Source organism: Protomyctophum bolini (genome assembly GCF_963924005.1).
Source record: "Protomyctophum bolini genome assembly, chromosome: 8".
Taxonomy (NCBI): Eukaryota; Metazoa; Chordata; class Actinopteri; order Myctophiformes; family Myctophidae; genus Protomyctophum; species Protomyctophum bolini.
The window spans coordinates 23,280,426-23,424,604 of NC_137869.1; the positions used below are offsets into that span (position 1 = coordinate 23,280,426).

General features: G+C 42.0%; 9 protein-coding genes across 16 annotated transcripts in view; 4 read left to right on the top strand and 5 right to left on the bottom strand.

Moving 5' to 3' along the window:
- Positions 1-1,417: 1,417 nt before the first annotated feature.
- usp13 (ubiquitin specific peptidase 13) lies at positions 1,418-44,500 on the bottom strand. Of its 5 annotated transcripts, none has more exons than XR_013964511.1 (22): positions 44,354-44,500; positions 40,884-41,009; positions 36,290-36,350; positions 33,785-33,906; positions 32,098-32,240; positions 31,461-31,645; positions 30,816-30,913; positions 30,125-30,315; positions 29,173-29,244; positions 27,846-27,951; positions 26,218-26,343; positions 23,845-23,998; positions 23,273-23,447; positions 23,005-23,093; positions 21,876-21,998; positions 19,474-19,497; positions 18,578-18,721; positions 17,087-17,262; positions 14,087-14,276; positions 5,994-6,078; positions 3,417-5,627; positions 1,418-3,249 (listed from the first exon to the last, which is right to left on the bottom strand). XR_013964511.1 is itself a non-coding variant. In XM_080770321.1 (21 exons), exons 1-21 carry the CDS (start codon positions 44,462-44,464, stop codon positions 5,531-5,533), a joined length of 2,565 nt encoding a protein of 854 aa, XP_080626447.1. In that variant the 5' UTR covers positions 44,465-44,500; the 3' UTR covers positions 1,418-5,530. The 5 variants fall into 5 exon arrangements, 3 of the variants coding, with proteins under 3 accessions (XP_080626447.1, XP_080626446.1, XP_080626445.1); XR_013964512.1 differs by having other exon boundaries at positions 1,418-3,228; positions 3,396-5,627; XM_080770321.1 differs by having other exon boundaries at positions 1,418-5,627; positions 27,879-27,951.
- Positions 7,873-12,096, bottom strand: LOC308320023 (DNA-directed RNA polymerase III subunit RPC1-like; the record flags this gene model as incomplete). The annotated part of the gene is made up of 1 exon (XM_080770318.1): positions 7,873-12,096. One exon carries the CDS (start codon positions 12,094-12,096, stop codon positions 7,873-7,875), a length of 4,224 nt encoding a protein of 1,407 aa, XP_080626444.1.
- A 1,122-nt stretch (positions 44,501-45,622) lies between the features above and the next one.
- Positions 45,623-52,960, bottom strand: ndufb5 (NADH:ubiquinone oxidoreductase subunit B5). Its single transcript, XM_080771110.1, has 7 exons — positions 52,894-52,960; positions 52,307-52,499; positions 51,775-51,857; positions 51,323-51,389; positions 51,164-51,225; positions 50,432-50,538; positions 45,623-45,836 (listed from the first exon to the last, which is right to left on the bottom strand). The coding sequence occupies exons 1-7, from the start codon at positions 52,936-52,938 to the stop codon at positions 45,716-45,718; spliced, it is 678 nt and encodes a 225-aa protein (XP_080627236.1). The 5' UTR covers positions 52,939-52,960; the 3' UTR covers positions 45,623-45,715.
- On the top strand, positions 52,711-55,741 carry mrpl47 (mitochondrial ribosomal protein L47). The gene is made up of 7 exons (XM_080771109.1): positions 52,711-52,846; positions 53,000-53,148; positions 53,252-53,312; positions 53,407-53,503; positions 53,596-53,726; positions 55,167-55,262; positions 55,488-55,741. Exons 1-7 carry the CDS (start codon positions 52,716-52,718, stop codon positions 55,594-55,596), a joined length of 774 nt encoding a protein of 257 aa, XP_080627235.1. The 5' UTR covers positions 52,711-52,715; the 3' UTR covers positions 55,597-55,741.
- A 536-nt stretch (positions 55,742-56,277) lies between these two features.
- On the bottom strand, positions 56,278-77,088 carry actl6a (actin-like 6A). 2 transcript variants are annotated; one of them, XM_080771107.1, is made up of 14 exons: positions 76,955-77,088; positions 75,203-75,279; positions 72,846-73,020; positions 68,417-68,517; positions 67,904-68,001; positions 67,623-67,717; positions 66,104-66,210; positions 64,955-65,044; positions 64,582-64,643; positions 59,436-59,550; positions 58,943-59,023; positions 58,280-58,375; positions 57,708-57,794; positions 56,278-56,950 (listed from the first exon to the last, which is right to left on the bottom strand). In XM_080771107.1, the coding sequence occupies exons 1-14, from the start codon at positions 76,977-76,979 to the stop codon at positions 56,870-56,872; spliced, it is 1,290 nt and encodes a 429-aa protein (XP_080627233.1). In that variant the 5' UTR covers positions 76,980-77,088; the 3' UTR covers positions 56,278-56,869. The 2 variants fall into 2 exon arrangements, with proteins under 2 accessions (XP_080627233.1, XP_080627232.1); XM_080771106.1 differs by having other exon boundaries at positions 56,279-56,950; positions 66,089-66,210.
- Positions 77,089-82,276: 5,188 nt separating this feature from the next.
- On the top strand, positions 82,277-105,599 carry LOC308320062 (guanine nucleotide-binding protein subunit beta-4). Of its 2 annotated transcripts, XM_080770370.1 has the most exons (11): positions 82,277-82,501; positions 93,348-93,527; positions 93,832-93,870; positions 94,032-94,138; positions 94,722-94,736; positions 96,241-96,304; positions 97,068-97,230; positions 98,161-98,227; positions 98,801-99,002; positions 100,270-100,486; positions 101,116-105,599. In XM_080770370.1, the coding sequence occupies exons 2-11, from the start codon at positions 93,471-93,473 to the stop codon at positions 101,220-101,222; spliced, it is 1,038 nt and encodes a 345-aa protein (XP_080626496.1). In that variant the 5' UTR covers positions 82,277-82,501; positions 93,348-93,470; the 3' UTR covers positions 101,223-105,599. The 2 variants fall into 2 exon arrangements, with proteins under 2 accessions (XP_080626496.1, XP_080626497.1); XM_080770371.1 differs by lacking the exon at positions 94,722-94,736.
- Positions 105,600-105,724: 125 nt separating this feature from the next.
- Positions 105,725-123,389, bottom strand: mfn1b (mitofusin 1b). Of its 2 annotated transcripts, XR_013964516.1 has the most exons (19): positions 123,233-123,389; positions 122,669-122,829; positions 122,386-122,521; positions 121,699-121,861; positions 119,783-119,907; positions 119,007-119,115; positions 117,265-117,372; positions 116,504-116,657; positions 115,518-115,585; positions 113,440-113,561; positions 112,905-113,031; positions 112,340-112,444; positions 111,442-111,544; positions 109,990-110,216; positions 109,203-109,367; positions 108,840-109,036; positions 108,337-108,471; positions 106,837-106,959; positions 105,725-106,730 (listed from the first exon to the last, which is right to left on the bottom strand). XR_013964516.1 is itself a non-coding variant. In XM_080770369.1 (18 exons), the coding sequence occupies exons 2-18, from the start codon at positions 122,817-122,819 to the stop codon at positions 106,890-106,892; spliced, it is 2,265 nt and encodes a 754-aa protein (XP_080626495.1). In that variant the 5' UTR covers positions 122,820-122,829; positions 123,233-123,389; the 3' UTR covers positions 105,725-106,889. The 2 variants fall into 2 exon arrangements, 1 of the variants encoding a protein (XP_080626495.1); XM_080770369.1 differs by having other exon boundaries at positions 105,725-106,959.
- A 1,622-nt stretch (positions 123,390-125,011) lies between these two features.
- On the top strand, positions 125,012-133,569 carry LOC308320161 (5-hydroxytryptamine receptor 3C-like; the record flags this gene model as incomplete). Its single annotated transcript, XM_080770479.1, has 13 exons — positions 125,012-125,020; positions 125,403-125,456; positions 126,035-126,055; positions 126,161-126,238; positions 126,519-126,560; positions 129,237-129,341; positions 129,614-129,658; positions 129,813-129,919; positions 130,366-130,535; positions 130,943-131,106; positions 131,354-131,564; positions 132,572-132,760; positions 133,094-133,569. 13 exons carry the CDS (start codon positions 125,012-125,014, stop codon positions 133,375-133,377), a joined length of 1,479 nt encoding a protein of 492 aa, XP_080626605.1. The 3' UTR covers positions 133,378-133,569.
- A 3,905-nt stretch (positions 133,570-137,474) lies between these two features.
- Positions 137,475-144,179, top strand: part of LOC308320162 (uncharacterized protein) — a gene marked incomplete at both ends in the record, with an annotated part of 15,865 nt that continues 9,160 nt past the window's right edge. Inside the window, 8 exons of the mRNA XM_080770480.1 lie at positions 137,475-137,501; positions 138,231-138,335; positions 139,032-139,138; positions 139,695-139,864; positions 140,175-140,335; positions 140,934-141,144; positions 142,351-142,539; positions 142,749-143,035. Of these exons, the coding sequence (XP_080626606.1) occupies positions 137,475-137,501; positions 138,231-138,335; positions 139,032-139,138; positions 139,695-139,864; positions 140,175-140,335; positions 140,934-141,144; positions 142,351-142,539; positions 142,749-143,035 (1,257 nt within the window). The remainder of the gene's footprint in view (positions 137,502-138,230; positions 138,336-139,031; positions 139,139-139,694; positions 139,865-140,174; positions 140,336-140,933; positions 141,145-142,350; positions 142,540-142,748; positions 143,036-144,179) is intronic.

Consider the following 144,179-nt stretch of genomic DNA (forward strand, 5'->3'; position numbering starts at 1 on the left):
TGTAATTGATAGTTTTACTGAAATACCTATAATGCTTAGTACTCTCGCTGTATACCTGTAAACGACAAGAATTGCATTAGCACCTTTGAGATATACGATCTGAACGTAATATTTTAAAATAAACTCTTGTGATATGATCTTGTGTCTTGAGTTCTGGAACCAATTAAGTGCCATACTTAAAGGGCAAGACCACTTTTTTGAGGTTTGAGTTTAAAGTTACCTTGCCATGATTGTAACTCCAAAGGTGGACAAGAAATCAAAAGTAATTGCTCCATTGATAAAATTTGATAATTCAAAATATACTCCCCATTGACTTACATTGTAGGCCTATGCTGAAACAGCTCTCAAGTCACTCTTTTAGCACATAAATTAACACAAACAATCCGCAATTTCCGCAATTTCCATTTCCGCAATTTCCTCAATTTCCATTTCCGCAATTTCCATTTCCACCATTTCCGCAATTTCCGCAATTACCATTTCCGCAATTTCCGCAATTTCCATTTCCGCCATTTCCGCCATTTCCGCAATTTCCATTTCCACCATTTCCGCAATTTCCGCAATTACAATTTCCGCAATTTCCATTTCCGCAATTTCCGCAATTTCCGCAATTTCCATTTCCATTTCCAACTATTAATGGCAGCTGGGTTTCATCATTCAAATAAAATAGAATTCTGTCCGTTTAGCTATAAAATTATGTCAGGGAATAGGGATACACAGTATATGTCTTTCATTTGCATTGCATCTCCCCCCCCCCCCCCCAAGCTTTTATTTTCGTTCGAGTAATAGTACAACTCTAATAGTATTACTTATAATAATGTCATTAAAGATAACTTTATTCAGATTTATTTATTTTTATTTCATTTTCCAGATTTTTTTTTCTTCTTTTTTTTAGATTTTCATTGGTGGGCCAGTCATAATGGTCCCGCGGGCCTGATGTGGCCCGCGGGCCTGAGGTTGAGTATCACTGGTCTATGTCATTGTTTTTTTAATAAAAATGTTAACTTCCTCTAATCCTCTTGATTTTACTATTTGAAGATCTGGATCCGGATCCACAGATCCAGTCCTGGTTTTCTTCCTAATAAAAATTGCAAAACGTTTTTATATAATAAATAAATAAATAAAAATAAAATAGTACTCTATAGACTATATTGTCTGAATCAACTTTGGGTTTATTTACGTACTAAAAAAAGAGCTGTTTCAGCGTACAATGTAAGGAGGAGGTGAGGAGCATATTTTGAATTATCAATTTCTAATCATTGGAGCAATTATTTTTGATTTCTTGTCCACATTTGGAGTTACATCATGGCAAGGTAACTACAGTACACAACCCAAACCTCTACCAAAGTGGTCTTTCCCTTTAAATAAGTAAAAATATTCACAAATGTGTTCGCCCTGAAAGAAATATTAGCGCCATAACTCAACAAAGGTGTAGTTTATTAACTTATCCAAACATTGCAAGTATTTAGTACTATTGGGTATATTGGTATTACAGGGGTATTAACATACCGTTGCCATACTGCATCCCAAGCAATATTTGGATAAACACATACATTACAAAAGTCAACTTTAAATATTCCCTTCAAGAAAACTGTATGTAATGAAAACTACAGAATTGGCACAAACATGTTTTTGCAAAAAGGCAAAAGGGAACAAGGTTAAAGTAAAAACAGGAAAAAGTACCTTTTTCAACATTTAGATAAATGAAAAAAAGAGAATAAACTCACAAAACTACAATTGTACAAGCCAAAGGACTAATGTCAACTCTTAGTGCACACGCAGACCGTACAAAGGCGTTTTGTGACACAAAAGGTAAACCTTTCGCAACTTACAGAGAACACAAGAGATAGAGAGAGATGATAAGATGAAGGGAAAGCTGAGCTTGAAACAAGGACAAAAACAGACAACAGAAATTAACCAGCCATCCTCTGGTTCAGACTATACAGCAGAAAGAAGAGGGGGAGACAAAGGTGCATGGAAATAACCAGAATTGCACAGTATGAAAGTCTGAAATCCCTTAGAATGAGCAAGCCAAACCTCCCATGGAACAGAGAAGATACATTCTACTTATTGTCATTGTGTGCGTGAGTGTGAGTGTGTGTGTGTGTGTGTGTGTGTGTGTGTGTGTGTGAATGGAAATGATAATGTATTGATTTTATTTCCGTGTCTGGCTGCCTTTCGCAGCCCATCCCTTACGGGATTATTCAGACACAATTTACACCAAAACACGCTGACACCAAAATATTTAATAAATACAAATGTATGTGTGTGTTGGGGGTAGAATCACCTCATCACCTAAAGCCGTCGTATGAATAGGCCTTAAGAAATAAGTCCCAATGCATATCATGTAGTTGTTATGTGGGATACATTTTAGCGAACATTCTCTTCCAAAAACAACTCGGGGTCCCGAATTCTACTTAGTAATCAACATAAGGCTTTCCTGGGGTGAGTTTCTAATAGAAGCTAGAGTAAAGTTTGCAACAACAATAGAAACTTTCTATTGTTGTTGCAAACTTTACTCTAGCTTTTGAATATATACAGGAAACTGTCCTCAAAGTTTAATTTTCAGATATGGGCAGAGCAGTTCAATACAATACTGTTACACAGCTTGCCTTCTCTTTGATCTTAAGAAAGTATACCTTAAAACCTATGAAACAATTAAATAAAAATGTGGGGAAATGTAATAAATAACTTTAGTCGATTTGGGCCAAATTCCATCATTTCAACAGTAAGCTATTGCTATTCTTGTTATTGTCTTCTAGTCTTCTGGTTACGAAAATGTGTTTTTCGAAAACCACAGGCTTCACTGAATCTCAGAATCCTGGAACAGGTGTTTGTCCCCTATATTAATGCATCACTACGCAATAACTGATACCATATATTTTTACATTGCCTTGTCAAGAGTCAAGACCTACTAACAAATAGTAATTCAATTAAGTGCCATGTAACACAGACTGAATTCTGTAGTTAGAACTACAATAAAGCTACACTGTATAGGTCTGTCATCAGAAATACAACAAACTAAGGTATACAGTAGTAGTATACTGTAGGTATTGCATCTGAAACATCATCAATGGAGACTGACTGTAGAATCATACATACCTACTTGTAAGTATGGTATACAAACAACAATACTGATCCTATCTGGGACATAAACACCGCAGCAACTACGTACTGTACATGAGTAGGAAGAGTGAGTGAGTCATTGATTGATTCAGTATAAGGTGGTGACTAAGCACCAAAGGGCCAGTTCTGTGTTCGATATATCCGAGTAATAAAGCTGAAAATCTGATTTTGGTTGCAGTGAGTACCATCACGTCTTACATTCAGCACTGCCACTGCACCATGTCTTTAAGTAGCAGAATGCACAATTGTAAAGGAAAGAGTTGCAGAAATACCTGCAATAGTGTTTACATTACTTAGTTGTAATGCATATTGCCACAGTATAAAGGCAGAAAACAGGTTCAAATGCATCAATACATTAGCTAATTGATGTTTTTGATTAATATACTGTTTATATTTTATTTTTCAATAGTTGGTTAAAATAGCTATAAGCAATAATTATATCAATTTTTAGGTATTCAGACAGCCAGCAATGGGTTAAACGCTCCCCAACAAAATGTAGTGTCTGTGACACCCATAGTGTATTAAAAGGATAGAGACTGAACCGGAACGATAGCCCCGCCCCCCTGTTATTCATTTCAGTGGAAGTTGCTCAGTGGCGTTTTTTCCCCTGCATTTTTTTCGATTTGGGCACCAAAATTTGGCACCCAAAATGCGGAAGTGCAAATGGGCACTCAATGTTAAACCCCAGCTGCACGGGGTTTCCTAGTCATAATGCCACGGGTCCGCCTGCAGTCCCACCTCTTACCACTAGGGCCCAGTGCTTCAACGTTGGAGAGCTGCACTGGGGGCTTGGTGACACCTCTAGGGTCCGCAATCTGCACAAAGATTTTCCTAGAATCTTTGTCATTGGTTGATCATTTTACGCAGAAAATGACTAACCAATCATGAAGTACACCTAGAGGTGACACAGAGACAACAAAAATGTTGGGAGCGTTTAACCCAAATAAAGTGAAAAGTTAAAAAATAAAATGGGCCCTCCTATTTAAACAATCTCACAACTGTGTAAACTTGGCCTGTTGCGCCTGAATACTGCATTATTTGACTTCCTTCAGCAAAAATGAAAAGAAATGAGCCCCTGCAGGATGGAGGACATTCCCCATACAATATACACACAGTTGAAAAAATGGGCATAACTGAAGCCGTCGGAAAGTTTAGTGTGAATTGTATAATGTAAAACATTCAGCTTTTTATCCTTTTTTAAAGTCATTGAAAGGATAAAGTGAACTTGCAAGCAGTTGAAATTTTGGTTGCCACATTCTTTTTCACATTCAAATCATGTTGCTTCGGGAGCAATATGTTAAATAATCTTTTTTTCTTTCTTTATGAAACAATAAATAAAAAATATAAAATTACCGTACTTTAACGCATTTTGGGCGGGAACCCGTTTTGGTGTTAGCATTACGTTATGCTTTAGCTATTGAAAAATAGCAGATCTACAAGCTCATATAGCGCGCCGCCGAGTGGCAAACTTGCGTGTAGATTTGTTTCCAGTCTTGAAGCATTTCTCCTCCCCTTCATTGTCAACCATGACAAGTCCCGCCCCTGGTTGTGCCCCTCTTCACAACCATTGGTTGCCGTTTCGTGTTTGGACAAAAATCCTTTCTCTCCATCCACTACCATTGAAATAACGTGTTTTTCAGTTGCTTCGTATTTATATTCTGTGCATTCAATTCTTATTTTAAACAAATGGTAAATTGTGGCAATTCTTCCACATTCACGTTTGATCAATCCAAAACATGCTAGTCAACATGTTTAGAATTCCTTATTCCTTATGTCCTTTCAAGTTTCCCAGGGGATGTAGAACATTCAGATGTATTTCCACACCGTGAGATAATGGAGAAGTCCGCCACAGCAAAGCAATTTGTTGATATTTGTTGTTGCCAAGTTTTACAGTTGGCAAATGTTAAGGTCTGGCAATTAAGCACTCGTAATGCCGTGTCAGTGTAAAAAAACATACCACTGAAAAATACTGGCAGTAGCTGAAGGCAGAAAGAATGAATAATAAGAACCCATATGTGATATTATGTTGCTTATATAGCACTCCAGTCATGGAAATTGCACACATCCCTCTGTACCTACACTGTAGAGACAAAAACACATACACTTAAATACACATTTAAAGCAAAACACAATAAACGTAGACGCACCAGCAGCACATTGCTTTCCCCTTTTTGACCACAGCAATGTTGAATGATTCCTGGTTGTTGCTCAATGACATCATAGTACATCGAACCGTTCTCCCCTCGGCTGGTGTGAAGGGGTTATTTCCATCATTTTCAACGGTAGCTAAATGCTGCTATTATTGTTGATGTTGTCTCCCAGTCCTCTGGTTAGGAGAATGCAGTTCTCTGTAAGGTTGCACGGTGGAGGGGCGGGGTGTTGGGGTATGGGCTGACTCTAGCTCCCTCTAACTGCTAGACAGTCGATGGTAAAAGTAGATGTAGCCCAAGTCTTTAGGAGGCCTTTCAGACAAACAAACTTTGTGGTCGTTGTAGATCACCCACCTGGAAGGAGGGAAGGCAGAACATTTGAGGACGGGCCGGCGTTTTCTGTAAATGTCAAATTGTGAGGATTCACCTATTCACCTGCTATGAGGACAAGCAGCATTTCTCTATGTACTGTGAAAATAGCAAACCTACTACCTGCTGTATTAAATATTTGTTTTACATTTGGAAACATTTTGAAAGTTTTCGTCGAATAGAAAAGATAAATAGCTAAAGTAAGATAGATAACAAATACAACATAAATAAATAATACTTGAATTATTATTATTATAACCTCTTTATAGGCTTCCCCAATTTAGCAAAAACTACATAATCATATTCTTCATAATCTATTACAATCAACTGATTGTGAAGTAAATGACTCACCTTCCCTCCTTCTTAATGTGACATACATAATGTCCAGACATTGTGGATGCTCCCATGTGGCTGATGAAAGCAAAGAGCTCATAACCTGAGAAGAACAGAAATCAAACAAAGACTTATGTCATTATATTTGTTAATTAACTGTCAAATGTACAGTATGCTTTCATGGGAGCTCAGTTCTCACTGGCTGAGCTCCTACATAACTCAAACTCTTTAGCTGTTCTGCCTGCTCTAATTGGCAAGTTATGTTTAATGTACCCCCACGTGATGTTTCGTGTTGTTGTTGTCTTGTTGTTTACGAATGGAGACACAGGTTGTGAGAGCAGTGGCAGGACGTGCGCACATGCGTGCGAATGTGCGTGTGTGACGTCCGCTGACAGGTCACAAGCACGTGCATGCGTGTGTGTGTGTGTATGCAAGAGAGAGACGTCTGTGAGTCAGAGGAATACACAGACCCCCCCCAGGGAATACTTTGCGGGCCACTTGGGGGTCCACGGACGACCTGCCTAATAATTATCTGTAATTTTTCGCAGTTTTTGCCAGTTCTGTGCTGTCGTTTTCCATGAAATTTGGCAATATAGTAGAGAGTGTTGTGAGAATCTCTCAATAACTGAAGCTCAGTCATTCGTCAAAGAACCTCTGACCTTTAGATCCCCCAATGAATGAATTATATGATCTGCTAAGATTTTCATAGCCTGGTTAACACCCCGAGCGCATAGGACGAAGTTCAGCGTCTTTTCAATTAGTAACGCCCAGCGCCCAGGATGAAGATTGATCAAAAGGACGGAGATTATTGATATCAAAACCGATCGCATCACTCCACAGGCTGGGAGCGTCTGTTGCGCAACATTCGATGTTCGGGGTGTCAACCATGCATTTCCATTCATTTGTGTGGAGTCTCGACCCCACTAAATGCATGGTTGGCTGCGAGAGTACAGCGTTGACAGACAACCCCTTCAGCCAATCAGTGGAACAAAAAGTGCTCCAACCAGTTATTTAAAGATGAGATGCTGTGAAGAGAGGGGGTTTTAATGGTTTTTATCGCTGTTTGCAGCTATATTATTAATATTTTGTGCCCATCCCAACTTTTTAAGCTCATCCCTTAACCCATTTTGACCTGAGATCAGATTCTAAAAATGTCTTCTACATACTGACATTTTTCTGAAAAAGCTATGTTTCTATGTCAGTCGTTCTTCGATTTTCAAAAATAGCAGACCTACAAGCTCGTAGCGCCCCATGACATGGGGCATAACACTGTATAATCATCGCATTTACAGTAAAATATTGTTTAACCAAATGAAAAATATAAGGGACATGTTTTTTCTTTCTTTTAGTTTATTCACATTCGCAAAATATACACACTAATAGTACATTCACACACAAAACATGCTCCAAACTGTGTAGAACTGATGATAATTTCCAATGTGCTTGCTATGTGACAGCTAACACATTTCAGAAATATAGGTTTGCACTTAAATGCACTGTTAAGATCTCCACAATGAAAACTACGGTCACATATTATAACCTAACCTGAGGTAAACAAGTCTTGTGTTTGTAGAACAGCAGATCCACAAGCTCAAAATGTGACACGTTGTGAGCTTGTAGCTCGACCATGGCCTTGAGGGCACAACACATTTCCTTTAAAGTAACGGCTTTGGACCACCCCCCACAGCAATGACATGATCCCCCCCACAACAGAGGAACGGGACCCAAACCCAAAACAGTTAATGTGTGAGCTTCAACAACTTAAACCCTCAAGTGGTAGAACAAACACAGAAAATAACTCCCCACATCGCGAGGCGTTACAGATTCGCCACCACCGGCCAATGTTCCCTTCAGAAGGGAATGCTAGGGTTCAGGCGATGAGGACAGGTGAGGATGATTAGAGGGCTTGAGGAATATGAAAGTCAGGGGAGTCGAAGAGAAGAGGCCTCTCAGGTGGAGAGGGTTCCTTGTCAGCCTTATGTAACAGCTTGAACAGACCCGTGCCGACGCTCATTGGAATGCCCATGATGATGCACTCAGACACACCACGAACGGAGTCCTTCTGTCCAAAGTAGGCCCCATCAAACAGGATATCTGCTGTTCTCTCAAAGGACGCCAGATTGAGGACACTTTCCCTCATCTTGGCCAAGCCATATCTGGTGATGCCAAGAATTTCCCCCTTATAGGACATGAGGTCTGCTAGGAGCATGACATGGCGTTGGTCGATGCTCAGGCCGTGGTTGCTCATGGTGTACTGGAACTCATTGATAATAGTGGTCCTGGCTGCTTCAATACCCAATGTCTTCTCCACCTCAGGAGCATTGTTTGACGTGGTCCTCCTCCCGTTGATGCCATGCGTTGCCATGACAGCGCGTAGGTTATTCCCCTCCACCAGCAGGTTGTATTTGTTCTTGACACTATGCTCGTCAATGTTGATGACTGCTCTGGCAACCTCAGGGATTCCCTGAACCACCACCTTGAGAAGATTTTCTTTGAGAGACTGCAATACGAAGTACATGGAGCTTTTGCTGTTTTTCCGGGGAGATACGCATACCACCGCCTCGCCGTGTATGGCAATGTGTTCCGGCTTCACGAGCAGTTTAGACATACAGATGGAGTAATGGACAGTTTGTGCATTCACGTCTAGTCGCAGCAGCCTTATCCTCTCCAATGACAACTTCACCCGAATGAAACAGTCATCAGGCAGAAATACCTCCTCTATATACTCTGAAATCTCTCCAAGAACAGTTTTCTCAATCCTTCCCTTCACCAGACGAGCAAAGTCGGCATCATCCTCCGTATCCAGATGGGCACTGATGATTGGCGTGCTAATGTTCTTGGAGGCATTAATGATCTCCTGGATTCGGGGCACACCCAGGGTGATATTCATGGATGCGACTCCAGCAAAGTGGAAGGTTTTCAGAGTCATCTGGGTGCTAGGCTCCCCGATGCTCTGGGCACACAAAGCCCCTACTGCTGAACCTGGCTCCATCTGAGCTCTCATATATTTGTCCTTACATGTTTCCAGGAACTTTTCCAGCTGTGTAGGGGTAATGCGGTCCAGCTGATAGAGGAGCTTTGGCTCTGTACTGCCGTTGTCATTAATGCCATACTTGTCTCTGGTTTTCTTGATACTTTCTGACATACTCTTGATGAACTTCAGAACCCTCTGCAGGAAGCTGACTCTGGGTTGAGTTTTCCCAGGACGTCCGATCTCTTCATGGTGGAGGTGCGCAGGAAATCCCAGCAGGAAGTCCCCTCTCTTCATGGTGAATTCTGCAGTGCGGACCAGCTCGTTCTTACTGAGAGCAGGCTCATGTTGACATGGGTAGACAGCCCGGATGTTGTCTAGCACTCTCTTGAACTCCAACGGTTCATCCTTGCCCTCTAAGGTGGTGGGATCCAAACCGTCACCACCGTAAATGAACTGGACAACGTCCCCTGTGGAGCCGCGCACTGTCTGGTCATACTGACAGCACAGATCCTCCAGGGACTTGGCCAGACGCCTCTGTACGTATCCAGTCTCTGCCGTTTTAACAGCCGTGTCCACCAGACCCTCACGGCCAGCCATGGTGTGGAAGAAGAACTCAGTGGGTGTCAGGCCAGAATAGAAGCTGTTAGCTACAAAACCTTTGGCAGCGGGCAGTTTGGAGTGCTTGCCGAAGTGAGGCAGGGAGCGATTCTCAAAGCCATCAGGCACTCGAGAGCCACTTATAGCCTGTTGACCGACACAAGCGATCATCTGGGAGATATTGATAAAAGAGCCTTTGGAGCCACAAAGGGCCATGATCAGTGGGCTGTTACTCTTGTCTAGCTCCTTCCGGCAGGCACTGCCAGCATGTTCTCTGATGACGGACAGCTCTTTAAGGATGAGATCCTCCAGTGTTTCCTCTGCAGTACAGCCAGGTTTCTGCTGCAGCTTGCCGGTCTTCAGAGCGTCAATGTGCTCGTCACACTTCCTGTAGCCCTCTTCCAGTAGGTCTTGCTTGGCTTTCAGCAGACCCTGGCCTGGCGTCACGTCACCTATACCAATGGAGAAGCCACGGTTGGAGAGGTACACAGGGGCCAGCCTGGCCAGACGGGACATGGCGTTAGCGGCCTCTAGCTGTCCCCAGTCCCTCAGGAGAATGTAAAAGATGTTGTTCTTTGAGCCAGAGCCCAGGATGCCCTTGTCCATGGCACCACACATCAGCTCACTGTTCTGGATGACTACAAATGAGTCATTGGAGCAGAGGTCTTCTCCCCTGCCACAGTACTGCTTTCCCTTGGTTCGAAGGTTGGCCCTGACTGGACATTCCTTACTGGGCTTCAGGATGAGGCTGAATATCTGCTTGCCTGTCCACAGAGCAATGGGCTTCAATATTGCAGGGTGGGGGAGAGCCATCCTGATTTTTTCATCCTTCCCCACCAGGATGGATGCCACTAGCTGACAGGCCTTAGATCTGTCAAAGAAGGTGTCTTTCAGGGTCAAGAGATAGGCTGCTGTCAAGAAGTCCTGAATGGCAGCAATAAGAAGCTCCCCATTTCTTGGAGTTACAAGGTTAGCTTTTGTATCCATCAGGACCAGAGCCTCAGCCTTGGCTTCTTCCGTCTGAGGCAGGTGAAGGTTCATCTCGTCGCCATCAAAGTCAGCATTGTACGGCGTGCACACACACACGTTGAAGCTGAAAGTCCTGTGAGGTTTCACTCTGGCGATGTGGGCCATGATGCTGAGTTTGTGCAGAGATGGCTGTCGGTTGAACAGGACAATGTCTCCGTCTAGTATGTGTCGCTCGACCACGTCACCAAACCTCAGCTCCAGGGCCTTCTTTTCACGGTTGCAGAATTTCAGACACGTTTTTCCAATGTGGCGCTGAACGATATAGTTGGCTCCAGGGTGTACGGCAGGGCCATTACGAACCAGTTTCCTCATAAGTTCCATATTTTCTTTATTTACATTCTCTGGATAAGTCAAGATTTTGGCTACATGCACAGGCACAGCCACCTCATCGATTCTCAGGTTTGGGTCTGGGGAGATCACTGTTCTCCCGGAGAAGTTCACTCTCTTTCCCGAGAGGTTACCTCTGAATCGCCCTTGCTTTCCTTTCAGTCTCTGGACAAAGCCCCTTGGCGTTTTCTTGGGAGCCATGTCGCGCGGGATTCCAGAGTGTTCACCGTCGATGTAGAGAGCACAGTGCAGCTGCAGCCAGTCCCAGTCTTCCATAATCGTCTGGGTCTTTGCTCCTGTCCTACGGTGCTCCTTAATGTTATTGTTGAAGAAGATGATATCTTTGAGCTTCATGGTGAGGTCGTCTTCAGTTGTGCCTGACTTGAGGTCGCTGGACACTGAGGGCCGGATGCAGAGGGGAGGAACCAGGAGGCGGGTGAGAATCAGGTCGGCAGGCTTCCCCGCCTCAGGGTTCATTAGCAGCAGTGGGACATCCTCAGCAGGGATACTCTTGAACAGGTTCAGCACTATCAGAGGGTTTAGCATCTCCTGTGCCCTGGGGAGAAAAGCTTCCAGTTCCTTGTTGTGCTCTATGGCGGTGTTAAATGACTGGATGAAATCCGACACGAACGGTTTCACCACCTTCTGGGTGGTTTTATACTTCTCGTGGATGATCTTTAAGAAGCTCAACTTTTTCACCGGTCCATTGAATGCGTTACAGTTTAGACAGATTGTCCTTTTGCGGCATTTGTCAGAGATCTTTTTCAAGTCTTTCTTCTTTTGAAAATAAACCAGATTGGGACTTCTCAAAGACTCCATGAACTGGAGTTTCTCGTCCTTTGTCAGCATGATGTGGGAACATGTCTTACAGATCATATGTAGGATTCCTACGATGGCTTTGAAATAGCCAACATGGAAGCATGGCAGCTCAAGGTCCAGGTAGCCATAATGTCCTGAACAATCGTCTCGATTCTTCCCACACGTCTCACAGGGACGGTTCTTCTCACTGGTGCCCATACGGTGGTCCAACACTCCATAGGGAAGTGGGGTGCGCATGGTGTCCTGGCTGTACAGGTTCATATTGACCACCTGGATGTGTGCCTGCTGACGCATCTCCTCTGCAGACTTCATCCCAAAGCAGATGTGGCTTATTTTCTTAGCCACATCCGTCTCCCTGAACTGTTCCTTCACCATGTTTGCCGTTGCTGTCGCTTTGATACCACCAGAGAAACAACAATTGTATTTTAATATTTTGTGAAAGCGTAGCAGTTGCCACTTGTCCCCCTCAAGACAACAATAAACTTAAGAACAGATAGTGAGCATGCAGCTGAAATCACAGGTAGCCTATAAGAAATCACAACTGATTCCTACACAAGGGATATGTATTCTAACCAAGAGAGATGTGCTCAGTGGAACTCATACCACCGTCAGGCCAGGTGGACCTCCATATTTGGGCAAGTATGATGTTAGTTATCTATGACATATCTATGATGTAAGTTAAATATTTAAAGGTACAGTAGTGTACGTGATTTTCTTTGGTTAAAATAAGTGTTAAAAAGCTCTATATTGTGATAGTGCTCATTGCTATAGTGTTTGTTCAGTAACAGGAGTCTATGATTACTATATTGATGACATCAGGGATCTCCATATATGGGCATAAAAGGTGTCTGCCTTTTTTGACGGACAGACAGGTACAACAGGTACTCTGACAACGTTTACAACGGGTATTGAATCAAGCGTTATTCATAGTCTGGATTTTCGGTGGTGGGGTGACCACCGAACTACAACATGACGTCACGAGCCGCGGTGAAGAGCAAACCACCGCCACCGCCCCAGCCCTTCTCTCTGTTTTTACTCACCACCACTCAACGTTATTTCAGCTCCTGTGGTCAGCTCACCACCGGAGCGGTGGTCACCTTACCACCGAAAATCCAGACTATGAATGAGCCTTAACACGGTGGGGAATGCATTCCCAACTTGCATTGTTCCCCAATTGCATTGCAATATGCCCATATATGAGGATCTAGTTATTCTGAACCGCCAATCCGACCAATATATCCATATATTGGTCGGATTGGGTATATATACTGATGACATCAGTGATCTCCATATATGGGCATAAAAGGGTGCAAGGACCCACTGTGATTGGCCAGTACACACTTTGAGTGGCAGTTGAGGTTAACACCAAAAAATTACACTTGAAGTGAGGGGCGCTCTTATCATCATACATCACATGCTCAGCCTATCAAATCATCACTATGTGGTACACACAAACAACACAAAACTGGCCAATCAAATCATCACAAATGTGCTACACACAAACACACAAAGCTGGGCATAGGAGGGCCCTCAAAAATATGATTTACGATCGGGAACAAAACTCGAATGGCGCTGAGTCGACTCAAGCAAACTCCGCAATATATGGCACGGCGACTTGCTCAAAAAGTCAAAGTCATACGATTTGTCACACACGTTACCGCAGTGAAATTTGTTCTCCGCATTTGACCCATCTCTTGGAGCGGTGAGGCCCAGCCAAGGAGCGGTGAGCTGCAGCCGTGCAAATCATTTGATTAGTTGATTTGACCCCCCAATCCAACCCTTTGATGCTGAGTGCCAAGCAGGGAGGCATTGGGTCCCATTTTTACAGTCTTTGGTATGACCCGGCTGGGGATCGAACCCCGACCTCCCAGTTTCAGGACGATCACTCGGCAGTGCCTGTCGTGACTCAAGTTCGTTTGAGATGGCGTGCCTCCGTCACGGTCGAAAACTATACTTTATCGGCCCCAAAAATGTTCTGCAGTCGTTATAGACAAGAGGCAGTTCCGTGTTCGTCACAGAAGCAGGGCGTGGTTATAGCAAAAGCGGTTTAGGCTTTTGAATGACGCGACACCACGCGGACAAACAGGTACAACAAGTACTCTGACAATGGATATTACGAAACCAGATGGGGTATGCATTCACAACTTGCATTGTTCCTAACTTGCAACGTTTCCGAGGACTTGGGCACAGGTCTAGTGTGGATTTAATACGGGCAGACAGTCGAAAACAGAAATTGGGGGACACATATAAGGGAGAGCCCTCTTCTCTAGATAGCTTCCCCCTTACTGTTTGCACGGCATAAAAATAAACTTCAAGAGTGCATGGGCAGAAGTAATCGGTGAAATTGTGAGTCGCGGTCACTTACGTCCCGGTCCATCTTTGACCCGTGGACCCGAGGTCTCCCGGTCTGGTGACACCGTGGAATCACTGTGGGAGTTGGCATTTGAGAAGGCCATGTCATTGGGCTCTGTGTCACCCAGGTCTGACAGCGCTTCGCTCTCCTCCTCCTCCGGATGAGTGAAGATCCAGTCCAGCGCTCGCTCCAGATTGTTGTTCTGTAATTCAGTTGGAACGACAACGATCACTTCAGTTCAGCTCAACATCTAAGATCAGAGAGCGCAAAGTGACGCGCTGTGAGCTTGTATATCTGCTATCTTTGAATAGCCAACTCAAAAATCAAAAATGACGCTGATGTTTTCCGGTTTTAATGGGTTAAAGTTTGAAAAATTGCAATAAATTACCAATACATGAAACACCCTCATTATTGTGTGTGTGTGTGTGTGTGTGTGTGTGTGTGTGTGTGTGTGTGTGTGTACGTGCGCACGTCTTTATGTGTTTAAATATCAATTTTTCTGTTGTAACATTTTGTCTACCATAATCTACATGTCAAACAACTGAGTTCTGAATCAGCAGATGTCATGTCAATGTTTAAGTTAGTTACTAATACACAGTCTTGTTTCTTCGGCCAAACACCCAGCTCTTTGTCTCATTCCCAGCCCTGACACCATTTCCCCCTTTTGCAGTGTGGCAGTTATCCTTGTGCAAGTTGCTCAGTCATCTCTTTGCTACCTTTAATAAAAAATAGAGGCATGATTCATAGATCATATCTGTGAGAGGAGCACATGCACAAGGAGGGAGGGAGTTAAGAAGGGAAAGCAGAGGGTCTAGGGACACCGAGTGATGCAGATCGCTTCTCCTTTTAGTGTTCAGACAAGTGAGCCATCATCAGGCCACTGAGGTTGAATGCCTCCTCCGCCTTGTGTCTGGGTTATTAATAGACCGCCTGCAAAATCACAGCTCTATTTCCCTTCATTCATTTTTTCCACCTCAAAAACTGTGGATAGGGCATTAGGGGTGATGAACAAGGAATCGCCAGATGTCTATTTCAGTAGAGTACTACTCATCTGCTGGTCCAAAGATTAAAGCAAAAACTAATCTCACATGATATGACACTAATGACGCTGATATTTCTAGAATCAGTGATTTGTTAAAAAGTGTGAAAGGAGACCTTCGCACTAGTTTCCTAAACAATTGACACATTATTATACATATATATTACTATATAAAAACCTATTCTTACAGCCAACTAGTTAAAGAAATAGCAGATTTAGGCTTTAAACTTTACTTTCATGAAATATCCAAGACTAATTTGGGTTTAACACAAACTCTATTGCTACTGTAGTTTGATCCGTTCTAATACTCGAATACTAATACTAATGACTGAAATCAGTTAACTGAGAACTTTAATCCATGCTGATCTATTCTTTTCTGAGTTGAAACCAGAGATTGAGCTGCCATTTGGAAACAGGCACGCTGTGACTCTGCTGAGGATTCATTCTCTTTCGTGCAAAAGAAAATTAAAAAAATAATACTACACTATGTTATATTTGAATCCATTTCCAAATGTGTTGATCAAGCAGATGATACAACTGAACTGCCCTGTGTGTAATACATCGAGATCGCATCTGCTTGAGCAGAAAAGCTGCATCAGCAGTGGACTATTTGTAAACAGCATTTAGAGCAGACATGTCTAATGACTGAGGGCTGTGATGATCTATTACAGTCCCAGTGTAGAACAGCCAACAAGTAGGCCAGCCAAGAAGCTTTATGAGCTTGGTTTTCAACAAGGAACCCTCACTCCACCCATCTGAACTCTGACGCGCCTATCTCAGGGTGTCTGGCTAGGATGTGTTCATTATATTATTAGTGTGTGCAAGCAAGGTAAAGAGTTTAAAGTACTGTAAGTCACACCAAGGTAGGTTTTAGTGTTTGGATATACATGATTTGGACAAGATTAGTGTTGATTTGTTTGCTTGTCTTTCAGTGATTTACTACAAATAAATAAATTATTACACTTCAACTATGCCTATTTATCTATTCAACTATATATCTATTTAACTATGATAAATGATTACTGATTAGTTGATCAAGTGAAGGTCATTTTACACTGTTTTTATGTGCAGAAAATACTGCAAAAGTAGTACTTTTGTGCAGAAGCAGTTCTGAAGAAAACTTTAGCTACTGTAGATTATTTCTAGATACATTTTGTACACTGAAGGTATATAAAGAGTGGACAGAACAAACTTAACTTCATTATTTGTAGATAAAGTGAATGTATGCAGCCAGTGGACAGAAGATAAAATGATTTATGCAGACAGTGGACAGAATAGACTAAAAGCCGGACATGAAGAGAATGCACAGAATTATATAGTACAAATTCTACAAGCTCACAAGCATTGAAATGCATGGAGCTAGTAGATTCGCAATTTTTGCCGAAGACATTTGGTGAAGAGAAGTGGGGCTAGTATAGACCTCTGGGTCCTCCGGTCAAGTATAGGGTTTAAGTGGTTAACCAATTAAGATCTGAGGCTGATTCTATAAAAGCCTTCTAAATCAGTAGTTCTCAAACTTTTTTTTGTCAAGGACAAGAAATAGTATTTGGATATGTATTTGGCAGCAGACCCCCCCCCCCCCCCCCATTTGAAAATTATTTGTGTCAGAGACCCCCACAGAAGAGAACATTTGTGTTAAAAAATATACATACATACTTTCAAACACTTTCACGACGTTTCAGAACATTTCAAAAGAAGCGGATAATACAAGCTGTGAATATCTACTATATTTTGAGGACAACTGGACTCTAAATCCTAAGAGTTCCCTGAACAACGTGTGCTATACATACATACTGTATAGCTATAAAATCTCAATTGACAAAGATGCTTTCCCGGTGTCCATGGGTTAAGAAGAATATCCAAAACCTAATTACTATCACTCGTATCGAGTTGAAGGTATAAAAAGGAATGAATGAAACACATTAGCAGATCAAAGGGAGTCTTATCATGCATATAGTGAGCAGAACACGGACCGTGGCTTTGAGGGCTTGGACAGTGTGGCTGCGAGGGAAGCCCATGGAGGTGAGGATGGCGATGCTCTCCTCAGGGGGAGAGTTTAGCAGTGGGGCGGAGGTCATCGGGCTGTCACTGGTAGACGGACCAGGAATCGGATCCAGCATGGAGGGCAGAGTTAGGGGTTCCGCAAAGTCTGAGAGAGAGAGAGAGAGAGAGAGAGAGAGAGAGAGAGAGAGAGAGAGAGAGGCGCGGCATCGTGAAAAAGGTGGAGAGTGGGGGGGAAGTAGAGAGAACGAACAGGAGGAGAGATCAAGATTTCTACAAATATATTTTAACATGATTGGGTCCTAGTCCTCTTTGGTAGTTTCTCAAGATAACAAGATGGCAATTCCTGAACACATTTGTTTTTTCATGACTCATTAGCATGCATGTTGTGGGAGAAACAAACAAAAGAAAGAATGAATGAATGAATGGACATCATTAACGACGCACAGTCACCCCCCTGACAGAAAGGCCGGGATGATCAGTTTATCTTTCAAACACAGTTCTTATATGAAGCGACCTAAAATCCTATGGGGATTTCAATGCAAATAAAAAAATAGATGAACCTGTGTCCTGTCGCCCTCTACTGAAAGTGACGTCAGACTTTGGTGCTCTATGACTTGTGCAACAGACGAGGGAAAGTAGTCCAATTTAAAGTTTCATTAGACGATATAAAAACTATGGGGGTGGTGCTGTTCTAAATGTTCTCACAGTAGGAGGGAGGCCATTGTAATTAACCAGGAGAACAAACTGAGGTGTGCACGCACGCACACACGCACGCACCTTCATCTCTGTTGCTGAGGCTCTTCTGGCTTATATAAGGACATGCATGCGATTACACAGAACAATTCACATACAATGCTCTAATGAAGACATGCATAATACCGGTGCTCAAACGTACTGTATTTGTGCACATAAATGTAACATATTTCTGTATCTGCATAATCACAGCTATGTTTACAACTTTACATGTGTCTGTGTATGGCGGTGTGCACTGTGTATCATGTTTTACTATCAAGTTATAACCATAACGACAATGATGTGAGCATTGGATAAACGGAAATGAGTGACGTGTTGAACCTGACGGCCTGTAAATTGAAGATAATTTTGATTTGTTGTTATACATAGCATGAATCCGCCATGCCACTTGACGGAACGTTCCGCAAATTAGAATCCAACCGGCTTTATTATTGATATGAAACCGGATCGCTGAACGCACGATGTTCAGAGGTCTTTTCTGATTATCCGGTGATCCCGATTGGAACATTGGTGGTTTCTAGAGCAAGGAATCGGCTAACCAGTCGCTCCTGATTGTCCCTGATACGCATTACAGGACCAAAGGAGGCCGAGCTTTTGCTGTGGCCGCCCTGCCACTCCATATTTGCTCTGTTTGACGGTTTTCAACCCATCCATCTATCCACCCATCTTTCTCCATGTTCTCACATGTATGAAGTAAGAGGTCTTACCAGGCTCTTCCATGTGGGCTATGATCCAGTTGAAGGCCATCTCAGGGCCCATGTTTCCAGTGTAGTAAACTGCCTTCCGACAGGCCTCCAATGGGAAGCCCATCTCTGCCAGCTGCATTACTGCTGCCTCATCTATTTCCGGAGCTGAAGCAGGTGACACAGGACAAACCAGCAACAATAACTACCTATGACTTACAGCTGCTGAATCGACACTGGTCGCCCTTCAGTTTAGAACAGCACAAGTAGATGTCTCTCTCTTTGGGCCTCATTACATGAAAGGGACCAGAGAAATGTCCTCACCCTGGGGAGGTTGCCTTGTTGCGACGATGATTTATCAGCGAGAGAAATTACTGAAAACAAGCAGAGCTACAGTACGTGCCGCTTGCAAAGTAAGTTTCAAAATGGCCTTATTCCTGTGTATCAAATTGACTATCACACTCAATAACCTTAATGGACTTAATCTCCCACATACAGTACTAGGATGTGAAGATGCAATGCGAGTGGAAACGGCACCAAATCATTTCTTGCACCTATATTGTGTTTTTTTCTTTCATACACTTGATTTATTGACCAGGTAGATTCGGGCTAAGTGCTAAGTCAGTATTATTATGTAGGCTACTTGCGTTCATGTCCCATAGCTCAACACACAAGTTCATGCACTGGAATGAGGCCACTGTAAACTAGAATGTGTAGCAGTCCCAGCACCTGCAGGTGTAAACGCAACCAGACCTTTAGCTACATAACATTTGTCATTATGCTGGAGACACCTGAGGCCGATTCTACAAGAGCCTTCTAAATCAGTAGCTCTCACACTTTCTCGTGCACATGATCACCCCCAAAATGATATGTATATTTGGCCGTGGACCAAAAGGTTACAAGAGAAATGGAGTACTTACAGTCTAAGGAGCTCATGGAGTTATCTGAAAGGAGAGTAGAAAATAAGAATTGAAGGGGTAAGCACAAAGAGTGGAAAGATAAGAGATAACACTGCTAAGACAGGCTCATCACTTCTGTACAAAACATCAATTATTCATCTTGAAAACAGTGTACAATTCAGGTCACCAACATCAGAAACCTTTCAAATCAGTCACAGTTTGCTCCATCCTCAAATAATATCTTTCAGAGTGAGGTGTTCCGCATCACTACCAACTAATCACTAATCATAATTGATGGTTAATGGTGCGTTTCAAGCAACACAGATTACAAACATTAGCCTGTTGGTCTGTAATCAATAGCCTGCATGTCTATAGTGCCTTTATCCAAGGTGACAAAGACATGATTAATTGCAACTTGCTGAGGTGAGGACACTGGCCCGGCATCTAATGTTCTTCTGAAGGAGCTCATGACAAAATCTGTCCCAGGCGTAACTCGGAAAGCGTCGGACCAAACAATCTCTAATTTAACGTATATGTGTCACTATAAGCAATTTTTTTTAATCCTTCCAAGTCACAAGTCACCCCCAAAGATGTCCTCATATTTCCAAGCACCTTTTTACCTACCGGTACTTGTAGTTGAACATTATGTGACTGTCCGAGGTAAACAACTTATGCTGCAGGAGTGGTTATCATAGTTGCACTGTCTTGTGACTGAAGCACCATGCAGTTTGTGACATGGCCCTTTCAACAAATGTTGCTTGACCAAAGATTTTGTGTCATGCGAGTCGACAAAGTCTACTCTAAATTCTCTTCTCCAGAGCCAATGTACTTTTCCAGAGGGTGTCTCAGATAGCAAACACAGTATGCCGTGTTCTGTGCTAAATTATTCAACTGTAAGCAAATTTCAAAACATGCTCTTTGTCCTCTGAATTTAAATAGGTTTCCTGTTGTAAGAAGCAGTAAAGCGTTGCAGGAGGAAGAGGAACACATTGTGTCTCTGTTAATGTGTGAGGCACTGCACAGCAGAAGGCACATTTGTGTGTTTGTGCTCCTCCTTGGAGCCTTTTGTACATGTTGGGGTTTAGAGACGGTGCAGAACATTTTGTGCTTTGTGCCTGCTGAAATATTAAGCAGTTCACTGATAATATGATGAAGCCGTAGGTCTCAACCAGCAGAGACAAGTTGATAAAAAGGGATTAGCATTACAGAGAAAGAATGACAGACAAAATGTCCTACTAAGGAGACATAAGAGAACACTCAGTACAGCAGTCCACACTCAGAGAACATCATCAATTAATCACCTTAATCTGTAACAAGTAAGTAAGGCCAACGGTCTAAAAGTTCAGTGAAATGTGTGAAACTTGTCAACAGTCATTTGATTCACTGATGTAGCTTGTTAGTGGCCTTGTGTGGATACTGTGCCTCACATGAAACCTTCCTCTTGCCTTGTTGATATTATACCCTCCAAATGTGTTGGGAGTACTTGGAATACTTTTTTAAAAGCTTAATTCCCATTTTCTGGATCATTCCCTGATTATTGTGTTCATCCTCTTCTAAAGAAACTGGTATTGACTTACTTAACCTTTGAAACAATGACAGGCCAACTTCCAAATTGCCATTCATTTGAAAGGTTCTGACAGCCGTGGAAGACAATAACATATTTCAGTTGGGATTTTGAAAGCACCACAGTACTGAGACTACACTTATTCGAGTCGCAAAATGAATGAATACTGACATTGGTTCCGTACTTGTTTTGTTGGACTTGTTTAAAGCATTTGACAACACTGATCGTTATATCGTTACTAATAGATTATAGCAGTCGGTTGGCATATATGGGACTGCTTTGCATCAGCTTAATAAAGCGGGAGATTAGATGGGGTGACATCAGGTGACTTTGGTGGTGGTGGTGAATTTGCCGCACAAGAGGAGATTAGACCCCATCCCTCCCAGAGAAAATCCCATAGCCTGGAAGGACGATCGGCCTGGCTCGGCCAATGATTGAACGACTCGTTCGAGTGACTGGTGGGTCCGTGCCAGCATAGAGTCCGTGCGGGAGATCCTATAGTTTACAGGACCGAAATGAACGAAATGAACGAATCATTTTAGTGAACGAACGAACGACCGATCCGTTCACTGAAAAGAACGAAAGTTCCCACCACTAGTGAATTGCTCCAAACACACTCAGCTGATGACAGTGTTGCTGTGTGCCTGTCACTGCCTGAGGAAATACGTCTCCTATCATATCGGGGAATACATGATTGACTGTGATGTGAATATACCCCTCGCTAAAAAGGTGACTGAGTCTGTAATGAATGTAGCTCTTTGAGCTGTTGAACACACGCCCTGCAGTAGGCAGCGTTTAAAGGTGAGTTTCGTTCCTGAAACTACGACTGGAAACCTTCAATTTGGTTAATTTACCGTACCTCTAGTGTCTTCAGCTAGAACTATTGGAGGACTGAGATCAGGCAGTTCTTCCTCTCCAGACTGCAGCCCGCTGGCCCTCAGCCGGTTCAGATCAAGGAAGTCTGGAACATCTATGGCTAGATCTGTACATAGCAACACAACATTGACAGATTCATGACACGCATATCAAAATGTTTTTGTATTTGTTTTCTCAGGGTGAAAAAAGTGAAGCACAAGAAATGATACAACAAACAAACGTAAACATAGATTTTGATGTCATATATGGTCTTTCAATAAATGCAATAGCCGAGAAAACCTTCATATAATTCAGTACAGTATATTACATAATAATGGCTCTGGATACATTATAAAATGCTGCAGTATACCTCTTTGAGTCAGTTTAGGCTGAGACATAATTTTTACACTTGGACTGAGCTAGGCCCAACGTTTTGGCTAAATCAAGCTCCCATCTACCTTCCCTCTTAATATTTTCTCAGATGCTGTACAAAAAAGTGTTAACCACTTAAGCCCTATATACATAATCAAATGACGAATAGTGAAAATATAGCCAATATCATATATTGTATTTATATTATAAAAGCAAGCTCAAAACACAGCGCATCATGGTGCACTGTGAGCAAGTATATCTGCTACTCTCTGGGTTGATGACGTTAAGTTGAAAAATTGTGAGCATCAGCCAACTGAATAGTGACCACAGGTGCATTGATTTTAAACCTCAACAGCGTTCAGCCAGCTCAGCCGTTTGTTTTGAACAAATGCCGGTTAAGATGCTGTAATATGCTCCTTTGGGGTTGTAATCTGATATAAAGGTTAAAGTCCTTCGGCACTGTACAGGGATGAGGGAGCGAGTGGTGCGTGGAATGGTTGTCCCAAAAAACGCTGGTGAAGTGAAGAAGAGTGCTGAGATAAGTAAAACTCAATTTAAGATGGACTGAATTCATCTCACTTTGACCCTTGCAATTAAAGCAGTGTAATAGTGCCATCTGCTGGACATTTATAGAAATAAGAATGCTTTCCGAAAATAGTTCTCATGGAAAATACAGATGGATAAATAACTGAAAAGATAACAATGATTCACAAAGCTTGGTTTGTTGAGAACAACATTTTAACTGTTCCTCATTCAGTTACCTAGTTTCTTTGGAACCCAGTCAACCCCAAATGTGAATTTCTTGACCTGCAACACCAAATACTCTGGGAAGGAGGCGAAACGGGATGTCCTGCAGAAAGAAGAAAAAATGAATAATGAAGACAGTGAAACTTTCCCCAACTTAATAAGAAAGCAGAAGCATGTATCATCATTAAAAATGTTATCTACAGCCTTAGGATGACAAAACACTAGCATTGACATATAACAGTCTTTGCAAACCTATGTAGGTGGACAAGGACTTAAGCTTACTTGATCCCAGCAGACTTGGCCTGCAGCGCTGAGCTCCAGAAGTCTGGAACATTCTCTGGCTCTGTAAAAGCCTGCAGGCAGGCAGTGAATGGGATCCGAGCTCTAACTGGCTCTGGAAGGGCCCGCATATTCTCTTCTGCATCCTTCCGTTTGGCCTCATATGCCAGCAGCTCCTCTGGAAAAGAGCAGATGCGCACGCACGCACAGATGTGCACAAACGCACAGATGCACACGCACGCACGCACACACACACACACACACACACACACACACAATGACAGATATAATAATCACATTATCACACTCTATATGAATCAAGAACTATCAAATTAATATAAACCGATCTTTAGCAAATCTGCATATTTCGTAGCATCGGTGAACCTGAGTCTGTCCACTCCCTCTGAGAACTGAACTGTTCATCCTGCGCCTGGGGATCTGCCTGCATGCCCTTTGAAATTAAGTCCTGCTCATTCTGCATGCAGGCTGATAGCCACCTGCGCCCACCTTCTGATGCACGGTACGTGAGCTGCCGCTTTGGCGGTATGGTGCGGGGAAAGGGGGGTCTCTCTTACCTCTGTTTGTTGCGGCCTCAATGGGGGCTGGCAGCTGGATGAGGTAGTCAACCCGCTGAGTGTAGCGCACCCGGCGCGACTGACAGCATTGCACGCGCTCCTCCACCAGGAAGCGGAAGACGTCGCTGGGGTTCTCCGAGCCCCCACTGTTCCGCTGGGAAATGGAGGTAGGGAGGGGGTGTTGAATATTAATAATATTGAGATTAGTTTGATATAAGGATCAATATTGAGACCAAATGGAAGGGGCACGATTCCCACTGGCAAGATGACCTTTACAAGAATTGGGTAAATTCACAATGAAATGAAACTTTTGGTTTGTTGTGTCTTGTTAATGTTTCAAGTTTGCTAGAGACGGCGCCCCTCCATTGTGGTCTATCGGCAAAAAGAAACGGTCGGTAGTAAATGAGTTAAGACAATAATGCAGGTGTGTGTACAGCAAATTCTAAAGTAAACTAAACTACCAAAAATAAACAAAAGGGACCAGTATTTTAGCTCTTCAGAACTCAGAAATTTGATATCATTCGAATCCCCCATGTGTCCTCAGCTTGTGATTATTTGAAGCGTATGGTGAGAGATGTCACCGTGATTAAAACACACAGGCTCATAAGCGGGCATCTATGCAGTCTGGCCTGTCTATTCTAAGAAGCTACAAAAATACACGAGTTATAATTTTACTCGCAGGCTGTACTCGAGCTGACTTGTCTGACCAAAGGAAAAAATTGCTGATGATGGCGACTACAGTCCCTTCCTTTCTATCTCTGGCTGAAGAACTCCTCCTAGACATGCAACCTTGACAGCTGTACTGCAGATACACAATAAGCTGAGGAAAAAGGGAAATACATCTGTCCCTTTTTATTTTTTCCCCTGACAAATCCAAATTTTGCCAGCCATGGGTACTGAAATATTAACGTTACGAGTGTATTCGAACTTTGAACAAAGTTGTAGTTGTATAACCTTAATTACAGTTACAATCTCATAGGGATTCACAGGCCCTACATTTAACAAAGGACGCATTTTGTTTTTCTGGTCTGAAGGACATGAGGTAGATTTGAGTCTGAATGTGTCGCGTGTGCCTGAGGCAGAATGGGAAGCATTATCTGGCCTCCCTGTGAAACAGATAGCGGTAGGCTATATATATACCCACTTGAGAAAGTTACTTCAGAGCACCAGTGTCTACGAACTGAAGGGACTGTGATTTGTCGAAAACAGTGCCCCCTTCCCCCCCTCCCCCAGACACACAAATACACACTAACACATTGCCTCTCCACTGCGAGGCCCCAGTGCGTCAATGCATGTCAAAGGTTAAGCTGAAACTGAAGTGCACCTTTGGACATTATTTGGTAGTTATAGCCTTGGTACCCAGGCTTTTATTTCCGTTCGCTACGGCTCAGAAAATGAAAGCCTGGGGGAGTGTGAGACATTAGCTGGTCTAGGAATGGGAGTGAACTACAGCGCAGAGGGGCGTCGCTCTCAATATAGTGACGTCAGTTTTCGCCGCTGTTTTCTACCAGGGAGGGGAGGGGCGGAGGGGGGCAGGGGGCCTCTGATCGGTGAACCAATATTTCTCCAGCCCATCTAGACGGTGGCTGGGCCAGGCTATTTGGTAGTAAACAACATTTTGATAGAAGAATGGCAGCTTTGGGGTGCTCAGGTCTTTTTTGTGTTAGTTTTTTGCTGAAATGTCTGACTGTACCCTGTTCCGTTTACATTTCTGTCAACATAACGTTACATCATTGACCTAAATGGCGTCTTCTGTACTTGAATGTTTTGACATGAAATAATAACCCTGTACCATCACCGCGTGTAGTGTTTTGTTTCATTAGCGTGAGCGACCGTGACAAAATAGGCTGCAGCTGTTGTTGCTGCTGATCGCTGAGCACACATAACGGTAAACGGTAAAGATACCAAGGATTTGACACTGATGTCACGGAAGTAACACGGACGGACGTTTTGCACGGACAGAGTAAACTTTTCACCGCTGTTTGGAAAGTCCTTGTGAAGATGTGTTGTCGCAACCCCCCCCCCCCCTCCCCCGTACCATCAGAAGCGTTTTCAAAGTGACGAGGAGGATACAAAGACTGCCTGAAAGGCATGCACTTGCATTCTAATGGGTGATTAAGGGTCGCGCAGCCGCAGACTCGTGCTCTACGCGCAACGGCAAATCCGCTGCCCACTGGCACTATATAGTTCTCAGGTCTGGTGTTTGTCCTCTCGTTTTCAAATGGATTTTTATGTGGGCAGCGACTGGTAGCCAATGGAGGGAGCGGAGAAGGGGGGAGACATGTGAGAAGTGGGGCTGGTTGAAGACCAAGCGAGCTGCGGCATTTTGAATCAATTGGAGACGGTCACCTGTAAACCTCAGCATCAACTCACCTCCACCTGTTTCATGACGTGTTGTAAGAACTCATGAGCATCTTGTTGTCTGCTGGAGGAGAACTCTGGGTGGCCCTTGCTGACAAGTGCCTTGAACATCCTGGGAGAGATGCCTTTTTGCTGGTGCTGAAATATGAAATAAGAACACTGTCAAGAACGCTAGAGCACCGGTGAATGTTAGGTATGCACAAATAAATGACACTGAATAAATGTGTGGATATAACCATCAGAAACTGGGTCTTGGTATCAGATAGTCAAATTATAGTAAAATGTATCCTAAAATAAATATAAATAAAAGCTTATTTTGCTCTGCTTTTTCACATTGTAGAATAATTTCATTATTGCAATTTTGTTTTCTCCAGTGACTGCAAACTAAGCAATGAGTTTGATAATTACTTTTCTTTCTATAAACAAGTGGTATTGGTGCATGCCTTACAGACAACAGCTACAGTACATGAATTGTTAGTGCTATAGTACATACAGTAAGTCTGACCAATACCACCGCAGTTTAAAAATAAACAGCCTTCTGGTCCGCTTGGAGGTAAAAGACACAGACCTTTCTCACCAAAATGAGGAAAATCATGGTTTAAAATATTCGTATATAGGTCAAGCAATAGCAACATTGATTGCGAGATAGCTCACCACATATAGCACAGTATGCCAACACTGCAACTCCCCCACTGTATCCCACCATGCCATGTTGTGCACCCAGCTGTCAATGTGTGTCCAAACATGTCTCTGCCCTCACATATGGAGGAAATGCAGGATCACAGAACGGCCCTGTCAATTACTCTGACTAATAAGGCCTAAAGAAGCCTGGAGCTTAAAGTCCTTGAGCTGGGGCCCATTAGGCTTTAGTGGCTTTGTTCGTCTAATTACCTCACAGATGTGTTTGAAAACAGTCAAATTCACTTATCGCTGTATATGCAGAACAGTGAAGCAAAGGCTCATTTGCGAATGTCATACACTGTAAACAAATCTATAATTTAAATATCTAGAACGGAAACTGGGAGAAGAGTAAGTTGGGGCATCATATATATATACACTGTATAGAGGGGTGACAGCTGGGTGAGAGGCATGGTGATAGGTGCCTGCATTCGCTCTTGTTGGCTTCAACCGCTGCCAATCTAATTAAGGCGAGAGGCTGCAGTGCACACACCTGGGCCCTGTTTTGGAATCAAGGCAGCGGAGAGGACTTTGTTTATTTCGCAGAGAGGGACATGCAGAAACTGTCACTACAAGTTCTCTGTTACAATATATATGTAACGATTGAAAAAGGTGCACTCGGTTTCTCGCTGCCTGAAGTTGCCTGACTTGAGCCATGAGAAGCCCCCCCCCCCCCCCCCCCCCCCCCCGAGTCTCGGTACTCGAGACGTCTTTGATAGGGGGGCCCCCGAGCACTACCTTTTCAATCTGACTGGTTTTTAAACCGTACTACGCACACACGCGCACACACATGCATGCACACTGCATGATCTCAATCTCCCAGATTCAGAACTTGTAGAAATTGGGTACCAGTAGAGGAGAATGTTACGAGTAACATTTGAAATGATTGTAAACGGAGTTAAAACCTTCAGTTTTTACAGACATTTTGTTGTTTATAGAGGCAGATTAGGATCTCGACATACCGAGTCTAATACCTTGTATTCTTCTTTCATCACCTGTTCAATGAGCTCAGATTTCATGGGGGGTTTGGAGAACTGGCCTGAGAGTAGTCCATAGCCTAGCTTAGCCCTGTGGGACAAGGGAACACAAATACAAATTAGAAGAGTAAGTAATTCGTCTTTGTGTGTGTGTGTGTGTGTGTGTGTGTGTGTGTGTGTGTGTGTGTGTGTGTGTGTGTGTGTGTGTGTGTGTGTGTGTGTGTGTGTGTGTGTGTGTGTGTGTGTGTGTGTGTGCCTGCGCACGTTGGATGATTACATTCCAAAGTCCTACAGAAAACCTTATGGATAGTGTGCCTCTGAACCATCTGAACCAAAAATTGCTTGGAATATAATTTTGCCAAAACATGATTCAATCATGTTTCCAATGTAATTGCTTGTCAGAGAGCAAAATAACTTATCTCTCATCTTGTAAATTCATGGCCCACTAAGATGAGCAGAGCAGAGTGACAAATTGACAATCTTAAACAAGATTCTCCACCAACAAGCTTGAGGACATGATGACATTGTTTGTGGCTCAACGACTAATTTCCTGGCAAAAGCATTGGCTTTCGACATGCTCATATGCAGCTGAGAGACCTTGCTACAAAATGTACCATGTGTTTACTGGTTCAGTCAGACAACTCAAGGAGGATGTAATATATATATTTATTGAATATAGGATAATCAATGCAATATATTTATTATGGTTTGGCGATGTATTGGATCTGCTTTTTAGGTACTCAGGTCAAGCGCATCAGTCCCGACCATAGGGACTCTGAATCCCCCGTACCTAAACAGTAGATCCAAAACGACAGGTGGTAGCTGGGGTGGAGGTGGGTCAGCAGCAGAATTGAGCGCAGGTTGTATGACAGCGGCACGCTGATACAGCAGCAGTGGGCAAGCAGAAGGCAGAGGAATGCAAGAAGGCAGAGGAATGCAAACCTCTGGTTCAAGTAGCCGGTATGAGATGGGGTGAGCGTGTGATTGGCTGAGTGAATCATGTGGATGAGAGCCTGATGCTGCGGTGGCCCAATTAACGGCCGGCGCGCTGACTGAGGTTCCCTGACTGAACTTGCTCTGCGCATGTCTACGACAGGCGCAAATGCTCATTTGTCCAATAATAACTAGATTGAGATTGCAGACTTAACTTTTGCAAATGTATCTGTATATGAATCTCTAGAACACAAAATAAAAAAGCTAACATTTATTCATCATTAATGCATTGGTCATAATAAAGTGTTCCAGTTACTCTTCAAACCATGATATGTTTGCATCTTACGGCATGGGGTTATGTAATGTTAGAATCGCTTACATTTGTGTGGCAAAGTCCTGGGTGGGGTCAAGGGGTGAGTAGTCATATATCCTCTGAAGACTTCCCACATACCTGAAAATCCACAACACATCCAATAACAAATTCACATAGAGCACATGTGAGGCTACATGGAAATCTAAACCCTTGGAAAGACTGTGTGGTGATACTGAGAAGTCACTAACACACACACATCTGATAGTGGTGACTATGATGCAGGTGAAATTAACAAATGGACAACTTGAACATAGAATATAATTTAGTTATTTAACTTATTTCACACCCAGGCATCAGCAATAAACGTTATTATTACTGGGCAAGGTCACAGCAGACAATGTCTCTCATTAATATTTATTCGACAAAAATGTTTCCATTCCTAGTCATCACAACAACTCCCAAAATGTGCACCACTTCACACAATCATAAAGACTTTTTGCAAAATATATCATTCCAGTTCATCTTTTCCAATGCAATGTATAAAGAATATATAAAGAAACACTTGAACGGCTGCTGACTATATATATTCTTTTTAATATATTTTTTATCCCACGATTTTGTAATCCATTTTTCACCCCTGTGTCAATCATCTACTGTGATCCTGGGCTCTACACACCCTCCACCAACCTAGTCCCCATATATGGGGTACAAGGGGAGAGCAACGGACTTGAACTCATGCTTCCTTCATGCCTGAGTGTCCAAGTTGCTCCTTTACACCTGACAGGGGGGAGTTTCCCTGGTTGGAATATATTAACATACATTTGTACAGTTCAATACTGTAATTTGAGTTGTCAAGATCATTGACATCTTAGAAAATGTTTAGCATTCACAATTTGGTGGAGCAAAACCAGCACATTCTACACGGTACATCACTAAGCAATTACTAAAATTGTATTACATCCGTCAATTAATTAATCAATAATTCAACCCCCTAAACGTGAGGGCCGTATATACTCACATCCTCTGGAACTCTGGGATGCTGAAGAGGACCTGCATGACTGTGCTCACGTAGCAGCTGGTCCCCAGGTTCTTGACTCCTGTGTAACCAGAGCCATAAACTGGCTTCAACTTCATCCCCGACTCCTGGATCACTTCCCATTCACTGACCCGCTGCCGCACATGGTTGTCTGTGTGATGGCCATTCTCTGTCTGAAAAGGGCCAGCGAGAGGAGAGAGGTGGTTGTGAAGTCTTTCTAGGGGCCTTGGGCTCCTTTGGTACACATGAACATTGGCATTTCTATTACAAACATTGAAACGAAAGCATATAAATATTAGCCCCAAACCCCTTGATTATTATGTCTGAAAAGGGCCATTCCACAAGGGTTTTCATTTTAATGTCTGTAATCGGACAATTGGGGCCAATCACGTCATTTTCAAATGATCGGAATCGGACCGGGAGCAAAGAAACGGGAAATCCCTAGTAGCAAAGCCATCTTATTTAAACAGGCACGTAAGCCTTCCTCAGCGTAACGAGTAACACTGAGGAAGGTCTACGTGCCGAAACGTGACTATTCGTCTATTGGTGTGCAGATGTTTCTTCCTTTTTACATATTGTCAAGAATCTGTACCCAGTTTACTCAAGACTACCTCATTTGAGTTGAGCACGCCTTACCCTTGAAGCTGATTTACCCAAACACAAGTCAACTTACCTTTTGTTGCATCTGTAGCATGTCTATTCCAAAGTGTGATAAGTGTTCTGATATATGGGGATCCAGCACTGCTTCTTCCTCTTCAAATGAATAGACATCTGCAGGGAATTAGAAAACGTTACCTACTGTGTATGCCTTGTATATAGAGCGTCGCAGTCCCGCCCCCTTTCATGACGACGCCAGGCCCAGGAAATAAATCCCAATGCGTTTTTCCCATAGACATTTCAAAAAGTATTTATTTAAAGACCTTTTAAGCATCGTACAAAGACAACTCGAGTCGTGACAAATCATGACAACAAACACAATATTTTAGACCAAACAAATAATTACAAAGAAGAAAAACAACAAAAAAAGTGTTTTTCTACTTTCTAATTCTTTGTTTGGCCCAAAACATTGAGTTTATTGTCATGATTTGTCACGACAAGAGTTGGCTTTGTCCACGGCGTAAACGTCTTTAAATAAATACTTTCTTAAAAGTCTATGAGGAAAATGAACGGGGATTTCTTTTCCAATGCTGTGATATCTTATTGCACTTCGACTGACCTTTAAACTATGCATGTATACATATTCTACTGACTACTGCATGTATACATAGTTGTTATGGTACCCGTGATAAGCCTTCTTTTTCATGATAAGTTCACACACCTGCTCCATCTGGGGTGATGGTGTCCAGTTTGACGGCGAGAGGGAAGTTGCTCTCTCTGTAGTGATCCAAGGCATGGCCATTTCCCCCGCTGCCATCGAAGAACCATTTCCCACAGAGCACTGCTCCATCTGTCAGGTTCAGCCAAAGGTTCTCCCTCATCTCACACTTCTGACACTTCCAGCCACTGGCAGCACAGAGACAGAATCTTTCCATTTTAATCGCTGACATTTGACTTCTCACTCAACACCATCGCAATGATGAAGAATAACATATACAATGTCAAAATAGGTCAAGGACGTTGAGCTCTTGGTGAGAGGTTACATTTTTGAGAGCCTCAGCTGACCCTAATGTCTGCAGTTGTGTGGCTGTAGAGTTAGTAGAGGCATAATGTAGAGTCATAGTATGTGTTCACATAACAGAACCAAGATAGATTATCTACAGTATCAGGAAGTCAGTCAAAACATCATCTATTTACATAACTGCATGAAACCTAGGTAATTTCCATTGTCCAATAACATCATCAGAGTTATGGCGCACTCGTGTGATCTTGATCATTTGGTGAAAGGTGATCATAAAACTCAACCTGAGGTGTCTTAAAGGAGCATTTCACCCAAAAAAGAATGTGGCGTTTCTTACCTGGGTGGGATCCGGACTCCGTTCTCCTGCTGTCTGAGGCTTCTAGCGTGTTTGGATACCTGAATGTCCTCATCCCATGACTCTGGCTCCTGCTTCTTGTAGGCCGATGGTGAATTGAGCACCGCATCACAGGCTATCGTCACCTGGACAGTGGAGCAGATTTTTGAAGGTTAAAGGTCCGTAAACACTAGGAGCGTTTATTTCACGTGATTAATTCACATTCAGTTAAACTGCTGTTTGTGTAATGAGAACATGCGCAGATTATAATGAGGCGATGAAGCAACGTAATTATTTTTCGAAACAAGGTGAGAATTTCAGAGCAAATAACCTGTATGAATGGAGACATCACGAAAATAAAGGTTTGGTGTGAAATCATCGCGATAAATTGTCATATCGTATATTTGCGTCGCTCCTGGTGTGTACTGTGTATTGTGTAATGAGTCTAATGACCTTAAGTGTTTTAGTAAAAGTGGTATAAACTATATTCCAAATAGAAGAAAAGTCAGTTCTGTTGTAGCCTTTTAGATCCAGGCTGAGATCTATTGTTTCCACTGGTTTCATGTGGTTGACGGTGAAAGCTCCTTCTGAAATACACAGCAATGCTCTAACAAAGGTTTTTCAACTTTTGTTTCACCAGAACTCTTGAATGCCTCGGCCTTTGGACTTTCCTTCTCTTTGCAAAATGTTCATACGTTAATAAAGCTTTTTTTCACAATACTGTCCCTTTGTTGGGACAGTGACAACATGAAGCATGAGCAAAGGGTGGTCTAACAGAGGGGAAGAGTGAAGCATAGTCACAAATGTTGATAAAACCACAACCTATAAGCTGCTGGAAGGAAAGACATCTATGGCACTGCAGAGGAAAACAAAGAAGCAAGCAGCAACAACATGTACAACGATCTCAAATAAATCGAAATCAAGCACAACCGGCTTAATGCTTGCATGATACCCAGGAAAAGACCTCAGGTGTTGGCATGAATTATGAATAACGTCAACACAAGTTTCGTTCAATACAATAAATAATGCATGCACAAAACTTCAAACAAAAATCCAGGCATTATGAAATACACACTGCATGCCAAGATGAAGCATCCCACACAAACACATGCTGCACAAAAGAGAGGGGCTTAAAAATAGCACCAAAAGCATTACAGCACAACACCGGCACATAGGAAAACAAAAGCAGCATAGCACAAGACAATGTACAAAAACAAGTGCACAGTATAAGTATGGATCTACAGTATACGTATGCAACATTGAGCCTAAAGTTGTAAGTGTGCATACTGTATATCCATATACTGTATGTGCAGTGCACCAGTGTTTCCCTCTAAAACTTGACACTGTGGTACATTTTCTGAGTCAGAGTCAAAAACCTCTAAATGTAGTACGTTTTACCAGCTCTGTACTTTCCCCTTTACACCAAATCTCTTCACAAACAAAAGGCAATATACAAGTTCACAATGCATCACATTGCAAAAAGTTGTGAACCTGAAGTCTGGCCATTTTTGCCAAATGTTCCCCTCACAACCAGGATGAAGGGTTAAGTATTTAAAAGTAAGTGCACCTGAAATTAGTACTAATTATTTGGCTGCCCTTCTATGGAGGACCAAAATAATAATACAATTCTATGGAGGTGCAAAATAATAATACAAACACACACATGCCTGGACAGCACCAATTCACTAACCAATGCAGGCAGCTCCTCAATATTTGGTAAAGGGATCTCGAAATGGTCTGGAAATATGACGAGTTTGGCCACATCTTCATACTCATAGTCTTCTCCGTTAAAGTCACGGTTTAGCTCTAAATCTTCAAGGGAAGAAGCACATATTCATGGTTATAGTTTGACAGTAGACTGCACTGACGCTAAAATACCCCATCCATTGATATTGCCTAGAACTGTTCTAATGTGAAACAATTTAAAAAGAAAGTTTAGTGTTTAGAGCCTAAATTAAGGCTCTGATCATATAACACAAACACACACGTGTAGCCTATGTGTAAAGATTTTCCAAACAATTCCAAAATAGTGAAAATAGCAGATCTACAAGCTCACAACTATTTGTTGTGAGCCAGAGTTGTGTGCTTGTAGATCAGAAAATGTCACCAGGTGACAACAGACCATTTCATTCCATATCAGTCCTAATGATTCACCAATTAACAGATGGATTCTTGGACTATATATGGACTGCATTGAGATAATCCTCAACATAGAGATTTGGTCATGAACATTTATTGAAAGACAAGGTACAAATATTTGCCCTTAATCACTGCTACTGTCTCAAAAGCATTACTGGGCTACACAGCAAAACAAGACCACAGTTTAGACCCCCCCCCCCCCCCACATGGCAAGGAAAAACATCACTAGAATAAACCTTGCCATGATGGTCAAAGAAAATTATCACAAATGAGGGCATCTCATTCTCATTCCAGGGTGGGCAAGTGTGAAATAGGTACAGCATGGGACATGGAAACAGGAGCTAGGACACAAGTATTAAACTAAACATCTATGCTGGAAATTTGGCCGGACATAAACATACTATACACAATAGTATGTGTGACAATAGTATTGGTTAAAAATACATTTTTTTATGAGCAGGTAACATTTATGAGCAGGTAATGTTTGTCGTCTTGCTCAAGTACACTTCAGAAACCTTAATCTTTGACTGTCCAGTCAAAGGTGTTTTCTTTTTCTTTTTTACATGGCGATGGCCATGAAGCGACAAATCTTTGAATCAAGATCAATCAATCTATATGAAAATATACAAATCTTTGCAATTATTTATTCGTCACACACCTGTGTGTAACAAACTTTCAGGGAATAGTGTGTGTGCCACCACAATTACTACTAGACCCCTATCCACACACCTAACATTATTCATTATGATCTTTGAAAAAGACCAAGACTATTGAGATGACATGAAAGGGTTACATGAAAATGGTGCACATTTCTATGAGATAGGTCATGCCTCATCATGGATCCCAAAATTGAAAAAGTAAAATTGGCTTGGAATGACATAGGGCAAAGGGACTGTTCTCAAGATCAATCTCCATATACAGCTGTCCAATCTTTACTGCAAACCAAAATTGTGTAATGACTCATGAGGAACCATAGGTAATTGTCTGTGAACCCCCGGGGTGTTATTGTTATTGTGTCCTCTGGTTTCCTGGTGACGTCCAAAGTAAGCCCTAACTTGCCGATTAGATCATCACACTGGTACGGAGATGCCACAAATACAGCAGTCGGTCTCATCATCATGACTAATAGGAGTGACTGACATGGAATGGGAGACAAGATTCAAAATGGAGGCCAACAAGAAACCATCACAGATCCCCAGAGTCCAGAGAAACCGTGTCACTTCCAATTCCGACGGTCTGATTCAGGGTTTGATATGAACAACTTGACCTAATATACAGTTCACTGTGGCGGCAACAGCACGCCAAGTGCCAGGAGATTAGAAAACAGGGATGTTGAATGTGTATTCCATCAATGGAGCCTCAGTGGAAGGAATCCTTTACGCCGTCAGACTGTCATGCTGTCGTTGAGACAGAGAGAGACACCTGGTCCCCTCTGAGCCGGCCTGCGTCATGGCTGCCAGTAGCAGAAGTGTGTCAGGCTAGGCTGGGACGGGGCATTGACGGGCGGTGGCAGCTGGAGGCACTGTAAACCCCCACCCACCCCAAGCAGGAGGGGAGTGGGCCAGCCTGGGCATGTGGCACTTTGAATTTAGACCGTTACCAACCGCATATATACAAATAAATGGGCTATATTTAAACCACAAGAGGAGGGGGAGGGGGGGGGGGCTCCACATGGGAAATATCTGTTGCTTTGAGCAAGGAGATGGCAGTGTAACAAAAACAATAATAGAGACTAATGGAGTATTGTGATTGAACAATCATCCTGAATACAGATGAAAATAATTAATCGAACAAACATGCTGTTGTTAAACTTGTGGAATATAAGCATTCAGTCCAACTTTATTTCCTGCTGCAGTGTTTGCTAGTATCAATAGCTTACAGGAAAAATAACTTGGGCAAGCTTGCTGTTCGATATAGCAATGCAAAAAGAGCTAAAGTGAGACAGAACAGTTTTTCTTGTTCTGGACTTTGATAAGAACAAAGATAGCAGAAACAGCCACACCAACGACAATGAGTCCAGTTCTGTCTGTTTTGCAGGCCGGAGGACTATACCTACCTAGAAACACTTTCCCATTTCTTCTTCTGGGGATGGTGCCTCCTGCAGCACCTGTGGATTTCTGTAGGAAACACAAGAGAAACTTCAATGGAGCACATTTAGAGAGTCCTGATGCTATAGTTTGAAATAGATGCTACATGTTCTGCTCAGTGCTCACCAGGTCAGTTTACAAGGCAAGGGGAAACCCCCTATCACACCATGGGCAAAAGACAAGAGGAGAAGCTGAGACTAATCAGAGGAGGGCAAGCAGTTCAGTGGTCTAGAATGGAGGCTATGTATGGTTAGCATCATGACTACACACATTTCCAAAACATTGGTTAATTGGTTTCGGACGCGGGGCGTCACACCGGAACCGGCCCGGCACCCTGGGTGCGTTCCTGTGGGTCCCCCACATATAGTGTTCCTTTTTCCAAAAGCCATTGCTGTCAGTCAGAAACCTTGTATCTCCATCTTTCAAGTTTTTCATTTGTCATAAGTTAATGTTGTTGTTGGTCATCCCTCAACCATTTAAGCCCTACTTTATAGTTTGTTGCACGTTGGTTTGACGCTAAAGTAGCAACGATATCTGATCTACAAGCCCTCAGCTTGGACCAGTCGGCGGTTGGGCTGACCCACAGATAAAGTCAGAGGGAGAAAGATGAGGCTGGCAGCCTGGCAGGGCAGCACCTGGAACTAGGGGCAAGCAAACTACTGTAACACTCAGGGAGCCGAACCAGGGAAAAGCCAGGAAATACAAGAAGCACACCACTTGACACGTGTGATAGCTTAGCTAACACAACAATGCAGAGCTCAAGACGCTGATGTTACATAGGTGAGTGTAGAGGGCAACGATTCAGGAGTTGGTGTTAGCTAGACTTCACTCTCGCATCGCATCGTCCAGAACCGCTGATTATTGTATATTATGTATATGGGTATATACTGAGGGATCTCCATATATGGGCACAACAAGGACACAACAGGACAGACAGGTGTACAACGGACACTATGATACCCTGAGACATCGGCGGTAGGATTGACGGTGCAACGTTAGGTGTGAGGGACGCATAGCGGCCAGAACCTCTGGTTTTTCAAACTTGTTGACAGATTTTGCGTAAATGACATGCCCAAAATGATGATGATGTCAGGCTGGAAGTGGTTAGAGACTGTCTGTGTTTTTTTTTAATATTTGAACAAATGAACGGTATCAACAAGTGAACTTGTGATTAAATAAAAACTGCATTGGGCCACAGGTCCTCCTTTCCATTTCCTGTAAGGTAACCGTTTTAGAGTTTTAGACATACAGTACAAGGATTCTGCCCGACAGCAACGATATGTGTGTTGCCTTCTGCCAGTTGTCTCCTCTTTCCAATTTACAGTCTATGCTATCAATGCTGTCTTGTGGGGCGGCAATAAAATCGATTGCTAAACAGTCTCAGGTCTGCCATCAAAAACGTACTTATCAATACACCATTATGAACTGACAGTGACACATAATATATGTATATAATTTAAATGAATAGACGTGAAGCACTGTAGTACCACACCACCATAGAACCTGCCAAAGCAGTGTCTGGAAACTAAACAACCCAATGCCACTGACTGCTTTGCTTCTGATCCAATCAGCTTCAGGTGGCTGCCCATCAATTGAGCAACCGGCTCGGAGGCGGATGGACAGCGCGGACAGACAGACCAACAGAGAATGCTGACACACTCTGGTCTAAGCGCACACATGGGAAAAAAACATGAGAGACACAGGAGCCAGCAGAATGTGACCAGCTGTTTCTGGCCGGATCGAGGCATGAAAATAGAAGCACTTTACAGAGGGAAGTTTATGTGGGGGATCAATTAGGACCAATGAGGAAGCAGCTATTGCCTTCTTTTTATTAACTGATAACCTGTGGTTTCTGGTTTAGGGGTTTGTTGCTTTCAGTCTTATGCAAGTAAAGGGCAAGTATTGTAATTTACAGTCGGGATTTAATCCGATTATATTACTTAATGTCATAATGCCATGGTTATGCCCTCCACAGGTTACGTTTGGTTTGGGGATTTAAAAACGTAGTATGTCGATGTCAAAAAGTGGCTTCAGCTTTAGAATGAACATTGTGTAAATTCCTAACTGTGACATGGTGACAAAAATAAAAGTATTGTTGCATGGTTGGTGCTATTTCATTTGAGTCTATTTAAGTAATACATTAGGTGCTGCTGAAACATTTAAAGGGCCTCTTTCTGTGAGCCAAATGAATGAGGATTGGATGAGGATTACCCTGTCACTTATGACACTTATTTATTTAAAAGAAAGGCATTTACTAACATCAACAGCATCAGATTTTACAGTACATTTCCCAAATCGCTATGCTCACTCGAGAACCACCTGACCGATCAACTTCAAAGCGTGCGTATCTTCGAGGACATGAGGCAGTGCCCATATGTGAATTACCCTGATCAATATGACATCATAGTACTGACATCATACTGGTACTCTGACAACGGGTGGGGCATTCATAAACAACTTGCATCATTCCAGAGTAGTTCTACTTTTCTAAAATTATGGATAATAAAATGGAAGCTTATTAATTGGTTTTCAGCGTCCAGCATCAACTTCTTAGGTAGTTATTGAACTAGTTATTGCACTTTTATGGCTAGAAGGAAGCATGCCAGAGTGTACAGAGATCAATTTATCATAATATTTGGGTCAATTATCTGCAATACCTTTTTTAGGAATCTGATGAGAATAATATCCAATGGGCAGGAAAACGATTTCATATAAGAAATGTTTTCTATCGATTATTCTATTGATTACTGTGTTGATTAATGGAATAATCAATTAAGCACTTATGTAAGCATAATTTCATACTTAGCCACACAACCTATAGACCTGGGAGCATATGGGACACCAAGCTCTCTTAGTCCTTGGGCCGGGTGAGATATCGTTGTGAGATACATGTTCGTCTGACATCCAGGATTGATAAAATGTGTGATAGCAGTTTCAGAAGGGCAGCTGAATACCATTTTAGGCATATACTCTGATTATTCAAAACCACATAATTAATTTACAGGATGTGACACTGTGAGTGCCACATCCAGTACCAGCTGCATTATTATTATCTGCGGGGGTCCGCTATAACTGCCTCTGTGTCAGTTTCAGCGCAGTAGTTTAGGTAGGAACCAAAATTATCTTAAGGCGGAACTATTGTGTTCTGAGTCGTGGTGTGCACATACATCGGCCAATGAGAAAACCAGCTGGATTACAGGACTAGAGGACTACTGGACTAGCTTGCACATCGATTATAGACTCAGCTTGCTATTGCATAGCATCTGGTAAAAACCCAGGTGTTCAGGAGACATTCAAACAACTTGGCCAGACTTGGGATGTTTCAACAGACTGCAGCAGTTCACTTCCACTACCAGCTTTTTATATTTTTATTTCTCCATGCTCTCCGTGTCAATTACCAGACTCAAATATGGAGATGCTCTCAGGCTCACCCATCTGCACCAGATCCCATACAGAGTGCATGGATGGACAACTGTTGAAGGTGCAGTTAGAAATTCCAGTGGATGCGCACACTCACACAGCCCCTGCGCCAGATGTAGTCCTGTAGTTTTGGGCCTGTAAATGTGCACAAGTATGCAATTTTCCTAACTGCAGTTGTCTCAGCAGCAATGGCTTGAGATGTACAGACCTCTGCAAACTCCAGAACTGTGCAAATCAAGTCAGTGCCACAGTTGAACAGGACAGTTCTAATGAGGAAGAGGTTGCGTAGTTCAATATCATTGACTGCCATTGACATCTACGTCATTTTAAATCCAACGCACAGACTGCCATTGACATCTATAGACATCATTTGGTGTTTTCAGTGGTTACGATAGAGTATGCTCTTCCGCAACCTGTGAGTTAATCTACTGCTTCCGGATCAGAGGACAACAGGTGAAAACGTGATCAAAAGAAGTCCAAAACGGTAGTATTATAGGACATTTTGGATCCAAAATGACCGTGACATTGTACCTTTGACACATGGCACTGCACTTGAATTGCTTCAGTCACCTCATAAATCAACTCAGCACCCCAGAAAACCTATACTTTGATGGCAGAATCATCCAAATCAGCCCATTATTAGTTACCGGTATGCCATTCACCATACAATTTTTTCCATCATATATCAGATAAGGGCCGAAAACAAGTCAATCAGCTGCCATTTTGACATTGCTATCACATCATTTAATAAACTACAGATATGTAGCAATACAAAAATCACCCTTTGTCCCTTTTTATGGCAATGATATCCGATAATGAGGCATCTGGCCTATGGACTATCTGGGTTCAGTGGAAATCTGCAGCCTCTCCATTTAATTTATAAAATGAACAAGAGACTTTCAGAGGATGCCACTAGTAGGCGGTGGGTTGATCACTGAGTCAGTGTGGCCTGAAAGAGCACCCTGGAGTTGTGACACTGAGAGGCAAACATATAATGTTACCTCTAATCCAATACACGCGCACATGTACACGCAGTCTCTCTCACACACACACACACACACACACACACACACACACACACACACACACACACACACACACACACACACACACACACACACACACACACACACACACCCTTACCTGTTTGACATGTCGTTTGAGGTGCATATACACACTCTGTCCTGTTTTGCGGTAATGTCTCTCCACATGTTCCCTTCCAAAGCCCAAGAATGTGTTCATGCACACATATAGGCCTCCCTCAGACTCCTGCAGGAAATACACAAACAAGATTTAATGGCTTGACCCGAGTTTCCCTTAATACAAAAGTAAACTTAACACAGAGACAAAGAGATTTACTAAGCTGGTAAATGTATGGCCTGGTCCATACATATAATATCAGTATAATGAGTCATCATGAGGGGTTTAATGTCAAATTGTGATTTCCTGATAGTAAAAAAAAAAAAAATCTAAAATAAAGTACTGCAAAAAAATAAAAATAAATAAAACACCAACTCATCCCTAACATAATAGAGCACATTATATTATTGAGGTATTCTTGTTAACTACATTTCGGTCAGTTTAGCTTAGTCAACCAAGACTATGCAAGATTGTATACAGTACATTTTACAAATGTATCAATTAAATCAGCTAATCAATTTGTCGACAGATTCTATGACTATTAGTCGACTAACAAATTATTTAGTCAAAGATAGCCCTACAAAAGCATTGTGATTAGGGATGGGAATTATCGATTAATGCATTCATTGATAGTTGATAAGTTTTGATAAGCTTCTCGATCGATTAACCGGTTAGTTGATAATCTGCAATTATTTTTATTTTTTGGAGAATCTTAATTTCCCTCAATGTCTAACATAAAAATCTACACTTTGCTGATATACAGAAAGAATACAAAAGGCATATTATATTCTTAATCAAATAGTTATTTGACCATTTGCGATTCAGGGCCAGGCAATGGCATCTTTGTATGAGAAATAGAATCAAATGAAAAAAATGCACTGTCTTGTCTGTCACATCACATGCAAAAGCAGAGAGGTTTTGATTAATTTGATTAGTTATTAACTATAACGTTTAATTGATTCATTTCTTAACCGCGATTAATCGATTAACAATGAACTATTAACATCCCTGATACTTGGTTTTGCCAGTATCACCCGGCACTGAATGAATGTCAGGGACTGACGTAGGATCCAGCTTTGTTTGAGAGGGAAACATTGATGTTTGGGATCATGTCAGTCAGACGTCAGTTGCCAGTGAGGAAGCACTTTATGACATATTGCTCAGCCATTCTAGATACATGATTAGCAAGTATGGCACGTGCAGCAATGATTTTGAAGGAACACTCAGAAAAAGGCTGTCACTTTTAGCATTTATATTTAGTTTGGACTTTTTAGCAAAAGGCTGATGCACACCTCAGAAGGCTAGTGACAGGTGCGTAGGGAAATGTAGCCTACATTAAAAAGGGTATCTTTGAAAAACAAAGAAAAGGTCCCGCAGACTGTCAGACACTTGCCAAAATGTTGCTCTTTATTAGGACAGACATTGTCTGTCCTATATTTAGTTTGGCCAACACGCCATTGTAGTTGAAAATACAGTTGCAAATATTTGTCCCAACTAGGGAGTCTACAATGATGCATTATCTGGGGTCTGGAGTCCAAAAGTATGAATTGATATGGCTGATATGGCTTATGATTCTTTGAACATAAACAACACGTGTAACATTTTATAATATGCCCAGAATGTGTGGCAGTAGCCTGTACATAAGATTCACTGTATCCCCCACTAGACTGCATCCTGGCAGTTTGACAAGAAAAACAGACTGCAATTAGAGAAGATTCCACTTAGAAAAAGCCAATAAGTTCAGTTTTGTCTCTTCTTGTATCTAGCAGTGATGCCAGTGAACATTATGATTAGTCAGTCATTTCAAATAATGACATCATGTCCTCAACCTAGTTTGTGGGAAATGTGCCCATGCAGGCAAAGAACCCATTTATTTTGTGATTGTGGACACTGGACAAGAGGTATTGTATCAGTTTACAACCTGGTAAGTGGTCAAATTATTCCGCTAATATAAGCCAGTACGTGCTTTCTTGCAGGTGTCTTCAGGTCAGGATAGGTGGGCACTAGGGACATCTCGATGTAAACAGAACTATTTTGTCCAAAATGTTTAAAAAAAAATGTATTAGAAACATTGTCCAAACTGTAACTTAACTATGTAATGTAAAGTATACATGATGCAAACATGCACACAGTACATTATTATCAGACATAATTGTATCCTTCAAATTCTTGTTTATGGCCCAAAATGACTGGATATACAGTAGATTAGACCGTAACTGTCGAATGTTTAAGCATGTTCTAATCATGTAAACTTTACTTTAGTTTAAAACATTTTGGAAAAAATATACAATTTAACACCGAGGTGCCCTCTTCCTACCCCGTTACCATTTGGCTGAATGAAAATAAAAGCCTGGGTAGCAGTGGGCACCGAGGCTACCATTTGGCCTAGATCACTTCACAAAGACCATTACAGGATACCGGTGTTTACACTGTTGTAACACTTCATGAGACTTCAAAAACACAGCCTGCAACAACTAACAGCTACAAAAGATGTTTCATGTAGGATAGACCCCAAGTTATAAAATCAATTATCTGACAGAACATTCTACATGTGAATGGGTAAAACAAATAAAAAATAAACATTACCATACTTATATCTAGACCATAGCAGCCATAGCCTATACAACTTTGAAACTTTCAAGTGGCTCAGGGTGACATATGAGCTTCAACAGCACTGGGATAAAAATAAACCAGTCCTCAGAGCGACATGATGAACTCCAGGCAGCTGAGTCACCTTTAAAATTGGTTTGTGAAATTGTCATAATGTAAACCGTTTTGTAGTGCACAAATGTTTCTTTAGCCAAAATATCCACTGAATTAAATGTAAAGCTAGAACAGTGATAATCTGTTTCTACAAGTGAACCACAATAACACATTTTCCAGCTCACATAATTCCGACATTTCTATAAGAGTAGGTCTTTACATATTCAAAGCTGTCAAAAACGGTCTGTGTATGGCTGAAAAGTCCACAGACCGTTGTTTTAGGTGAAAAACTCTTCACTCTGTCACCGATATTATTAGGCATAATTTCACAGATAACAGACTAGGCTATGCCATGTCGTGGATTTCTCAAAAACGACTAGTCAGTATTCCAGGTAGGGAATTCAGGTTTAACAATTAAGATCAACCAGAATTGACAGGGTACGATTGTGAGACCACGCAGGTGTTATTATATAATATGGTGTTAACTGATTTAACTAAGTTTAACTCGCTGTAGCGTAATCCCGAATGAAGGCAGGCCTGGTCACAAAGGAAACCCCATCATGCTGCCTCTCTGGGATGTAAACAACAATTTAATTATTTATTTCCAGCAGACCCGCGCTCATGTTGAACACACACACACACACACACACGAGCGTAGCACTTCACGTGTTGGTAGCCTACTGTTAGTGCAAGCAGGAGTCACACTGGGATGAGTAGACACATATTCCAGAAACAACCATATATCGGACGAGGGGGGTGAGGACACTTACGGGAGAATCGAAGGAAAAGGCACATTCGCTCTTGAATACCCTGTCTCCTGTTCTGGGGACTCTGATGGTGGGCATGTACGGGACCAGCAGCTCTCCTAGGTCTGCAGCCATCTTCACATTCCTGCTCCTCGCACCACAATGCTCCGGGAGTCACCAGAGCAGCGGGGCAGTCAGGGCAGAGGATGCTATTTTTAAAGCACTCTGTCCCGACATTCCTCCAGCGACGGCCCGGGGGATGTGACGCTGGAAAAAAAAATATTGCACGGGGGCGCACTTGCAACCCCGTAGACGTAGTAGAAATATTAACAGCAAAAAATAATTGTGTTTTTAGAATACCCTCGTCTTGCAAACAGTGCTTATTTGATGCGCATTGTGTAATTTTAGCATACATCTCTGGGCCCCTCCCACCACCCAGGATGATTCATTAAGCTACCCACAAACACTACACCTAGTACACCTCCCTTTAACCATGAGTGGAAAAAGAGCATTTTAAACATTTAGCTAAAGATATCAATACTACTACATGAAATAATACATTTTATAGTGGTATATTTATATAATTGTATATTTATACAGAACTATCTGAAAATGTACAGAATATCGAATTGTTTCCACTTCTGTGTGCCCAGTTCTTTGTATTCGTAATTTTAGTGGGTGGGAAGTGATTGACACATTAATACAGCATTATGCATTTTTTCTTTGTCCAGTATCAAAATCTGTTTTATACCTACCAAGCAACCAAGGTGTTCACTACAGGGCACTCTGCTCAAGTCTGCCCTGTAGTGGATATTCCTATTCATTACAACAGCCTTGGCCAACTATTTTGACCTTTTTTCTCCCAAATTAGTCATTATGCCAATTCCAAATGCCAGATCCCAATACATGCATGTCATTTCTACTGCTGATGTTCCCTATTGGCTCACCTGCAAGTGAGGAGCCCCCACTAGGAGGATATAGTGCATGAGGGGGAACACTACTCCCTTCAACATGGCCCAATGACGGGCACTGCCCCAACCCATAGGAGATAGCCCATAGGCTTCTGTCCTGAAAACAAGGCCAATTGTGTTCATGGAAGCTGGGCCATGCCGGCACCATGGAGAATTCAAACCCCGTTGTGTTCATGGAAGCTGGGCCATGCCGGCACCATGGAGAATTCAAACCCCTCGACTCTGAAGTGGTGGACAGGAACTTTGACCCGGCGCCACCCATGAACTGTGAATGCCATTAAATCTTTTCAAACAATTAGTAAAGATCCTGCAAGACACAATATCAAGATACATATACTTTATTTATGCAAGATCGAAATAATTTACAGCGGTGAGATTCCTCACAATGACGTATTTGACAGTAGGGTAGTTTGGTTTAATTGTCGGGTGTTGATTTGTGATCATAGTCGATCAAACTCTTGTCGATGGTCTCCACCTGGAACCACGGACCATCTCCCCTGGTCCTCATCTGTCCACGTACCTCCAGTTCTGACAATCTGTTGAAAACACACACACACACACACACACACACACACAATCATCAATTTTCAACCGTGGTCGAGATCATGGATTTCATAATGCCACGCCAGACTTCCCGGTCCTCAATTGCCATCCCCAGTTCCTCAGCTAATCTCCGGCATCATTGGCTTGACTCCCACTCCCTGGATGCCAGAACTGAACCTCTGGCCCAAATGTTTCATTTTTTTAATAGGGCCACCAGGAGGCCATTTTTTGCTAAATAAATATTTTGATAGTACTCCTACAGATTTTGTCCAAACATAACACAAAAAGGTACACATTATCTCTATAGTCATTAAATGAAACGGGTCTTTCAGATATTTTACATCCTGATTGGCTTCCAAAATTAGCAGTGCTCCGTTTTGAACAAAATGCCTCAAATCATAAACACAGCATGCAATTTCCATGACATTTTGATACACATTCCCACTAGGCCCAGTAAGAAATGCAACTTGAAAATGTTCAAATCCGCCACACGGTGGCCCTATAACAGCCTTTGTGTTTTTAGGTATAATATAACCACCAATCTGTGTAAATCAAGACGGACATGCTGGCCCAAAATAACCTCCAGACCTGGTGGAGACCTGTGCTCCGTGGAGCACATTTTTAAATTTATGAAATACATTTGAATATAGATATTGGTATTGGCGGCCAACGCCAAAGCTCTACCTAATGTGTTGCGTTGCGTTCAGTTCAGAGTCAGGTGGCGAAAAAATAAACTGGGGGTGAATGGGGATGAATGCAACACAACGCCGGCACCCGGCAGTGGAGAACCCTTCATGATTCATTAAAAAGGGAACATTCCCTGCATTGACGCTGATGCGACACCCAATGGCTGCAGTGGAGCTTCGACTTAGATGCAGAATTGCAGATATGGCATATTTCTATTTTTTATTATCAAATCTTTTCAAATTTGTTTTGGTGTTTGAAAATAAATAATTATACAATTATTTGTAATTATGCTAATCATCCTAAGATCATCCATGTAATATATTTCTCCCCCTTCTTTCACATGACATTTTAATGCATAAAAAAGAACATAGTCACTAAGAGTGCATCTAATCAAAATACCTTGATATAATCACCCTAATTCCCTTTCCCTCTACAGAATGTGTCAGTGGCGCTGGTGGCGCTGTTGTGGCGACAGGTGGAGTGGTGTTTGTGTCCGTCTCTCGTCTGTCAAGTGTTTGGACTAAAAATGTCCTATTTTATGGTTTAGCGCTTAGTTTTTAGTTTACCCACCAGTGTCTCCATGCTGCGAGAGTCAGCTGATTGGACTACTGGGGGAAATTTAACATTATATGGACTTTTAAGGACTCGGAGTAAGGAACTGCAACCTGTTGTGTTTGGCGTGGTCCCTGGGGAAAACTGAACTATCACGCTGATGGATCCAAACGGAATTGGGATTACCCGCTACACAAAGGAAAGCCTTCTGTCAATGCGGGGAGACTACCCGTTACGGACATTACATGGATGCTCTGATATAACAAGATCACATAATCAGACACCGGACTACCAGCGGTTCTCAACGAGGAAGCGGGGAAGGAGAGGAGGAGTGAGGCAGAGACTAAAAAGACTCAGCGGTAAGAACATGAAGAAGTGTCCGCCACTGCCTTCCATACTACTCGCAAATGTACGATCGTTGCGATATAAAGTGGATGAACTCCAGGCGAATGTACGATGCCAATGGGCATACAAGGAAGCGCATCTCATTTGCATAACAGAGAGCGATCTGAATGACACGATCCCGGACTCACAGCTCTCAATTGATGGCTTTGGAGTGCCGCTCAGGCTCGATCGTGATCTTAACAAGAGTGAGAAAAAGAGTGGGGGCGGGCTATGCATGTACATACATGAAGCATGGTGTAAAACGGTCAAAATACGGGAGTCATATTGTTCACCTGACATCGAACTGCTCTCTGTGAATCTGAGACCCAGATATCTCCCCCGTGAATTTGGCCAGCTGAACATTGTTCTGGTTTACATCCCCCCCTCTGGCAATGACACCCGCGCAGCGGAGGTTATCGCTGCGTGCGTTCACCGCATAGAGAATGATGCTCCAGACTCTCCGGTGCTCGTTCTGGGCGATTTCAATCAGTGTCGGCTCAAAAAATCTCTTCCTACATATCAGCAATATGTAAAATGTGCCACCAGAGGAAACAACACACTTGATCTCTGTTATGGTAACGTGAAGAATGCATATAGGGCATATAAGAAACCCCCGTTAAAAACAGCTGATCATAACGTTATTCATTTAGTCCCCGCCTACCGCACCACACTACAGAGAGAGGGAGCTGTCAAAAGGCAGGTGCAGCAGTGGAATGAGGAGGCTAGTGAGACCCTGCAGGCATGCTACGACTGCACTGACTGGGAAACATTCACAGAAGGGACCAGTCTGGAGGAGGCTACTGAGGTCATCACTGACTACATTCTTTTTTGTGAAGACATGATTATTCCAAAAAAGACAGTTAAAGTATTCTCAAACAATAAACCCTGGATCACAAAGAAGCTAAAACACACACTCAATCAGAAAAAAATTGCATTTACCTCTGGTAACAGGATTGAGGCTAAATTGATTCAGGCAAGGTTAAATAAAGAGATTAAAGAGGCCAAAAGGGAATACAAGGAGAAAATGGAAAGGCTCTTTGAGGAGGGCAAAGCCAGAGATGCCTGGAAAGGTGTCAAGACACTCGCTGGCCTGCAAAACAACAGACCCTCATCCCATCTAAGAGCAGAGGAATGTGTGGAGTTTGCAGAGAACCTGAACAGCTTCTACTGCAGGTTTGATACACAAACCTTCACTCAGGAGAGGGAGGAGCTGACCACCAAACTCCTGTGTAACGCAGCGACCGACACCAACCTAGAGCTCAACCCAAGGGAGGTGGAAAGGGTGTTCAAGAGAACAAACCCCCATAAGGCTCCGGGCCCTGACAACATTAGTGGGCGCCTACTGAAGGTCTGTCATGAACAACTGGCCGAGGTCTTCTGCAATCTCTTTAACCGCTCCCTGTCTGAACACTCCATACCAACCATATGGAAGTCCTCCACCATCTGCCCAGTCCCTAAGAAAACTAACCCCACCTGCAATAATGACTACCGCCCTGTAGCTTTAACATCTCTGGTGATGAAGAGCTTTGAGAGGCTCATTCTACCCCAGCTACAGAGGGAGGTTAGTGGGTTCACAGACCCACTCCAGTTTGCATACAAGCAGCAGAGAGGCACGGATGATGCAGTGATAACTTTGCTGCATCACACCTACGCACAGCTGGAGAAGCCCAAGTCCTTTGTCAGGATGGTATTTGTGGACTTCTCGAGTGCATTTAACACAGTGCAGCCTCACCTGATGGGACAGAAACTCCTCCGGATGAATGTCAACTCCCACCTCATACTGCTCATTCTGTCTTTCCTCACAGACAGACACCAGACCGTCAGATTCAATGGCAACTACAGCTCTAACAGGACTGTGTCCACCGGGGCACCACAAGGATCTGTCATCTCACCAGTCCTGTTTACCCTGTACACAGATGACTGCAGCAGCCCAGACCCTGACATGCTATTCATAAAATATTCAGATGACACGGTTATTGTCGATACCACCAACACCAATAACCGCATCATTGGGGTAATGGACTATTTTGCTGAGTGGTGCAATACCAACTTCCTGGACCTAAACCCCAGCAAAACTAAGGAGTTGCTGGTGGACTTTAGGCAGGGCCCGCCCACTCCACCTCCGGCCCTAGAGATCAATGGCCAGGCAATAGAACGTGTCGAAGAGTATAAATACCTCGGCACCACCATCGACCATAAACTCACATTCAAGACCAACGCAGAGAACATTCACTCCAAGTGTCAACAAAGGCTGTTCTTCCTCAGGAAGATGAGGAAGCTTCAGGTCCGACCACCGATCCTGCAGGCCTTCTACAAGTCCTTTGTAGAATCCATAATGACCTTTAACATCACATCATGGTTTGGTGTGATGCGTGCCATCAACCGGAACCCTCTCGACAGGGTGGTTAGGATCAGCGGCAAGATCATTGGGAGGGACCAGGAGTCACTCAGCAGCATCCATAAAAAACGGACAATAAAGAAGGCCTCTCAAATAGTTAAGGACAACACACACACCCTCCATAACCACTACCAACTAATGCCCTCAGGCCGGCGATACAGAGCATCAAAACTCACCAAAAGGGGCTCAGCTAGCTTTGTGCCCACCTCCATCAGACTCTTGAACACCTAGGCTGAACCCCCCCCCCCCCCCTCGTTGGAATCCCTAACAACAACCCCCCCCCCCTTCCACCTGATGGACTATAGCGAACGCATAGGTTGCATACAGTAAATACTTAGATTTTAATTATTAGTACTTATAGAACAGTTTTTTAATATATTATGCTTTTAAGTAGTTCCTCTTAAAAGTCGTTTTTATGATCTTTTATATAGTATCTGTGTTTGTGTGTATTGTGATCTCTGTTGTTGTCTTTACCACTGCACAAAAGAAGTTTCCGAAAGGAAAAATAAAGTTCTTTGAAGTTGAAGTTGAGTAATGTGTTCAAAATGTTGCGGTAATAATACTCACCGCATCTCTCCCTTCTGCTGCTCAATGTGGATAGCTGCCATCATCTTCTCGTAGTCTTTGACAGGGCTGTCGTAAATGTTTCGTGAAATCCATCTGGTGATAGGGTGCTACAATCATAGAGGAAGGCAGACATATTGTAAAAGGTTAAATAACAGCTAACTACTATTGAAGTACAATAGTGACTACTGTCACTACTGCAAGCAAGAGTGTAGTACTGTAGTTGTTTCCATTTAACCAGTGACAGCCTCCCTAAAAATACATTCTGTGGAATCATTTCTTAGAATATTACAACTGTAGCTGTTGTCACGGAAACGGTTAGTGGTGTGACGTCAGGCCACGACGTCACGCCACCCTATAAAGTACAGCGTAGAAGACAGATCATCGCAGTTCTACAGATTGAGATAGCGAGAGCAGAAGAGAGAATCCCACTGCCAGAGGCTCCCACAGTGCTACCAGGTGAGGATAGAAAGACTCCTGAACCCAATATACCTGTTCACAGCATTTAAGTATAGTGTCATAAATGCATATCAAACGCAACACATATATATCATACAAGGATTAACTAAAATAACTGCCCTTTAATCTCACAATGCATCGTGATTTGTGACTCAATACGGTGAGATTGTAGATGCTATTTTAACATTTTTTTAAATTAAGACTTTTGCCTATGACATGCCCAGAATTGGGCCACCAAGTTGAAAGTAGTTACTGTACGTATGAATGAAACTATACCTTATAGTACTCCCAATGTTCTGGTTCATAGCCTTCTGGGATTTCAGCCAGTTCTGCCTCACCTAAAAAAAACACACACACACACAATTGCACTCCGGATTTCAGTTAAATCAACACACACACACACACACACACACACACACAAAGATGTTTACTTACCAATGAACAAATTCACACATGTGACAAGGACTGCCACTGGAATCCCAGTCAAAAGAACGTAAAATTTCTGAGAAGAGTAGGGAAGAAAATGCAATTTCATTAAATGAAACTATTTAAATTCTGCATCTCTAAATACATGAAACTAAGTACATGTCTAATGTTATCTGATGATTAGGTGCTGTGGCCTTGGTATGCCTGGCAGCAGCTAACAAATTGTCAATAAATGATAGACATGCATGCTTTAGTAGCACGGTCAACAATTCAGTATATCTTATAAAGAATACATAAATGACAATGATGAGTGCATAGGTATTGTATGGGGTCACAGACCTGAGAAGAATTTCTGATAGGTTATAACTTATGTGTTTACAAGGTGGAACATATCCTCTCGCTCGCAATTTAGTTATTGGTTGGTAGTTGTTTTGTAACTGAAAAGCTGCTCAAACGCTCACCAATAAGTGGAGAAACCGTCGGTCATAGAAGTCACTGGGTTTGACCACAAACATTTTCTTTCCATGACCCCAGCGAACAGCAACTGCAAAACAAGGGTGACAAATGCAACAAACAATATAAACATGCACATTATATTCCATGACAATCGTTGGAAAGTACTCCTTTGCAGCTACTTAATTATCCTTTCATCCCTTGTGAAGTTGTGATTATTTCACAAGAATCTTTTACTTAATAGCCTAGTAGCTACTTACTTTACACTTATCTGACCACTGTCTGGACCCATATAATTGAATAAAGCTGTAGTCAATATTACACGCAATAAATGCTACTATGCAGAAACGGTAGAAAACAAATAGCATCAGACACTGAAGGCAGGACAATAGTCCCAACTCGGCCAACTGTAGTGTTCTGTTGACAGCAACAAAGCTATCGTTAGCAACAAGCTAATGAGCCAACACAAGGTCATGGAGGCAGATAACCTACATTAAGATAAAAACAGCCCAGTATGAAAGCTGTCCTCGTGTCCTTTACCTTTGTCTGTCCGCGGAATGGTCCTGGACAGCAGATTCGCCGCGTTGTTTCCATGTTTGAGAGGATTCAGTCTGGCTGCAAAGGCAGCAGCAGACCGGAGAACACTCATGCCCACCATTACTGCTGAGAACTGATGGTCATTGGTCCAACAACAAGACTTCTGATTGGTTGAAGTGTATGTGAACTTGTGAAGCTAGAATATACATTTACCATAGTTATGTTAGATTATTATTTCATATCAATTGATATAATTCTGAATGTGTATATTTTGCAAATGTTATGATGGTATTTAGCGAATATACTGAATATTTCGATTTTCCTATTTGATTCACATTTCACCCAATGAAAATATTGCTTTCTTTAGAAGAAATGCATTGTGGGAAATGTGAGACGGATATGCGAATCAAAGATGGCGACGACCTCAGCTGGACGCGTTTTGACGCTTTGCAAGCAGTTTACAAACGTTATTAGGATCTCCTCAGCGACATCAACACAACAGTCTGCTCAAAGCTTGACCACATGCCACTCCTATGGTAACAGGTAATGTTCTGTTGCGTCAGTGACGCTATTCATATAATAATACAAACCGTAAACCATCGCATAATGTTGTGTGACTGATGCTGCTCAATCATGTTGTCATGGCGCCTGGGTGATGTCCTCTAAAACCAATCTGTCGTTCCCACTTCCCACCAGGCGAAAGTCCTCATTCATTTCGCCGGCTTGGCACGGTCACATCGGTGCTGTTTGGCTATGTAGACCCTTGCACACAACCGTCTGCAGAAGGGGACTGGAGGAGTTCTTTGACCTACCTGAGAACTGGGGAGAGGACACAGTAAAATCAGGTAGGCTAAAATGAATGATATACCTTCATGTCTATTCTTCGGACAAAAAGCTTTGGTGAATGGAAATATAATAGTTTGCTTTGGCTCATTAAAATGGTTGTAGGTGCACCATGGGATGCCAAGCAACTGAGGACAAAAAGCAACGAAGACTTGCATAAACTTTGGTAGGTGCAGGGAATTATGCAGCTATTACTATACGAGTACATGATCACAACGATGTTGTTTTTACATCGATGTGTAACTTTCATTTTAATTCAGGTATATACTCCTGAAAGAAAAAAACATGCTCCTCACCATTGAGCAGGAGTCAAAACGTCAGAGAGTTGCGATGCCCAGCCCAGAACGATTAAAAAAGGTTGGCGAAACTTTGATTCAACATCCTCAACAGCTTTATTTTGGAGGGTGTGCGAATTACACTAAAATTGGTAATTTCTTTGTCCTCCCTAGATTGAGCGGTCAATGGCAAGGCTGGAGAGAGTGGTGACGGAAAGAGAGACGGCCCTACGTTTATTACAGACCGGTCAAAAGAAAGCCCAGCCAGGAGGGTGGAGGAAAGATGTATTTGGACGAGTCAACTGGTGAGTAGTGTGTCAGTTGCACTTCACATACAAGATATATAGGAGTCAACTGTAGGGGTGCAACTGTTAATTGAACAAATTGGAGCAGTTGAGACGAATAACGGTCTAAGTCCACACTAGCTCTGGTCCATAGCTCTAATGCGTTGCATAATTGCATTTAGACTAGAGCTATGTTACTCTCGACTTCCGCCGCTCGCATGAATGCAGGCCAGCCTCTAATCTTTAGTGTAAATAAAAAGAAAGTTTTTGCTACTCACCAAAACAAAGGCGGGTTGTGTCATTAGAAAGCCTACTTTCCTTAGTGGGAGCACTCTGAGCCCCCCACCAAACGTATAAACGGTACTTTTTGGTCAAAAGGGGATTTTGTTTCCACCGGAAAAAAAGTACTGCGCCTTCTACCGATATTGCCCAGAGAATTGCCTCATAGATTATATTTTTCCTTTTGGGGGGAAAAAAATGACACAAGCCTTTGTTTTGGTGAGTAGAAAATACGTTATTTTTATTTACGCTAAAGACTAGTGCACTACTTAGTTTAGACAGTACTTGGTTCAATGACTAGTCTAAACTAAGTATGCAGTTATGCACCCCCTAAAAAGGCAACGCATTAGAGCTATGGACTAGAGCTAAGTCCACACTAATTTAATATCCAGACCATAATGTATAAATGATGGATAAGGGGTCAGGACAGCTAGGCCGTTTCGGGGAGGGGTCAGAATAAATTATAGATTTAGACTGTTGTTCGTCTCAACTGCTCAATTATACAACATAATCGACAATTCTATCGTTTCGGGCAAATATTTCGACTATATAGCTATTAGCTACAATTGCTGATCTATCCTCTCAGTGCATTGCAATGAGGGCAAATCGTACTTTGCCCTCATGTAGTATCCAAAAAGTCTGATATTTAGGTGTTGGAAAAAGTAGACTACATACCTAACACCATCACCTTCATGGTCTACTCTGTGCTTTCTTCACCTTCATGGTCTACTCTGTGCTTTCTTTTTTAACTGCACTGTATTCGACTAGACTAACTAGAGCTTTGCATTCATGCCAAAACACCCAGACAGACCTGATAGACGAATCCACCGAAGGGAAACCATAACTGCGATGTCAAACAGCATTAATGAGAGCCAATTGACACAGCAGTTATAATTGCGCCCAGGGCAGCTCTCTGCACATTCGTCTATAGGTTTTCACTCGGTGATATAATTACATAGTAGCTTTTGTGAGTTTTAGATTCCAAACGTGTATGAAAAGTAGTTATCAGCCAAATCTGAGGTGATCACACATTACATAAATTCACATCGTTTTCATGATGTAAACACTTGGGCATGTTATATAGATGACTATTTCAACATAGCAATTTACCAACATTTCCAATGACCTGTGCATCCGAAAGCAGATTTCATCATTAATTGAAGTCATTTTCTTTTTCCATAGGTACAAATTCAGAGAGTATGCAATTCCTTGGTACATGAACAGGGCATACAACAAGAAGACGTTCTTCACGCCACCATTCGTTGAGCCACACATTAAGTAAGATGTTAAACTTATCATTTGTGTTCAAGTTTAATGAAAATTATGTTATAAGACTCTTCCGTAGAGGACTTGACTTCTGTGATGTTAGGCACATTTATTTCTCAGAAGGAAGTTAAAAACGTGGTCCTCATTTAGCCATGGTTATACTTTTCGTTTGAAAAGATCAAATATACAAGCTCATAAATCAGGTTGTCATGTGTCATGTGTCACTCTGTTTTTCAGGCTCCGTGTAGAAAAACATCTTCGGGCGAGGGCCAGGAAGATCAACCACGAAAAGAAAAATCTGGCTGTTCTCAAGAGCAAGTTTCCTCTCATGAAGGTTTCTTCATGAGCCATATAAATACATTTTCCCTTACTCCTATTTTCAACAGTTTGACTGGTTCAACCCAGTTGGAAAAACGAAAGATTTTGAATAATAAATCACACCTTCGGAACACGCATGCTGGTATTATTTTTCTTTAAATGACCGTAACTGTGGTCGTCTTACTCAAAGATGTTGAGTTCAAGAATACAAAGTCAATTGTTTATGCAGCATACATGTATTGTAATTTAATTTTGATATTGATAAAATTATTGCGTTGTTTCAGTTCAAGCATGGACAAAAGCATAAGAACTGCGATGGTATTTTGTAAGGCAGATTAAATGAGCCACCTGGCATTGTTTATTCCATGCATTCCTTCTGGGAACGTGTGCCCCTCCGGTTGTGAAATACCCGTTGCAGAGTACTTGGTGCAGTTACTCATACTGGAGGCCAGTTTTACTGGTAGTACCGACATATGTCCATATGCAGGCTTCTGTCGGATGTAGCCTGGAGGCCTGCAGGTGTTTTGTTAGCAGAGCCAGAGATGGACACAAGCCGACAGACATCACTTCCTCTAGTCTTGTGGTTCATACGGCAAGTTCGAAGCCAGTTAATATGCGGGACATTTATAGATTAAGGTTGAACCTTTTTTTATATGTCATTTGTATCCAGTGAAAACATTGACCAGACAGTATACATTTTGGCTATATGAACTGACAAATAGTCCCACAATTCAGTTAACTAAAAAAAACACTTTATTTTCAAAAGATGATTAACAAAAGTGAAAATTAAATAGATTTTAGTTGGATGTGAAAATCGCATTCCAGTAAGCACTGAGATTTGACTGTTTGCCTATGATAAGCTTATTTCTTACTCAAAGAGATAAGTTGCTTCAAGACTCACAGCACAGTTCACTTCATACTAGTGTAGAATGTCCACCCACTGACACTTCACATTTCTGGTGTCCTGAGGAAACCAATCAAAAAATGTTGCCATTCCTAAATGGACTTTTTGGATAAAGACCGGCTTCTGGAGGACACAGACAATGTAATACAATAAGGCAGTGGAAAGACCAACATGAATAAAGGAACTCACTTTTTCAAAGCAACATTGTTACACTTATTTACTGCATGGCCTAGGTATTCAACATAAAAACATAGTTAAACAGACATACACAAAGTCCATCAATAGTTATAAAAACAAAATAATGTTCCTGAGTCCAGGGTCAGGGGTGAACTCAATACGATGTTGTGAAGATCAAGACAGTGTCAGAATGCGGCCTGGGAGAAATACAGCCATCAGATCAAGGGCACTTCCTGTCCACACACTGCTTGCCCCCTTCCTCGTACTCCTGTTTGGAGATCCACATCTGCTGGAAGGTTCCCTAGGAGACAAAGACATTTTCACCCCCACTAAAATACTGATGACAAAGTTAGCTAGACTGACAACTGCCTGGCATGTCGTGTCAGTAGCACCGAAGAGTATGAGTATGAATGGGCCCTTAGGGTCAACATTTCAGAGCAATGGAGTATGGAAAAGAGGTGAAGAAACTAGTGCAAGCCTTTTGGAATGGGTGGAGAAAACGGTCAGGTGTGATAGGAAAGTATCAGCAAGAATGAAAGGGAAGGTGTACAAGACGGTGGTGAGACCAGCTATGTTGTATGGTTTAGAGACCGTCGCACTGAGGAAAAGACAGGAAGCAGAGCTGGAGGTAGCAGAGAATAAAATATTGAGGTTCTCTCTGGGAGTAACAAGGATGGGTAGGATCAGGAATGAGTTCATCAGAGGGACAGCACATGTCAGATGTATTGGAGTTAAAGCCAGAGGCCAGACTGAGATGGTTTGGACACGTACAGAGGAGGGATAGTGAGTATATCGTTAGAAGGATGTTGAGATTGGAACTGCCAGGCCTAGAGGAAGACCAAAGAGAAGATTTATCGATGTAGTGAAAGAGGACATGAAGATAGTTGGTGTGAGAGAAGAGGCAGAGGAAAGGGTGAGATGGAGGCAGATCATTCGCTGTGGCCAACCACGGAAGGGAAAAGCCGAAAGGAAAAGTTGAAGTAAAAGTAAATTACAGAAATGAATCCCTAAACAGCTGATAATGTGCTCTTAAGCAAGGCACATCACTCATTACTTACTAGTGATGCCAGGATGGAGCCTCCTATCCAAGCACTGAACCGTCGTTCCACTGTTGTGTTGTTAGCGATCAGCTTCAGCCTCATGCTCTGTAGACAACATGTTAGAGTTAGACTAGCAGAACATTAAAAAAATGGTGTTCAGAAAGTAAAGTATGCACATTTTAATTTTAATTATTGTAGACTTTAGTTTTCTTTTCAGTCAGATGATGGTGAAAACTTTCCCTAATCTCTAAACGTGGGGCATACTATGTATGAATACTAATACTTTTTGTAGATATTTCTGCCGAACTGTTAATACCGGTAGTTATGTTTATTTGCTGGACAAGATGGCTCCACACAAAGTGAAGACAAGAACCGGTCTTTCAATATCAGGAAGACAAAAATGAAGGAAAATAGTGAACTTGTGAGAAATCAGTGATTATTGGTGGGTCAAAGAGCTTGTCAATTTGTCAAGAATGTCAATTCTTGACAAATTGACAAGCTCTTTGACCCATGGTTGTAAAAGCCACCTTACTGGCTTTTGCATGCACACACAATCAAGTTTCAGACATGGCACATGGACAAGTACTCACAGGAGGAGTCTTCTGAGAGAGTTCTCTGTTTAGTCGATCAGTGAATCCCTGAATAAGTGTGTTTCCTCCCGTCACCACCACGCTGCCATACAGACCCTGAAAGAGACCACTATAATAGTAAGCAAATCATTTCACCCACCCCACCACATGACAAGCACACACCCTCGTCTATTTACTTCCTCCTACCGACTCTGCTTGTCGTCATGTGGCTGAGTACAGCCATGCATTATTGCTAGCACGTCAAGTGTTTATGCATGCCTTTGAAGAGGATTTGACTGGCAGTCAATTCCATGTCATGTGTCACACCTGCTTTCACAGATAGGACATTCTTAAAACCAGTTTGAGGTTAAAGAAAATCCACAAAAAAGGGGGCCAAAACCCAGAATGATTTGAATGGCTAAGCTTAAATAAAAATAATTATTTTGTGGAGTGGGTCTGTACTTGGCCCCGTTTTCCTTCTCTACCAAATCTCTTCACTGGAGACAGATCTACAATCCTACACTGGGAGCTTGTAGATTCTAGATAGTCTCCAACCGGCATTGAATTATTTGTTTTTGTATCACACTTAATGCCTATTATATTTACACCAAGTACTCGATACTGCAGAATAGGAGATACTTTACTGCACCCCCGAATCAACTTTTAAAATTCCCTTATAATTACCGGTCGAATATCGATATCACACATCCCCACGCTGGTGGTCACCACGTGGCCAACTCCTAACATGGTGTTACCAGACAGCCCCTGTGGAAATCAGACAAACATACACAGCTTTTACACAGACCTCTTTCACACCAAAAGAACCAGTGGTTATCTGAACTACGTTCATAAATGTATTTAAACACAAACTTGAATACCAGTAACAATAATTTAAAAAATATATAAATAAATCAAATATATAATTGTAAAATATTAACTTTCAAAGGAAAAATTAACACATCTCCTAACCCCTCTAATCCATTTCCCTTTTCATGACTGGGGTGAGGGGTCTAATAGATAAATCCGTAGCAGGACCCATATAAATTTCAACTACATTATTGCATTCACTCACTGTATCCGAAAACAAAACACTCTAGGACACTTGCTGTGCTATTTGAAACCATCAACCTGATTCTGGATTAAGCAATAGTTGTATTGTAGTGCCAGAGACTCTTACCTTGGCATTAGACGGGTCAAACAGTCCCTCTGGAATCTTAAGTCTCTCTGCCCCAAAATCACAGTTGTAACCATTAGGCAACTCATAGTGAACAGTTGGCATCTGGACTGCTACCCTAAGGAAAGGAAATTGGGTTAGGTTAAACAGTTTCAACCAAATAAAAAAAACTAGCCCATCTGCAAGCTTACAGTGCGATGCAAGGCGATGTGAGCTTGCACATCATCTATTTGCTACCTTTGCAGGACACTGTTGTACCAAGTATAAAATAGGTCAGGGCTTAAAGGAGAATTATGGAGTAGCCATGCACGGTCAAAGCTGAGGAGTGCTCTGTATATTTTAATTTTTCCACTTCTTCCAATGATCAATCATGGATATATTATTATTATCACCATTTTACTAACAAAACAGCTAGTCCCATTCTACAAATGCCTCCTAAATCAGTGGTCACTGGTTATCAAACCTTTTCAATATGTATTTGTACACATAAAAATGTGTTAAATAAATCTGCCACTGGGTGGCAGCAGAGTGTACTGTAGGTAAACTAACAAAGGAAATAGAGCATGCACCTCCACTCTAGCCCAGGTGCTAGACAAAAAGGCAGTACAAGATGAAAAATAGAGTCTGCAACACTGGTATGAAACTCAGCTCCACTAGTTTATTAGATTGGACGTTTCCATCCCTTATACTAGGATCTTCTTCAGGAATGATGTGACATGGAATGGGTGTGCACCTATATACAGGAAGGGGTAGGGGTACAACTGATTGGCTCTAACGATGGGTGGTGACTACTGCCACCTAAGCCCAAACCAATCAACCAATTTCCCATGTCACATGTTTGAATATACACAAATACAAAAATATATAACAGGTACAGAATGTGTACAAAATATGCAAAATCTAAGCACAATAATACACATTGATTTCAGGATACGACACAAAAAGGTTGTCATGGATAAAATCTAATTTTAAATTCCAGATGACTCATTTATTAATCGTTTGGTGTTGAAAATAAAAAGGACCCAAAGCTCCTAGTGAGGAAGCTGAGACCATTACTTTGATTATCAACAATTGTGTCCGATGCTGAGAACAAATGAGGATGAGGATTAGTAGTTCTTCAGGAGGGGCACTCCATCAGAGTACATCATCCGACAACCTACAGATAAGAAAGAGAACATGTGAGATACAAATAGTACAACAGGTGAGTACCTAAACATAACAAAGTGTGGGACATGCCATGCACACTGTACTACTGCAAGAGTTAAAATAAAGTTAAAAACAAGTTAGAAACCTCCAGTAAAAGGGGGATAAATTCACCAAAAAAGTACTCAAAAGGATACTGGATTAAGAGACTCATAATAAATGTACAATTATAGGAATGGTCTGATGTCGAAAGACTCATTCAAGCCCTTATTAACAGTATTGAGGGTTGACATCCAAAATGTTTCACGCTGCAGGAGTAGAACATCAACGTCTCCACCCCTAGGTGGCAGTTGGACTCTTTCAATACCAATATACCTCAAGGAGGAAATACAATGTTGGGCTTGGTGGAAATGTAGGGCTACAGGACTTTTGAAATTTTTGTTTCTTATGTCACTCCTATGTTCTGAAATTCTGGTTTTAAGGGGTCTTAGAGTTTTGCCTATGTAGGCAAGTCCACACACACACTTAAGCATATAGACCACATTATTTGTCGTACAGCTGATAATGCCCTTGACTTTGAAAGTCTTGCCTGAAGTGGGGTGATTAAATGTATGACATTTAGATGTGAAACCACATTGTGCACATCTGCCACACTTGTAATTAAGAGCCAAGAGGTTCTTAAGATTAGGTGGTCTTTTGTACACTATGCGAGGAGGGGCAGAGAAGGTTCTTCCTAGGGTGGGATCTGACCTCAAGATATGCCAATGCTTTCTGATCGTTGCTTCGAATTGTCTACCGAATGGAGAATACTGTGTATAACAGTTAATTTGTTGGGCTTCATCAGTCTTCTCCTTTGTTTTAAGACAGAGATCTAATTGGGTACATTCACTGAATTTGTCTATGGCAGGTTTGACAGATCCATTCATCCTTTACTGATGTACCTCCAGGCAGACTTGTTTCAGGGATAGGCTCTCTTACAGAGAAGATTTCTTAATTTATTGATTATTTCCTTAAGCCACATGTTTTTGCACTACCCTCTTACTTAAGGGACTCTAGTGAATTCATTCAGGTCCTACAAACCATAGAATCAGTTAACAATGAGTCTTTTCTTGTTACACTAGATGTGGAAAGTTTATATACGAACATCCCACACCAAGGTGGTCTAGAGGGAATTGAACACTTTCTCAATCAGAGGGTTGAAGTTATCCCCAGCACTAAATGTTTGAAAGATCTCACTGAAATAGTGCTTACTAAAAACCTTTTCTTGTTTGAAAATGACTTTTTACAAAAATGTGGTACGGCTATGGGTAGTAAGATGGCACCCAATTACGCTAACCTTTTTGTTGGGCTCCTTGAAACTGATTTTATTTTTGATTCCAGGCACAATCCGTTTCTACAACACATTCAGTTGTGGAAACGTTATATAGATGATATCTTCCTTATCTGGACTGGTTCTTCTACAGAGTTGACAGCCTTCCACATCTTTTTAAATAACAGCAGTCATTCTTTAAGGTTCACCATGGCCTCGTTGCCGAATGAATTTTCTTGACATTCTTATCATTAAAGAAAATAACAGACTAAACATGGATCTGTATAGGAAACCGACAGACCAAAATGCCCTGTTGCATGGTGAAAGTTATCATCCGACCCCATTGAAGAAGGGCATCCCTATGGGTCAGTTCAAACGGGTACGTAGGATCTGCAGCTCAGATCAATCATTCACTACACATGCAAATTACCTCTAAAATCGTTTTGAACAACGTGGGTACCCAGATGAATGGATCAAACCTGCCATAGACAAATTCAGTGAATGTACCAAATTAGATTGTCTTAAAAAAGGAGAAGACTGATAAAGCCCAACAAATTAACTGTTATACAGAGTATTCTCCATTAGGTAGACAATTCGAAGCAACGATCAGAAAGCATTGGCATATCTTGAGGTCAGATCCCACCCTAGGAAGAACCTTCTCTGCCCCTCCTCGCATAGTGTACAAAAGACCACCTAATCTTAAGAACCTCTTGGTCAGGTCACATTTACCCCAGGAGACACCCACACATTTTTTGTCTGATATTCCAGATGGTAATTACAAGTGTGGCAGATGTGCAGTTGTGCACAATGTGGTTTCAAATCTAAATGTCATACATTTAATCACCCCACTTCAGGCAAGACTTTCAAAGTCAAGGGCATTATCAGCTGTACGACAAATAATGTGGTCTATATGCTTAAGTGTGTGTGTGGGCTTGCCTACATAGGCAAAACTCTACGACCCCTTAAAACCAGAATTTCAGAACATAGGAGTGACATAAGAAACAAATTTCAAAAATCCTGTAGCCCTACATTTCCACCAAGCCCAACATTGTATTTCCTCCTTGAGGTATATTGGTATTGAAAGAGTCCAACTGCCACCTAGGGGTGGAGACATTGATGTTCTACTCCTGCAGCGTGAAACATTTTGGATGTCAACCCTCAATACTGTTAATAAGGGCTTGAATGAGTCTTTCGACATCAGACCATTCCTATAATTGTACATTTATTATGAGTCTCTTAATCCAGTATCCTTTTGAGTACTTTTGTGGTGAATTTATCCCCCTTTTACTGCAGGTTTCTAACTTGTTTTTAACTTTATTTTAACTCTTGCAGTAGTACAGTGTGCATGGCATGTCCCACACTTTGTTATGTTTAGGTACTCACCTGTTGTACTATTTGTATCTCACATGTTCTCTTTCTTATCTGTAGGTTGTCGGATGATGTACTCTGATGGAGTGCCCCTCCTGAAGAACTACTAATCCTCATCCTCATTTGTTCTCAGCATCGGACACAATTGTTGATAATCAAAGTAATGGTCTCAGCTTCCTCACTAGGAGCTTTGGGTCCTTTTTATTTTCAACACCAAACAATTAATAAATGAGTCATCTGGAATTTAAAATTAGATTTTATCCATGACAACCTTTTTGTGTCTTATCCTGAAATCAATGTGTATTATTGTGCTTAGATTTTGCATATTTTGTACACATTCTGTACCCGTTATATATTTTTGTATTTGTGTATATTCAAACATTTTTATTATTATTGTGACATGGGAAATTGGTTGATTGGTTTGGGCTTAGGTGGCAGTAGTCACCACCCATCGTTAGAGCCAATCAGTTGTACCCCTACCCCTTCCTGTATATAGGTGCACACCCATTCCCTGTCACATCATTCCTGAAGAAGATCCTATTCAAAACGTCGAATCTAATAAACCAGTGGAGCTGAGTTTCATACCAGTGTTGCAGACTCTATTTTTCATCTTGTACTGTAGGTAAACCCTGCCAGGGATATTTGCCTATATTTGGTCATTTTCATTTCCGTTTTCCCGGCTTGGAGGCCGTCATTGTAACGATCGGCTTGCATTACCATTAGTTCACAATGTTTACCTTTACAAAATCACAAAACTGAACCTCGGATGGATAGTCAAAACCACGGACAGCGCTCAAACTTTCAGAAATACGAGGCATAGAAAATTCTACTTTGAACGGAGGTCTATGGGGGCCGTGCAAAGATTCTGGTGCTGGGGGTGACAGAGGCTTGATTGCTTAGTAACCGGACCAATGTTAAAAGGTGTTTTCGGCTAAACCGTTTCATATTTGGTGCAATGCTTTAGGTACGAACATGTTTGTACCTAGCAGACAACATACCTAGGGGAGGGGGGTCAGAGTACAAATATGTTCATACTTAGAAATAAAAGAGTTAAAAAATGTCAAACTCTTCAGATGTATAAGCTTGCAATGCGGCACCAAGTGACACGCTGTGAGCTTGTATATCTGACAAACCTATGTTGCTATATACTGTATGAAGCTCAAATCTAAAATGACAGATGCTTTCCCGGTTTTAATGAGTTAAGGCAGTAACAACTCTCAATGAGCAACTAGGTAAACACCTATATATATATAGAGGTAAGGGAAATTGATCGCTAGAATTGAAATCTTCTGTAATAGGTTTCAAGATTAAATTCCATAATGGTCTTACTGTTCATCATATGGTGAGTCTGACACCTGCAGCACAGAGGCCTGGAAGTCCTGGATTACAGTCTGTAGATGGCAGCAGGGAAGACAAAAAAACAGCACATGATCATTCACAGCAGAGTTGTCTGGTCTCAAGAGCACATTTTGATGGTCTTTGACGTTGCATTGTAAGTTTGAAGTTGTACAACAAAGTATAATACAGATCTTAACACATTTAGACCGGGAACACCATGTAACTATACCTTTCAATCCGGGAACCCCTTTTGGGGTTGTTGTTGCTATGTACAGAGAAAACTTGGGTCAGGATTTAGAAGGTGTTTTTAGATTGGTTATTGCCCGGTTCTAAATATTCCAAGTCAGAAAGGGGTGTTGCTTACATTACACATGTAGTTATGCCAGGAGCGCGTAACTTGAGGTAGTTTCTCTTTCTTCTTCCAGCTAGCCGGTGCACCCTCACGCACAGCATCCTGTAAGGACAAACAAGGTGGTTTTGGACAGTGGCTATTCTCTAAGACAGCAATGAATAGAGTAGGTGGAGGTGAAAACACATTGCAGGTATATACACAGCACAGATGCACACAGCCATTCTGACCTGGGCACATATCACTAGAGCGTGTATAGAGCAGATACGTACAGCCATTCTGGGTGCATACAATACATATCACTAGTACTGTACAGTTTACAGCTCAGATGCACACAGCCATTCTGGGTACATGTCACTAGTACGGTTATACAACATATAGATGCACAAAGCCATTCTAAGTACATATCACTAATATGGTGAACCAGATAGTGGTGCTCCTGGTCTTTCTGTTAAGCCATACTGTGTATAACGTTTGTTTCAGTAGTCTTATTTTGGCGACACCTGTCAATAGGGAAAGAATGTTCCTAGCACACAGGATATTTTGGAAAACAACACTAACACGTCGTCAGAAACAGTATTTATCAATATAAAAATACATAAATGCATTTCCGTCCATGTAATCTTTTGGCATGAGTTTTGGGGCTGACACTCGTGAAATTGAAGTGTCTAGAGAAGTTGTCAAAAAACACATTCATGTGGAATGGTTGTGAGAAGAAAATAAACAGAGAAAGATATCACTTTAATTGAATAAGTTACACAGTATGGCTTTAAGTCTGTTTATGTTAACTTGTGTTGAGAGTTGACATAGCCAACATCATTGCATGCAAACATAAATCCAGAAGACATGGATTGGATGAGATCATCATCTAGAAATATGTAGTGTGGTTTAAATGACAGACATAGGATGAGCATTGTGTATGTATACAGTATACAGCATGTGGGTTGCAGTGGGTATATCACAAACACAAGCTCGACACACAATGGATCTGTTTGCAGCGTGCATACACAAAATACAAAAATGAAGCACTCAATCTCCTTCAATAGTGCCAAGCCTAGAACACATATTTGTGAAATAAAGTACTTACAATACACCTCCCACCACCGTGAGATAAATAGTCAGTGAGATATGAAAATGGTTTTGACTTACTTTAGCAGGTCTCACCTTTGATGCAATCATGTAAGGAGGGACTATTTCAACACTTAATTCTTGAAATAGCTCTCTACATTGCATGCTCATAAAGTCTCCAGCCAGGGGTGACTTCACAATGCCTATCAGAGGGAAAAATTTAACAAAGTTACTAGTAGTCGCAGACTGAGCACAATTAAATATAATCCTGCTCATCTAGCTGCAGTGAAACACAAGACAGAATTGCAGAAGCCTAAATTGATACATAAATATGATGTGTCTGTGTGACTGAAATCGATAAAATCATTTTAGTTGAAACGGTAATGTAGAGTACATTGTATTGTACTGGGGTCTGCATTGTATTGGGGACAGAAAGGACAGGCTCATATAAAAAGGTAATAGATATACAGTATCAAGTTCATGCTTAGATTAAGTAGGCTAAGTATTTATAGAAGACTGTTACTCGATGTGTTGTTTGTATAATTATGTAAAATCAAAGCATAACAACTTAAACCCGAGTGAAAAAGGAATGAATGAATAAATGAAAAGCTTAATTTGACAACAATGTCAAATATGTGTTGAACAATTTTAAAATGTTTTTCAAAATAGTAAAATGCAAAGGGATAAGGGATTAAACTTGGATTTTCTTTGCCGTTATTAGTTTAGACCTTCACCTTTTGGATACAATGTGCAGAAAAGGGTAAGCAGCGTTATTATTATTTTTCTGAACCGCAGTGATAGGGGGATAGACAGACTGGCAGTGGGTGAAGTCATGTGGCCGTCCACAGACTCCACACAAGCAACTGAACGTGGAGAAAGTTACAAAGCACACAATTTGTGCCAAGGTAAGTTGTTTGTTGTTTATTAGACGATTTATTTAACCATTGTTTAGTAAAAGTTGACGTTAATAGTATGATTTAGTAGCAGGGAGGGTGAACGAGAACGCAGACATAACACGGTCCTCAGTGGAGGATCGCAGGTAGAAGAACATGTTTAACACGGTCCTCAGTGGAGGATTGCAGGTAGAAGAACATGTTTGTCCTGCTTAGCAACGGTATCGGGGCAGGTGCGCGAGTGGGTGGGGCTTACCGCAAGGTCTATTATGCAAACTATGTGCATAATGCATACACTGTATACAATTATGCACACAAAGTCTGTTAAAGACGGGGACAATCTCAGTGGAAAAGTGACATTTACACCGGTATTTTATATAAAATGTTTATTATTATAATTTCAACTTTATTGAAACAAGAGCTGTTATGACCATTGTGTTTTACTGGAAAATTCCATAGTGTGGCAATTATTCTCAGCCATTGCTGAAAAGATCACCCAAGCCCAAGATGACTCGTGTCCCACAAGAGTCATTATGGGAGGTGCACTTGCACAGTTAAGTTAACAGTTAAGATTCAAGCAGGCTTGAATCTTAACATTTACAATGTTAAGTTGTCAGTGAACCAAATGATCGCCGTGCAGTAGACACTGGAGGAAAGGCTAATACAGGACCCTTTAGACAAGTGTCACTCAACAAAAATTACATTCTCCACTTGACAGTCACCTTGCTGCAGGACGTAGCCGTCATGTACAGGAATAGCTGTGGTGTGTGTGGCCCCACTGTCCAACACCAGGCCTGTGGAACGCCCATTGGCAAAGCTGAGATCCTCAGAGTCAAGGAAATGTTACAGTAAATATTTTGATGGACAGAAATATAGATATCATGTCTAAAGGGCCATGTTAGATCCTCCAATCTCCTATCATATCAAAACTGATAATCTGTGAGCAAATGTGAGCTTTGTTGCTATGATTGTACTGCAATGCGGGGACTGACGTAAAGGATACGAAGACAGCACCGCTGTTTTACAAAGGAAGAAAGCAGGAATGTTGTAATGCTCGAACATCAGTTCTGTCAGCTTCTCCCGCTTCGCTCGCGTGTTCCACTGCAGACAGATAGAACAGACCATCGTACCATTCACATTAGATCACAGACAGAACAGACCATCGTACCATTCACATTAGATCACAGATAGAACAGACCATCGTACCATTCACATTAGATCACAGATAGAACAGACCATCGTACAATTCACATTAGATCACAGACAGAACAGACCATCGTACCATTCACATTAGATCACAGTATTCTTTATCAAATAAGGTTTATTGGAGATTCAAGGTACACAGGAGGATATTGTACTTGGCATTACAATGATCATCAAGGCATCTGCCACATTCGATATTTTATCAGCCACCAAGACATTTTAGTGTAGGATCTGAATGATGACTCACTCACAGACAGACACATTTGGCTGCTTGATGACACAAATTAATGTTGATCAGGCCTCTTATACTTACTGAAGCTTCTGACATGAGCACTGGGTGCAGACTGGGCTCGGACTTGAAGTGCATCTTATAGGTGTGATCTAGAATGGCCTGGAAGCTGTCCCAGTCCTCGACTACACAAGGGGTAAGAACAGAGAACATTGATCATGTATAACATATAATTATGTTCCATGTGCTTTTTCACTGAGAAACTATGACTAAGGAAGCTTTCTATTGCATGCAATGAGGTTGAGTTTTTCTAATTTGGATACAACTTGATTTCCAGTGTAAAATTACTACTGATGTTCTTTAACCATTATATCAATCGATCTTTATTTCAGATTATAATAGGTCCATATAAAAGAGAATACCGGGGGCAACACAACAAAAACATTTAGAAAATCTAATAACAATACAGACAGACACCCTCTTTAATGTCTCCAAAAACAAGAAGAGTACCTAATGCATGCTCTACTTAGGCATGGTTAAAGGCTAAAGCCATTATAATTTAAGTCCTTCAACCTCGCCATAAAACTGTACATCAGATTCCTAAAAACAGTATAGAGTGGGAAGTGGGAACACCACTGTTTACAAACAATTGGCACTTGTCCACCTCGGAAGCCTTGACATCATCACCATAGCCCAAACCACACCAAAGGGTCGTGTTGGGACAAAGCGGTTTTTAAGGTAGACCACACCAACTCTGTCCCAAGTCCCAACCTGACCCTTTGATGTGGTTTGGGCTTTACACACATAGGGCCTGATTCTTCAACGCGTTTACGCTGATATAATGACGTGAAGCTAGCGGAAAGGCATTTACGTGGATTTCCCACATTCATTTGGAATTCATGGAAATGGCCGTGAACTTGACGCTCACGTAGGTTGGTCGGAAACTCCGTAAAATCCCACGGGACCTCTTTAGGTGGCGGACGAATTTACGGATATATTCAGAAGGCTTTAGTCTTCATGCTGAATCAATAAATAGTTCCCAAATCGCAGATAAAATATGTAGCCGACCCTATAACATTGTTCAGCACATAAAAAAATGATATATAAAACTTGCACTTGTATGCCTATGCATGCATTCTAGAGGCAAGTCCCATAAGGAAACTGCCCCTGCAAGCGACACATTTTTATTTATTTATTAGGATATTTCTATAGCATGCGCGATTGCGCTGCTCACTTGACAGCCTTCTCTAGGCTACTCGCAGTGCAACGTGTTGTGAGCTTGTAGATCGGCTCCCGTGGACTCACGCTGAATGTTAAAAAACAAACTCACAATTATAATAAGAACATAGGCCTACACTTATCTGCATTCTGCACTGTACGAATCCAACATTGTTTAGTGTGTGTTAGTGTTATTTAGTGAGTCAGTTCTCTGACTGTCGGGGTGTGTGTGTGTGTGTGTGTGTGTGTGTGTGTGTGTGTGGGGCGGACAGGAGTCCAATCTGGGTGAAATTTACATTGGAAAATTAATATAACGGCGCGGTGAGCCCGGCAAGGACAGAACACGGCCCGGCCCGACTGTTATATGGTCTATCTATGGCATTCTATGGTTCACAGACATGCCGGTCTGACAGACAGACAGCAGTCACGACGAGGGCTATAAATCCACATTATGGCATCAGCGCGTGCAATTTGGCCAGTCAGTTTTAAGCCAGCTCACCTTAATTAATTATAATATGGGCAACGTTGTAGCTGTGTAGGCTATATGCTGTAGGCTAGCTACTACATTGATCTCATCATGAGATGAATCAAGTTTGCCGTGTCCCGCGAATCATTTTAATATGACGACATCATGAAATGAATTTACATCTGATAAATCGGATATCTATTTTACTTCTGCAGGCGAGTGTTCTTTCTTTTTTTATAACCCTGCAGTGCATTCATCAGTATCATTGCCGAGTTGTATATAGCATTTGGTCGTGTGGTGAACAGTACAAATTAACTTCTTTCTCATTATGTGAAAGTAACTGTAACATATCAGTTAACTCTGACATTTAAGGATCGAGTGAAGCAATGCGTGCCAAGTTGGCAAGTTTCGTTTATAATTATTTTTATACATATAACTCGCGCTGTTTGCTTGAAGATCTGTCCGTGCAGAGAACCTCCTGTCAAAATTAACTACTCTACAAGCTCATCGCGCTGTTGTATAGAATTTAAAGTTTGGGAATCCTCTGTGCCGGCTATGATGACGTATTTCGAGATTTCCTGTTGCCTTATATGGTGTAGAATGGGCGTGGATGTTCCAACTAACCAGGCGACAACAGGCGAATCGCTTGGGGAAAATGCGGAAAGGATACACTCAGCGATCCGCATAAATGAAGTGATTACACCAGCTTCTCTGAATAACACGTCATCTCAACGTAGCTTGATCGGACGGATAAATACGATATCTGTTTCCGCCACAGTGCAACGGTGGCGTATTTCTTTTTAATGAATCAGGCCCATAGAATGTATATGACTTGTGCATAACAGTACTGTCTCAGTCTGAACATCATCACCACCACATAGGTCATCCCTAATGATGTGACCCAGATATTTGACCTTGTCTTTTCTAGCACTTATGGCTTTGTTTTTTCTTATTAAAGTTGGTTCAAGTATCTCGGGGTCTTGTTCACGTGTGAGGGGAGGACGGAGAAGGAGATCAGCTGGAGAATCGGAGCGGCAGGGGCGGTATTGCAGTCGCTGTACCGCACTGTTGTGACGAAAAGAGAGTTGAGCCAGAAGGCAAAGCTCTCGGTCTACCGAGCAATCTTCGTTCCTACTCTCACCTATGGTCACGAAGTGTGGGTTATGACCGAAAGAATAAGGTCGCGAATACAAGCGGCCGAAATGAGTTTTCTTCGACGGGTGGCTGGCATATCCCTTAGAGATAGGGTGAGAAGTTCAGTTACACAAGAGAGACTCGGAATAGAACAGCTGTTCCTTCGCCTGTAAAAGAGCCAGTTTAGGTGGTTCGGGCATCTGGTTAGGATGCCTCTCTGGCGTCTCCCTAGGGAGGTCCTCGACGTGGTTGAAGATGGATGGATGGAAGTTGGTTCCTTCCTTTCCATATGTAAAGCATAACGACATAAATCTGAGCTATTATTATCATTGAGCACCTTGTTTGGTTTTGCTATATAAATTAAACAGGTCCTCATTCATGAGTGAAGACAGACAGTCACCGCACTAGTACTGAACAGTTAACTTGCACAATGAGACCCTCGCAGTTCATACACTGACTGACTTGACTACACAATACACATTCACAACATTAATTTAATGCACATTTAATGTCACTGCCAACAGTTAAGCCACCCCCTCCAACGAAACCAAGTGACCTTGAATCTCATAGGCACATGCCTGCAGAAGGACCAACGTCACACATAAACGTGCACCTTTTGGCATCATCATTGGGTCAGATGGCAGAGAAAGTAGAGCAGTGGGGGATAATTTGAGCGACAGGCACCAATGTTCCAGGTCATCTCTCTAAGGGGGCCTGCAATCCCACAGCTCAGTTCTGCCGCAATTAAGATTGGGGTCACAGTCTTCTCTAAATAGACCCACAGCTATACCCCTCCTGGACTGGATTTTTGATTAGCATAGTCAGCTACAGTATGTCAGTGTGTAGGAGTACAATGCTCCATATTCAGTCACACTTCTGAGGGGACAGTGCAGTCTAGCAAACACAGCTGTATGTTTAGAGCAAGTACAACCAAATTGGAGTGTAGAATGTAAATATTCATTTGAATTTGAAGTGCATGCTTTTGGGGGGGGGGGGGGGGAGAAAGTAAAAGAAACTAAGAAAGCAAAGTAAAGAAAGGAGAAGATCAATTAATAGTAAAGCATGACTGTTGTGTTCCACCTAAACAATTTATTAAAGAAACTTATATAGCATGGAGGAGGCAAAATGGTCACGTTTATTTAAATCTATTTGAAGCCAGAAACAAGATATCCTTAGGTTACAATGATACTGTAAGTAGGGCATGGAAAGGTCTGAAAAGTCTGCCATATCAGTGCAATATTTCGATCCTCCATGACTGACCAAAAAGACTATTGGCAGTAAATGGTTCATCAGATCAAAATGTAAAAATGTTTAGGGTACCGGTATTCACACATGCTTGCACATTACAGACGCACTAACATCCAGTTGTGGAGTTCAACACTACAAATGCTCAGGAGTGTCTTGTAATAGCTACCGACCACAACAGTACACCGTGTGTGAACTGTTTTCAACAATCAATAAGTCTCATTCTGGGTTGGTGAAATGGGCCATTGTGTCACATACCAAATTCTAGCTTTCTGTGTAAATGTTTTGGTTAAACTAGATGATAGGTGTTGGACTACAACAGCTTATATTTGAGTCCGTCTGTGACTGTGACAGAATCTGTTTGTGATCATGTCATTTTGGAAAGCAATACACATCTGTATATCAGCTGCTCAGCATATATAACTGACAAAAAAACAACTGAACACTTACTCATGCCATTCTTGAGCGGTGACATGACCTCCATGTTTTCTCTGGGCACCCTCAGCTGGTTGGTGTCAATGTAATAGGTGGTCCCGCTCTGCTTGCTCTTCTCTCCGTCCGTCTCCATGGGAGTGCTGCCATCTTCTCGGTCCAGAGTCACACCGATGACCGTAGGAAAGTCCGCCTGAACCGGGCCCAAACCCAAAATAAGGACAAGATGAGTCAGAACAAGCTCTATAACAGTCTGTTGAGTTTAGATTAAGTTTCCGGGGAAAGACATGAAACGCCGGATCGAACCAGTCCAGTGCACTTGTTCTGATTATGTGGTCAACACAATAGCCTGTCAGCCTCAACTCAATTGTGAGGTTCCACAATACTGCATCTCTGCTCAATGCCCATGTTGTTACTTAACCGACTAGACTTGTGCTCAATATTCTCTTCAGCATAGCACGCCTACGTTATCACCAGAAAGTCCATAACTCCAGTTTTAGATTATCTCCATTGATATGCATCTACACCTCAGCAGCCATTGTAAATTATGTTGAGGGGTGTGAATTTAAGGGTTGTTCTTAATTGATGCGTGTGCGTGACTGCGTGCTCCTAAGAAATATCTGGGCAGACGGCGTGGTACTGCATGCAATGACCAATGCAACACTTCCTAGACTAGACCACACACACGCGCTTCTGACATTTGCCATGCCACCTATACAGCAGGACCCAATGATCCATTACAAAATGTAAAGCCTTATACTCAATAGTACAATGGTGTCTTCTTACTTTTTAGCAAGCGATAGATAGCTACTCTCCCGCAATGAACTATATAATGCCCGACTAGTACAAGCATCGAAAATACAAATCTACATACAAGCTTGATGCGTGACACCGGCAAGCAAATAATGTGAGTATATAAACCAGGCTTATCCACCCCTGATCATTTCCAATGTGTCGACACATTGGCCCAGATGGTTAGCTCAACCGTTTGGGCACCTACTGTAGGCTGCTGAGCCAGCCTGACGGCGTGCCGCGAGTTCGACCCCCGATCCCGACGGCATTTGCCACGTGTCAAATATCTCACAACGGGTAAGGGCTAGTACAAATAAATTACACAATAATCAAACACTTTATTTACAACACACAGATATAAAATCATATTATTACGACGTACATGTTCAATCAATTATTCCATCAAAGCAAACGAACTTACAGTTCTCTTGTATCATACCGTACTTGTATTATTTTCCACCACGGAGTAACCTCGCATCAGACTATCCAGCATAGCTATATCCACCTCAGTGGACAGTCAAGACGGGCAGTGTCGGTAGGCCAATCAGAGGCAGGACGCAAAATAGATATACGCATCAATAAAGGCAGAAAAGCCCACAAAAAGATTTGTCGACACACATTCTGATGATAGCCGTTAAGTGTTTTTGATAGGGTCGGTCATAGGTTAGTCAACATTTTATTTTATCCAATATGTTTAACATGATACTCAAGGGCTTTAAATCCTTGTGCAGCATAATTTATATAAGGAGTTGCGGACTTGCGGTAGTTGAGAGCGTGTTCAGCCACCACCACAGTCCACAATTTCACGCACAGACGGTCTGAAGTGTATCTCCGTTATAATTGGCTGAGCAGAGGTGAATCTGAGGTGAACACTGGCTACTGACAGATGATCTCATTCGCTGACTATTGCACTGTCTCAAGCTCACCAAGAACATCTCGCACTAGGGCTCATTTCAGCATTGACACTCTGTGTGTGTGTGTGTGTGTGTGTGTGTGTGTGTTTCGCGCAAATCAAATTTGTGATCAGTACCATTTAACAAAGTTCAGCTTTTAACATGCACGTCTTTTGCGAAAAAAATGAAATGGGTAAACAGCTGGTTCGAAGCTGGTTTGTACCCATTAAGACCCCACCATCCCAAATCAATCGCTGTTCCACTGCCGTTTAGTATAGTATATGAAACAGACCAGTAAGACGCGCAAACGCGGGAAGCGAACGCATAACCATATAAGGAGTCCCCAAAGCAGCTATACGTCCAAATATGGAGTGTGTTGCATCACAAATCACTCAGCTCCATATATGGGCACAAAGGGGGGACACACGCACGCACGCACAGACAGACATGGTCTGCTAGGTCTCATAGTAAGTGCTCACTGCGTTCGCAACAAGTACCCATAGCTTCCTGGGACACAGTCAAGACACAGAGAAGCCAAGAGCTCAACTCAATTTATGCCACCTGTCTCCAGAGTGATAGTCCTCATTTTTCTGAAGATGGCGTTTTCCTCCCATGGGAAAGTAAAAAGTCATGGAGGAAGAGAAGAAGATACATAGTTATTAATCAGGTCATTTTGCCTGGTCCACTTACCTTGGGACAATCTTCTCCCGCATAGCCAGCTCTTACTGAATACGAGCCAATATCAAAAACTAGAGCTCCCACCTCATCTGCAAAAGAGACAATAGTGCAATGAGACAACAGAAAACGCAAGACCTTACGTTATACCAAGATGCAAGACATCATGTTTAAAACCTGTGTTAGGGACTTACTCCTGCCAGTGCCATTGACACGGCCTTAGAGTGGCTCCTAATAGTTAGGATGGGTCAAATTCAAAGGATGCATATGGGGCTTCAAACAAGTATAACTTAACCAAAAGGTCTTGCATTAGATGAGGTACCCAACTGATTGACAACAATGTAAGTGTAACCACTAACAATGTGTCATATCATGCAAATCACTTCATTTCGGCCCTCTGTTGATTCTGTGCAGTGAGCTAGCTGTTGTTGTTGTGTAGCACTGTGCAGGTCGTTCAATGATCACCACATTCTTGGTAGACTCATATTCTATGACAGGAATATGGCTTTAAATAATCAACTGACCAGTGACAGAAAGCAACATGGCATAATTCCTGGGAACAAGGCGATAGAGGTGTGTATAGGTGAGCCTTGTTGCTCATGATCACCAGATGACCTCAGTATTCTGGAACTTGTCCACTAAACTGCATGTAGCCCAGGGGTCTTCAACAGGGGGAGTTACTACAGGTGGTGGGGGGATCCGATGGCAATTCCGACAGAGCATTAGTCCGACATGCAGGACCAACAATCAGACTACAGCTCGAACATGCGCTGCTCCTGTGCTTGCGGTTATGGTTAGGTTACGGTTAGGTCAGACCAATAAAATTGTCGGAACTAAAGGAACTTTTTTTTAAACAACTTGAACCCTAGAATCCCTATTCAGAGGATTCATAAATAGATAAATAGAGCTGAAAATAAATAGCAGATCTACAAGCACACATCGCCTTGTGCTGTGTAGATCTCCTCTGAGAGGTCTGGTGTACAGGGAAAAAGGAGCCAAAGGTCAAGTTTACTAAGTATTGAAGGGTTTAATTAAGACAAATGGTCCAATATCTGAAAATGCATGTTAACATGCATCCAACATATTAAATGAATAGAGATAAGTCAACAAACCAAAAACAAAACATTAATTTACAACTAGACTAGTGATGTCAAACAAGTCTACAAAGCTATCTATGACATCTATGAAACCATCTATGAACGTTTAATCTGCAACATGATTTTATACAATATGTAGTGGAGGTGCCTGCTTCATCTCTCTCTCGGCTAAGGGGTCCTTGGCCTGAAAACGTTGAAGACCCCTGCTGCAGAGCTCTAATGTATCCTAAGTGATAATTATCATAGGCATTTCGGGTGGCAACTGACATCCAGAAAAACCTCGTACAGTAGTTCGTTAAGCGTTAAGACTTAAGAGACTCATTAGGCCAGCCCACTTTCATTCATTCTTTAGCCTGCTGCCCGTGCCCGCTGACTGCTAATGGTACCGGCGGCTCAGTCGGTTGGCTCATTGTTAATCATAATTCAGTAAGGCGAGACAGACCACTTATTTTAAAAGAAAAACGATGATCGGTACTATTGTATTCACGTATCCACTGTTTACAGTGAGTAAGAGCACGTACAAGACAGTTTTGGTTTACATGTTGTTAGCAAAGTTAGCAAAGTAGCCTAAGGTGCTAGCTAATGAATGCTAGCATTAGGGCGAACAAAACGGAATAGCGTGATTGATATAATTATTTCAGAATATGTTGTCCTGGAAAATGCCACTCACCGCCCCCATACACTCCGCCGCTCATTCTTTAAATATTAAAACAAGGTAGTACCGCTTCTGGAATCTACTACTATTACTAGAAAACAGCGCTGAACGGAAATCACAACAAAAGAAATTCATGAACATGGATCAACTTAAACTGATGGCGCCACTAAGGCAAGCTATCCAACCAGAAAGGTTGGAAACTGGTGACGTCAGTATCAAGCGTGTGAGAGAGTTCACTCCAAAAGTCGACCAGACGACTGAGACGAGCAAAATATACATAACTAATATAGAGTGAGACAGTGAGTTGTTGTTAAAATATAACTATATGGGGATTATTGCAATTTTTTTATCGAGTCTGACTTTTACTTTCATTTATGATATGATAATTTCAAATCGATCATCTACTATTGATCCAAGGCTAGTGCAGTACAGTACAGTCGATGCATGGCAGTATTTGGCCACAGTACGGCTACAGCAGGTCTTTTTTCCGACACCATATTGATCCGAAACCTCAATCCTAACCTAACCCTAACCGCAAGCACGGGAGCAGCGCATGTCGGACCATCGCTTTTTCGCATCGAAGCAACGGTCCCCCCGCTGCGGAGCGGACCGTTGCCCCGTCGGCTAGAATGCTGTCGGAAAATAGTCCGCCTCCCAATAAGGACTATATGAATACAACTCTGCTGCTATTTAACTAACATGTAAATATGTAAACTCACATTGTCAAAACACTAATCATTAATAAATACGAATTAATTGCAATATAGACCCGTGTGGATGATGAGCAATTACTCTCCTGAGACACACACAGTAGATAATGCAGTCTGTGAGTGCGACCCTGTCAAATAATCGTTTTGTGTTAAAAAGTTTTTAACTTATTGACATTAAAGTTCGTAATGTGAACACATTGTACAAGGTGACCATGGTGGGGTTTTTTTTTGCTGTTTTTTATATGATATAACCAGTTGATGGCACTGTAGCTTTAAGAATACATAACGATTCCACAGTGCTTGCGTAAACGTAAAGATAGGTTTACCAGGAGTGGGGTTCGAACCCACGAGGACACTGGGTCCATTGGATCTTAAGTCCAACGCCTTAACCACTCGGCCATCCTGGTGCCATATATTGACAAGGAGTTGCTTGCTACAAGAAACAAAGACTGCCGGCCCGAAGCAGACAACCCGCAACACTAATTTAGAAGGTAAATTCGTCTAGGTGCAACTAAGGCTCACACTCAAAGAAGGAATGCCAGCACTCTGCACTCAATAAATGTCCTTTTTCACTTGATTAAGGAAGGCCCACTTGGCCAAAACGCATACATTGGCTCTCAGAGGTAAATTACATGGAGTGGCTTGCTGAAAAGAACTACCATTATCTACAAGCTAATAATATAACTGATCTACAGGCTACAAACTAACTTCACATTCTCATGTGAAGTTAGTTAATTTGTGGGACATCATTACATTTTATCCATTTTGTCCACTCCAGCTGTATTCATTTGGAGAGATACAGTAGCTACTTGGCCTTTCACATCAGCAAACTGGGATACACAATCGCTGTCACGCTTCTCGAGAGTGTGACACCAACATTACATGAGAGGCATTATCACAGAAATTACGAGGGCACTACAGCAACCTGCCACTGTGACTGTCTCTCATGGGCCAACAATAGCACAGAGATTAGACAACACCCATACCAGGACAAAGTAAACTGTATGCAGTTATGCTTTAGTTCACTGGCCCAAAGACGGCTCAAAGACGCTACTATGACTTTTCTATTACTTTTTCTTTTTGTTTTGACAAAGCCCCGGCCCCATGACTGCCCAGCCCTTCTAGCATTTGCCAGAATTGCCAGACTGTTCAATCCGGGCCTGATCGCCATCCATAGATTTCGCACAGAGGTATTGTTGGGAAGCTTGAGCGTCATTGTTGGTCCATTTTACGTTTGATAATATTTATGGTCTTGGTCATAAAATATGTGTTGCCTTCTTTGTTTAGTTATTGAGACAGTTAGAGTCTGATTATCAAGTACTGTCATTTGAATAAAAAATAGGGAAATCATTTGGTCTGGAGATACATAAGAACAACTTTGCTATATTGCTGTTGCCACTTGCTCCGCGTTGTGGTGTTCAGAGAATAGGTTTTTAGGCCATTTAGACTCCCATTGGCAGCCAGTCATGACTAAGTCGCTAGGAGGCAGACAATCATGACTAGGTTGTGTTTTAGTCGTCTTTACGGTCGTCAGTACTCAGTAGTGGTGTGTGCAAATTTAGGCCAGGCTGATACGCACTTGGAAAAAAGAAAGAAAATGGAAAAGTAGCTCAGTGTGTACAGAGGCCATTTGGTAAACAGATGGCCACTGGTTCGCCTCCCAGCTTATCCAGTATACATGTCAAAGAAAGTGTCCCTGAGCAAGACACTTAACCCCTCACCTCTCCCCTGAGTGCTCATCATGACCACCTGAGCAGTCATCAGCTGGGTGAAGCTGAAATCGAATACCCCCACAGCATTAACAAAGGTCTCCCCTTCTCCTTCCCTTCTGGTCATATTCTATATCTCAGAATAAGTGTGATTTCAATAATGAATGTAACAGGAAGCTGCTGCAGCTTCTAAATACCATGAATGATGAACTCAGACCCTGTGACCATCATTTGTCAAATGAAGAGTTGGTGGACGACTGGCTGGCAACTAGCCGTGCCACTCCCAGTCAGCACGCACGCACGCACGCACACGCACACGCACACACAAATGGACAGAAAGAGGAAGGGAGATGTGATGGCAAGGCATGCATATTTTAAGTCACTTCAGTACTCTTCAAGAGGGGCCTTTTTTTCAATGATCCATTATGCATAGCAGCTCTGGTTCTCCCTGGTATTTCTCCTACCTTCTTGACGTCAGTTGCCATTTGTAAGGGTTGCCCTGGCAACGGCCAGCCTCCCCTGGAGATATGTCTGCCGGATAATACGGCCCTGATAAAGCCTTTTAAGGCTTTACTGTTGCTACATCTTTTAATTGCCTTTGATACACTGGAAGTATTACACGGAGGTCAATGAGGTGCATCGCCAGTTCGCCACACGAAGAAACAAAATGGGAATGTGTGGATAAAAATAGGTGAAGAGAAGATGCTTTAGATTGACGTCGCATTATACCCTCTACTCTACTCTTGATTCCATCACCCGCATATTGGGACCTTACACTGTCCTGTGCAACTGATTTTGATATTACCGGTATTATATTATTGTATTTACTGTATTTCTTTACTATGCCATATACTTTGATGTTGATTTGATGTTGACACTTGGAAATAATGGTCAGCTCAACGTGGCGCTTCTGAGCAATGTGAGGTTATAACAATAATCAAATATTATGTCAAGATGAGATAACATGCAAGTTATTCCATAAACCATCACACTCCCAGCTGTTCTGTTCTGCATGTTAAGAGTAGATTCAAATCTGTTACCACAACACAGGCCGTAGTATGTTTGCATATTGGACAGCGCAACAAATGAGATACTGTGCACACAAAAAGCCTGTATACCTGTTGTGTAAGGAAAATCTCTACAGCGGAATGAAACAGCATACATTCAAATCATTCCACAGAGCTGATTTGAGTGTTGCTGTACATTTAGGTCTACAGTAATATCAGTTTACTAGCTAGGTTGGGTTTTCATCTATGCAAAAAGAAAAGAAAAAACATGTCACGGAAGGACAAGAGATAGATGAAATATGCTTAATTTATATTCCAATACACGATGGTGTTGCACAACAGAAATAAGCTTACATGTTGCATCTATGAAATGTAAATTGGGCTAGACTGTACATGAAGGATACCTGGTCCAAGCTCCCAGGGGCTATTTATAGAACAGGCAGCATGTGTGTTTTTTTCAAACACCAGGCTATTGATGTGCTATTTTTACAGTGTCAATTCGTTCCCTCCCTCTCCTTTCGGTTGCCAAGCAATGGTGTAAGGGACCCGATTGGCTGCAGATGTGCTCTTGGACACCTTGACTCTGATTCTCAGTTGGCTAATGAATTCTCTCTCTCTGCTGCTCTCTAGAGAGTAATAATGCACAGCAGCAATACTAGTTTACTGGTTTATATACATGAATGACCATTTAAATCATTTTCACTTTTCTTATAAGCCAAAATATTAATATGACATGGTATGGGTTAGGAGTAGGGCACAGTACAAAATGTGACAAACTCAAGGAATATACACATACCATAGGGGTATAGGTGTGATTTGCAAAGAACTATGATTAGTTGGAAATGACTGATATAATTAATGCATGGATTTGTTTATATCCTGTATAGTCCAAACAATAAAAATCAACAGATTGACGTTGTGCCTCATTTACCACAATTTATTTAATCTAATTCATCCTATTTCAAACAGCAAATTATGATTCTGAATGGACATTGGTCATCTTCACGGATCGGCTCTCCAAAATGTGTAATCATAATAGTAAAGCCAACAAAAGACTAAGCACTACTAAATAGGGCTCTCTGTTATCATCTCTAAATCCTAATCCTCATAAGGCATACAGTACATGTCAGTGGAAATGGGATTGGCGGGTTTAATCTATTGCTGCCTGTGTGTGAATTCAATTAGGCTTCATCTGACCTCATGCTATTCCAAAAGGAAGCCAGGGAAGTTTCATCTGTCCTTCATTGATTATGGCTTGTGCAGAGATAAAACAAAAAGGCCTACATATCCCACTGCTCTCACACATTAAAAATGTATATTTTGTTAATGGAGAGATTTCTTAAATGAGTCTATATTTCCATAAGGTGACTGAGAGCACATAATAGTGTGGTGTGAGTGCAATCCTCTTTGTCACAATTTGTATAGATTTACAATACAAAAAATACAGGTACACAGTACACTACAGTAGTACACACCACTTTTTAGTATAGCCTACTAGTCTTCACTTAAAGGTAAACATTTTAGACTAAGGGGTTGGCTTAATTGGCAAACCAAAGTCCATCTGATTGAATACTACAATGTTGCAATTGCGGTTTACAATTTTGTTTCCTGTGTGTCCCATTCTGTTTCTTTTTGTTGAGGGGGCTGACGGGCAATACCATTCTTCGCGTAGGTGATCCAGTCTATCCAAGCGCCTCATTCTTGCACACAGCAGGCGTAATTTAAACTCAGCGGGCGTGTGGAATATAAAACGGGCACTTAGTATAATAAAGGTAAATGTATTGTGGCGTTTTAAAAGGCACCATCGGCTTTGAAAAGTGAGTGGTTTGTGTGAGCGCACCCCTCGGCGTAAAGCTGTTGCTATGTTCCCACTTTCATGGGTGTGGTGATTACGCTGCTTTGGTGGTGAAAAATTTACTCAAATCTTCTTCCTCCCCGTGTGTGTCGCGCGTCCGAGAGAGAAGCGTCTGTCTCTTTAATTACCCCCGTTTTAATTGTCTAAAACGAATACAGATAACCCTGCCATTTCTCTAATAGCTGGAACCATGATTGTCATTTGAAAAACGGATTTGGGCAGCGACGAGATTCGGAGCGACGGACAGCCCGGTGGATAATAAAGAAGCCCGATTGTTTCAGGTAAAGAGCGTGGTGTTATTTATTTTATTGCCTAATTCACGGCGTCGCTTGCCGAGAAGAACCCCGGGTCCTCGAGCTTGAAGACCCGGGGTTCTTGTCGGCAATCGACAATGTACGTGGCGCGATGGATTGTAAATGGGAGCTTATCTCCGTCTGTCTTGACATTTTCTTTTGCCTTTTATTTCCTGCTTGGCTCATGTCGGCATTTCTTATGTAGGATATACGTGTAAAGATGTGTCAAACCTGTAGGAAAGCATTAATGCTGTTACTTAAATGACTGCTGGGGCGAGCCCATGGATCCTATATTCTCTCAATGCTGTAGTATACTTTGTTTATACATATCTTTTTTTAATTTGCTGAAATGACACTGTTGTCAAGCGCGGCCTTGCAGCACGGCTGTCAAATGACTCTCAGGCAGGCGGAAATATACCCAAAACGTTACTTACAATAATAAGAAAACACTGTCTGCGTGAGACCGGTTTCATTTATTGGTAGGTCTACTCGTTTCATCTATATGGAGCAAGATGATCTGGGTGTTTTAAAACATGTTCCATGTTATCAATAATGCATTGATTCAATGATTTCTGCCTTCATTCCTTCCAGGGGCAATTGCTAGCCCTGGTCCAGGGCTAGGCAATTGCATGGTACTTCGTTCGTGTAGGGGCGCAGATCAGGAGGCGATGTCGATGTATTGCTTAATCTATATCACCGATAATATGTCTCTTGTCCAGATATGGGATTATATAGGTGCAGACAGTTTAAACACTGCAGTCTAATTAATGGCTTGTATGGACTTTAGGTTTTACCAATAAGACAGTGACTCATTAAAGATGTCCATAAGACTTGGGCTCTGTGATTGTCTGGTCTGAGGTATTTCGGGAGATTCTTGTCAAAATTGCGTGGGATTATAATTCGTTTAAACATTGTTTTACTCACATCATCACATGTCAGTTCCGGTACACTGGAAGGATGGGATATGGCCTGTTGGCCTACATCAGCCAAGATCTTCATTCTCCACATGTTTGGAATAGTGAGTGGACAAGTTTACACCTGGTGGTGCTGCCCTGCCAAGCTACTTTCACTTTCATGCACTTTAGTCTAGTTACTGGAACACACCACTTATGATTTCCCATTGTAGGTGGTGACAGTGACACTAACATTCATGATGACTTAAAATGTAGGGTGATGTGGGTAAAATGTGTAAAGATAACCATAGTGCATTTTCTTTTAGCAATATTTGACGGAATGTGATGGGAAAAGATGGCATTTTGCAATATACCAAAATCCCAGGCTAGTCTAGTGTATAGTCCCATAGGCTATTACAATTTCAAAATACAGTATTTTCAAACTCAATGGGAAGTAGTCTATGTTACAGTATCAGATGGAAGCTGTATTTTTCAACTAATACTATTTTGTGTACTGTTAATGTATTTTGTCATCGTTAGTCTAATTTAGACAACTATAAAAAACGGCGCATGCCTATTTTACATTCTCATGTGGTAAAACCTATCATCATCTCATGTCATGTGTGTTCAGTTATGGAGGGTCTCACAAGTTATGACTGTGTTTTGCCAGAGAACATCTCGGGTAAGCCTCTGCTTGGCTGCGCTGTAAGGGAAGCTTCGACCTGTAGTTAATTTTACAGTATGTCTGACACTTTCTTTTTGTCTTCAGGTTGGTCCTTAAATAATAAACGTTTAGTTGTGACTCAGAAGTTGTATATCTAATCTGGCTGCTGCGAGACTAGAGGACTTGGTAATTAATAGCCAGATTCAAACCAAAGTCATCATGTGGGAAACAAGCTAACTGGTTCAACCAAGGCACCTCTAAAGGGGCCAATTATTTATCCAAAGGAGGCTCTCAGTTTCTGTATCCAACCCCTCCAGCACCATGACGTAATGTCTTCTGTTTAGGTCATTCCTAAATGTTTAAATTTCACATCAGTGACATTTTACTGTAAAAGAGCAGAGGTCTAAAGGTGGCTGTAGGAATACCAGAACGCTCACCTCAAAACGGAGTCGCCGTAACTGCTCTGCCTGGTATGCCTAAACGTAACCTCAATAAACTATGCAAAAAAGGTTAACCCGGCCTAACCATATTCCTATTCCACATTTAGAGTTGCATCATGGCAAGGTATAACTACACAACCCAAACCTTAAAAAAAGTTACCCTTTAACCTCAATAAAGCGGTGCCTAAACGTATTTCTAGCCTTATTTGTAGTAAAACAAATATAATAACTGTCCCACCGAGCAAGTTGGCGTGAGGTTGGCAGAAAAAAATGAGGTCGATAGTGTTTTAAGGCCAGTATTCTGGTTACAGGCTGTAGACCTCAGTCATCTGTAATACTGCCATGATACTGAGAGTATGCTGGGTATGGGGTAGGGCTATTCTTTTTTTTTGACAGTTTGTAATGCCACTACAATAATTAATGGCAAATCATAAAACAGCTAGAGCAGTTGGTTCCTGAAATGAAGAATATGTTTTTCACACTTTTAGACCATATCCGTGGTCATCATATGGGCATACCTAACAATGGATGCCAAAAAAATGGGAAAATTCTCATTGTTGTGTGTTTTTATATCAAAACTCCATAATCTTTTTTTTAATTACTTCCTGAAAACGAAAACGTGCTGCGTGAGGACGTGTCGAGGCCCACATGAATAAAAGCCAATAAAAATGAAGCTCACCAGTTTGTTTCCCATATGTGTGCGTCCGTCAGAACACGGGTGCTACTGATTACAGAAATCCTCCGTTTTTAATCCAATTGAAGATGACATCCAGACGGTGTATTACTTGTTTTCAACCAAATCATCACGCTAAAATAAGTATATAGGTTGTGTACAGGTTAGAAAAACATCCCCTGGCTTTTCTGCCATCTCTGTCACTTTGTAAACAAACCACTGTGCATGAGACGGACGTATAGGACCCATAGCCTGGAGGGATGCAACGCTCTGATTGGTTCAGAAATGTCCCAGTCAGCGTTTCCAGCATAGACAAGCTGAAACTTCAAAATAAAATGCCCACCATTTCCGTTTCACTACACCTTTAAGGACGACTTTTCCACTATAGACTATTCTATTTTAGCCCCTCCTATATAGAGGTTTAATGTTTTGTTTTGACACAGTTTGTTTTACATCATCATTACATCACCTAATCATAGTAACATGAGTTAGACTTTAATATTCCGATGTTGTAAGATGATAAGAGCGCCCCTCACTTCACACGGGTGTGATTTCTTTTTTTTCTCTCCCTTTTTCTGAAGGATCTGTAAATGAAGCTTCAGACCTTCTGTTCCTGAACTCAGACTAGCATTGTGACCGGGTCATTAGGGGCAGTGTGTCCTATGACTAATGTGTACTGCTCTTCACTATGACCAAGGTCCATTATAGCAACCTGAGAGAGAGTCTGGAACTACAGTAGGATACTTTGTTGTATTACACGACACTCTATAGACCTTCATGGGGAAAGGTCAAGGGAAGGCAAGAGGGTGACCTGTGTGTATTTTATTCTCATAACTAGTTGATTAAAAACTGAATTTATTTCCATTTTTTTCTATTCCGCTAATTTTCCGCAACACATATTCATAGTTACACACACACACACACACACACACACACAGAGGAACTATGTTCACCAGCGAACAGCCCCAGTTAAGGGTTGAATAAGTTGGTTTGGAAGTTGGATGGTTGGTGATGGTGATGGTGGTGGTGGTGGCGGCGGCAGTGGGTCATGGCAGTAGAGATGAGATTGAGCCTCCCATGGCCAGGCTTAGCCCCACACAGACCTGGCTGTGGCGGTGCCAAGCAGCGCTAGCTACTGTAGCTGGCTGCCACACTCAACAATAGGGATCTCCAATACACACAGCCCCTCCTTTGTCATCCCTGTCACTGTGCCATGCTCTGTGGCTGCATGGTCCTGGCTGGGTCCACTGGTGGTTGGTTGACTGGTTGGTTCGTGTCACATCACACCTCCATATATGGTCATGCCTCGTCACACCACATCACGCCTCATGACACACTCCATATATGGCTGTCTCCATATGTCGATCTGGCATCAATATGTTGATCTGACATCTGTCACAGTGTCACTCATGCTTCTCAACTGTGCTGTATTAAGCTCTGTTTCAGGCCTGAAAACGTCAATAAGAAAAAAGGGTCCATATATGGGCATTCCCAGACGATTCCCTAATACAATCCCTGTTATGCCCATATATGGAGATCCCTGATGTCATCAATATTAAGCCCATATATGAGAATGGCCATATTGTGATGATAACCAGTGTGGTTGCCGCGACGCGAGTCACACTTGCAAATTAACCAAGTTGGTACAACACATGGATCTCCATATGTGGAGCTGACTATCATCACCTGGATCTCCATATATGAAGATCACAACACTGACATCAAACCCTGGATAGCCATACATGGTTTGACATACTAGATCTGCAATTCTGCATATATGGAGCCGGCCAGCAACTCTACATCTGACCTCACTGACACCAGATTAATAGTTTAACTCCTGCTTCTCAACTGTGCCGTATTAAGAAGCTCTGTTGTTTCAGCACCTTTGCTTCTCTTACTGTTATGTTCTTAGATGAATGTAATTGCCAGAAAGTCACTCACTCCAAGAAAAAGAATCACACCCGTGTGAAGTCAGGGGCGCTCTTATCAATATACAAGATATATGAAATGTAAGATGACAACTTAGCTGAATTAAAACAGTTGCACTGTGTCGTTTTGATCGTTCACTTTACTTTACTTGTAATGTAAAAATATATCCGTTTTCTTTGTGGCTGCCACATGACGTTACAGGTGGGCATGCTGGAAACGGGGGGGGGGGGGGGGGCTGCTTAAAGCAAACATTAAAAGTCCATAGACTTGGCTGCCTGTCACGAGGGAAAAAGCCACACACACAGATTCTGGAGATTCTCTGTTATTCAAATGGCTTATGAGGTGATCGAAGATTGCCCTATGGGGATTCCAATACAAATAATAATTATACTTGTGTCAAGTGAGGGGCACTCTTATCATCAATCATACATCATTATACATCACATTCTGTGTTCAGCCAATCAAAGCATCACATTTGTGGTACACGGAGAGACACACAAAGCTGGGAATAGGGCTACCACCCCTCAAAAACAACACGAACCAACGGGAATGGCACCCTCTAGCTGCAGTGATGTCAGATTTCAGTGGTCTATCCACACTTTTCCTGGGCTGTGTGTGCTCCAGTTCCTGTTGATTTCATTGGTCATCTGACCAGTTTCATTGGCTTTCATTGGATCAAATCGACAGGAACTGGAGCACACATAGCCCAGGAAAAGTGTGGATAGAGCGTCGCAGTCCTGCCCCCTTTCATGGAAAAATAATTCTCCATGCATTTTTCCCATAGACATTTCAAAAAGTATTTTTTTAAAGATCTGTAAGCCTCGAACAAAGCCAACTCGGATCGTGACGAATCATGACGACAAACACTATTTTGGGCCGAATAAATAATTGGAAGGAAAAAAAGGGCAGGGTACAACACATTTTTTGTTTTTCTTCTGTGTAATTATTTGTTCACCCCAATAATTCTAGCATTGCTAGAATTATTTTTACCCGTACTTGGTGTCGCCCAGCAAGGGTTTGCTTCCGGGTTTGTGACGTCATTGATTATTTTTACCTCCGTCCACACTATGTTTAGCTGCGTTTATATCGGAATAGGAAAGGAAATAGAAAAAGGAAAGGCAGGGTGGGTGGGGAATCAGGGAAGGATCATTTAATTTCCTCTCCCTTGGGCCTGATGAAAGGTGGATTTTCAGGCCCGTTTTAAAATAACTGATTTGCATGTTTTTGAGGGAGGGTCTGGGCATTCCACACCTGAGTGGCCCTGCTGTAGAAGGAGAATTTACCCATGTTTGTTTTGAAAGTGGGTGGTACCAGATCGTTGTTCACGCACCCCCTAATATTGGGTGTCCTTTTTTAGGTAGTTACTAGATAGTCAGGTATGGGTACTGAGGGCATAGAGGCTGCATTTACTAATTTGAATGTCCCTCCCATTTTCAATTGCTTAACTTTGTCTTCTACCCGGAGCCACTTTAGACTAGCAAAATGGGTTGGAAAGAGGTGGGTCATGGACCAGGCCGAGAAGTAGTCAAATTAGTTTGTTTTGGGAGGTCTGAAGCTTAGTCTTAACACTTATGATGACGCCTAGGACGTGTCATCTTATCAAACCTCAAGGTGCGTGTGGACAGACACATCTTAAGGTACTTTTTATCGATATACCGGTAAAACAGGATCGCTAAAACCATTTTTGTTACAGCGGCCGTTGCTAAGTAACTAGACCTCCCGGACCGGTTTTTCTGCACGTGCAGCCATTCACTTCCTGGTTTACAGGCCGACAAACGTCCTTATTACTTGTGCAAGCAGAGCGCGCAAGTACTGCGATCGGCTGGGTAATTACTGAGCAGAGTGCGTAAGTACTGCGATCAGCTGGGTATGTATGTCGGTGTCCTCTATTGAATCATTCAGGGACCAGCATCTTTTGATTACACAGCCAAGAATTGTGCTCTCTTATTAGCTGTCGATGGTGACGTTGATGGTGACAATATATCCGTTTTCTTTGAAAACGGTGATGCCAGTGTTGAGCGCATCTCATGGTGCGCTCTGCGCACAAGTAATGTGCAAGGCACAAGTTGTCATCTCGACAGAGTGCATGTCTAGTTTTCTCAGAATCTATGCTGCCTCTGCAGATTAATCATAACTGCGATGTTCTGTCCTAATTAGAATATTCCGGTTTGAATATTAAAGGACAACTTTAGTTTTTTTTCAACCAAGGTTCAGGTTTTAGGCTGTTATTAGAGAGAGTACAAGATGAGTTAATCTTTTTTCATTTGCTGCTTTCTTTCGTTTTAGGGATTTTAGCTGTTTTTGACAGGGGTGTGGGGGCATTTGAGCAAGATTTATTATGTAATATATCTAATGTGTATGTTTATAGCGATTTATTTTTAAAATGTTCTATAGTCCTACATGTGGCCACAAAAGATCACAGGATCTACTGAATGTGAAAGTAGCCTACTGGGGGGAAGCCACACTGTGTCATAGGCTCAATATGTCAGTTTGACACATTCAGTAAATCCCGGGAGGTGGGAAGATTTCGCCTAATGTTTGAGTCAATGAGGGGGGAACCGTTATGACAGACCAATGATTTCTGCTTTGTCGTCGTGAAACACAGGTGCTCATAGACATTAGTAGTATAGCGCTCTATTAAAAGACTGAGATCTCCGTCTAAGGTAGCCGGCGGTTGGATTTGAAAAGACTGAGATTTCCACCAATGGCACTAATTCATTGACACCCCCCCCCACCCCAATAAATAAATAATAATAAAAATCAATATATTATATAAATAATGTGTCCTACAGACGATTCTCTATACTATACCCTTGACTTCTCGAATTAAAGAATCCCCATTGACTGAGGGTTCTCCCGACTGACTATTAAAATGGGGACAGCCCTGGTCTCAAACCCATTAAATGATTTTAGATTTCCTTGATGTATCAGTAGGCAGCGGTCTGATCGATACATAACATTGCAACAGATGGCAGGGCAGATTAGAACACTGAGGAGACCGCATCAGGGAGCCACTTGAGGCAGACATTGTGGGGATTTGTTCTCTGGCCACTGAATTACATGTAGGACTTGTGCATTTGCCACAATATCATTTGTTTATGTCAGTCAGCAATTACTTTTACATTTATGGTCTGTATTCAGAGAACTTAGAAATAATTGTAACATTACAAATAGCACGTGTCCTTATTGTAGTTAATTTAACACAGGGATCCATTTGGTTATATTATTTTGAGCTGTCTCACATCCTGTGAATCCTGACCTCACTGCCTGACCACGCCCACATTAAGGACTCCCTCATGTAATTTTCCAGGCAGGCTCCAGTGTCTCTCAGTCAAGACTTTTCACCCCTCATCTCATCTGTATGTTTCATGACGCTATCCTTGAATTTGATTGATACATGTGACATGCTGTTGAAGGTCAAACCGGGTCGTTTGCTTGCGCATGAGGCACTCCTTGTGTGACGTAGAAGAGTTGGAGGGACCAACCAGGGACGTAATGGTCCTGCAACAGTCCAGAGCGCTGTCACACGCAGGCCTGTGCCCAGTGAGCCTCTCTTCAGGTTTTTTTGCATCAGCTGGTGGGAGGAGGGGGAGTGACGTCACTGCTAGGCAGCTGAAAGAGTTGCAACACTGACTCTGTCCCTGATGCCTGTTAATAAGGCAACAGGGACAGGCAGTGCATCACATCGACACATTGTGAGCTTGTACGTGTGCTATTTTTCTGTTACACTGGAGCACAACATGCCGTACAGCGAATAATTCAGACTTAAGTCAAGACATTATCTCTCCCTCTCTCTCTCTGTCTCTGAATAATTTTTCTTATTCTGTCTCTAACATGAGAACAGGGAGTCAATGGTTGATTTTCTTGAATCAATTTTATTGAGATAAAAATGATGCACTAATGCATTGCTTAGAATTCAAGTAGAACTACTTGCCACCAGTTTGACAGCTCAAACCTCACAATCACTCCTGTCGTAGTACATTGTGTTAATGTGTTCTATAGCCTACCTACATAATGTATACTAAATATGTCCGCTGTAGCCTCTGTTAGTGGTTGGTCTAATTGTTGAATTATAGAGACTGGAACTGACACATTTATCTTGGAAGATTTGACTGTTGACTGCAGGCTGTGAAACTGAGGGGGTGATGGTCCGAACATTTCTGAGGAGTGTAAGTGCACAGTGACCCATATTTGGGTTCCCAAAGGTGGAACACACACACACACACACACGTATCCTCTTGCATGCGCATGTACAAGCACACATTTGCTCTCATTCTTTCTGGCTCTCTCACATACTCTCATACTCTCTCCCTTACTCATATACACATACGCCCTGCAATGATGAATGTAGTCTAATGTACCACATCACGCAGCAGCACCTTGTAGTACATGTTCTGTAATCCAGTGGTTGTCTGGGCTGGGCAATACATCAATATGTAAGTAAGCACTCAGTTGAGTAGTTAACAGTAAGAACGTATTGGGTGGGTGCACGGTTCTGGTAGAAATTGTCTATAGAAAAGAAAACCAGCACTCACTTTATATCAGAAACTTAACCCAAACTTAACCCATTTGACGTCAACATTTCAAAAATGTCTTCTAAATCCTGACAGTTTTCTGAAATACCCATGTTTCTATATCACTGACAGTGGTGCTCAATATTTCATGTCAAGGACCCCAAAAATGATTTAATTGGCCACCGACCCCCATCTGAAAATATATTATTCCAGGAACCCCTCAGAAGCAAAAATTTGAGTTCAAAACATTTGCTCTGAAAGAATATATATTCAAAGATTTGCACTACATTTTCACAATGAATTACTGCGATATGAGCTTGTAGATCTGCTATTTTTCAATAGCTAAAGTATAACCTAATGCTTAAAACACACAGGGTTTCCCGCCAAAACAAGAATCCTATTGGATATAAAGTGAGTGCTGGTATTCCTTTTTTAATGGACAATAATATTGTCTATTGATATATTATATCAATATTACACCGAAATTGTGATTTGAGACTAGGATATTTTCAGAGGTTTTGAAGATTATAATACTGATTATGGCAAAGTGTTTTTTCTTTGTTTTAAAGGCTGAGTTACAAGTGATGTAATATTCTGAACTTAACCGTTTAACTCTTATCTCTTGCTTTTCTATTATTACCTCTTACTCATGTAACAATAGGCAGCACTGGTCGTTTATCAAACATCTCATTGTGTAAATATCTTGTGAAAGCAGTCAAAGCACCAGTAGCCATCCCCACAATATCAATGTTGAGGTATTTGGTATAAGTATCATGTCAGCAAAATATCATATTTGATTTTGTCCATATGACCCAGGCTGTGGCACCCATATTCTGAGTCCCAGCATAACCACATGAAATCTTATCTTGTATATTATTTTATATAAGCTCACAACCGACGTGTCGTAACAGGAGACGTGAGCTTGTAGAACTACATTAACATTTTGCTAAAGATTTGGGGTGTGTGTGTGTGCGTGTGTGTGTGTGGGGGGGGGGGGGGGTGGGGGGTGGGTTGGAGTAGGGGCCTATAAAATACTATAGGGTTTTAAGGGGGTTAAGCCAACTCGGGGACCTAAAGTTCCATTATAAAATGACTTTTCTTTTCTGCAACCTTTCATCAATACTCTCTCTCTACCCTCTACTGACTTCTGACCCACAGATTGAGATATTCATGTAAAGATAATGTTACTTAGGATTCAAAGAGCTTCTGCCTGTAACAATGGAATCCTGTTGTTTGAAATACTGGTTGATTATTCAGGTCCCAGCCAGCCAGGGCAGGCAACCCACTTACAGTTGAGAGTCCATGCTTTGGTGAACTGTACTGTGCTACTTGTAATACGTCTACTCTCTCCTCCAACATTCTCCTGGACTTTCCAGTGCGGGCTGAGCAAGCAGCAGCACAATGGCAATAACACAAAAGGCCGATTCAGTCAGGAAAGGTCAGCAACACGGCTCAGATGGCCTTTTGAACCAGTCCGGAGGTGTTTGAAGAGCCAGGCCACCCTCTGTGGTGCCTTGGCTCAGGGCAGATGAACCCTTGCTTTCTACAGGCCTGAATCCTTGTCCCCACCCCCCCTATCCCCCTTTGGTCTAGACAAAACAGCCCACAGGATGCCTCTGTTTGTTTGATGGGAGCATTCCCTCATGAAGAGCCTCATCCCTCTGTCTAAAAGTATTTTTCTCTGTCTCTCTGTGTTACTGTGTGTGTATGTTCATGTGCAGGTGTGTCCTGCAGGTGTCGGCTGTTACAAGTGTGTGTGCGTGTGAGGCGAGCGTGTGTGCGCGTGTGCTTTTCCCAGCCCAGCAGCAGTGTTTGAAGCAACCCAAACGCATCACAGAGGGACAATGAGCGAGCTGGAACAGTTACGACAGGAAGCTGAGCAACTACGCAATCAAATCCGGGTACGGGAGCCTTGTGTTTGTGCATCCATGCGTTTGTTTGTATGCGTCTGTTTTTATCTTTGTCAGTGACATTCCACAGTACCCTATGATTCCCACTGTTGGTCAAAACCGTAACAAACTCGTATAATAACGCATGAATGGCCATTGTAGCTCCTCAATTTTGAGTCTTGCATTTGCGAGAGACACTGTTCATTCTGCACTGAAACACTTAAAAACTAACAACATTTTCCACAAAACCCGTAAAATAATATGGGTAATAATAATGAGCCAGTGATGCGTGTTAACTGTAATTATTGTGTTGCAGGATGCTAGGAAAGCATGTAGTGACTCCACCCTGTCGCAGGTAAGAGAGAACTAAGGTGGGAGTTTTGTGGTAAATTCACTGAAGAACGTGACAAATCATATTAGTCAGAGTGTGTGTGTGTGTGTGTGTGTGTGTGTGTATAATTGAGGCTGTGTGAGCTGTGAGTGTTCTTGCTGACGTTGCTTCCTTTGTTTTGGCAGATCACAGCTGGTCTGGACTCGGTGGGCCGGATACAGATGAGGACGCGCCGCACTCTCAGGGGCCACCTGGCCAAGATCTATGCAATGCACTGGGGCAGTGACTCGAGGTACATGACAATAGACTGGTCATGCTGTGACCCAAATGTCACACTACTGTAACTGTCTGTATGATTGTATGATGATTGATTTACTACCTTATGAGAGTTAACAAATTACGACTACTTTCACTAACGTTCTCTGCAATGACGGTATGATGGTCCGCAAAGGTTAACAACATTCTGTATTGCAGTAGAAATTGTAACGGAGGGTCCAGATCTATACAATGTCCTATGGGTGTGTCAGAAGTATGACAGTAGGCTGCTAATTGTGACTGGTATTTTTAACAAGCAGCCACAACATTGCTATCAAGATGAATGCAGTGCACTGGGCCGTGGCGGTACTACTACATGATACATTACTCTATGAATGTCTATGCAGTACATCGTGGATAGCCACTACAAAGCAGTGTGCCTGCCGTCTGTACTGGCACAATGTGTCAAGGTCTGTGAGCTAGTCAAACTAGTCATAATAATGTGAGTGTTTTTAATCAATTCCGTCTTTGTGTGTAATATGTGTGTGTGTACCACTGTTTTTCTCTCCCACCATCTGCCTTCTTATCTGTCTGTCTCCCCACGCAATGCACTGGGGCAGTGACGGCAGTCCCAGGTGTGGGGCTACATACTATTACTATGCTAGTACTACTCGTTATTGCATCTCTACTAATATGACTAATACCACAATGACGGCTATCTATCACTACTACTGATCGAGGATCAGTAGACAGCCAGCAAAACACCAAAAAGCCAGAGACAACATGTCCAAACAAATGCCTGCGGGAGGCTGCACAGTTTTCCATAGCCAACTTACACACTGCTTCTTTAACTGTAGATTTGACTGCCACTTTTGAGTCATTATGAGCACTGATGATTGTCAGTCAAGAGCTTGTGTATACCCCCCCCCCCCCCCATGGGAAAATACTATGATAGTAGTAGTATGCATGCAGTATAAACCGCTAGTGGATGGGAAGATCCTTGATTAATATATGTGGCTGTTCACCTGTGTCTGATAAAATTTCATAGACTGTGTACCTCACAAGTTAAGCTAATTGAGGAACTGTTGGACTGTGGTGAGTTCCATGATTCATTGGGGACCTTATTACCTCAATTTAATTTTCTATAAACCATGCATTCCTGAATATACTCGGCTGTTCACATAAGTGTGAGTGTGCACACTCTGTGTGTGTGTGTGCACACGAGGTTGCCCAGTGCCCTCTGTGTGACCCAGTAGGAGGCCAAACACACCCTGTGTTGATTTTGTACACAGCCGTTGACATTTGAGCATGGCAGCGCTCCCCTTGATTGTAGCCTTGCAGATGGGTACCACATCGCCAAACCACTTCCTGTTCCTGTAGAGATTAGATGCACCCAGCAGAGCGAGATAAAGTGGGAGAAAATATAGATGATTATTTTCTCCCCCCCACATGACCTTTTCACTCGTCTGTACTTACCCCTGCCATCCCTCACTTTCTCTCCTTTCCCATTTATTTTCAATTAATTTATTTATCTTTCTAAGTATCTGCCGCCCAGTACGAGTCATTTAGAACATGTCATATCTCTCTCTGTCTTCTTACCCCTTTGCTGGTTTGTCTCACTTATTTTCTCCTGCCCCTCCTTGGTGTCATCCCATCTTCCATGTTGTTCCCTCCACATAGCAGGGGTGATGAATATTACATGGAATGGCATATTCAAAGTGGTAGCTTCCCTGGATGCTTGTGGCTACATGGCACAAGAATGGCCCCACCAAGAGAAGGGAGGTGGAGCGAGTTTAAAATGAACGAGTGGTTAGATGGATCATGCTAAACATGAAGTGCCGGGCTGCCAGGTGTAGCTTGTAATTACAGTTTGCATAACTTTAACGTTCCTTGTTCGATTCCTGGATTTGAACATGCTCCACCTCCATATCACTCTTCATTTTCCTAAATAAAAGTAATAACATAAAAAATATGATAATGCTTTGTGACAGAGATTATTCTAATTTATCTCTTAAAAATCTGTCCACTAGCTGGTTACCTTTGCTTTGAATGAGCTTGGTGCATGTTGCTAGACTAGGACCAAATAAAGAAACACTTAAGCCAGTTTTAGTTTTTAAAGCTCCTTCTCCTTGTCTCCAGGTTACTTGTCAGTGCCTCCCAAGATGGCAAACTGATCATTTGGGACAGCTACACAACGAATAAGGTGAGTCATAATAATCAACCGAAAAATTGCGAAATGTTTGAAAAAAAGTACAGTTTAAAATCGGATCTAAGACTGGTGCACACATGAAGCAGGATCTGAGACCGTTTCTAAAAACGCCTTCCTGACTAAATGACCTAGGTTTTTCTGAAAAACCTTTCAGAAATAGAAAAAGTAGCAGATCGACAAGCGTAACAGTTTTGAGCTTTTGGATCTGCTACCTTTGAGGCTTTTGTGTGACGCTGCAGTTTGATTGCATCGCTCCACAGGCTGGGAGCGTCTGTTGCGCAACATTCGATTTTACGCAACAGGGACTACATCAAAAAATCCCCCCCCCCCCCTCTTTAGCCGACGAGACCGGAAATCTTAACATTAATAACTCTTGATCTAAATCATTCCGTCCAATTCTAAGCAAAGATTATGTGTTAGACGGCCCACCGTGGTCCAGTCGCTAGTCTCGGTAGAATTAATCATACCTCCCGCCTCTAGAGTGTTTTGGCTACATTTAGCTGCTTTTTCCGTCGGTAAAAGTGCTATAAATCGCTGGGCGCTCTGATTTAATGGATTAAATAACCCCGGGCAATCAAGGTGTTAACAGTGGTCACCACTGAAACACAATGTAGACCTGTGTTGTTGCATGCCCTTATCGTGTTGTTGCATGCCCTTATCGCTCTTTGCCCTCAATTATCTGTCTCACTGCTGTTCTGTCTAAATAAAGTAAGAACTAAGAACCCACTGATGATTTGACTTGGTTTCCCCTCCCCAGATGCACGCCATCCCCCTGCGTTCCTCTTGGGTGATGACGTGTGCTTACGCCCCCTCTGGGAACTATGTGGCCTGTGGAGGCTTGGACAACATCTGCTCCATTTACAGCCTCAAGACACGCGAGGGCAACGTGCGTGTCACCCGAGAGCTGCCCGGGCACACAGGTATATACAACTACAATTTAGGCATTTAGCAGACATTCTTATGAGTCTCGTCAGTCATATGTCAGTGTAAATAATCGCATAGTAGATGTAGTGCTGCAAATAAACTAAATAATATGGTCAAGCAAAACTAATGACAAACACCAAGTAACCAAAAACGCTAAAACTAGCATCTACTGTATCATAAAAAGTATGTTCTGTACGTACAGCCTCATCATGAGCATGAGATATGAACACACAGGAGGCAAAAGACCTGCCTATAACTACAGCCTTGTGAGTTACAGTCAACACAAGTGGGCAGAACACCTGCCTAAAATAAGTGTCCAATGTGAGCTCCATTCATGCCTTTTATACACTACTTTGTATGAAATTTGCTTACAGGAACTGCATGCATACATTCAAAATTAACCGTGGCAACTGCGGCTAAATCCGCCATCCGCAAGTGCCTAGTGTACACATTATTAGCGGTTTATGCATATGTCCGGGTGTGTGCAATTGTGTTAGCCGACAAGGATTATTCTTTATTCATCCAGTGGTTGCTGAGCACGCATGCTATTATTTTGCCTCACAAACATTCACACCTGGTACCGGCTCTGTGTGACCTCGATCCTCCAGTGGAAGTGCCACTGAGCAGCTCCGCTGGAGGCCTCAGACAAAGCATTAATTGGTTTGCACAAGGGCACCTTGACTGTAGCTCACAAGGGATGCTACTAAGCTTATGCCCTCTTGAACTGTGTCATACAGCCAAAATAGCCGATCTACAAGCTCGTCGTGATGCGTTGAGAGCTTGTCGATCGATTTTCGCTGCTTGACACCATTTACAGCAAAGTATAAATCAGACTCCTTTTTCTCTCTAATTTAGAACAGCCTAAATTTGAGAATTGTACAGCCTTTAATTACTCTGTTGATGCAGAACCGTGGCTTTATCTTCAGGTTATTTGTCCTGCTGTCGTTTCTTGGATGACAACCAGATTGTGACTAGCTCTGGAGACACCACTTGGTGAGTATAGTACAAGTCCTACTCACACCACCACAGAATTAAGAGAAAAACACACACACACACACACACACCTCCCGCCTCTCCCTTTCTCACATACACAGAAATGCTGCAAGGACAAGAGAATGCACAAGTTTGTGTTTTCTTTCACTGCACGTTCGTCTTTACAGCCTCACTTTACCGTCCTATGTCGGATAATAAGCCATCCATACATTTCTTTGAATAAAACATTATTTTGACCAATCTTTATGACAGAATGTGTGAATATAACTTAATTAACACGATGGTTGATGTTTGCCTCGCTGCTCTGGTATTGAGAATACATTTCTCAATCCTTTGATGGGGTAAGACCACAAACGAGATTGGATGAAGCTCAAAACATATTTTATTCCCTGGCCAAACAAGCTTTCTTTCTTAGCTCAGCGGTATACATTTGGGCACTTGTGAGTGAGTCCCAGCCAAGCAGGGCATGAAAGTTGCGGATCGCAGCTTTAACATGCAGTGTGGAAGATACTTTGATCCTGAGTGCTTTGAAACTACCATGAGTGATCCTCACCACATCTTCCTCTCTCTCAGTGCGCTGTGGGACATTGAGACAGGCCAGCAGGCCACCACCTTCACGGGCCACACGGGGGACGTCATGAGCCTGTCCCTCAGTCCTGACTTCAAGACTTTCGTGTCAGGGGCCTGCGACGCGTCCTCCAAGCTATGGGACGTGCGTGACGGAATGTGCAGGCAGTCTTTCACTGGCCATGTATCTGACATTAACGCTGTCGCTGTGAGTACCACTGACCCGGCGATTGGGAGATTAATTAATTAATTACCTGAACTGGATAATAATTGTTCCTTTGGCTTGGAGTGGAAATTAGTGATATTTCTGTTAACATTAGTGCCCAGTTGGATATTATACAGTACTGCGTGTATGCCAAATAGACCGTTCGCTAACCCCCACCCCACATTGGCGATTGCCCAATGCTAACTTGGCAACTGTTTGACTGTTCTGAATGTCCTAGACCAGTACTAGTCAATGGTGGTTAATGTCAATCTACACGATAATCGGAAGCATTAATAAAAAGAATAGTAATACCATAATTACAGTATGGCGAAATGCTACTGCTGTGCTATCTGCAACAGTGATTCCAGGTGCCTTCGTTTTTTACCCCTTTCCCCAAGCTCAAACTGCAAAAAGGAAAGGAAAGGTACTATGTTTACCCAGGGTAACTGGACTAAGCTCAAGAACTTGTTTACAGCCAGGCCCTGCTCATAGTGCACTGCTGCAGTGACAAATGCAGCCTGTGGCTGTATTGTCCATTAACGCACACATGCACACACTCCACCGTTCACCCAGGTGATGACAATAATACTAATGCTTATAATGACATGCATCGTAATTAAGGTACAAATCATATGCAAACGTTGTAACATCAATGTTACATTGCATGTTGCATAGTGAACCAGACTTTATTAGATTCATGTATAGAATGAAGCCGTTAATAGTTTTGATAGCTCTTGTGTATTTGTGATTCTACACACCATAATCACGACATTGCAACTATAGCTAGTACCACACCAAACCGCTTGTTGTGTTTGTCGATTTATTAATTGCTACCATATGTAGTCTTTCTTACCCTGCGGTACACAAACACTTTTGATATTCTTGATGAGGTACATCCATGTGTCTCCCTAGTGATACTTGTCTGTAACTGGAGCTTGGTGAATAGCTTGGTCTATTGTCTTAATTGGTTTTAAGTCATCGTTTTGCAAAGGAACGGGCACATAAACTGCCAAATTCCGACATGCAGGTCGACCTGACCCTCCCATTCCACTTTAAAGATGCTACAGCTGCTTTCTTTATACATGTTTTTCTCTGTGGGGGACCTGGAGGTCCTAGTGGTTCTAATTAGTGTTCATACCGCATGATCTTAACGGCCTGGCAGTGAATGCAGTGTGAAACATGTCCCCTCTCGTTGACCTCTTTGTACTGTCTAATTAAAAATAAATACAAAATTAACCTTGTAATCCCCCCGGCCCCTCCACCACGTAAGTTCTTTCCCAATGGGAATGCCTTCTGCACTGGCTCCGACGACGCCACCTGCCGGCTCTTCGATTTGCGTGCGGACCAGGAGCTGATGATGTACAGCCATGACAACATCATCTGTGGCATCACCTCAGTGGCCTTCTCCAAGAGCGGACGCCTGCTGTTGGCTGGCTATGATGACTTCAACTGCAATGTGTGGGACACACTCAAGGCTGAGAGAGCAGGTAAGCCCAGAAATGTATCTACAGTTAGATGCTGTAAATGTAATATTGCATTTTCAAACCTAATATTAAAAATAAATTAACGTTCAAATGTCGGGGTAAAGCAAAGGCTGTGACACATTGAAACGTCACTGATGCCCGTAATAAAGAGTTTACCTTTCTGCGTCGTTCCAACTAATTTGGGACGGTCTGTACCACTACAACGACAGTCTAGTCAACAGGATTTGGCATGTCCAATTCACACCTCCAGTGTGGCTTCAGCCATTGTAAACAATGATAACGCACTTGTCTGACACTTGCAGTGTGTCCCAACACGTCCCTCGGAGTGATGCATGTCGAAACTTTGATTTATATCCTATGTTTTTATTTATGCGGTAGTCAAAATAATTAGGCTAGGTTTGAATGGTTAGAACCTGTGTTTTTTTTAGTAATGAATATTTTATGATAATTACATTTTTGGCCAATTTTGACAGCTCTAGTATCATACTATTGAGGCTAATATCGGCAACATGGACAGTATCATGTTACAAACAATTAAACTTTTCAGTGTTGTCTGGGATCAAAATTGTCCTGTGATCTTCTAAGTGACTTCTCAACCTCTCTGGTGTTTATCCATCTGTGTTTGTGTCCAGGTGTGCTGGCAGGCCATGATAACAGGGTGAGCTGCTTAGGGGTTACGGATGATGGCATGGCTGTAGCCACCGGATCCTGGGACAGTTTCCTTCGGATCTGGAACTAACAAGACGACCCACGCCCTAGTTTCATTTGATCTCAACATCCCATCCCATCCCACCCGAACCCCTTCGTGTCCTCTCCCTGCTATCCTGCCGACCGACCAACCTGCTCCTGATACCCGATACACCCCAACGCAACCCAGCGCCACCTCCATCTACTTTACTCCATCTTATCCACCTGCTGGCCTGGACTAGAGGGGTTGAACACTGTGTCTAACGAAATCCAACTCTGGCCTCCCCCTCCTGTCCACCCCAAGAACCTTCCAGCCCACCTGTGAGAAAGTACCAACTCTTTCTACCTTTCCAAGTGACGTTTTTTTACCCGCCTATTACACAGCAACAATAACAACTGAGGAGCTTTTGAGAAGAGTTATTCACTCGGAAGGTAAAAGGGGAGTCTAGAAATACGGGGTGGGGGCAAAAAAAAAGCTTCTGTGTCCTCCTGCTGGTTCTCCGCCAGGGCGGTGATAGCGAGCGCATGTTACCGAGGTTACCGCTACAACTAGAGGGCAGTCTGTGTGTAATATGTAATTGTATATAAATACATTATATATGTATAGCATTATGTGTGTATATATGCATCATATATGCATATATAATGTGTATGTATATATTTTTGTAGTTTTATTTCTCACCCTTGAGGTTTTTCTTTCTTTTCTTTTTTTTGGGGGGGCGTGTTATGTTTCTTGGTTTAAATGTACATACTATTCACATTGCTACACACGATAACACCAAACCTTGGCGAAATAGCCATTATAGAATAAAGATTAAAAAAACGATCGTGTTTGTTTTTATCCGCTTCGTGTACCAGATGGTCAGGGTTTGCTGCGTCTTGACAATTTTAAAACGGTGTAAATGTCAGTCACGTGTAAGTGCAGTATATATGAAACTGACGTAAAAACAATATATAAAAAATGTCCCATGGTTGTCTACTAAACTACCGGTAAATGACACTCCATGTATTGTCCTATTTGGTAAATTCCATCTGGTCGCCAAGTATACTAAAACAAATGTATTTGGGAAGGCTATTGGACCCAGGTTTGGATAACACATTTGCTGAATTTTAAACTCACTTTTCTCATACGTGTGTTGATATGCTTGTGTGTGTTGTATGTGTGACAGTTACAGCACATGCACATCTGTAACCAAATTTATTGTGTACATGGGGACCATAGCTGTGATTGGTGACTATTTTTATTTTGGCATGACCTGTTGGCATTCCTCACCACATTCTGGGGGTTTTCATTTTCAAAGGCAGTTGTTTTGTCTTTTAGCCGAATGCAGTTTTAACTCTAAAGGAGAAGCTGGTGACTCCTAGTCTAAAACTGAAAACATCTATTGCATATTTAATTGGAGGCCCGGTATTTTTCTTTGGCGCAGACTAGTTGGTTTGTGGTTTCAAATCATTGGATGCTGTATATGCGGAGACCACATCCGCTCCTTGCAAATCAACAACTCTGCGATACTGAATAGATTACTCAATATCACTCAAAAAGAAGACTCTGCTTCTTCATAATGCCCCCATGTCTGGGCTGTCCAAACTAGATATTTGTCTGGGCTGTCCAAACTAGATATTTGTAGTTCCATTTCCTTATAGCCGAGATAAGAATCCCTTAAAAAGTGACAATGATGGAAATGGAATGGGGGCTCAGCAAGAAAGCAACATAATCTCCTCAGCAGGAGCTGTTGTGTAATGATTTAAGCTTGTAACAATAATGAGGCCTGTATGGACCTACAGGGGAGTGGTCTGTTGTATTAAAGAAGTGAAGGCTTCATGTCAGGCTGATTGATTATAACAAGAGTTACTTCAAATGACAGACATGGGAGGAGAGGGATGGCTGTCACTGCTGCTCAACATGTATGTTTATTTTTTCATGACATGACAACATTCTTTTCTTGCCAGGTGGCCAAGTGACCACCTGGAACTGAAGTCAAGTTAGCCACTTAAATCGCCCCCTTGTTGCCCGCTACAAGCCTGTAAAAATCAAGCTTTTTTTCCCCTTCTTTCCATTTCAATGATTTGTTCCCCCCCCCCTCACTGAAAAACATGCTATGAAGAGTTAATTATTACTAAAGTACACATGGTAGAAATATAGAGAGCGACGATTGCACTCACAAACTGTAGAACATTTGTAAAGCATTGAATTTGAGCACATACTTATGTATTGTACCCACTACCATACAGCGAGGTACTGTATCTCTGAGGATGATAATTATCTCATCGACCATCGTCCATGACTATTGAGCTTTTTTATTTATTTAGTTTAATGTAGTTTTCTTTACACAAGTTGGACCTACCATTGGCTACTGCAGGTGCCTATCTCCAATACTCTGATCAAACATGGGTCAGATGAAGAGGGTGTGCTTTGGCATACTATTTGTGTCTCCATTCTGCCTTACCATACAGCCCATACTAGAAAGTGATTTTACTAGCAACATTTATTCATTAGATTCCTAATGCAGATACCAAGAGAGTTTGCCAGATACTATGCCTATAACAAATATTATCCAAAAGAAGTACTAGCTTTGCCAATACTAGTGAACACTAAAACATAATTGCAGATGAGCACCATGATCATACATGGCTCCCCATTGCTTCTGAAGGCAAATGCTCAATTTTTACATGATTCTGCTTTCTACTGACGTACAGTTTATAGTATTTATTAGCAATTGCAATGAAATCTCTCTTGACATAACAGTGATTCTAGTGACCATTGCATTTTTATGTTTGTATCTACCTGGCTTTGCATTGGAAGATTTTTATAATTTCTTTTTTTTCTTTTAGAGAGAATGTTAAGAGAAATGTTTTATTTTAGCCTGGAGAACATCCATGGGGTGTCCAGGATGTGAAGTGTGTTGCATATCAGTGTTGTGTGTGTGTGTGTGTGTGGGTGGGAGGGGGGGGACTTGCTGATGATACATGTGGATAACATTTAGAACTAAGTGTTACTTTTTCTCATTTGTGCCATTGTTATCCATGGACCTTGAGCTGTGAACTGAAAACTAGTCATGGTGACAAAATCATTTTAATTTCTATTTGCTTTACTTTCAATGCCAGCGTTTCCCATTGTTTAAAATCTAAATATATTTGACTTAATCCGTTGCCTATGAAAAGATCAATTGCTAGTGACTTCTAGAGATTCTTTGTCCTGAAGAAAAAAAAAGAATCGTCAGCAGTGCTTACTATACGACGTACATCCACGTTTATTTTCAATCAATGCAATGAGACTTCAAGGGTTCATTTGTTGTGGAAAAAGTAAAGGCAACAATGTTTTTTACTTTAACCTCCCCACCCTCTCCAAATAAATGGTAGCCAGTGTTTCAACCATGATCTGTGTTAAATGCCAACTACACCATCACTCTTAATAAAAAAGGGAACTCCTGTATTGATGATGTGGTAATCAGTCATTACATTTAATTGCAATGCAACAGTATTGGCATGTTGACCTTGGTATAGTAACCACTCTTCTACTGTACATGCATACCGGTGCAGTCTACTCAGAGTAGTTTACTTATCAAAAGGTGCTCAACAGTAAATTTCATATTTTGCCTAGTCTTCTGTTGGATTTACATTACCCAGTTGAGAATCCAATTTTTATAGCCCTCATACCAGCTTGTGCTTTTTCCAGATGTTTTTGGTCAGAAATGGTTAGTTTGCTGGTTTTTAGTATTCAATGAATTAACTTGCCACCTTTTTATAATTGTACATGTATACAGTTGATGTATACATATTAGTAATTATGCTCAAAAGTGCCGTCGCTGATGGAAAGTTTCCCAGTGAGTAGGTATGTGTGTTACTTAAAGCACTCTTTAGTGGTAACATCACTCTTGTTTGGCTGTACTTTGGATTGTGAGTGGTTTGTGGCCATGAGCTTAGACCACAGTGTAGAGTTCAGGTGTTTGACTTCAAAGAGCTGATGAAACACTGGCAGTATTGTATTGTCCATCCCTTCCTTACGGCAGTATTTTGCATTTTTGCACTATGCTCCATATTTGGTAATGAATCTGAAGAAAAAAAACGTTACAAAGTGAGAAATTACAATCACATACCACTAATTGAGTTAATGTTACGACTCGTGACCACAGTCACGCCATCAATTTAACATGCTGCCATTTGGCTCTACAACCTATAGTTCTGACTTTTATTCAAATTTTATTTATTTTTAAGCCAGTGAAAACCAGGGACTTGGTGCCATAATAATTATCTTACAGTGCTATTGTGTGAAATTATAATCACTTGTTATGAAATAATTTTTATAGTCTTTTTCACACCAAATTCCTTTTTTTTTTTTTTTGTATTTGTACAGTGGCTTGGTGATACTGATATGTTGCCATGAGTTGATATTGTAACCAATAAAAAAAAAAGCTTTTAACCAAGAAAACCTGTCTTGGTTCATTTTAACATCTGAAGTGAAGTATCAAAGAAATGTCTTGTCAAATGTTTATGCATATAGAGGCCACAATGTAACACTGTATGGTGCTTTCCAGTGCATCAAGGGAGACAACATACACAAATCATATTTTTAATACAGTCTGGGGAATAGGGAGGTATTTCAACTCGCATTCAAGGAAAGAAAAACATTTACAAAGTTTCAATTATAATACAAATGACAGGACTATAAAATGCATGAGGTTACATTATGGATTGTTCAGTCAATTATTTTTTTAAGAAATGACAAGTTTTCCCTTTCTAAAATTATTTTCCCCCTCAGCAAATTAATCTGGTTACTGATTATTAAATAAGATTTCTGCTTTCTTTTCATCTGTGCCATGGCCATTCCACGATTTACCACCAAATTACAGATCACATGCCTCAAAAGCTTTCCATGTACACACACACACACACACACACACACACACACACAGGCATTCAGTTAGTCTGGTAGTGGTATTGCACAGCCATTCTGGTCTCACCCAAACACAGTGAAATAGCACGGATTGGCATTTCCGTACATACACGCCTAGAAAACCCCAAATCCGTACATATTACACTGAAATCCTCCCCAGACTGACGGAGGGGCGCTGCCTCTACTGAACTTGAGCCACAAAAGACACCGAGTTGCTGTGTCGAATGTTGCAAAGTTTGGTAGAGCCGACTCTGCCCCGTCCGAGTTGTAACCCAATAACATAGAATATTGTCAAACCCGATCTCATCCAAACACAGTGAAATAGCACAGATTGGCAATTCCATACATACAATACTAGTGAAAGCCACGCCTCCATTGTGGTCAAAACAGTAGTAGTATAATATGTACGGATTTGAGGATTTTCTATGCATGTATGTACGGAATTGCCAATCCGTGCTATTTCACTGTGTTTAGGTGAGATCGGGCTGGCACAGTAGTACAGCACCACCTGACCTTCATACCAAATGAGGCTTTACACTGTTCAACAGCACCTTCTCAAAACCACCAATCCACACAATGTTGTGTTTGTATTACAGGCAGTTTTGTTCCATAGTTTGTTCACTGCAGTCCGTTGGTTTAGATGCTGCCACACTGGATAAACTTGATCTGTGTGGGAGCAAAGGTTTTCTTATTTTGGAGGAAATACTGTCTAGGTTGGGCATAGTCTTCTCTATCCAATCTTCCCAATGGCAGGGAGTGAGGAGGGTCAGACCTTAGGACTGGAGATCGACGGGAGCCAACGTGAAGAGAGGAACAACCTTAAGATCACTGCTGAGGTTGTAGATACTGACTTGTGAAGGCCTCCAACTGTGTCTCCAGTGCAGTTGCTTTGTGTCTAAAGGGGAAGAAGAAATATTACAAAAATGAATGAAGTCTGCTTGAGTTAAGCAGGTACAGTACCAGCGATCCAAAGCACTCACCCATCTTAATCCTATATGGCGCTACATTCTGGCAGTGACGCCTCAGCACCAAGCTGCACAACGGACCACAGAGCAGCTCCAATGAAGCAGCTGTGAGTGCAGTGCTTTGCTCAAGGGCACCGAGACACATACCGAGACAGAGATGAGTGTTAACTAGAGCCTAAACAAAACGCCTGCAGTCTCTGAGGCTAACTAGAGCTTGACTGATGGCAAGTTTTTTTTATATATTTTCTTTTTGGGGGGGCTTTTTATGCCTTTGTAACCATAGGTCGCATTTACTATGAAAACGTGCATCTCCCGTCCGTCATCCTCCATATATGGTCAAGCCTCGTGACATTACGTCTCCATAATGGTCACGCCTTCCTTAGATCTCCATATATGGAGCTGACCTGTTCTGACATTCCATATGTTGATCCTACCCCACCCGTCCTTCTTGTTCTGACATTCCATATGTTGACATACGACATATGCTCAAAGACATGCTCCATATATGGCCAGTACATAATTCATTCCATATGTTGACATATGACATTATGCTCAAAGACATGCTCCATATATGGCCAGTACATAATTCATTCCATATGTTGATCTGACCCCCGTGCCAAAGCGCCAGCACTCGCCCAGCAGTCTGCCATCACCCAGGTGGATGTGTGCATGCAGGCTCGCTCGGCTTCTCGCCCTCATGGCGTCTCACTGGTTGATAGGTAGACAGTAGTGTAACAGGAAATGGGGAGAGAGATGGGGGCAAGTTTTGGGGTCTGATGCCAATCTTGATTTTGGAGAGATCTTGACCACCGATTGTTGAAGGTTTCTTTGCGTTTTCAAATAATCTAAGTATGCATGGGGCTGAAGTAGTCAATGCATGTTCACCCATTCAAAACCCATGAATGTTTTAGAATACGGTAATCAAAATCTACAAAGGTGGCCTGGGCTGGACGAGCGGTCCAGGCACCTAGGCTGGTAATCTGGTAGCCTGAAAGCGTGTTCGAGATCCGAGCCCGACGACCTTTGCTGCGTGTCTTCCCCCGTCTCTCTCCCACTTTCCTGTCAAACTACTGTACAATCAATAAAGGCAAGAATCCCCCCAAGAAAAAAGAAAAAAAAAAAAGAAAAAAAAATCTACAAAAAGGTAACTACGGTAGTAACTAAAGTTTTCAAATAATTGCAGTGGAGTAAAAAGTACAATATTTGAATTTGGAAATTTTAAATAGTCCAGTAAAGTAAAACAAAATCCTCAAAAGTGTATGTTACGTATCGGCAAATGTCCTTAGTTACTTCACACCAGTACTGACCGTAGGGTCTTGGAGTGACTATGGACGCTCTCCAGCTGCTCTATGTTGGTCGTCAGCCGGCTGATCTCTGCCTCCAGCTCTTTCTGGGTCTGGTCCACCTGCTGACAGAGCCGGGCGAACGTCATCGCCATCTCCCTGGAAACGCAGAGAGAGAGAGGGCACCACACACCGTCATGTTGTTACGTAGCTCACAAGGTGGGGCACAGGAGGGGTGTGTGTGTGTATTCCAGGATGTATTCCAAGATTTTAAAGGGATATTTTGCTTTAAAACACTTTTGTGGTAATTTTAACCCTCTGAACTGCAAACTCCATGTTAGACTCATTGAAAACACACATCCCTGGTTATGAAGACTGATATTGTCCCATTTTCAAAAAACGTATGACAAAATCACGCATTAGAAGGTAAATATCTAGTTCAGTGGGTTTATGCAGCAAAGAAGCAACAATTAATAATTGTATAACTTAATTTCGAAAGGAGTCTCCTCATCGTCACGGTTACTTACTGCTGGACCTGGTGGCTACAGTTGGCGCTGGTGAAGGTAACAATGAGCTGCAGTTTCTCTGTGGCGTAGTCTACAAACTGCCGCTTCAGGCTGCGCTCCTTGGCCTTGGTGGTCCAGGTGAGCCTCTCGTACAGATACAGCATGCCGTATAGCGAGGCAGAGAGCCCGATCAGCCTCCAGCCCACAGTTCGCCACACCTGCGAAAATCATTTAAAAAAAAAAAAAATTCAAAACGTTTCTTTCCAATTTAGTCTATGCCATAGCAATGGTTCTCAAAGTGGGGCCTGGGGGCCCCCCAGAGGTCCTTGAGGCAGTTCCAGAGGGACTTCCCAGAGGAGTGCTTTCCGAGGTCACGACACTCACCACTCCTCCTACGATGATCACGCTCATGGAAGTCCGGGAGGTGATGGATGCCAAGTTGGTTGCCATGGCCACCATCATCTCTTCTTGTGTCATGACAGCCGTCTCCTGGTTGGGCGGGGCTGCGATGGAGGGCGGGCCTGAGGACGGCGTGTGGGCCACTGAGCTCTGAGACAAGGATGGATACGGGATCATTGTAATTAGAATTATTTTGGACAAAAAAGTTTTTTCCTTTGCCTAGGTATTCCAGCCCCTTGTCACTGTTGTCTTCTACAGCTGGTCGTAAGGGATCTCCTCTGAATCATATGACAAGGCTGATTCTCACCACTTAACGATGATTGACACCTGGCAATCTCCCTACTCAGGATAATGTTGCCACAGGTGTGTCACTGTGTGGGAGAAACAGTTTGCATGCTGGCAGCAGCTCTCAAAGACAGTGTCCAGCACTCTCTGCATTTTTCTCTACCTGTTTTTTATTTTGATCATTTGAGTAGCTCGAGTTGGAGCATGTTTTAGAAACATATTCACTCACTGCATAAGAAGACCTGCCGAGATTCTTCCAACTCCACTGTGCTGAAATCCAGGTAGGAGAAGTAAACTGAGGAGGTGATTTGCTGCAGGAGGATTGTTTCCCTATTTTTGAGTTGACCTAGTGGGACCCTAAACCACTCACAGGTAACCCAGACAGTGTCACTGGGAGAAACAGTTTGCTGGGTTATTATTAAATTGTGACATGCACGCAATGATAGGTGAAACTGATCCTTGCTCTTCCATGCCCCCCAACCTGTACCTGGAAATTCTGGTCCACCAGTTTGAGGGCCCTTTGTGCATTGGCAGGCCCCAGGAAACGGTGGACGAGGGTCTTCCATCCCAGAGAGAACTGGAAGTCAATGTTCTCCTGGAAGTCACTGCAGAGTGTGGCACAGTTCAGGTCATAGCTCAGGTCAAACTTCCTGCTGGGCACCAGCATGTTGATCTGATTCTGTACTGCAGGGGGCAGCAGAGGGTGCATGCTCTCTGAGAGGATGATAGGGAAGGACATTTTGGATTTAGTTCATTCTTGTTTTGAGATTAAATGGCCCATTATTTTTATTTCATCCGAACATAATTGATTGAAACCTTTATTTATTTTTGAAAAGAGCATTGAGGTTCAATGCTGCTGAGATTACACACGCAAAATCAACATACAAAATATTATCCAAAAACAAATCTACAATTAAGGCATATACAGATATAAAACAGTGAAATAAAACGTAAAGTGAATATGTTAAAAGCAGGTTATTAAATTATCCATAGGATATTTGGGTATTCATTTTTTATATTTTGTATTCCATGAAATAGGGGCATCGAAGCAGAAAGCAGATTTTCCAAGTTCAGACTGTACAGATGGGACCTCTAGTGTAAGCCAGTCACTTGAGCGAGTCTGGTGAGTGCTTTTTTCCAATCTAGCAGCACTGTGTAGCTTCCCATCAATAGCCTTGAAAATAAACTGGTGCCAGAGCCCCTCAGAGAGGGGAGCTCATCTTCGACCATAATGTTATCATTACATTTTCACCACTTTGCTTCCCGTATTTCATCATGGTAAAGTACGTTGGCCGGGTCATGATTCTGTAGTAAATTTAGAATGAATGAGCCCTGTCCTGCTTTCTTTGGCATGTCATGCCACCATGTCTCATAACATTGCCCCTGGCCCGGTTACAAGAGGGTGCATATAATGTCTTATCCAACAACATTGTCATCAAGCACAGCATGCATGCTTGCTTGTGTGACATAATGACGTGCGCGTGGCATGATTATATGACATGCAGTGATGCCATCAGGAGATGGAGGTAAATATAGCCAGGCGCTGACTGTTGTATACGGTGCTGTGTGCACTCTCAAGAAGGGCAGTCACGATCATGACCTTTTACTTGACGACTAATTGTCATACAAATAATTAATATATAATCGGTGATAGCAGTAAATAAGAACTTAGAATACTATGTTCGTTACACTGATCCAAGCCAAAACACAATCGATTGACCGCTTAACATTTTGATTGTAATTATCAACCAGACGGGTGGTCGACTAAAACTTAAACTAGACCAAAACATTTCAGATGACTAAAACTAAATGGAATTTAGTCTGCTGTCAAAATCAACACTGGTCGGCCGCGAACACTTTCAAGATGAGCCCTGGTCCAGAAAAGGTTGGGAAGCACTGAGACAGACGGTGTAGAAGGGAGGGAGACAATCGCGGGTACCTATCATGTCTCTCTGTGAGACCTGAACGGACTTGTTGACGGCGTCTGAGCAGCGGAAGGCCAGGTTCTTGCCCATGCCCTCCTCCACGTGGGACAACAGCTCCTGTTAAAAGGTCAACAACAGTCACAGAGGTTAACCATATAATTGGTCCACAAATTATGCTCATTATAAGATACCGTTTCTCTCTCACTCTGTAACTCCGAGGTGGGCTGTAGACAGTTGGCCTTCAGGTGAGGCGACAAGCTAATGGCAACTACAGCCTTTCTCTTCCTGGAAAGTTAGCATGCTGAAATAGAAGCCACCCAAATCATCTGCACATATTGTCTAACTATCCTCAGTCCACCTCAGACACAGAGCGAGTAGACAGAAATGTAGTGAGCATTAGTTACCCATATGGAGAGAAGGTTGAAACAATGCAATGCAAAGTCTCAGCATAAGAATCGGCAGCATTCGGATTGACTTCATGTTCTCTATTTTTTTCGCTTTCGCCTTTATTTTATTTTTATATACAGTAGGCTGACACGCTTCGAGCTGTGGTCTAGAGTGGCTGCGGTGCGGTGTTGCCAGACTTTCAGTGCGGGGCAGGGCTTAGGACTCAGCCAATCATGACTAGGTCGCTACTACGTGATTGGCTACAAGAGAGGTGCAGACTCCCATTGGCTTAGGGCGCAGTCAATCATGACTAGGTCGCTAATAAAAACAGGCCCGTTGTCAGGTTTCACCTGACATTACGTAAAAACAAAACAAATTTCTGTACAAAGAACGTACCAAAGAAAACAATCATATAAACAATAAAGCCACTGTGGCTACGGAAGACTTTGTTTGCAGTTACTTCAAATGTCACCTTGGAATTTCGTGCTCAACATATCCTACAGTATTTAAGTGGGTTCCACTCACAGATTTGTAGATCTTGAGGACGTGAGTTGAGGGGTGGAAGTCGGAATGGAACTCCTCAATGATGATGTTGAGACGGCATATCTCTTCCCCCATGGCACTGGCCACCTGGACGAGAAAAACAACATGAATCTGCACTGCGTCTACTACACTACCAACAACATAATCTAAGCCCTGTTTAACCACTTTCAACCTGCCGTCGGTCCCTATTGGGCATGTCACACGCGAGCTTGTAGATTATTTATTTTCACCTCACCATTGTAGGTTGAAGTATAAAATAGGGCCTTAAGTGGTTAAGGGGTACTTAAATCGCACTGCATATTTAGGCATCTAGTTGACTTAAAATGAATGACCTGCGTAAGGTCACTTTAATAATAATATTTTTTATAATAAAGCAGAATGGGTAGCTTGGGTACATGGTACTTCAGACAGAAGTAGGGAACAATCTCAGGAGAAAAGGAAGGATTTGATCCTGGGTCAACAGGCGTAATCATGAAAATGTTTAACAACAAATCTTCTCTTATGGGGTTCTCTGGCACAAAATGTTGCTCTTCTACTGGTCTGTTACCTTGGCCTCCACCTCCTCGCTGACCAACTTGATTTTCTTCTTAATGTCGTCGATTAGCAGTCTGAGTTGCTTCCTGACAAACTCCAGGCGATCCATCAGGAGGTCTCTCTCCTCTAATCCCGCCACTCTAGAACAGGAAATTATGTCACAAAACACTCTAGAACCCCAGAACCCCAATAGGAACTGATGTCACAAACGTTTTCAGTAGAAGCAGCAAGTGAACTATAATAGTTAATTAATTGAGACCAATTATCTTACTCCCAGTATTTATTATCGTTTTAGCCATGATCAAACAGCAGTACTACAAAGCTTACGTCACCAATACAGGAACAACTGTACGTTAGTCTGGGAGGGAAAGACCACCCTGAGTGTGGCATAAGATCAAAGTGCCCACCGTTGATCAGTATATGGTGGAGGACAGGACGTGATGATGAAAAGCATCCAGGAAAACTCCTCCAATAATCATGTTGCAACCAGAAGAGCAAATTAGTAATTGGGAAACGAAAAGCATATCTGATGGAAAGAGACCACCTACCTCTTGTCTGCGGCCTCGATGTTGATGGCATCCATGATTCCCTTGACCGTTTCGATGATCAGCTTGGCCCTGATAGTGTGCTGCTCAAACTTTGTTTTCACTGCTGACTGCGAGATACACTCCTGCGAGGCCATAACACACACACGTTACTGTGACCATTCAGGGTGTTACTGCTGCCATGTGAGTGTGTGTATATACACATGCACACGGCCAGGGACCTGCGAGTGTGTGTAAATACACACACATGCACACGGCCAGGGACCTGTACCGAAACACCTTGACAAGATAAGACACCTGCTACTGCACAACTGCAGCAATAACGGCAACAGAAATTAACCTGAAAATGCAGTAGCAGTGTGCGTATCTCGTGTCCCACAGCCACCGAGTTTGTACTGTCACAGTAATGTGTCGGTGAAACAATATTGTAAATCATATGTAACAAACTCAACAAGGAACAAAAATAACAAAATATGAGTATGATGATAGTAACATGTTGTTTTGGGGTTCAGGGTTACTAGGCATGTTGTAAAATGCTATAAAATAGTTTTTTTTCTTTTTAGCTGTGACTGAAGATAATACACCATTGTATGCTGGCTTAAGGTGGCCGTACACTAGCCGATAATCATTTTTGACGCTCGGGGGTGCCCGACTCAATCTGGAGCGATTCTCGGGCATAAATTATCGTCTAGTGTAAGTGTATAAAAGATCCAATCGTAATCCCTACGATCTGCTTGGGGCCGCTCACAGCGCGATCAACATCAAGAATGTTTGATATTTGCTCTGTCCCGCTCTTCCCCCGCAACCCCCCTCTCCTCGTCCCCTCTCCACTCCCTCGGGCCGAGAATCCTTGGGTGCGCTGCGCCCGAGTTTTAAAACCGTGTAGTGTGTGCTGCATAAAATAATCGGATAAAATAATCGGCCCGATTATCCTGTAGTGTGTGGTGCTATCAGATTTCAGATTGAAAACAATCGGCTAGTGTAAGGCCACCTTTAGAGTGTAATAAATTCTATACATGTCATTATGCACAATAATTTACTCTCACTGTACTTCAAAGCCCACAGTAGGTAACAGATATGCCACATTGTCTCTTCAGTTCAATTTATGTGGGTTTAAACTTCCCTAATGGAAGATCCTTGGGGGATAATAACTTAAAAACAACTCATGAAAAACAGAATGTAAATGGAACTGAAAGAAAGAAATGAAGGAAGAAAATGAATGAAGAAGAAATGTCCTCGCCTAAGTAAATCTAGACTTCAGCAATGAAGACGCAGATTGATGGAAAATGCACATTGATTTGTCTAGGGGAGATTCTAGGGTGCAGTTTAGAGGTCCACGTTGTGGTGAGAGAGACAAGAATCAGTCCAGGACAGTGTGGGTAGTATGGAGTAACAGACGGCACAGCCACAGTGCGGGGTAGGTAGGTAGGTCACTTTCATTGTATATGTTTCTCTCTTTCGACACTAAATAATCAGTAAAAATATAAAAAAACATCTGACCCATTGATCGGGGGATGGGTTGGTCCTAATGACTGGTTGTTCCTCCAACTTCCTCCACTAGTACCAAGAACCTGAATGTATCATATGGGTGCAGTACTTAGTTCAGAGTAGACTAGTCATTGGTCCGACAACCTACAGTACCTCAAACCCTAACCAAATACCTAACCATAATCGCAAGCACGGGAGCAGCGCATGTCCAGCACATGCGGGACGCATGTCGGACTAATGCTCCGTCGGAATTACGTGCGGATCCTGTATCATACTGTATGGAAGACTGGATTTGCCTACCGCACCAACCTCAGTATGAATCATCATTTGCATTGATCTGACTACACACCGACTTCATTACTACACACTGATTTGACTTGATTTCACCTCAACTTTGGTCCTGTGAATACTAACATGCTTCACTGAGAAGCCCTTAAGTACATTGAATACATTTATTTTCATGATCTTATTGAGAAGGTGAAAAGGGTTTAGCTTAGTGGACAATAGATAAGAACAACAGACATTTTCACCTAAACAGAATGCATACACAGGTGCGTACATACAGACACAATCTCCACCTTGCGCACACTTGCCTTAAAACTTTTTTCAAAGCTCTGGAACTCCTTTAGTCTCTCCTCGAAGCCCTCTGCAAGGGCACCACCTGTTAGACACAACATGACATTACAGAACATCTGTCTCTTCATGTACATATTTGTCCTACACCGTTTATATAATCAATTGAAAGCTGAGACACTTCTTCTAAAGGCATGCATGCCATATGATCAATTCAGTATTATATTGCATCATGATGAATAATCATTATGTATAACATCATAACAACCTACAACAAATAATCCAAACAAAAGATAAATGACAACTAGTGCTAATTTACCCCCGAGACTCTACCACAGACTACCAAGGCTTTTTTTACACTCTCTGGGCTAAGACTTTGCTGTGTAATAACCACTACAGTACAGAAATATGAATTTTGTTCCAAGTCATTCAAACAGACTGATTTAAATACAGGTTAAATACAACCTTACTGACTTCCATGGTGAAAAGAAAATATAAATAAATAAAAGTAAGCAAACAAACTAACAATGCTGGTAGCTGATAACATACTTTGCTTATGGTTATACGGTGGCTGGCGAGGTACTTAGAATTAATATTCAAGGATTATAATCCAAAATAAAGGTGTTATTGTTATACAACATAATTAGTTAATTACTCTATGTATAACAGATGTAAAACAATATGCTGTGTTTCAACGAAAATATTATTCTATGCCAATTTGTTTTCTATAATACTGTACACTCAAAAGGGGTAAAGAGTGACACTGTGTGGTCAGAGGAAATCAACAGCTTTACAGTATCTTTTAAAAATACAATCAGAATAGTATTGCAAACCACTTACGGTACGCATGTGGTTCAAATCTGATCTGCAAAAATATGATTCCATGTGTATTACTGCTGTTTAGACTTGACAACCAATCTGGTCAGGCCAAAAATAAATCTAACTTGGGCTGCCCAATCTGAACACAATCTGGGAGCACATTGTTTAGGCACATCCGCCAGCTCACCTCCTTCGGGCATGCCCTGTGCACGCTGCATGCGGGAGTTGAGCACTTCTTTGGCCGACACAAAGAAGATGCGGTCGGGCGCCTGGTGGCGGTCCACCACCTTCAGCTCCTCCACTAGGAAGTTGACACATCGGTCCGTGTGTTGCTTCCTCACCTGGAAGAAGAAGAAGACATAGTCATCAATGCTTCAGGAATGTTTCTTGGACAACGGCGTCCAAAATGTCAAAGGTTTCAAATGTTTCTGAAAAAGAAAACTAAAAGTAACCACAAAACCCACTGTACTTAATAATAATAAAGCTGGGCTTTGGTGACAATCACACATTAATACTAAACACTTTTTACTATATCAGTATTTTGTACACACCGACTTCCCAACAGAGGGGGAAATTCTTCCCTGAAAATATTAATATTTTAACCACGTTCAACCTGGTGTCCCCAATCTCCCATTTCAGCCTGTCATTATAGGCCAAAACACATCTCCAGAAATAGCAGATCTACAAGTTCACAATGAGATGCAATGCAACATGTTGTGAGCTTGTAGATCTCCACATTTTCTTTTACAATGAATACAGGTGTGCTTTGGCATTCTGACTCTCCCACTGGTGTGCCTTGGGCATTGACACTGATTTAAGGAAGCATTGTAAACCATGAGTAATAGATCAATAATATAAACACAAACTAATGGAACATAATGTAATATAGTTTTGCTCTTCAAACCATAGCTGATCTGATTATTAGAGAGGGCCTTATGGCTGACTCACATCCTCCATGTACTCTGGTTCGTTCGCTGAAGCATCCCAGCGGTTATTGAGGATGAAGATGTTGGGTTTGGACAGACGCTCGTTCACTTTGTGGAAGAAATGTTTCTCCTGAATTACATGAGAGAAAACAAGAAACCGCAGCAACAGAAAAAGATGAAAATCCATCCTTTAAAATGTCTTTCTTCCTCATTAGACGGCAACGTGCAACTAGTTTCGCATTACCATACAGTTGCCTTCATAATTTCCAAATGCTTCATCATACTGTAGTCTTGGCCAACGTCATGAGTAAACTATAAAGCGGAAGTGGAGCCTCCTCACCACTTCCGTTTCGTCTTTACAGTCGCGCACATTTATCCTAATATAAATAGAAAACATCCAAGCATATAGCTTGTTGCTTAGCAGAAAAGGATAGATATTAAAGATTTTAAAAGACATTTTAAAATTGTGCCCTTTCCTTTAAGAATGTGTGTACTTTCCCTTTAAAGCCTGATTTATACTTGGTTGCACTCTGGTGGCCGCATGCAGTAAATAGTAAATATACAAGCTCACACCACATAACATTTGTGACACATTGCAACCTTGTATATCTGCTATTTACTGAGCATAACACCAGCACACAACTACAGTAAGTATAACTGAGACTTAAGCGCCCTAGCTAGGGGAATGTGTGTCCTTTCTCTTTAAGAGCCCTGGCCAGGATAAGTAGCTGTTTGAGCATACCAGGAATGCCCGAGCACAGAGAACAAGGCCTGTGTAGCACTGGCCTGGGTCATAACTCATAAACATGGAGCCAGACACATCCCTCCATTCTGAACTAGTTCTTAATGCACAAGCACATACGGTACTTTACTTGAACTTATTTCACTGAACTCTCATGCTTTGCCAACAGGACATATTCAACAGCTGTTCTATAATGCCTCTGAAAACATTCAATGTGTTATTACATTAACTCCAGTAATCTACTACATGAAGTCATATGACTGACTGAGAGGTACAAAAAACATACTGCTAACCCAACTACATTTTCCATCTAAACATTGCCACAAAAGACAGCGTCATCTACTGTACCAACAAAGGAGCTTTTATCTTATTAGTGTGATCAGACTAATAAAATAAGACATGAGCTTTAAACTGGACAGGGGACTACAGTACAGTAACCTGTACTGTAGCAGTAACCTGTACTGTAGTCAGTCCGAGTTGTTTCCTATACCATTTTACATGGCATAGGAGGATTTATCAATCTACATTTCTTCCCGTCCGTGCATATTTCATTCTGCCTCTCTTTGTTACATGAATCAATAATCCCATAGGCAGTAGGCACCCTGTAATCCCACCTACTACGTATGTATGACATCAATGACCGGACAGTGTCGATGAACAGAGTGGATTAGTCAGATCCGAGGCCTCATCAGATGCTACATGAGGCCAGGACTGAAAGATCAAGGGACAATCCCTGTGACACGTCGGATATACACTATGTTTTCAGAAATATACTATGTTTGAATTACTTACGCATATGTAACGCAACAGGACTGAAAAATACACAGACTGTTAGAATAGATGACCATGTGTGAGGGGGGAAAAAAGCATTATTAACACAGACAATATTATCGATTAAAGCTAACTTCAGCAAGCAATGATCTCAATGATTTTCACCTGAAAGTGAAAACCTAAAAAGTTGCATAGACTGAGCACCTGTAAGACATCCTACAGCCAATGACCATGCTCTGTAGAAGCGTTACCGTGTTCATAAGAGTGGACTCAGAGTTGGCCACCAGCACAAAGACATCAGCATCCAGGCAAAACTTGTCAATCCAGCTGTCCAGCTCTGATGTGACATCGGTCCCGGGGCTGAGGCAAAGAGGAGGGGTCAGGATGTCAAATAAATGTTGGCACACAAACATAGGCACACAGAAATGTACATATTACACACATACAGTATATACGTAACTTATTGAAAGTTGTACCCATGCACACCACATCTTAAACACCTCAAAGTGCATTGTGATAAACCACTTAAGCCGCATTTTATAATTCAAACTTGAAAATATGTCTTGGGGATCAGTGGGAGAGGAGGTTTGGGATGTAGTTTCTGAATGTATTACATCAGGACATTGGTGAGGAAAATGTGTGTGTGTGTGTGTGTGTGTGTGTGGTCATAATAACTCAGGGTTTGAGCAGAAGAATTAACCAAACAGAGCAGAGGTTTACCGGCATTTGGCTGGTGGCAAGGGAACCCAAGCATTTACAGTATACAATACTAACGTTTCTAAACAGTGCAAAAATACTGGTCACAGGTACAACATAGTTTAGTGTTTTGTAAACATAGTATTCTATTTGTAAAGAAATAAGGTCTGTGCATCTTAATGCTCTATGAACTATTTATTAATAGAGCAGTGAAATATTTATACCCATTATATTTATGACATTATCCAAGTCCTGGAAAATTCCCAAGACCTGAAAAACTATCACAGACAACTTTACAGACCTATTGGCTATCAAGGATCCCAGAAGTTACCTGTCGACCAGCACCAGGTCATCTCGCAGCAGGGCGCACTTGCTCTTTGGCCAGAAGACCCGGACTAGACAGCCGGCGTCCAGACTCTCATCCATGTGAAGTGCATGTGCCAGCTGGTTAACCGTCTGCAGCACAGGGAAGAATGCAATGGAATAGAAACGTTATTAATGTCCACATGTGACTTTTGCTTCAAGGTTGCAAGCAGCAGATTCGAGTCAGGAATTGATACAAGTCTGAATATCATAAGACAAAAAAACAACTTCACCAGAGCTTCAAATTCAGATTCCACTGATTCCAGATTCCAAGAAACTCTATGAATTCAAATGGTATGCGAGTCAACAGGACATTAGTCATTCCGTCAAGGCTGTCCTCACTGGTATTTGCAGAATGTGCAAACTGCGATACAGATTAGAATAATGTGATAATATTAAATGGAAATACAAATAAAGCTGAGTATATGCCAGAAAACATCATTCAAAATGGCTCCTGAGTGATGCAAAGAATTGGATGTAAGCAAGCACGTGATTAGCTGCAAACAAAAACGCTAGCCTAAGAGGCCTTCCACACGAGAACGGCTCGGGCTGTTCCCCGCTGCCTATATAATATCTAAGACACCTTGGCTCTCTAACAATGTAGTATTCCCACTTTCCAACCAATGCTGACTCCAGAGTTCAGCAGGTTAAAGTCTGCACCACACACCGCTCTACCATTTCAGATACCCGACACCAGTGTAAACATCCTGCATTACTGTGTGAGTTTATACGCGACTGCGAGTTCAGCTGGGATAGGTACAGGTCACACGTGCTTGTATAGACACGTGGGAAACAGGACACCGCCCATCTGCCAAATGGTGTTAAATCATGGCTGGAAAGTCTTTGGCATGTAACTAAGCAAACATGTTTCAATTCAACCCTAAAAGGTATAGAGAGAAAATACTACAACATACCGGTAGAAATGTAGCTCACTGCACAAGTAGTGAAGAGACACATGCACTGTTATTTTGTTGCAAAAGTTTCAAAGACACCATTGATTAATTCACTTTGGAACCAATCATGGGTTATGTATCAGAGCTTTTCATGTCACCATAGGCTCAATAAACAGGAGCAAATTAATCTAGACATGAGCTAAGCTCTGTGTTGTCAGGGGCACCTAAATTAATTAGCTTCTATCTCATCAAGCAATCAATTGGAGTGTACAGCAATACTTCCTCAACTGCTGAAACCCAGTGACAACTACTCTTTTGCCCTTTGGATCGTTGTTTTCCAAACACACATGAACCATGAGCTACACATACTTTACCTTTCCTTTACCTTTTTACTTTTTGTTCTTCTTAATAATGTTTTTTCGTTATCCTGGATGAGAGAAATCTCTCCTGGACAAATAATAATGCAAATGCTCACGCAGACTAGTGGTTCTCATACACGGGTCCAGGGACCCCCTATGGGTCCTTGATGGGGCTCCAGGGGGTCTTCAGTTAAATTAGTTTATAGCATGAATGAATCATTTTAACACTATACAGTGATGCGAATAGTCTGCAACCTGAATCCTTAGACTCACCAAATTGAGAAAGGACACAATCATGTCACCCTTCGGGGTCCTGGGATGCAATCATGCAATACTGTACTCAGTACTGTATTCTAACGTCGTTGAAGTAGGACTCATAAAATGTCCGCTTCTAAAAGACCACCCATGGGTTCCAGGACCCATTACATTGAAAACCTACCGTATTTACATCACTGACTATATAAATTAGCTATTTAGCCTATTTTCAAATCCAAAAAAAATTAATATTTCTTGTATGGTATCCCTCCTTGGCACAAAATATTTTTGATGGGGGTCCGTGGCCAAATACAAACAGTATATTTGGTCCAACCCTCGTTGACATGAAAAACTTTGAGAAGCACTGACAAATACACCTTGATGCTCCGTTCCTCCTCCGAGCCCTCTGTCTTCAGATAGGCTTTGTCTTCATCGGTGCCCTCCACGCTCAGGAAACAGTTGGTGGTGTGGCCGATACCACTGGGAAGAACTCGATCTCTCAGCAAGGCATTGACCACTGTGCTCTTCCCATTACTTGTCCTGCGGGCAAATGGAAAAGTTTTATACCTTGTCGTATCATCATGGTGTTGAACAAAAATGGAGACAATAGCCAATCTACAAGGTGGTCGCCAACTCACAATGCAAACACAGTCAATGAACAATAATGTCTTTAACCCAAATACACAATCTTACTTTCACATAATGGAAAACAGTGTATCCTGGACCTGGACTTTATTGTGTTATCCTCATGATGTTTTAACTGTAGGTTGATCTTTTCCAAATAAACTAAACATTGCAACATCAATTACATAGAACATGACAGGTGTTGAAGAGTCAAAGGCATGGGAAATTGTAATGCTACATAAAATCCAATAGGGAAGCACACACATCTTAGAAAGATTTGACGGGTGCAGAACAAGAAATATCCATAAAACATTGTAATGCTAAACACACAAAGCAAAATGTTTTCTTGAGGATATCACTGCCCGATTTGTCATGCTTGTTTGCAGGGGCAGTTCAAAGAGAACTTGAAATAAAAGTAAAAGTGAGTTCCAGTGTTTTACCTGCCAAAGAAGGCCACCTTCATGTGCCTTCGTGCCAGAACCTCCTTAATGACAGCCAGTTTGTCTGTGTAAGCCTGGATCTGCCTCTGTTGGTCCAGGCTTGCAATGTTCTCCAGCGCTTTATTCTGACAGGTTTCTAACACACACACACACACACACACACACACACACACACACACACACACACACACACGCACACACGCACACACATTAAAACACTGCTATCTATCTTTGACAATTGACATTCAGATGTCAAGGGCCACATGAAATGACAGACACTCACCTTCGACAAACGCAGAGCTTTCCTTCACATACTCCAACAGTTGTTCAAATACATCACTTATCTTCTTCTTGGCCAAAACAAAGTGCTTCAGAGGTGACAAGTCTCCCTGAGCTGAATCTGTTCGTCTGAGCGTGGGGGCTGCAGAAGCCATGTCTGTCAATCTATTTGGAAGGAATGTCAATAGATAACATCATGGCTCTGACTGTCTGGCATCGCAGTTATGTTGTTTTAAAGCTAGTTCAAGCCAATTATAACCATACGGGGGTCCTAAAAAGTAGCCATTAATTAACTTGTCCTGTACAGTTTTTGAAAGTCATAGACTAAATTGACCAGCTAAGCTAGCTAGTTAAACATCCAAAGTAGCATATATTAACACACTTTAAAAGTCAGGGATGAGTGGTTAGAGCTGCTGTTAATATATATTAAAACTAAATGAGAAGCTTATGATTCAATCCATTGGTTTTATAACGATTGAACGCATGCTGCTGTGAAGCTAGCGAAGCTAACTTTATATTAGCAATCCTAATGCTCCCTGTCAAGCTGAACGGTTTTGTATTTACTTACCACGTTCTGAAGACGATCGTTGTCTCCTCAACATAACACATGTAAATAAACGGTCAACCGATCGCAGTATCGAAGACTGTTGGTGGTTTGTTGTGAATGGAATGAGAGGTTAAGTTGATGACAGCCTGGCTAACCTTCCTCCACTTGTCATCTCCTGCAGGGACGGGACGGGACGGGACAGGACAGGACGGGGGGCGGGGTCGCGTGACGGAAGCATACAGTATCCAACCAGTGATGAGCAAACATACCTTCTATCCGAGTGGAATAGTAAGAGTGGCGACAATAGCGTTGTCTCCCATTGTAACAATGGAATGCGAAAGTGCTCCTTCTATCTCAATGGGATAGTTCCAGCCATAGGAGCAATGTTTGGAACTATGAGGCGAAATCAAAGCGTGTCGTATCTCTCCTACTAGTCTACACTCTGCCTTCTGGTGCACCATTCACGAGTCTGCGTCCTTAAACACGCCTTAACAGACGACGTCACACTGATCAAGAAACAACAGCATGCGCGCGCATAAAGGCAGCGGAAGAACACCACATCCATGATCTCATAAGATGCAATGGAAAAGTTCTAACTGCACTAAAAAATGCCCCATCAAACTTTCAGATGCTGTTTTTACCCCAGTGTAGAGAAAGAATGATTAGGATTGTTATTGTGATCTCTCGCCCTTGAAATATATAATCCATTGGTTTCTGTTGTGTTTGAACAATAATAGCAATTCAAAACAGTTGTCCTCAAAACCACACCTCCAGTAGCTGTCATAAGAACGGGAGGTGCGCTCATGAACCATAGTCATGAACACGGCAGCAGGGCCTATTTGTGCAGCTGCACGCGCACCTGCAGCCCATCAAGTATAATTTATGCTTCGTCCCGCGATAGTGTCGCGCACGCAGACCTCTACGCTCACGAGTCACAACAGTCGCATCCGCGATGCGATGTGAGCTTGCATATCAGCTGTTCTCTGCGTGCAGTACTGTTGCGCTTTGAAGTATAAATGTCTCCTAGGGTGCATCCTATGATTTAGGCCTATATATTAAACACAAACCAATGTCACGTGGACTGGTAGCCCCTTTCGGGGCTCTCGGTAACGCCGTAGGCTACAAAATACAGAAAAGGTATAACCGAGGGCGAGGGTCCCGAGAGCTAACCAACGTGGTTTCGACGAACATGGCAGACCGCCGAGGCCGGTAGGGTAATCATTGAGGCTGAATGAATGAGACAACGCACCACGTGTGGCGACTTTTAACACGACATTTTCTTTTACCCTAGTAAAACAAAAAGTCTTTAGTTTGGTTTATGTTCAATAAATGCATGCTTCGAGGGTGACTGCGTCCAACTTTTTTGCATAGTATTTCGATAAAATAACACAGGACGTCCACAATGGAAACAATTAAGCCATAGCCTATAACGCTTTCTTGGTTTATCGACGTTTTTTAGCATCCTTTTGTATGAAACTGTACCTTTGTACTTTGTTGGGTTTATGCATAGCAACACAGCAAAATCCTGACTGTTCTTTTAACTATGACTGAAAATGAACCCTTTGCTATAACACTCATTTACAGTATATTGCCATATAGGCCTACTGTTTAAAGTAGTCATAAAAAAAGAACATTGCTAGTTACCAGTGACTTGATGGTGTACCTTTATGTATGTAACAGTGGGCTCAACAGACAATTAATATTGTTATCAGTTGAATTATGTTCATAAGGGTGACTGTGATGTATGTATGTGTATTTTAGGGAGCTCCTGGAAAGGAGGATTTGGAGGAGGCGATGACAATGACAGAGGTAAGTATGTTATGGGAAATGTGATTCCTTAAATTTGTTCTCCACCACTGGTACTGGGCCTGATAATAGTTGCATGATGTCTGAATCGGCTCAATTGCTTTGGTAGTTGAATGTCTTACACTTTGCTCTGACTTTATGGTAAATGCAAGATGGGGGGGGGGGTACCACATTTCAAAACCATTGACTACTGTCTCAAGGGGCAAGTTAATTGCGTAGGACGCTTGCACATGAATAAATATTACAGTTCTGTTAGGCTTCGTTAACTAAAGTTTCACAGTGCAGATATGTCAAATAACACACACAGTTAATAACTTAAGCACAACAATAAACATCCAGCATTAGATGTCATTTACCAAATTGAGGTTGCCTGTGTTTTATACAGGTCGTGGAGGAAGAGGCAGAGGAGGACGAGGAGGAGGATTTAGGAGCGACTTGGGTAAGAACACATTTGGGCTGCATACAAATCTGTGGTATACTATCGATATTACTGCGCATGACAAGTAAAGACAGTTGCCAAGGGATGCCCGCTGGCCAAGTGGCCCAGGCTCATGCTACATGGGCTCTGGCCTGCCAGGGCGTCATGTGTTCGAGTCCCGCTCATGACTACTTTTGCTGCGTGTGTCTCCCCATCTCTCTCCCTCTTTACTATCCATCTTCACTTGATACTGCCAAAGGCAGAAAACTCTTCATGCACGCATGAATGCAAAAGAGAAAGGTGTATTTCAGAATTAATCAAGTAAACATACATTTTTATGTGCAAGCCTGTCAAAACAGCTGTGCTTTCACCATACAGTAACATTAACTAATTGTACCGGTAGTTTTACTCCATTAACCCCTCCATTTACGCCATTAAACCCTTATACATGCTTGTAATGTATGACTGAATCAAGATTACATTATTCTGGAATTCTATTTTCAAGTCTCATGAAGCCCATACTGTACATGTGTCGGTGACATTGTTTCACAACACATTGATAGCTTAAATATAGCTAAACTTTTGCCCTTGTTTTGCAGGAGCTGATGAGAAGGGGAATGGTAAGTACCGGTACTAGTAGTATTATTGGTGTTGACTGTTGGCACTCTTAAAAATGTACATGTTTATATTATACTATGTCTGAGTTGTGTATTGTGTTTGTTTAGATGAAGCAGGTAGCGGCTGGAACAGTGGAGGAGGCAGCAGCTGGAACAGTGAAGGAGGAGAGAGAAGAGGAGTCAGAGGTGAGACGGGCTGTGGCTGATCTACATATAATTCATACTGGTGAAGTAGCTTATTGAAAGAAATCCATGTGAAAACATGCTTTAACAAGACAGCCATTGAAATCAGTGGTTCTTATGTCACCCCTCCCACCTCTCAAACGTCCCGCTCCAAAAGAGCCACAACCAAAAATGAAATGAAAATTGAAAGGAAATATAAAGCAAGGAAGAAGTTAAGTATACACAGTAAAATAATATGTATCGGGTTCTTACAGCTTATGACGGTAATATTTGTACTTGACAGGAGGCAGCAGAGGAGGTCGAAGTGATGGAGGATCTACAGAAGGTAACTAAGGAGAGAGGTGGATTAAACTAGATTAACTGGGCCACTGGACTGTCCATAAATTAGTTATTGAACTGATTGTATTATTTTTTTCTTCCCAGGGTTTGGAGGTGGAGGAAGAGGAGGCAGAGGTGGCTTCCGTCAAGGTATACTTTTATTAAAAATTAAGTTCTCTGGTAATGTTAGTAAATATTGGTATAAAGTTTGTTAAAGTCATCTCTATCTGGAAAATTCCACAACAAGCTTGTAGAATCCACAGTCAAAATTGACTGTGGAAAAAAGACAGTCCTGAAGTGTCTTACATTAATCATGGTGTATTGCACCACCATTGTCCCACCTGCGCCACTTCAATTCACAATTGCAACATAAATAAGTCCTGTATTGAAATTAGTTGAAGCCTATAGCTTGCTTCTTAGCAGAAATGGAAATTCAAAAATATATGTCAAAAGATATAAAAAAGAAAAATCGTGACCTGAAATTACGAACGGATGAGCGCTTCCTGTGTATACAAACGACTTACAAGCCCCCTGTGGGATGGGTGTAAGTTACAGTAATTCACAGTTCTCTGAAAAGCAGTTTGAAAAGTATAGTAATGCCAAATATTTTGGCAAGTATAGTATATTGCTACATGTACAGAGGATGTATGGATAAGTGCACGTCTTCTTTAGCCAAAACGTCACTAATATGCGTTTTAGATCCTCTTAGCAGAACTTGTATTGAACTGTACTTTCCTGTGCTTTATATTTGTTAAAGTATCCAATCAACAACTCTACCGCCACTAGAGGACAGGCTTTCCCTCTATTTGAGGAGAGCAGAACAACATGGCAGTGTAATGATCTTTGACAGTTTATATTAATTTGCACAACTATCCTCAGTACTAGTATATTGACTGTTCTTATAATCATATATCTATGAGGGATGTGACATTTAAGTTTTAAAAAAGGGTGTACAGTTAAAGCTGCTATAAGCAATAATATGTCAACATTTTAATGACTTTTTTTTGTCTCTGACACATCTAGGGGCCATGCATTCAAATATTTTCTTGGAAGCGTTGTCATTGGTCGATTTGCCTGTCTGCTTCCTGATTGGTTTTGATTTGGCTCTGAGAGATGTAGTGGAGTAGAAGTGAAAGTACTGGAAATTGAAAATACTCAATTAAAGTACAAATACCTAAAATCCACCACAGCTGAACATTGTTGTCCAAACATGGCACGCACAGGTAAATAGAAAAGACAGATGTAGAAAACCCACATGATTTGGTGAAGGTTTTACCCAAGTCACGCTTTGGCTTACTTTATGCTGTCTGTGCTACTACATTATGACACAAATTTAATTTGGGATTAGCAAGAGTTTGTAAGTACCGGTAGGTATTAGATTATATCCTTCTGCATGATTTTAGAAATGTTTTACAATTCTGCAATAATTTATTTCTGATTGAAATGAAGAAAAAAACCAAAACAAAACCTATGTAATATTATATAATAATATATATATTCTGCAGGTAGTTTACCGTACCGATACTTTACTTTAGTTGACTTTACTTTACTTTGTTTGGACAGGACAATGTAGATTAATGAACATTCAATGCATGAAAGTGAATTCAATCATTCATACATATCTGGAAACGTGCCAGATTTAGCTAGAAGCTCATTTCCATCCTCAGTCCCCAACTCCCCACACATCAATCCAGATTGATTGTTTATGTAAAATACCATTGCATTGGTTATAAATGAATCTGTGATCTCCAGTCATTTGGAAACTGAAATACACTCAGACGGCGTTGAAAACACAGAACTGGAAATCAGTTTGATGGCTGACAAGAATTCTAAACTGAAGGTAAATGATGATTTCATGGTGCATACTGTACTCATGTGTACGTTAGTTGTAAGACAAAAAAAACTGGATTAAGCTCTGATTGTAATAAACACTTCTGTCATATTTAACTGTTTTCTATTACTTAACCAATATGTACATTTTAGCTACTCCAGCCATCAGTCCAGCCCCTTGTGATTTTGTGCATCATTACCATCAGTGTCATGAAAGGTAAGCGGTGGTCTTTATTCATATTTAATTATTTTTGCTTCAGTTTGGCTGTTATCTTGCTCCAACCACCACCCAAACATCTACAAGAATCATGGTGGTTTTATTTGTCACTAATGTAAAAGCCGTGAAATGTTAATGGGACTTAATTGTTTGACAAATTGTGATAGTCAGTATGTCATGTCAATCTCCCAGACTCCCCAGTCAGAGTTTGAATGAATGTAAAATTACGTGCAGGATGTAAATTCCTTGCAGATGTGAGGGGACTTGATTTAATTCACATGTTTTATATTAATTTTAAAAGAAAATACTCTCACCCTTACGCCAGTGTTCCAGCTTGTGATCACCCTGCCCTGTGCCAATATTGGCACCCGTGCCAAGGTTTCCTATACCCCTGATAATTTAACATATTAAGCTCACAATGTATTCCAATTCACCATGTGAGCTTAGTATATTGGCTATATTCACCGTTCATTGTACAACAAGGTATACAGGGTTTACGTCGTTAATCAGTTCACTTAAAGTCTGTAAGAGAACAAATAACCACAGCATGATCCTGACCAGAGTCGTCCCACAGTTCCATGCGATGCCAACATTGTATTGAAGTGTACACGTCCGGATCCCCTTGCTCTCCTGGAGGCTCTGGGACCAGTCTTCAACATGAGCAGCATACGACCCGTCCTGAACATGTCCACGCCCACCAATGTCACCACATACTTCACCCTGTCCGCTGTCCTTGGTGTGGTACGTATGTCCTCTGACCTCTTAGGATCAGTGAACATTATTCTGTTGACTCCAGACACACCCAGAGAAACAAGGGGTTTATTTTATACTGTATAGCATTTAATTTAGTTCAAGTGTTGAGCTATGCACAGTCTGCACTTTCTAGTTTCTTTCTTATGTCAACTGTCTATGCTTGATTAATAGTCTTTCATTTCATAATTTCCATAAAATAATAGTTCCTTATATATTTTTATTATTTTCTTTTTTTATATATATATAAAAACTGAAAACAGGATGAAAAAGCTCAACTTCTGACTACCTACTTCTGGCTCATTTTTGTGAGTATATTAAACAATGCAAACAATTACTTGTGGCTGACCACTATCTTCTGACGTTACTGTATTTCTAACACTGCAGTGTTCTATATTCTGACAACAATGTAACTGTCCAAAACTCAGTAATGACAACACAAATACTCTGGTGTTGTTCTAGATTTGGGAGAATGAGTTCTTCAGCTGGGACCCGGCCCAGTGTGGCATGGACAGGATTACTCTACCCAAAACAACATTTTGGATACCAGATGTAGTGATCAATGAATTGTGAGTTCTATATATATTTTCTTGTCTTTCTTTTTTTTTTTTTTTTTTTATTTTGGCTTTTTGCCTTTATTGATAGGGTACAGTCATTTTTTGGACAGGAAAGGGGGAGAGAGATGGGGAGGAAGACATGCGGCAAAGGCCGACAGGTTTGGGACTCGAACCTGCGACATGCCGTCAGGCTGGATTACCGGCGCTGGATTACCGGCCTAGGCCTGTGTCAGTTGAGAGATGTATAGGCTGGCATTGGCCAGTGGAGCCACGTGATCAGTCTGGCTAATGCCAGGCTGATGATGAGTACTGAACACGAGGAATGACTTTAAAAGACTTTACAAAATATGAATACAAAAAAACAATTGATAAAAAAAAAGAAGGTAATTCTGTTGTATGACACCAGTCTTTTTCTCACCATGATGAACCTGCTGTTCTGCTTTGTCCCTGTATTGCAGCATGGATAAGAATAACGCCCCGTCTGTACCCTACGTTACTGCCTTTCATGATGGCAGGATAAAAGAGGAGCTGCCCATGAGGATAGTCAGTTCCTGCCGCCTTGACATCTACACCTTCCCATTTGACGTCCAGAACTGCACTCTCACCTTCAATTCCTACATGTACCTTGGTGAGGTGCACCGCTTGCTCAAGAAGCCTGAAGAAGGGCTCCTCCTCATCAGCCAAATGTCAAATTATTTTTTGTTTCAGATAGGCTACAAATAGTTTTTGGTTGTCCCCTCACATACTTTATAATACTAGTAATAATGGATAATAATGAATCATGGACGTATAGGTATGGATATATGTCAAAGATTTTAGCTTTGAGCTTGTAGATCTGATACCTTTAATACTTTTGTGTGACGTTGTAGTATGATCAAGTACTACAGTATATACTATATAGGGTGTTAATTTGCGGGAAAAAAAGTGAAACACAAAAGGTTAACATACAGAGAGCTGACAGGAACACATTATGATTAACCTTTTACCTCTTATTGTCTTGCCTAATCTTTCCTTTGGTCCCTCTTCTGCTCTCAGAGAATGAGGTGAGAGTGAAACTTGGGAAATCAGTGGAGAAAATTCTGGAGCGTTCCAAAGAGGTGATGACAAAGATGGGAGAGTGGGAGCTGATGAACATCACATACACTAAATATGTCCTATATTTTTCTTTCGGAGGAGGCATTGATGAGCTTGCATTCCATGTACGTTTAAATCTTAAAATTGTTGCTTTTTTCCCCTCCAATTTAGTCCTTATGGTAATTAATTCCTTCCCACAGACATTTGTGTGTTGTCTCTGCTGTTGTATCCCATTGAAGTGAGGAGTCAGTGAGGAGCCTCCACCGAGAGGATGTAGAGCCTTCGTCCTACTTCCCACACCCAACACTGCTGAAGCCTCAAGCCTTTACCCGGAAGCATTGAACCTATGAATGGTTTGTTCTTGTCCTGTAGATCCAGCTGAGGCGCAGGGCTACTCTCTACGTGGTGAACCTCATCATCCCCAGCTGCTTCCTCATCACAGTGGACCTCTTCAGCTTCCTGCTTCCTCCTCAGAGCTCCGACCGTTCCTCCTTCAAGATGACCCTCATCCTGGGCTACACAGTCTTCCTGATCATGATGAACGACCTGCTGCCTGTCACTGGAAACGGCATTCCTCTCATAAGTTAGTAATACAAGCTCTACAGGGCCAGGCGTAAAGGCCAGAGGACTAGCCTGGGCAGCATTCCATTCCGAGTTTATGATCCGGCCGGGAGCGGATGGTAACTTTCGTCATGTTGTAGTCAATGATTTGTAGTCATCTGGCAGGAAACCACAAGGCGGAATCAGAAGTATACCGTAAATACTTCCCGCGATCATAAGTTTTGTTTTTATTTTGCATTTATGCAGCGTAGTTTAGCTGATTTAAAATATATAAATGTGAGTGTACTTTCCAGATACTATTTAGCGTCTGAATACCTTTGTTGTCCCTCTGGGAAATTATATTTGATTGGGTAGGCCCTAAAATTATGATCATGGGGGCTTATTTTGGGTACTTCTGATTCCGCCTTGTGGTTTCCTGCCAGATGACTACAAATCATTGACTACAACATGACGTATTTTACCATCCGCTCCAGACCGGTTCACACAGCCATTTTGGAACACAGGCCAGGCTTTCTTCCGAGGTGGAAAGCCTGTTGACGCGAGGTTACCAGAGGACTAGCTAGCCTTCTGTGAGGCTTAATGTCATGTTTCTGAAGGACCACGGATTGCGTATGCGTGCGCGGTAATGTCCATACATTTCCGCACATATACAGGAGACGATGCTTCCTGTATCTGTATCCCGATCTACTACTGTTTGTGTTCAAGAAATTATTGTTAAATGTGAACGCAAATAAAGATGTGTGTCTGTGTGTGTGCATGCGTGCGGCCGTGCGTGCGTGTTATTATTAACACTACATATATATACTATATGTCACGAGGACTTCATGTAATTTCCTCCTGGAGAATTTTGACTTACACAAATCACACAGGTGATTAGGCTACTAGAGAAGGACATGGTTCCTAAATCTTAACGATGCTGTCTAGTCTGTTATCACACAGATAACTGTAACCCTTCAGATGTGCTGCATGAGAACCAGTATGTTGACTTCCGTCTGCTCTCCTAATCTCCCTTTCTCTGTCTCTTCCCAGATGTGTTCTTCTGTCTCTGCCTGGCTCTGATGGTGGCCAGCCTACTAGAGACCATCCTCATCACCAATTTCCTGTGTGACTCCAGTTGGAACCTCACTCCGGTCCCCCACTGGGTGCAGGTGTTGGTCCTACATTCGCTGGGCTCTCTCGTAGGCCTTCCTCCAAAGCCCAAAGAAAAAACGTACTCAGGTATGTGAATAATGTGGTTTAAGGTAGGCTATATAATAATAAGGTATAATAATTTATTCCACTGACCCAAGTCCACATTTATACATATGATTATGTTGCATCCTCAATGGAACGGAGATGTTCTCATAAAAACAACACGTTACAGAAATGTCAGGAGATATTTACATTTCGTTGAGCAAACATGCACTGAATTAGGAGAATATATATAGGCCAGATGATGTCAGTTGAGAACTTTGCCGTTTGTATACACCCAGTCAAAGCCGGTGACAGTGATTTAATTTATTTACTTCCCATGCCAAGCTATTTTATGTCATTTGAATACCTCTTAACTAGAAGTGACTGCCGGCCCTCTGGTGGCGGTGGAGGGCAAGGCTGATGAGCAAGCTCCAGAGGTAGAGGATAAGGCCCTGGAGCAGCTGAGGAGTCTGGGTAAAGACCTCCAGGCCATCCGCCTCCAGGTGGAGCAGCTGACAGGGAACCAGAGCTCTGAGGAGTGGCTCCAGGTGGGTTTCATCATTGACCGCCTGCTCTTCATCTTCTACATCATCTTCATGTCAGTCAGCTTCATCACCATCATCTGTTTCTGGGCCAGCTATGTAGCTGATATGTCATTGTAGACAGGGACATACATTTATAAATTGCTCAATCTTTCATAGTTTTGTGTTACTTTATGTGAAGGCTTTGTTGGCTGGAATTTGAGTTAACACTATCAGACACACAAAGTCCCATAGCCTACAAGTAGATTTGCTTAAGTCATTTGATGTGGTGCCTTTGGATCTTGGTTTTGTGTACCATTGTAGAACCTGGGGCTGCACTTAGGCAAAACAAGTTAACACTATTAACATTCCTTGAAAAAAATGGACTAGTTTTTGATGATTGTAAGAGGAACATCCCTGTCCTTCTTGCACCCTCTTCTCTGTCCGGACGTTGATTGAGAGACAGATTCCACCTGGGTAACACAGCTGAAGATGCTTGAGTTATTTGTTCTGGTACTATTTAAAGGAAGCAAATTGATTATGTTCCCGACTTACAGGAATATTGTCTTTCAGTTTCAGTGTGTTCAGTTGTGTGTTAGTTAATGTTTGAGTTACTGTTGTTTTGAGGAAGGGCTTTTGTTTGGCTTTTGTTTGTGATTATTCAGGTTTGGTCAGTAAAGTCTTCCAATTTTAACCTATAACTGTTCTCTTCTCTGCATTCATGTTGACCAGAAGTGCTCAATGTTGCTCAACAATGTTCTCAGTCAGATATGGCTTGAAAGAACATTACTTTTGCCTCAGTCACCAAAAGTTCACAGTATTATATTATAAGCACATTTGTGAAACAGAAATGCTTGGTGTGAGATTAATAACAAAGGTCAGTTAATAATACAAAAATGCATGGTTTAATCCCAGAATTCACAATGCCCGATGCAGCACCAAATAACCTATTGTAGGTCTAGTATTTCTATTACTCATGCAAATATCATAAAACATGATTTGTGAAAATACATTCTTGAACATGATCGACTGTCCAAAGATACGTATATATTATACAGTAACGTAACTGTCCAAAGGTGCGTATATTTCTATATATAAAGGGCCAGATCAAATTGTAAGGGGGCATCAGGTGTTTGTGTCAGTCAAAATGTAGGCCTACATTTAACCTACAGTATTTTGTGTAAACTATCACCAACCCCCTCAAATTTGTAACATGGGAAGTCTCACTGTCTTCTTAACCATTAAGGCCTATATGTCTGCACTCTGCAACCACGTCACTACATTATGTCTGCACTCTGCAACCACGTCACTCACAACCTCACTGTTGGATCAGTAGCCGATCATTCTAAACCAGGGGTGGGCAACTTTGACGATGGATAGGGCCACTATATTTCCTCACTCACTCCAGAGGGGCCACATTGCATATTACTGTTCTAGCAAAAAATAGCCGATCTACAAGCTCAAAACGTGTCGTGGTGTGATGCATTTTGAGCTTGTAGATCAGCTGTTTTTCTATTGGAATCCTGAAAAGTAACATTATTTAATTTCAAATGCATTTAATTATACTTATGTAATGTTAACTTTATACACTAAATACAAATACATTGGACATAAAAAAGAATAATTTAGACAAGTAATTAAAGCGGGTCATGTTTTCAAATCAATAATATATCAGTATTGTGATATTAACCTGAGGGCCACAAGTGATGGTGGGGGCCGCATGTGGCCCCCGGGCGCCAGTTGCCCATGTATGATCTAAACTCGGCAACAAAAATTTGGATGCTTAACTTTGGTCCATTATTTCTCCACTTTAATAATACCATATTGGAATTTTATTTTATATCATTTTAATCCTTGATTAGTCACCTTTACAACGAGGTATAGATTAAAATGACCAGGCTTTCATGGAATGAGCATAAAATGAAACTGGGTCGATTTGGCTACGGTATTGTAAGCGATAATGTAAGCGTTACATTACTGTGAAACATCAGCATCACACAATTTACAAGAAGTATACACAATTAGAGAATGTAAAATAATTATTATTATTGTTATTTTGATCAAAGTTTGCCTGTTATCTCTCGGTACCAATATCAACACCGCATGGAATTGTGGACAAAACCTTATCCGACAACAAAATATTCAAAGTTTTGGGTCTGAGAGGCTAAATGTCATAAAATGGTGGACCATGGCTCAAATGCCAAATAAATAATGGGCCTTGGTATGAAAAGGGTTGCAAACCACTGGTATAAACCATTGGTTCTCAAAGTGGGGTCCAGGACCCCCAGGAGTTCTTGGGAGGTTTCTAGTGGTCCACAGCTAAATGTGTTCATACAGCATCACAATCATTTTAACCACACTTTATCCATTTTATACATTGACCAATGTCATTAACCCTAGAACACTATACATACAATTGTCACACCATCATCTTACCCAATGTAAAATATTCCGTAAAAAGTACAGCCACTTGAGGTACCCTTCTTTAATATTTCATCAAGAATGTATGTATTGATGTTTGTAGTTGGTACCATGGGAGAGACAACAGGCAAACATTGGTAAAAATAACAAAACATAGCGGATCTACAATCTCACAATGTGTCAATGGGGGCGGTTGCAGTACAAGTGAGACTTCAAGGATAAGGGATCTCTTAAGGCAATGGCATGGTGATTGGTTTAATTATTGTAACGCCCAAACCACACCTATGCATAATGTAACGGGTAACGGAGGTGTTTTAGGGATTTAGACAGACCAAAATACCAACTTTAGTGGGGGAACACCCCTTCCCCACTGCTAAATCCTCACATTGTGTAATGCTCGAATGATAATGGAGCCCATAGTCTCTCCCCATGGCTTCTGCCTGGTGGAGACTATAAGTAGCCTATGGTTAACCCATTTAGGCCTGATGCCGATTCTAAAAACACCTTCTAAAGCCTGACCTAAATTTTCTGAAAAAATTCAAATATTTATATAGCAGCATCAACCTTTAAAACATTTTGAATACTGTACATACAGTATGTGCTCTGTGCTCATATGCACAGCTTTGCGTGTATGAGCACGTAATGTGTTCGGCTGATTGGCTGAGCACGTAATGTGTTCAGCTGATTGGCTGAGCACGGAATGTATGATGTATACGATAAGAGCACACCTCACTTAACACGAGTGTGCTTTTTTACTTTACTGGAGTGCTTCCGATTTTCAATGCTTTAATTACTTTTACTTCAACTACATCTCAGAGGCAAATATTGTACTTTTACTACACTATAATTACTTTCTTATACTATATAATACTTTGGCAATTTGAAAATAGCTGATCTACAAGCTCAGGATGCAAGCGATGCGTTGTGAACTTGTATAGATACGCTTTTTGTATATTTGTATACGTTTTAAAACTTGTGAAACTGGACCTTCTGCATAAGAATTTTGGTACTTTAAGTACATTTTCACGTCACTTTAGTAGTTTTTCCTTTTTCCGTACTTGTAAGTAATCGATGCTTAAGTAAAACACTTGAGTACTTCTCCCATCACAGCAGATTTCACTGCTGCTATTTCATGAGTCGGTGGAGGTGTGAGAGTCTCGCACGCACCGCACGCGCACGCACAAACACACACACACACACACACACACACACTTGCCAAAGCCATCCACCACAACTGAGCAGTCTTGTCCAAGCACGTACAGGTAAACAGAACAGAAATGTAAAAAAAAAAAAAAAGCCACCTGATTTGCTGATGGTTTCATATCCAAGTCATGCTTGGCTTAGTTTATGCTGCCTGTGCCATTACATGTATTTTATTTGGGATTAAGGTTGATGGCACAAGGTTAATTTGGGATTAGCAAGAGTTTGTAAATATCAGATTGTATCCTATCATAGTTTTAGAATCAACACTGCAATAATGTCTCTCTGAATAATCCATATATGAAGAAATTGAATCTATGATCCATTAATTTTCTCGGCAACTTGTACTATTATTTTACTTTATTTCATTTATTTGGACAGGACAATGTAGATTAATGAGCATTCATGAACCTGAATTCAATCATGTATACGTGCTGTGATTTAGCTAGAAGCTCATTTCCGCATCCACAGTCCCCACACATCAATCCAGATTGATTGTTTATGTAAAATACCTTTGCATTGGTTATAAATGAATCTGTGATCTGCAGCCATTTGGAAACTGAAGAAACCATTACACTAGTCTGACAGCGTTGAAAACAGAACTGGAAATCAGTTTGATGGCTGACAAGAATTCTAAACTGAAGGTAAATGATGATTTCATGGTGCATACTGTAGTCTTGTGACAGTAGGTTAGTTGTAAGACAAAAATGGATTAAGCTCTGATTGTGATAAACACTTCTAGTTCTGTCACATTTAACTGTTAATTTTAATTGTATTACTTAACATTGATATTGTCAATTTTAGCTGCTCCAGCCATCAGTCCAGCCCTTTGTGATGTTGTGCATCATTACCATCAGTGTCATGAAAGGTAAGGAGTTGTCTTTTAATATTAGGCTTATTTTTTGTTGTTATGGGGATCAAATAAATAAATCAAATCAAATATCCCAGACTCCCATCCCAGTCAAAGAGTGCAGGATGTAAATTGCGTAGAGATGTGAGAGGACTTGATTTAATTGGCATTTTTATTTACTCTCTCACACTTGCCAGTGTGCCAGTGATCACCCTTCTATGTGCCAATGTTGGCACCCATGCCAAGGCTTCCTATATACCCCTGATAATAATTTAACATATTAAAGTATGCTCACAATGTGTCCCAATTCACCATGTTGTGAGCTTGTATATTGGCTATATTCACTGTTCATTGTACAACAAGGTATACAGGGTTTAATCGGGTGCTTAATGAGTTCACTTAAAGTCTGTAAGAGAACAAATAACCAGATCAGCATGATCCTGACCAGAGTCGTTCCACAGTTCCATGCGATGCCAACATTGTATTGAACTGTACGAGTCCGGATCCCCCTGCTCTCCTGGAGGCTCTGGAACCAGTCTTCAACCTGAGGGCCATACGGCCCGTCCTGAACATGTCCACGCTCACCAATGTCACAACAATCTTCACCTTGTACGGTATCCTCGGTGTGGTACGTCCTCTTGTAGGTTCAGTGAACATTATATTCTCCACAACGTAATTATTACAGTCAGTGTGGACCATTCACTCCAGACACATATAGGCCCCTTTTACCTAATTTTGAACCAAATAAATTGGTTCAGATATAACCATCATAAACAAAAAAAAACCCAGAACCGACTAAAACCAAAGTTCTTTCAGTGGAAAACGGGCCCCAGAGAGGGTTTCTTTATAGCATTTAATTTAGTGTTGTTATGCAGTCTGGACTTTCTAGTTTATTTCACCTAGCTGTCAATTGTCGATGCTTGTTCTGTCTTTCATTAAATTGTGATACATAAGCTACAGGTACATCTGAAAGTGACACACTGATTAATGTCCATAAAATAATTGTTCCTTGTAAGAAATATATTCCTATTTTCTTTTTTATAAAAAATAAAAACAGGATGAAAAAGCTCAGCTTGTGACTACATACCTCTTGCTCCTTTTTGTGAGTAAATGATCTTAAACAATACAAACAATTACTTGCTGTAAGTTGTGGCTGACCACTATTTGACGTTACTTAATTTACGATATTTCACTGTGTTCTACATTATTCTGACAGATCAACAGTCCAAAACTCATGTAATGACGGTACAAATATTCTGCATTGTCTATGACTTTAATCCATTGAACCCACTGTAGGCCTGCTTGTTGTTGTATGTTGTTCTAGCATTGGGAGAATGAGTTCTTCAGCTGGGACCCGGTCCAGTGTGGCACCGACAGCATTGTCCTTCCCAGAAACAAGTTTTGGGTACCAGATGTAGTGATCAACGAATTGTGAGTACTACATGATCTTCTAAGTACAGTATATAGAGTTGTTCCGATACCGACACCAGTATCCGAAAAGCTGTATTTTTGTTTTGTTTTGAATGCTTCAGTTAATGAAGCATTATTTGCAATACTGTTTCATACTCTTACACATAATCAGCGCCGGGATTTCTTTCAAAATAGAAGCTCGGGGTTCCGGGAAGATATGGCCGCTTTTACTCTGTAAGCCCCCCCTTCTGTTCCGGACAAAAACCGGGAGACATATTTTTGCTTGCTTACCTTGCTAAGATTACAATATAAGTTGCTGATGCTGTTGCTTCATATTTTGAACGAGAGCCGAGGCATGTTGAAGTTGTAACATAATGCATATCTCCACAGAAGTCAGAAATGAAGAGCTTAGTATATCCATCTGGTCAAAACCACGGAGAGCTCCTTAGATTACGCACGTGATCAGTCTGGCTAATGTTATGGTTCAAACATGAGGAATGACTATAAAATGCTGTATGACACAAGTCTACTCTCACCAGTGATGAACCTGCTGTTCTGCTTTGTTCCTGTCTTGCAGCATGGATGAGAATAATGCCCCGTCTGTACCCTACGTGACCGCCTATCATGACGGCCATATGAAAGACCTGCTGCCCATGAGGGTAGTCAGCTCATGCAACCTTGACATCTACACCTTCCCATTTGATGTCCAGAACTGCACTCTCACCTTCAACTCCTTCATGTACATTGGTGAGGCGCAACGCTTGCTCAAGAAGGGCTCCTCCTCAGTACCCAAATTATTACAATACGAATGAGATACAAATAGCTGTTGCTTGTTCCCTCACATGTATTTAGAATACTGGATAATAATGAATAATTGACATATATTCATTATTAATGTATACAGCTATGTCCAAAACAATGATTATTCAGGATTTCATTTCAGCATCAAAAGCGAATACGGAGATAGCGGATTCTGCCCGACAGGAACACATTTTAATTTACCCCTTTCTTCTTATTTCCTTCCTAATCTCTCATTTGGTCCCTCTTCTGCTCTCAGAGAGTGAGGTGAGAATGGAACTTGGGGATAGAGTGGAGGAAATTCTGGAGCGTTCCAAGGAGGTGATGACAACCATGGGAGAGTGGGACCTGATGGACATCACATACACTAAATATATCCTGCCTACTTATATTGGAGACCTCGATGAGCTTGCATTCCATGTACGTTTTTAAATCTGTAATCTTTATTGTTTTCCCCAAAGTAGTCATTCACTAGTCAGAGACCATACCTTCTGCTTAAAGTTTAACGTTTTTACGACCGCTCGGGGAGCAGTCGTATCTCAGGCCCACTTGTGTTTGTATAGATAGACGCTCGACAAAGCCGGTGGTGGATTTGAACCCACAACCTCCGCAGTGGTGGGCACTGGGCAGCCACTGTGCCACCTGAGCGCTTTAAAATTTAAACATAATCTAAGAAATATACTGATAGCCGATATCATGATTTGTAGTAATAATTACAGATGTACCGATAGATTTTTGTCTTTCCGATACTGCTTCCATAGTCATAACTTGCGTATCGGTCGATACTGAGTACCGATCCGATACCAGTGTATCTAGGACAGAGAGGGGTTCCAAATGGAATCCGTTCCATTTCTACACTCAGATTTACAGTATAGGGGTCATTGATACCAGCAACAGTGTTGGCAGTATCGCCAGCAGCTTTTCCGACACTGGTATCGGAAACAACTCTAGTAATACTAATAATTCCCTAAACCCGGAAGCAGTGAACCCAGGAATGGTTTGTTGTTGTCCCCTGTAGATCAGGCTGAGGCGCAGGGCTGGTCTCTACGTGGTGAACCTCATCATTCCCAGCTGCTTCCTCATCACAGTGGACCTCTTCAGCTTCCTGCTTCCTCCTCAGAGCTCTGACCGTTCCTCCTTCAAGATGACCCTCATCCTGGGCTACACCTACTTCCTGCTCATGATGAACGAATTGCTGCCAGTCACTGGAAACGGCATACCTCTCATAAGTTAGTAATACAAGCTGTGCGTGCGTGTGTGTGTGTGTGTGTGTGTGTGTGTGTGTGTGTGTGTGTGTGTGTGTGTGTGTGTGTGTGTGTGGTGCGTGCGTGTGTGTGTTTGTGTGTGGCTTTCCACATCTTCTGCCTCCAAAGGATCCTGGGTATGACCTGGGCCGACAGGGTGCCGTACATCGAAATCTACGACCGGACCAACACACCCAGCATTACAGAACTCCTTGGCCAAAAACACCTCAGATGGGTCGGGCATGTGATTCGTATGCCAGCCCACCGCCTACACCGACAGATCCTGTATGGCCAGCTTCAAACCGGTCAAAGGGCTGCTGGGGGTCCAAAAAAGAGGTACAAGGACCACATCAAAACCCTCTTGAAGAAGTGTGACATCAAACCACCAGCACTAGAGTCCCTGGCTGTTGATCGCCACACATGGAGCTCTACCTGTCACCAGGGAATCACTCGTCTTCAGGAGAAGCTCACAGAGAGGAGAGTACAGCGGCTTGCACAGAGGCACCAACGTGCCAAAGGTCCACCGACCACCACTGCTGCCTTCCTCTGCCCCTCCTGTGACAAGTCTGCGAATCACGCATCGGTCTGAACAGCCACCTGGCTATGCACAGACGACAGACACAACAATAATCATCTCATAAACTATATTTGGAGCAACGTCATCATCGACATCGATGTGCGCGCGCGTGTGTGTGTGTGCACGTCCAACCGTCCCTTGAAATACAGAATCGTCCCACACTTGGACACTAAATGAGTCTGACGTGATAAGGGACTTTGTTCTGTATTTGTGGGAATCAATGACACAAAATGACACTCATCTACAAGCTCACATCCCCTCGCAGCGGGAGTCGTGAGCTTGTGGATCATCTCTTCCCGGCTAACGTTCCCCTCAGAAAAGGAATTCTAGGATGCAAGTGGTTAATGTAAAAAAAAAGTTCCCATCACCACACAAACATTTGGTGGTCTCCACTATAGTAACTAGTGGTCCTGGACCCCCTGTTGAAGACCCCTGAATCTCTTATCACACAGTTGTTGTGTTCTTTTTCTGTGAGTGTGTTCGGAAGTATAAAAGCCTTCAATGTGCTAGCTGCATGAGAACAATGCTACATTATGTTGAGTTGACTTCCAGATGCAGTAAGGTGCATCACTCCGTCTGCTCTCCTTCTCTCCGTTTTCTCTGTCTCTTCCCAGATGTGTTCTTCTGTCTCTGCCTGGCTCTGATGGTGGCCAGCCTACTAGAGACCATCCTCATCACCAATCTCCTGTGTGACTCCAGTTGGAACCTCACTCCGGTCCCCCGCTGGGTCCAGGTGTTGGTCCTACATATGCTGGGCTCTCTCGTAGGCCTTCCTCCAAAGCCCAAAGAAAAAACTAACTCAGGTATGGGAATAATGTCCACATTTCTACTGTATATACATCTGATTATGTTACATCCTCAATGCAATAAAAGAAAGAAAAAAACAACAACACAATGCAATTACAGGACATGTCATTGTATAGGATAATGTCAGTTCAGAACTTAGCTTTTTTTATACACCCAGTTCACCTCCCATAATGCCAGGCTATTTTACATTTCATGTGTTTCCTAGAAGTGAATGCCTGCCCTCTGGTGGCGGTGGAGGGCAAGTTTGATGACCAAGCTGAAGCTCCAGAGGCTGAGGGGCCAGAGGTAGAGGATAAGGCCCTGGAGCAGCTGAGGAGTCTGGGTAAAGACCTCCAGGCCATCCGCCTCCAGGTGGAGCAGCTGACAGGGAACCAGAGCTCTGAGGAGTGGCTCCAGGTGGGTTTCATCATTGACCGCCTGCTCTTCATCTTCTACATCATCTTCATGTCAGTCAGCTTCATCACCATCATTGGTGTCTGGGCCAGCACATACGTAGCTGATATGACAAGATAACCACTGTTTGTTACAAGACCCCATGATTGTAGACCCAGGGGTCTTCAAAAAAGATCTGTCTAGAGACCGCTTACTGTAGCTGAGAGAGAGATGAAGCAGGGACTATTACTTGGCTATTTACTTTAGTGTGGTTGCCTATAGGCAAGCGCAGACTATTGTTATTGCACCACGATTTAAAAACATTTAAATCGTGCAATAACTCTCTTTCTAAAACAGTTAGTCCCAATACTTGATTCTGATTGGCTGTTTTCTGATTTGACCACATACTAAATCTCCCGATAATATACACCAAGTTAAATCAGTTTATATCAATCCCAGGTGCATTACAGTGATCCAGCATCTCTGTAGCTGAACTAGGGAAGGGAAGTGCTTGATTTCCATACAAACACTAAGTTCCGCTAACTTCTAAGCACCGCCCGCGCACATAGAATGGTGAGTGGTGACTGAGACGTGGTCTCAAGTGCTCCCTCGTCACTTAGAACAGCTGTTCGCTAAGTAGCTATGCTTGCGGTTTTGACGTGATGTTCATAAACATATCAACTAAATCTGGACTAAACAAATTATGAATTTCTATCAAATATGTTTGTAGGAGCCATCTAATTTGATTTCACATATTTGTGACTAAATGGCGCCCCCACTGGTTGCCCTGGAAAATGGCACCATGGTTCCCTTTAATTAAGCCACAGGCCCACAGCTGTGGGTGGATAGACGCCAGAAGTAGAGATACAGATTTCAACAGCTCGCACAAACAGCGCAGTCTAAAGAAAGAAAGAAAAATACTTTATTATTTGTTTTATTGAACCCTGCGCTCGTCTGTTTTGAGACCTTTTGTTTAGTTTATGTCTGGAGCCTGTTCTTGTTTTATTTGCCCCGTTTTTATTTTATTTTTAAACCGATTCATACTCTTATTTTAGAGCCGAATAAAAGTCGGTTCGGCTCTAGAGCCTACAATGTGACGTCATTTGAGGTTCTGGGGGGGCGGTTACCGTCCTAAAGTCGTCTCTTCGGTGCTACTGAGAATTTCTGACGAGCCAAAATCATTTCGGCACTACAGCGCCGAAACAGCGGTAAAATAGGAGTATGAATCGGCCCTTACACTCACACAACACAAACTCCTGCCATA

Coding starts and splice junctions, on each gene's coding strand:
- usp13 (XM_080770319.1), bottom strand. CDS start 44,464: ATGGCTGCAGACCTAGGAGAGCTGCTGGTCCCGTACATGCCCACCATC. Junction 23,999..26,217: donor ACGTCATGAAACAGGTGGAG/GTGAGTTGATGC, acceptor TCCATTTCCCAG/CGGAACAGTGGGGGCTCGGA. Junction 6,079..14,086: donor GGTCAAAGATGGACCGGGAC/GTAAGTGACCGC, acceptor TGTTCTTCTCAG/GTTATGAGCTCTTTGCTTTC.
- mrpl47 (XM_080771109.1), top strand. CDS start 52,716: ATGGCGACGACCTCAGCTGGACGCGTTTTGACGCTTTGCAAGCAGTTT. Junction 53,727..55,166: donor GTATTTGGACGAGTCAACTG/GTGAGTAGTGTG, acceptor CTTTTTCCATAG/GTACAAATTCAGAGAGTATG. Junction 55,263..55,487: donor TTCGTTGAGCCACACATTAA/GTAAGATGTTAA, acceptor TCTGTTTTTCAG/GCTCCGTGTAGAAAAACATC.
- ndufb5 (XM_080771110.1), bottom strand. CDS start 52,938: ATGATTGAGCAGCATCAGTCACACAACATTATGCGATGGTTTACG. Junction 52,500..52,893: donor ACATTATGCGATGGTTTACG/GTTTGTATTATT, acceptor TGTATATTCTAG/CTTCACAAGTTCACATACAC. Junction 51,858..52,306: donor CATTCCGCGGACAGACAAAG/GTAAAGGACACG, acceptor CTTGTTTTGCAG/TTGCTGTTCGCTGGGGTCAT.
- actl6a (XM_080771106.1), bottom strand. CDS start 76,979: ATGAGCGGCGGAGTGTATGGGGGCG. Junction 64,644..64,954: donor GGCATAACTACATGTGTAAT/GTAAGCAACACC, acceptor TGCCATCTACAG/ACTGTAATCCAGGACTTCCA. Junction 56,951..57,707: donor GCTCCATCCTGGCATCACTA/GTAAGTAATGAG, acceptor TTTGTCTCCTAG/GGAACCTTCCAGCAGATGTG.
- LOC308320062 (XM_080770370.1), top strand. CDS start 93,471: ATGAGCGAGCTGGAACAGTTACGACAGGAAGCTGAGCAACTACGCAAT. Junction 96,305..97,067: donor ACAGCTACACAACGAATAAG/GTGAGTCATAAT, acceptor TCCCCTCCCCAG/ATGCACGCCATCCCCCTGCG. Junction 100,487..101,115: donor ACTCAAGGCTGAGAGAGCAG/GTAAGCCCAGAA, acceptor GTTTGTGTCCAG/GTGTGCTGGCAGGCCATGAT.
- mfn1b (XM_080770369.1), bottom strand. CDS start 122,819: ATGGCTTCTGCAGCCCCCACGCTCAGACGAACAGATTCAGCTCAGGGA. Junction 112,445..112,904: donor GCGAGGAGGTGGAGGCCAAG/GTAACAGACCAG, acceptor TTTCTCGTCCAG/GTGGCCAGTGCCATGGGGGA. Junction 110,217..111,441: donor CTCACAGAGAGACATGATAG/GTACCCGCGATT, acceptor TCATCCTCTCAG/AGAGCATGCACCCTCTGCTG.